This window comes from Marmota flaviventris, chromosome 7 (genome assembly GCF_047511675.1).
Source record: "Marmota flaviventris isolate mMarFla1 chromosome 7, mMarFla1.hap1, whole genome shotgun sequence".
In the NCBI taxonomy this organism is placed as follows: domain Eukaryota; kingdom Metazoa; phylum Chordata; class Mammalia; order Rodentia; family Sciuridae; genus Marmota; species Marmota flaviventris.
Window position 1 is genome coordinate 72,066,736 of NC_092504.1, and position 121,896 is coordinate 72,188,631.

The window sequence follows — 121,896 nt, forward strand, 5'->3', positions numbered from 1 at the left end:
AGAACTGGTGCAGGAATTTCATGAGGAATTCTAGAGAAGATGTACTCCAAGAACCCTACAACCTTCTAAACATTTCCTCTAGGAACAATTCTTTAAATCCTTTGCACTTGCCTTAAACATTAGTCTTCCTTTGCATATGTAAACCTCTGCATGGATAAACCTGTTTATGATTTTAAGTTAAGAAAAGTAGACTATAATGTATATTATATATTCCACTTCCTTGGAAGATCCTTAATTGGCAATACTCTGTCAACAATGTTCTCTGTACTTGTGCACAATAAAAGATTAAGAAATACACTTGTCTCTTGGTGTCCAAGGGAGACCAGCTCCAGGTTCCACACATAGATACCAAATAATGCAGATGATCAAATCCCTTTATTTTAAAATAATATCATATTTTGAAAATTTGTAAATCCAAGTATATCCTTTATGTTCTATGAATGCAGCATGACCAATTGAGTACCATCCCGGAAATACAAAGTTGGTTCATCATTTTAAAATTAATAATATGAAAAGAAGAACTAAATCATCATCTCAATAGATGCAGAAAAAGACATTTGGCAAAATCTAAAATTCAATTATGAGGAAAAAAGAAAATCCTTAGCAAACTTGGAATAGAAGGACATCTCCTCAACATTATAAAATGCATGCATGAAAATCATGCTTTTCTAAAACTTTAAATTTTTTTTTCTAATTAGTTATACAGGACAGCAGAATGCATTTTGTTTTATTGTACACAAATGGAGCACAACATTTCATTTCTTGGGTTGTACACGCTGTAGATACAGACACATTTCTTTCTTTCTTTTTTTTTTTTTTTGTATGTTTTTCATCTATGGTTGGTTGAATCTTCCAATGCAGAACTCACAGACACAAAGAGCTGACTCCTGACTCTGTTAATTATACCACTAACACATTTTCCCCCTTAAAAATCCTAAACAACAACAACAACAATAACAACAACAACAAAAAAAAACTAGGAATAGATACAAGAACATTCCTGAGCATTACATTCTTCCAAAGAGCAACAAAATTCATTGTTTTTAAGGGCTTGCATTTTGTATCCATGACATTAAAAATAATTTGGGGCATATATGACCCAACTATTCCTCTTTTTTGGACTATACCCAAAAGACCTAAAACAGCATACTACAGGGACAAGGCCACATCAATGTTTATAGCAGCACAATTCACAATAGCTAGACTGTGGAACCAACCTAGATATCCTTCAGTGGATGAATGGATTTTAAAAACATGAGGCTTATAAACACAATGGAATTATACTCAGCAATAAAAGAGAATAAAATCATGACATTTGCAGGGAAATGGATGGCATTAGAGATGGCATTAGATTATGCTAAGTGAAGTCAGCCAATCCCCAAAAAACAAATACTGAATGTTTTCTCTGATATAAGGGGGGTGACTCAAAGTGGGGCAGGGAGGGAGAGCATGGGAGAAAGATTACCTCTAGATAGGGAATAGGGGTGGGAGGGAAAGGGAGGGAGAAAGGGAATAGCAAGGATGGTGGAAGGAGATGGTCATCATTATACAAAATACATATATGAAGATGTGAATTTGGTGTCAACATACTTTATATACAAACAGAGATATGATAAATTGTGGTATAAAGGTGTATTAAGAATTGTAATGCAAAAAAAATAAGAGAGCTTATGTATAATGGCATAATTTGGCGTGAACATACTTTATGTTCACGAGTTACGAAAAATTGTACTCTGAATGGACAATTATGAATGTAATGCATTCCACTATTGTCATGTATGTAAGAAATAAATAAATAATTTGGGGTTCAGAATGTGACTTTCCAAAGCCTAGAACTGTACTACATGATGCTATGCCATGCAGTACAGCAGAAAATGTAGTAACTCCCTCCATTTAAAGCTATGAGTAAGTGGTATTGCAATGCTGATGCAGGAAGGAATGTTGGAGATGAATGAGAGGCAGCTAAGGGGCCCTGCACAGCATTTGTCCCAACCTTGAAGGTGAGCTGGAATATGCACAACAGGGATGGTGCTGTGGTTTGCCTGCATGTACCAGAACTGACCTTTCAAGTGCTTGGTATATAACACGCCATCTGAGTGAAATGCAAGCTTTGACTGGCTTTTAAAACTCTACATAGAAACATTTAAATAACAATCAGTGTATCAAATGAATCAAACAAAACATCTTTATTTATTGAAGGAAATTTTCTTTACAGTAAATGAAATATCACTTTCTCAGTGGTATATACGGGTAGATTCCAAATTTAGAAAGAAAAGAACTAAACTTTGGCAAGAGTATGTGTAAGCCATGCTTATATGATCATGTTAAAATGAATCCCAATATTATGGATAACTATAACACACAAATAAAAAAATTTAAAGGGCTATATATGTGCTATATATGTGTCACTGAAAGACATCTCTTCCTATCAGGCTGAGCATGTCTGTTTGACTGATGGGGAAATGTGGGGAAATGTGTTGTAGTGGGGAAATGTGGTAATGGGTTCTGTTCATCTGTTGATTCATCTATGTGAGTACAAATTTCAGGAGCATGAAAAATTAAGACATAGTAACCATTATTTTAAAAAGATGAAATGGAAATATACTAACATAAGAGATTCTTAGGAACCCAGACAACAGGTGAGCTAATATTATGGACTTTAGAATTTTCCAGTAATTTTAAAACATTTTTAAAAGCAAGAGATGTTCAGCTAGAACTGCTGTTATAAAAGGTGTCCAAGCCAGACACCCTGTTACACTTCTCATGGAGCTGACTTTAACCTTGGGGAGCAGTGAATTTAACCAAACCACCTCTTCTGCTTAAACAGCTGTCAGTTCTCTAACACCAGCAGGAGGAGAACCTGTGGGTTTTGTGAGGGAATCAGCCAATTATTCTGTTTTTTTTTTTAATACTAATTTATCAAGATTTTATATGTCACCAAGAAGTCTCTTTTAAAAGCTCATTATTAATGACATGGAGCCTAAGTTAAATAACTATATTAGAAACTAGCAAAAAAAAAAAAAAAAAAGACTGAATAAGAGCAGAGAGGAAAGTGGTTAAGTTGTATATTGTAAAGTATATTTCAGTCTAGGGCCTCCTGAAAGCATCAGAGTCCTAGTCACAAAATCCTCAAAGTTGGTTTTACATGACAGGAAGGTATAAGGACAAACAAGGGAGAAAATTCTGTCACAGAGAAGCACAGAACACACTCAACATCATAAATGTAAAATAAGCGTCCATGGCACCTATTCCTATATATACTTGAGTATAACCTGCTCCTATGGCATGGGAATGGATGAAAAAGCCACCATCATGAGGGTAAAGACCATAATGAAGAAAGCCTCCACTGCTGGTTTTGATCCTTAGAAAGAAAGAAAGAGATCAGTTCAACTATGTAGCTCACTGTGTATTTGGAACTATTTTTTTTGTGTGTGTGTATGTGTGTGTGTGTGTGCCAATAGCACTCAGTAAACTGAGAAGAGAACAAAAATCTCCCCCACTATGCAATTACCCTGGGTCACAAATTTCAGTTTCCCTTCATTGAGTGGAGGTTTTTCCCAAACCAAAGTCCCCCTAGAATAATTGCCACATGGCTCTGTGATTGAGAATGGGGCTGTTAAGTTTCTTAAACTGCTTTATAAATATCATGAGCTAATGCTCTGTGTGATACGGTCTAAAGATTTTCAAACAGCTGCAAGAACACTGATCAGGAATCTATGACTTTAAATTCCAAGTCTAATTCTTACAACATACCTCTGATTTGTAAAATGAAATATTCAAGCTGCATCACTTGTTCTTCTCTTGCAATGTGTTTTCTAAAAAGAAAATTCTGAGGTGTGTGTTGTGCATGTGCATATCAGTGAAACATATAGAAATGGTAATTCAAGGACCCTAGGTAAAGCCAGAGCATAATGCAGAAATGTTCTGTCTACTTCATCAAACAAGTAATTTTATTTAATCAGGGAGAGAATATATGTGTATACTGTTTTTTATGTGTCTCTACATATCTCTACATACATTGGAGATATTACCCTCCTATGTATATTTTATCTCTTTATAGAGATGCATGTAGTAAGAAGAGAAAAAAATAGAGATAGGCAATAAATATCCCAGCTTTTCTGGAGCATTCTCAAATTTTTGTTCTACAAATGCTTTCCATGTTTGAGTTCTACAAATGCTTTCCATGTTTGAGTTCTACAAATGCTTTCCATGTTTGAGTTCTACAAATGCTTTCTATGTTTGTGTATGACACATAGCATCTCTCAGAAAAATGTAGTTTTGTGAATACATTTTAAAGTTTAGTTGGGAAAAAGTCTATCTTCTTCCCTTATAGCTTGTTTTATAGTTTGGGGAACCAAAAAACATGTTTGCAAAGAGAACTTAAATTTTTCACATGTCCAAGACCAGAGACATCTAGTAAGTCTTGTTACTTACCCACCATGAAGTAAAGTGTACAAGTAAATATGAAACTTGGCAAGAACCTCCTGGATAGTAAATCAGATAAAATATTTCCAAAGAAATAAGATGACACTCTGTAGTATCCACTGTTAGACTCTTGTCTACAGAAAAAGAAAGAAAGAAAGAAAAACACATACCACACATCCCAGATTAATCCAAGAAGGCACAGCCAAGATGAGATGCTGCTGTGCAGTCTCCTGCTGCCACCAGGTCTGACACTGCAGATGCCCTTGGGTTTTAGCCTGACTCCCCACACCCTTCTCCACCTCAGGTGCAGCCTCCCTGGGACATCATCCCCACAGGGTTCTTGCTGTGACCTTCTCTCATGACAGCTCCCCTCCTGCTGCTGCCCAGTCTCACCCCACATCACCCATCCAGGGACAGAGTCTCCTCACTCTCCTCAGAGACCCTGCTTCTCCTCTGAGGCTGGCTCTGCCTGAAGAGAACACTTCAGGGGCTAATCTTGGTGGTAACAGGCTTTTTTTTCTCCCCACTTCTGAGTGTGAAAGTAACACTGCTACTTTCCAAGGCCCACAAACAGATTCAGATGGCTAAGTTTGTTTACTTCTCTCGTGTTAAAAAAAGAAAAAGACTTCTTCCTCCAGTGACCCTGCCTCCATGGTTTGGGACTGTCAGCAATCAAACCCTCATCTCCCCTCTTCCTGACACCTTTCTCCCCAAATTCCAGACTCTTCCAACAGTGTCTTTATTCCTTCCCTTTCTGGAGATTCCTGTCCTGGGCATGAAGGCCTAGGTAAGTTTCCTCCATCCTTGAAAAATACAAGGGACAAAACCATCCTGCTTTTTCCTGTAAGGCTGCCCTCTGGCTCTGTGCAGGCCACATACTTTGTCAACTTCATTTACCATTTTCAATTTGCTGCTTAATCCACCACTTAATCTCTACCAAAGTCCTTGAAAATTTCCTTGAGAGGGTCATTATGACCTATTATTTTCTAAAAGGAAAAGATACTTCTCAGCCCCTTTATTTCTCTCTGCAGAATTGGTATTTGCTGACCACACCCTTACCTTAAAATTTCTGTTTTCTTTGTAGCAGCCCCACACACTCTTGATTTTCCACCTCAATCAATACTGCTTTTTCTCAATTAATATTGATTGTCCTTATCCTAGTTCAAAAGTTTGTGTTGTGTCCGGTGTGGTAGCACACACCTGTAATCCCAGCGGCTCCAGAGGCTGAGGCAGGAGAATTGTGAGTTCAAAGCCAGCCTCAGCAACTTAGCAAGGCCCTAAGCAATTTAGAGATCCTGTCTCTAAATAATAAAAAAGAAGAAGAAGAAGAAGAAGAAGAAGAAGAAGAAGAAGAAGAAGAAGAAGAAGAAGAAGAAAAGAAAGAAAGAAAGAAAGAAAGAAAGAAAGAAAGAAAGAAAGAAAGAAAGAAAGAAAGAACAGACGGACTAGGGATGTGGCTCAATGGTTAAATGGCCCTGGGTTTAATCCCTGGTACCACCTCCCGCCAAAAAAAAAAAAAAAAGCTTGTATTATACCTGTTAAATAAGTACAACTTATATATGCCAATTTAAAACATAAAGAACACAAGGGAAAAGAAAAGAAAAATTTCAGTAATCCCCAGAACCACATTTCTGGTCCAATTCTGAATGGAAACACTTTTTCCCCAGTCAGCAATGCCCCACTGAGACCAACTCACATAAAGAGCTGCTTCTGGACTCTAAAGAGCTTCACAGCAAAGACGCTGTTGAGACACTGGTGGACTATCAGGACGAACAGCACTGCTGCTGTGTCAGGACAGAATGGGAACAAAAGCACCTCAGTCAACTCAACACTCTTAGGTTGGTTTCTTCCCACAGAACTCCTTCCAGAAATAATGTAACATCAAATATATTTTAAAAAGAAAAGTAGAGCTCTTTAAATTTAAACAGATAGGGAAGGTATGACCCTCTCTAGTTGCTCCCCCAGCTCAGTGGTGCCCCTGTGACTCCACACTATGGCACATATTGAAATACCAGTTTGGGGTTGCTGTGCACTGACTTGTATCCTCTAAAATTCATATGTTGAAGAGATAGTCCCCAATGTGACAGTCCTGGGAAGTAGGTCCTTAGGGAAGTAATAAGGTTTAGATGAGGTCATGAGAGTGGAGCCCCCATGATGGAATCAGTGAATTGGTGAAGAGGAAGAACACCAGCTGCTCTCTGCCATGAGAGGATGCCCAGTGAAGGCCCCATTTAAGAGCCAGAGAGGCACCTTCAGGGGAGCCTGACCTGCTGGAAGTGAGCACTGACCCCCAGACTTCCAGATTCTAGTACTGAGAGAAAATAAATTTCTATTGTTTAAGCCACACACACACACAAAACAAACAAACAACAACAACAAAAAAACAACAACATGGGATTTTGCTATGACAACCTGAGGTAACAACAACAACAAACTACAACAACAAAAGAACCCCTCTTCATCTTCAATTTAATTCACAAAAACGCTGAGTATCATTCCTAACATATGAAAAGTGAAACATTAACCTAAATAAAACTCCCAAGGATTAAAATATTTAATTATCAATTGAGGTGACTTTAAAGTGAAGTAATAAGAAAATAAGACATGTGGAAGAAAATGAGACGGTGAAAGAAACCTGCTTTCGGCTCTTTACTTCGGTCACCCAGGACAGGACCATCAGTAGCCTTGACAGTTATCCTAGATATGGGACAGCCACTTTCCTACAGGATTTCCAAAGTGCTCAAAACAGAAATCAATCTCATGCTTATTCATAATAAAAAAGTAACTTGATCATATGTATGAAGACTATTAATGCTTATTTCTTCATAAATAATTTAGGCTTAGAAAGAAAAGCGCTCGCCTAATTTACACTTCAACAGAAATAAGGATTTCCTAAGAGCATTTCCTAAGGGAGGGGCTTCCCTTCCTAACCAAACAACTGAACTGACAGTGAAAACCAGCCTAGAGAGAAGTCGTTCTCTAAACATGCATTATGATGGGAGATCTCTGACATTGTTGAGAATCTAACTCAGAATATGATGAAGCTGTTTAAAATGACATCCTGGAATGAAAACTTCTAGGGCACATTATGACTGAAACTAGAAAGGATCATAACATTGACAAGTACTTTCCAAATGAGAGTTAGGAAGAACTCAGTCCCATCCACATGTCCTATACTCCGAAGTCATTCCAATAGAAACCTTAAAGGAAATTGGCTCACAAACTCCAACAGATCAACTGGATTATATCAAAATTAAAAACAGCTGTGCATAAAACACACTATCAACAGAGATAAGAACCCCATGAAATGGGATAAAATATGTGTAAGTCATGTATCTGAAAAGGTATTAATAATTCATAAGTATAAAGGATTCCAACTCTGCAGCAACAACAACAAAACCCCCAAAACTAAATAATTCTATCTTAAAATTGGCAAAGAACTTAAAACAGACATATCTCTAAAGATCCTATAACCTCTGTTATTTCAAAAAAGAAAAAAAAGAATCAGTTTTGATGAGAAGGTGGAGAAATTGAAACTCTGTACGCTTCTGGTTTTACCCAATGTAAAATGAAGTAGAAGTGTATGGCAATAGTTCTGAAAATCAACAGAATTTCCACATGATTCAGAAATTCTACTTCTGGGTATCTGTTTGAACAAAGAATTCAAACATGTATGTATATGCCCATAGCAGGATCACACAAATAGCCAAAACATGTAAACAACAGATTTTCAGCAATGGATAATTGGAAAAATAAAATGTAGAATACACATATGATAGAATATTCCTCAGCCTTAAAACTGAAAAGAAATTATAATACCTGCTACAATTTAGAAACTTGAGGACATTATGCTAAAGAAAATAAGGAAGTCATGAAAAGATGAGTACTATATGATTTCACATTTGTGAGGTTCCTGTAATAGCCAAGTTCAAAAAAAATTTGATAGAAAGTTAAAGATGGTTACAGAGGTGGGAGAGGTGTGTATGGGTGCTTATTCATTAGGTGGGTTGAAGATTCTACCTTGGAAGATGAAGTTGCTCTGGATTGGATGACAGTTTATGTGAATGTACTTGATGCCTCCCAAATATGCACTTAAAAATGGTTAAGTATACAAGATGTGTGTAATTTACCACCACACACATTCATACCTGAGCAAAACCAAAACTTAGCTGTTCCATTGATTTGTAATACACTAACTGATGCTACCCCATAATAAAACAGCAACATTTACCCTGTATTGTCATAAAAATTCTTAATGGGTATCTTTGAGCCTGAACAAAATGTCAGAATTTTCTCAAAATCAAGATCCAAATTTACTTACCTAAGTTGGATTTCAATAGAATGATCCGTCAGCAAAAGGAAAGTGGTACCTATCACGAGTCCCAGAATGAATGTGGCAATTATCTTTTCAAAGAGAAAAAATGAAAATAAGAATTAAAGAGTTTCAATTGCATGTAAAAATTTCATTATTATAAAATATATGGCTACCCAATCAAATCTATCCACTAAGATGCACACTTTAAATTATGTGGCCACAGTGTCACTGCTTTCTAAGTCATATTGAAAATGTGAAGATTCTGTTGTTTGGGCACTGACAGGACGAGAGGACTAGACAAGGTAAGATTGTCCAGGCATAGTGAGCTGCAGCAGAGTGATGCAGGTGTGGGGAAAGTAATTTCAGAAACAAATTCAGAGTTTTGATGGAACAAGCTCTCAACTTTTATGCCAGTGAACTTCAGCTTTATGCTTGAAGAGGTTCAAGTCAAAACAGGAAGCTTCACTCTGATCAGTAGAAATACATAAAATTTCAATAAAAGAATGCTGGCCTAGCATGTGACACACATAGACTTTGATCCCCATCTCTTCAAAATGAACAGATAAATAAAAACTTAATACCCCGCCCCCCCCCCCCCCCACACACACACACCTAACAAAGGAATTTTGAATGATATGGAAGTAGCAACATGCACCTATTCAACCTGTGCAGAGCCTCCACTTGCCCTGGAAAGCACATTGTCACTGTCACCAAAGCTTTCAGCCAGCTGAGTATACTCAAAGGTTCCATTACCATCTCCTCTGACATTGCTGGTCTTTCAACCCCAGCCAGTGAGGTCTACAGTATACTTGGCACACCCAAGCCTCCAATTCTTTGCCATTCTCACCCATCTTCACCTATTTAGTCTGTGTAAATGGGTCCCAGAGAGAATGCACCACCATCACACTTGTTAATGGAATAAAAAGTGACTTAAAAATGCTTTAATTGGCAAAAGGTTAAGGATTACATTGTGATATAGTCAATTGAGGAATTCTACTTATAATTAGTCTTGAATTAAATACAATAACAGAGAAAATTTTGACATAAAGAAAACAAAATATCCTGCTATATATCTTGAAAATGTCAGAGGTAAAGAAAATCTCAGTGTTACCACAATATCCAGCCATGAACTAAATTGTAAAGCACACTATGGCAAGAAGTTAAACAAAATGCAAAAACAGAATCATGATCTGTAAAGGCTAGTTTGTAAAAACTGCACTCTGGAAACAATGTTAATTAAATGTTTCACCCATGACCTGTCCTTAAAATCCCTCTGCTAATAAGAGAAATTTAGGAGGGGACTCATTACCCTACCATTTACAACACCCTCAGAATATGCTTTGCTTCATTTCAACAGATCAGACTTTCAAAATAAATACAGATGGTTCTATGGACATGCAGCATGCTCATGTATACAAGAATCTGTTTTTGTTGTTGTTGTTGTTGTTGTTGCTGTTTTTTACACAGTAGGGCTTCTAAGATATTCACACTTCCCAATAGATGTTCTGCTTTCTTCATTTTTTTGCATTCAAATTTGACATTTAAATTAATACCATTAGATATTAATATCATTAGAATTTTTTCTAGTTATTTTCAAACATATTGTAAAATGATGAATCCTGGGATCATGCTACATTTTCACAGGGTTCACATGTGTTGTTCCTTCTTCCCTGAAGAAAAAGAAAATCATTGAGCAAAATGAACATTTCACCATAGATTAAATGACGCTATCTATGAGCTTTGTGTGTCTGTCCTCTAATCTGTTCAAAACAGATTTAAAAAAGAAATTCTCCAACCACCTTATTCTTCATTTGTTCAAACATACTTAAACAACATTTCTCAAAGTGTGTTCTGAGGGATTGAGGGATGTTTGTAGCTTGCACTAAAAAAAAAAAAAAAAAAAAAAAAAAAAAAAAAAAAAAAAAAATCCAAAGTAAAATGTTTAATATGCAAATACACACAATGACTCTCCCAGTGATTAATGATAATGTTGTCTAAGTTGATTTGATAAGAAAACTTGGCACATTAAATAAAAACTAAACCTTTTTCAAATAATCCATTTATACCTACATCTTCCCCATACACCAGCTGGTTAGATGTCAAGTCTGAATCATGTCAATAAATAACTAGACCAGAACAAATTAGAACAATGAGACAATAAATACAGGATTATCATCAAGAAGCCATAATTCACTTTAGCAACTCTATTTTCAAAAACTTAGAGGAATAAAAATAATAAAAGAATAAAAACCCTATGCCAAGGGTCAGTAAACTGTGGCCCACAGGCCAAACAGGGCTAGGCTTGTATTTTTCTTAAGCCCATGAACAAAGAATGGTTTTCCATTTTTTTTTTTCAATAATTGGGAGGAACTGTAGTGGCATTCTCTCCTCCACAGAAAATCTTTTTTTTTAATTTAAATTTTAATATTTATTTATTTATTTTTAGTTTTCGGCAGACAAAACATCTTTTGTTTATATGTGGTGCTGAGGATCGAACCAGGGCCGCACACATGCCAGGCAAGCGTGCTATTGCTTGAGCCACATCCCCAGCCCCACACAGAAAATCTTAATCAAGCTTCTCCAGAGACCCTCACCATAATTGTTCTTAGAGGAGCAGCAAGAATTTCTGCAAAAGAAAATGTGGTTAGGCTTCTGATTTCCTTTTGCTTTATCTTGCAACAACTAAAGGTGTTCCAGGGCCTGGAGGAGATCAGCACTCCAGATTCCGAGCACCACTTACTAGTTTTTGTCAACATTTATAGGCTATCTAGTGTCATAAATTTTCTAGTCTAAAACAATCTATGATTGTTAGTAAGAGTTTTTAGGAGGGAAGCATGTTTACAAGAGAGTGCCCCAGAGAGACTGGCTCCTCTCAGAAGGCCTCAAGCCTTGAGCCTGGAGCCTGCACAGGGGCATTTACACTTCAAAGGAACGTAATTAGATGCTAGGGAAAGTCCTTTACAATCCAGGGAATGGTGGTAATTAGGTTCCAAAACCAACTGTGGAGCACAGGGAAGAGGAATCCTCCCTTTCTCCAGCACTAATTTCAGAGAGAGTGTCCTTGGTTTATTTTTGTACTCAGGCCACTACAGTAAAAAACCTACTTTTATGTAGACTTCTGCAAATTGTGAGTCTCTGAGCCCATCCCCCTTCCCATACACTGGGTATGAATTTCTAAAAATTTCTGGACTAGGGGTTCAGAGGGACGGATTGATTTAGGTGAAAGCCCCTCTGGACAGGCTGCAGCCAATAAACCTGCTTTCTGCTGATTCCTCATGTCCAGCCTTGTCTGTCCTACATCAGACGAGGTCAAGAATAATATTTTGTGCAATACTGAACATCTATACAATTCCAAATTCAGTGTCCATGAATAAAGCTTTATTTGAACGCTGCCATGTTCATCAGGTATGTATTAGCTGTGGCTGCTTTTATAAAGAAAAGCAGGGTTGACTACCCAAGACAAATGCCATATGTGGCCCTCAAAGTGCAAAATATTTACCTCTGGGCCTTTACCAAAAAGTGTTTGCCTTCTCCTGAGCAAATATTCCAGAATTTACAAAGCTAAACAAGAATTGTCCTGCTAAGCTCAATTCACAATAGCTAAACTGTGGAACCAACCTAGGTTCCCTTCAACAGATGAATGGATTAAAAAGAATGTGTCTCTCTCTCTCTCTCTCTCTCTCTCTCTCTCTCTCTCTCTCTCTCTCGTGTGTGTGTGTGTGTGTGTGTGTGTGTGTGTGTAGAGCTCAGAATGGAATATTACTCATTCTTAAAGAAGAATTGAATTATAGCATTTGCCTGTAAATGGATGGAGTTGGAGAATATCATGCTAAGCAAAATAAGCCAATACTAAAAAGCCAAAGGCCAAATGTTTTCTCTGATATGCAGCTAATTCACAAGGGGGGGGGGACTCTAGGGAAGAATAGAGTTACTGTAGATTAGGTGAAGGGGAACAAAAGGAGAAGAGGGGGTATTATGGGAGTAGAAAGGATAGTAGAATGAATCAGACCTTATTATCCTATGTACATATATAACTATATGACCAGTGGGATTCTACATCATGTATAACCAGAAGAATGAGAAATCATACTTCATTATATATGATGTATCAAAATGTAGTCTACTGTCATATATAACTAATTAAAACAAATTTTCTAAAAAAGAATTTTCCTGCTAAATTCAGGTAGCTTACAAAGTTCTACCCTTAATCTAGAGGCTGCTTCTTCTTTGAACATTGCTGGAATTCCTTTTGTGGAATTGAGTTCATTGATGAGGCAAGTAGGCTGAACATGCAACCTGGAGCCTCTTGGCCTGGTGTCTGCACCTTAAGGAAGGTTAGAAGCAAACCACACACAGTCCCAATGTATTACAAGTAGCTGTGTTGTAATCATGCCCTACCCATAACTGTCTTAGACACTTACATACCCACTGTAGAGGCAAGAAAAAAAACCCTAATACATAAATCACTCTAAAGTATCAATTCACTATATTATTTCTCTTGGTTCATGGATCTAACTCACCTGATGATTTTCCAAATGACATCAGTTCTATTATGAAAGAATACAATGTTACCTTTGGTTGATAGGTTTTACCTTTAGATGTGGTGTCCCCTGAAAGCTCACTTGTGAGGCAACAGAAGAAGGTTTGGAGGAGAAATGATTGGTTTATAGAGTTAGCCTAATCAGTGAATTAATCCCTGATGGGATTTACTGACCTGGTAACTGGAGACAGGTGGGGTGTGGCTGGAGGAGATGGGAATCGGGGTGTTGCTTTGAGGTATATATTTATATTTGGTGAGTGGCTTGTCTCTCTCTCTGCTTCCTGACTACCGTGATGTGAACGGCTTCACTCTGTCACACTCTCCAGCCATGATGTCCTGTCTCACCTTGAGCCAGCCTTCTCTGGACCAAGACCTCTGAAACTGTGAGCCTCAAATAAACTTTTCCTCCCCTAAGGTTGTGCTGGTCGGATCCTTTAGTCACAGCAGCAAAAAAGCTGACCGAACTGTAGGACACAAAAATGCCTGTGCTCTGGGAGAAACGCCAAAGCACAAGGATCAAAAATATTTGCAGAAAAAAAAAAAATGTTTCCAGGATGGACAGCATGACTGAAAAGGGGATGCTGGCTCCCAGGGGCACTCGGAAAGCAACAGTACTGAAGTATAAAAAGTGATGTGCTCACACAGGAAAGTCAACAATATGACACATCTGTATACTCCACAGAATGTCAATGACTGATAATAAAATAATAACCCCCAAATAGCCAGCTAAATTAATTTTCTTATAAACAATGGGCCAATGAACTGGGAGAACTAGTTTTGTGTGACATAAGGGCTAAGAATAACTAAAACAATGGCTGGCTCTCTAGCTCAGGGGCAGAGCCATTGCTCAGCATGTGTGAGGCCCTGGGTTCAGTCCCCAGCACTGGGGAGAAACAAAAAGCCCTGAGGAGTGATAATCAATAACTATCACAGAACCAGTAAAAGAATAAGAAAAAAAAATTATCACATATTATTAAGGGAGTTATGTGGACAGTGAATAGTCTTGTTCAGTGTGGTTACTTCCTGTGCATAAATTGCACATTCTTCGAGACATCTTTTGCTTTACCAACATCAGAATCTCTCCATGAAGAGGGTCAATTACAAGGAACAGCATTCTACCTACAGGCTCTACACTCAGTGCATGGAACAAACTACCTTCAGGTGTAGTCAAGTGAAGGAACACTAGGTTCCTTCAACACCTGATATCAAGGGCAAACCAACCCTCATCAATCTACCTTCAGGCCTCTCCCTCCCCTTTGTCTACCTCTCTCTCCTTAAACCTTCCTCATAATCCCCTCTACCAACTGGCATGCTATGTATTTTCTTTGTTCAACTATCATCTCTATCCTCTTAAGAAAATAAGATCTATTCCAGCAGAGGGTTTTATTTTTACCCATTTCATTCACTATTGTAGTAGAGTATCTAAATGGAGCATGAGCACTTGGGTTGAATTTTTGGAATGAATCAATAAATGACAGCTTCAAGAAAATGTCATATTTACTTGATATTTTCTTTGCTTCATATTTCTAAAAAAAATAAAATTTGATGAAGATTCCCCATTAGAATTTGCCTATATCATCAAAAGTTTTGAGTTATGTAGTCCAGGAAAGCACATAAAAGGCATTGCATGAGTAAAAATTTAATTGCCTTTTACCTGTTGTGTTACTCAGCTTTTTGTCATTGGGACAAAACAGCTCTGAAAATCAACTTAAAGGGGATGTTTTGACTTGGATATGAAGTATCCTCCCAAAACCCTGTGATGATGCAGGAATATTCAGAGGTAAAATGAACTGTGAAGGCTGTAACCTAATCAGTCCATCCTAGTTGGAATGGAATGTCTGAGTAGTAACTGTGGTCATATGGGATGTGGTGGAAACAGACGGGTCACTGGGGAACATGCCCTGATGGGGTTGATCTTCCTGGGGCCCCTGCTTCCTGACCACTCCACGTGCTGCCTCACGTTGGGCCCAGAACAATAAAGTCAGTCCTCTATGAAATGAGACTTCTGAAGCTGTGAGCCCCAAATAAACTATTCCTCCTGGAAGTTATTTTGTCTGAGATTTTTGTCACAGAAACACAGACACTGACTAAAACAGTAGATAAGATTTATTTTGGCTCATAGATTCAGAGGTTTCAGTCCATGGTCTCCTGGCTATGTTGTTTGGGGCCTGAAGTGACGTGGCACATCATGGCAGGAGGGCATGATAGCAGAGCTGCTTATCTTACTTCATGTAGCCAGGAAGCAGAGAGGGCAAGGAAGCAGCCAGAGAGAAGATGAACTGTTGCATGGCACCCCTTACCCCAGTGACTTACTTCTTCCAACTAGGCCTCACCTCCTACAGTTTCTCCATCTCCCATTACCCCCATCAAACTATGAATCTCTCAATCAATAAACCAATAAATGAGGTCAGATGATCCAGCCACTTTCCAAGAGCCCCATCTCTGAACACTGTTGCTTATGGGGCTAGGCCTTCAACACATGAGTCTTTGGGGGACATTTCATATCCAAACCATAACACTGGTTCAGTTGACTCTCTATATCTCAAATAGAATGGGAAATGACAAATAAATGGAAGGATGGGTAAAAGATAAAATAATCCTGTTGGAGTCCATATCAGAACCAGATTGCTCTCGTATAATAATTTTACAGCATAATTAGAAGAATCTGTTAGTTACCCGAGCTATCCAGGTCTGGGGATGATCCACCAAACTTTGGAATGAATGCCAGGTGATGACTGTAAACTGATGACCGAATGGAGTAACATAGGAGATCTCCTTCCTGAATAAGCTCCTCTTGTTCTGATCCTTTGAGAATCTATCCAGTTCAGATTTAGTTTCTTCATATAGAGAGGATTTGGCATAAAAACCAGCTAATGCTTCTATTATTGACTCTTTTCTACTCAAAGGCACTTCAGTCTTGTTGGCTTTGGAATAAAAGTGGATAACAGGTCACAAATTACTGCCTCATTATTAACAGATTACTACTGGTTTCACCAGTTTTTCTTTTTCCTCTTATTTTGTATAACTCCTAACTTGAGTACAAAAAAAATTAGAATGCTCATTCATAAATTAAATAAAAATACCCACAGCACTCACTGACAACAAAATCTACGTGTTCAGCACACTGTTGTGTAAGTTCACAAGGACATGTTTTAATGAGCTACTGCATTGCCAAACCTCAACCAACTCAGTTGGGCAAAAATATGGATATGTAAGAGATGCACATACCTTCCTGGTCTTCTGACTCTCTCTTTATTGTACCAGTAATGACACCCATGAAGAATTCTGCAGGGCTGATATAGCTATCACAGAAGTAACCTAGAAAAGAAGACACCCCATAATTTCCACACTACCAAAAGTGCTATACAGTTTTAATGCAATTCCTATTAAAATTCTAATGACATTCTTCATAGAAATAGGAAAAATGATTATGAAATTCATTTGGAAAAATAAAAGGCCCAGAATAACCAAAGCAAACCTTAATGAGAAAAGTGAAGCAGGAGGCATCACAATACCAAACCTTAAATTATGCTAGAGAGCTATAGTAACAAAAATGTTACTATACCAAAACAGACATGAAGACCAATGGAACAGAATAGGAGACTTAAGAGACAAGCCCACATAAATACAGTTATCTCATACTAGACAAAGGTGCCATAAAAATATATTAGAAAAAGACAGCCTCTTCAACAAAAATTGTTGGGAAAATTGGAAATCTATATTCAGCAGAATGAAACTGAACCTCTATCTAACTCTGCAAAAGAATTAACACAAAGTGGATCAAGGACCTAGGGATTAGACCAGAGACCTTGAACCTACTAGAAGAAAATGGAGGCCTATCTCTCCATCATGTTGGCTTAGAAGCCAACTTCCTCAAAAAGACTCCTAAAGCACAAGAAGTAAAATAAAAAATCAATAAATGGGATGGTATCAATCTGAAAAACTTATTCACATTAAAAGTAACAACATTGTAAAAAGAGAGCCTACAGAATGGGAGAAATCTTTGCCACCTGTACCTCAGATAGAGCACTAATCTTCAGGATATATAAAGAACTCAGAAAACTTAACACCAAAAAACCAAATAACCCAATCAATAAGTGGGCAAAGAACTGCATTGAAACCAGTGCGACAGGTGTGTAATCCCCTAGTCATCTCTCTCCACACAGCAGGGAAAACTTAAGGGCCACTCCCAGCTCTCCTGTGAACGCAATAACCAGACCGAGGGAATCAGGAGTGGCGCGGGACTCGCAACGCGGAACTCCCGGCTACCGCTCCCACCAGTGCTGACAACTGAGGTCTCTTGCACCAGCTACCGGGGGCGTGGCTACAGGAGGGCAAGCAAATTCGCTGGGGGATCTCAGCCCCAAGCTCTACAAACTTAGGGTCTGAGGGAGGCAAACAGGGAGAGTGAGCCCAGGTGTTCATGAAAACAGGGCTCCCAGGAGCAGCAGACCTGGCGTGTAGCCAGTATTGTGGTGAGCGCCACAGGTGAGCACGGCCTGGCTTGAGGAAACACAAGACAAGGCCCTAGACACTCAGGATTGGAGACCCTCCCAGTCTAGGAGACAGAGCGGCTGCACAGTGAATGGTTCCCACCTATTGAGAGGAGAAGCTTGGCCCAGTGGGCACAGCTCCACCTACTGGAAGAGAAGTTAATAGAACTCTAGGACTGCATTTATTATTATTATTATTATTATTATTATTATTATTATTATCATTTTTTTCCTTTTCTTTTTTTTTCTTTTTTTCTCTTCTTTTTCTTTCATTTTCAATTTTTATTTGTTGTTGTTCTTTAACTTTTTTTCAATGTTTCTATTTTTTTTAATTTATTTTATTTGATTTTTATTATTTTTTTTTAATTTTAATTTTCATTTTTTATTATCACTATTATTTTTGTTAAAAATTTTTTTTTCATCTTTCCTTTCTTTCTTTATTATCTAATCTTTGTTATTCTTGTTTCTTTTGTCTTTTCATTTCTTTTCAATTTTCTTATTCCCCCTTCCTTGAATTCTACCTGCCTACTCTCATTCTCTTTAGTGACTTCTTCCCTTCCCTTCTAATATCTTTCCTCTCAAGCATCAAATAAATCTATAAGAGTAAACAGTAACTCAGCAGTCAAACAGAACAAGAAGAAACATGAGCAGCATAAAAAAGCAAGGAAGAAAAGTAGTACAAACAATGAAGGACAGCCTAAATATTCAGGAGGACCTAGAGTCAGCAGAAAAATGGTCATATAAAGAACTCAAGGAATACCTTAGACAGATGGAATGGAACCCTAAAGAAGATACTAGACAGCAAATTCAAACAGTGAAAGAACACTTTGAAAATGAATTACATAGGCAGATAAAAGAAGAAGTTAAGCATCTTTATCAGGAGATTGAGATTATAAAAAAAAACCAAACAATAATTCTAGAAATGAAGGAAACGATAAACCAAATTAAAAACTCAATTGAGAGTATCACTAACAGAGTGGAGCAAGTAGAAGCCAGAACATCAGATAATGAAGACAAAATATATCATCTTGAAAAGAGCCTAGCCAACTCAGAAAGGCTGGTTAAAAACCACGAGAAAAACATCCAAGAGATATGGGATAACATAAAGAAACCAAACCTACGAGTCATCGGGATAGAAGAAGGTACAGAGATTCAAACCAAGGGAATGAGTAACCTGCTGAAAGAAATAATTACAGAAAACTTTCCAGAAATAAAAAAGGAAACGGATATACAAATTGTAGATGCATACAGGACACCGAGCACACAAAATCACAGTAGACCAACGCCAAGACACATTGTTATGAAGATATCCAATATACAGAACAAAGAGAAAATACTAAAAGCTACAAGAGAAAGGAGGCAGATTACATTCAGGGGTAAACCAATAAGGTTAACAACGGATTTTTCATCACAGACGCTGAAAGCGAGAAGATCCTGGAACAACGTATTTCAAACACTGAAAGACAATGGATGCCAACCAAGAATTCTGTATCCAGCAAAATTAAGCTTCAGGTACAATAACGAAATAAAAATCTTTCATGATAAACAAAAGCTAAAAGAATTTGCAGCCAGAAAACCAGCATTGCAAAGCATCTTGAGCAAAACACTACACGAGGAAGAAATGAAAAACAATAACCAAAACCATCAGTGGGAAGTGCCTCTATAAAGACAGAGGGCGGGGGAAAAGCTAACCATGGAGAAACAAACTAAATTAAAAAAAAAAAAAAAGAAGAAGATAAATAATCAAACATGGCTGGAAGTACAAACCATATATCAATAGTAACTCTAAACATTAATGGCTTAAACTCTCCAATAAAGCGACATAGGCTGGTAACATGGATTAAAAAAACAAATCCAACAATATGCTGCCTCCAGGAGACACATCTGATTGGAAAAGACATACACAGGCTGAAGGTGAAAGGTTGGGAAAAAATATACCATGCACACGGTCCTCGTAAGCTTGCAGGGGTGGCCATCCTCATATCGAAGAAAATTGACTTCAAGACTAAATTAATCAAAAGGGATAAGGAAGGACATTATATACTGTTAAAAGGAACCATTCATCAACAAGACATAACAATCATCAATATTTATGCACCAAATAATGGTGCTGCGACGTTCATAAAACAAATTCTCCTCAAGTTCAAGAATCAAATAGACCACAACACAATAATTATGGGTGACTTCAACACACCTCTCTCACAATTGGACAGATCCTCCAAACAAAAGCTGAATAAAGAAACTATTGAACTCAATATCACAATCAACAACCTAGACTTAACTGACATATATAGAATATATCAACCATCATCAAGTGGATATACTTTTTACTCAGCAGCACATGGATCCTCCTCAAAAATAGACCATATATTATGCCATAGGGCAACCCTCAGTAAATATACAGGGGTGGAGATAATACCATGCATTTTATCTGATCATAATGGAATGAAACTGGAAATCAATGATAAAAGAAGGAAGGAAAAATCCTACATCACATGGAAAATGAACAATATGTTACTGAATGATCAATGGGTTACAGAAGACATAAAGGAAGAAATCAGAAAATTCTTAGAGATAAATGAAAATACAGACACAACATATCGGAATCTATGGGACACAATGAAAGCAGTTTTAAGAGGGAAATTCATCGCTTGGAGGTCATTCCTCAAAAAAAGGAAAAACCAACAAATAAATGAGCTCACACTTCACCTCAAAGCCCTAGAAAAGGAAGAGCAAAACAACAGCAAATGTAGCAGAAGGCAAGAAATAATCAAAATCAGAGCGGAAATCAACGAAATTGAAACAAAAGAAACTATTGAAAAAATTAACAAAACTAAAAGTTGGTTCTTTGAAAAAATAAATAAGATCGACAGACCCTTAGCCATGCTAACGAAGAGAAGAAGAGAGAGAACTCAAATCACTAACATACGGGATGGAAAAGGCAATATCACAACAGACACTACAGAAATACAGAAGACAATTAGAAATTATTTTGAAAACCTATATTCCAATAAAATAGAAGATAGTGAAGACATCGATAAATTCCTTAAGTCATATGATTTACCCAGACTGAGTCAGGAGGATACTCACAACTTAAACAGACCAATAACAATAGATGAAATAGAAGAAGCAATCAAAAGACTTCCAACCAAGAAAAGCCCGGGACTGGATGGGTATACAGTGGAGTTTTACAAAACCTTTAAGGAAGAATTAATGCCAATACTTTTCAAGTTATTTCAGGAAATAGAAAAAGAAGGAGCTCTGCCAAACTCATTCTATGAGGCCAACATCACCCTGATTCCGAAACCAGACAAAGACACCTCAAAGAAAGAAAACTACAGACCAATATCTCTGATGAACCTAGATGCAAAAATTCTCAATAAAATTCTGGCGAATCGGATACAAAGGCACATCAAAAAAATTGTGCACCATGATCAAGTAGGATTCATCCCTGGGATGCAAGGATGGTTCAATATACGGAAATCAATAAATGTTATTCACCACATCAATAGACTTAAAAATAAGAACCATATGATCATCTCAATAGACGCAGAAAAAGCATTCGACAAAGTACAGCATCCCTTTATGTTCAAAACATTAGAAAAACTAGGGATAACAGGAACTTACCTTGACATTGTAAAAGCTATCTATGCTAAGCCTCAGGCTAGCATCATTCTCAATGGAGAAAAATTGAAGGCATTCCCCCTAAAATCTGGAACAAGACAGGGATGCCCTCTATCACCACTTCTATTCAATATAGTTCTCGAAACACTGGCCAGAGCAATTAGACAGACGAAAGAAATTAAAGGCATAAAAATAGGAAAGGAAGAACTTAAATTATCACTATTTGCAGATGACATGATTCTATACCTAGAAGACCCAAAAGGGTCTACAAAAAAACTACTAGAACTAATAAATGAATTCAGCAAAGTGGCAGGATATAAAATCAACACGCATAAATCAAAGGCATTTCTGTATATCAGCGACAAAACTTCTGAAACGGAAATGAGGAAAAACACTCCATTCACAATATCCTCAAAAAAAATAAAATACTTGGGAATCAACCTAACAAAAGAGGTGAAAGATTTATATAATGAAAACTACAAAACCCTAAAAAGAGAAGTAGAAGAAGATCTTAGAAGATGGAAAAATATACCCTGTTCATGGATAGGCAGAACTAACATCATCAAAATGGCGATATTACCAAAAGTTCTCTATAGGTTTAATGCAATGCCAATCAAAATCCCAACGGCATTTCTTGTAGAAATGGATAAAGCAATCATGAAATTCATATGGAAGAATAAAAGACCCAGAATAGCAAAAGCAATTCTAAGTAGGAAGTGCGAATCAGGCGGTATAGCGATACCAGACTTAAAACTATATTACAGAGCAATAGTAACAAAAACAGCATGGTACTGGTACCAAAACAGGAGGGTGGACCAATGGTACAGAATAGAGGACACAGAGACTAATCCACAAAGCTACAACTATCTTATATTTGATAAAGGAGCTAAAAGCATGCAATGGAGGGAGGATAGCATCTTCAACAAATGGTGCTGGGAAAACTGGAAATCCATATGCAACAAAATGAAACTGAATCCCCTCCTCTCGCCATGCACAAAAGTTAACTCAAAGTGGATCAAGGAACTAGATATCAAATCAGAGACTCTGCGTCTGATAGAAGAAAAAGTTGGCTCCGATCTACATATTGTAGGGTCGGGCTCCAAATTCCTTAATAGGACACCCATAGCACAAAAGTTGATAACAAAAATCAACAAATGGGACTTACTTAAACTGAAAAGTTTTCTCTCAGCAAGAGAAACAATAAAAGAGGTAAATAGGGAGCCTACATCATGGGAACAAATTTTTACTCCTCACAATTCAGATAGAGCCCTAATATCCAGAGTATACAAAGAACTCAAAAAATTAAACAATAAGAAAACAAATAACCCAATCAACAAATGGGCCAAAGACCTGAACAGACCCTTCTCAGAGGAGGACATACAATCAATCAACAAGTACATGAAAAAATGCTCACCATCTCTAGCAGTCAGAGAAATGCAAATCAAAACCACCCTAAGATACCATCTCACTCCAGTAAGATTGGCAGCCACTATGAAGTCAAACAACAACAAGTGCTGGCGAGGATGTGGGGAAAAGGGTACTCTTGTACATTGCTGGTGGGACTGCAAACTGGTGCGGCCAATCTGGAAAGCAATATGGAGATTCCTGGGAAAGCTGGGAATGGAACCACCATTTGACCCAGCTATTGCCCTTCTTGGACTTTTCCCTGAAGACCTTAAAAGAGCGTACTACAGGGATACTGCTACATCGATGTTCATAGCAGCACAATTCACAATTGCTAGACTGTGGAACCAACCCAGATGCCCTTCAATAGATGAATGGATAAAAAAAAATGTGGCATTTATACACCATGGAGTATTACGCAGCACTAAAAAATGACAAAATCATAGAATTTGCAGGGAAATGGTTGGCACTAGAGCAGATTATGCTTAGTGAAGCTAGCCAATCCCTAAAAAACAAACACCAAATGTCTTCATTGATATAATGAGAGCAACTAAGAACAGAGCAGGGAGGAAGAGCAGGAAGAATAGATTAACATTAAACAGATAGATGAGGTGGGATGGAAAGGGAGAGAAAAGGGAAATTGCATGGTAATGGAGGGAGACCCTCATTGTTATACAAAATTACATATAAGAGGTTGTGAGGGGAATGGGAAAATAAACAAGGAGAGATATGAATTACAGTGGATGGGGTAGAGAGAGAAGATGGGAGGGGAGGGAGGGGGGATGGTAGAGGATAGGAAAGGTAGGAAAAAAAAAAATAAGTGGGCAAAGAATCTAAACAGACACTTCACAGAAGAAGAAATATAAACGATCAACAAATACATGAAAATTGTTTAACATCTTCAGCAATTGGAGAAATGCATATTAAAACTACACTGAGATTTTGTATGCCTGTCAAAAGGGTAATTATCAAGAATATAAGTAACAAGCCAGGAGAGGTGGTGCACGCCTGTAATCCTAGTGGCTGGGGAGGCTGAGGTAGGAGTATTGCAAGTTCAAAGCCAGCCTCAGCAAAAGCAATGCACTAAGCAAATCAGTGAGACCCTGTCTCTAAATAAAATAAAAAAATAGTGCTTGGGATGTGACTCAGTGGTCTAGTGCCTCTGAGTTCAATCCCTGGTACCCACCCCCCCAAAAAGCAGAATATAAGTAATAATATATATTGGCAGGGATGAGGGGCAAGAGGTACACTCATACATTGCTGGTGGGACTGCAAATTAGTGCAACCACTATGGAAAACAGTATGGAGATTCCTCAGAAAACTTGGAATGGAACCACCATTTGACCAACCTATCCCACTCCTTGGTTTATTCCCAAGGACTGAAAGTCAGCATACTATAGTGACATGGTAACATCAATGTTTATAGCAGCTCAATTCACAGAAGCTAAGCTCTGGAACCAACCTGGATATCCTTCAACAGATGAATGGATAAAGAAAATGGGCTATATATACACCATGGAATATTACTCAGCCATAAAAAAGAATAACATTATGCTTTTGCTAATAAATGGGTAGAACTGGAGACTATTATGCTAATTGAAATAAACTAATCCTCAAAACCAAAATGTTTATGTTATGTTATCTCTGTTATGCAGATGCTAAACAATAAGAGGTGGGGGAGGGAAGAATAGAAGTTTATTGGATTAGACAAAGGGGAATAAAGGGAAGGGCAGAAGTTGGAAATAAGAAAGACAGTAGAAAGAGTTGAAAATAACTTTCTTATACTCATGTCTGAATACACCACCAGTGAAATTCCACATTATTACAACTGCAAGAATCCTAATTAGAATAATTTATACTCAAAGTATGTATGATATTGTCAAAATGTACTCTACTGTCATGTCTATCTAAAACAACAATCTTTAAAAAGTTAATACAGAAAGAAAGGAAGATAAGAAGAAACCCCCCAAAACTTACCCTATGTCTTAGAAAATAGAGAGGACTCACTAAGCCTGACGGAGGTGAGATACTGACTCAATAATTTCTTCCTTATCTTCTTTTTCTCTTTTTCCATCACTAATATATCCTGTACTTTTATTTATTCAGTCACACAATATTTCAACAAATCTGTTTCCAGTAAATAAAAAAGCATATTTCAAAACATTCTTGAATTCTTTAGAACATCTTACATTAGTCCTTACTTCTCATAATTCTTTAAATCCCAAGTGGCTATCAGTATGCTCTGGTGCTTCTCAGTACTTCCTCAAAAATCTAAATATAGATCCAAGAAAAAAATACTGAGTCTGTGTGTATTGTGCAGCCTGAATTCATCTAGAGAATGTTGGGATAGCAGTATAATGTTTATCAGCAGAGATTGCTTCACAACCTACTAAAATCAGAGATCGAAATGATCATCTCTCAAGCTGCTATAATTCCAAAGAGGCAACAAATTTACAGAGCAGCATTATCAAGAGAACATGACCAGCACAGCACACCTGAGCTCTCACCTCAACTTCCTGTGGCACAATCATCTAAACTGGCCTGAGCTCTAACTCTTAAGTTCATCTTCCCTGGGTTCCCCAGACTTACCTGTGTTTGGTTATTTTTTAAATGACAGAGATTTAATTAAAATAAATTTTAAAAAAGAATGATTAATTACAACTTTATTTTGAGTCATGCAGAAACATCTATAATCATATCCAAAACCTCTAAAATGAAGCAGATAGATAAGCCATTAAAGAAATCAACAATATTTCAATCTGAAATATAAAGAACTGGAAATGTTGGCCCGTTAATGTCAGATTCAGAAAGAGCCATTCTTTTTAGTAATAGTCAGTCAAAAGTATTACAATCTACATCTTCAATCTAATGTTACTAGAAAATGCAGCAGTATCTCCATGAACCCCCAGGAAGGCAGAACACATCACCTGTCGGGGGAAGCCCTGGGAAACCACAATCTGTTACATGGTCAAAAAAGCAATGATTGGGGCTGGGGATATGGCTCAAGTGGTAGCGTAATCGCCTAGCATGTGTGAGGCACTGGGTTCGATTCCCAGCACCACATAGAAACAAAATAAAGATATTGTGTTCACCTAAAACTAAGAAAAATAAATATTAAATAAAAGCAATGATTTGGGACTTTTAAAATGTTCAACTGACAAAATAACTAGCTGTGAGTCAATTACTAAACTTTCATGGAAAGGTCACCATAACTGGGAAGAGAACAGACAAAATTCCTTGAGAAACACTTACACACACACACACACACACACACACACACACACACACACACACCATGCATACTCAAACAGGAGGAGAGAGATCTAAACAATAAGCAAGTGCTGCAAAATGAAGAAAATTCTGGCACCAAATTGATCAAAAATGTTTCAGATTGGTGAAAATCCAGTTAGGTCTATGCAAGGTCTAAAGCACTCTTGCTGACCCCTCGGGTCTCCCCAGGAGTCTATGAAGGAAGGATCTAGTACATGAAAAGGTCAATGACACCTGCTGATTCGAAGTACTCCAAAGTCTTCTTTGCAGGACCGTGATACATTAATCTTCCTGAGGCCAATAAGGTGAGGCTGTCAAACAGCTGGAAGATGGAATATGAAGGCTGATGAATGGTGAAGATGATTATTCGTCCCTGCTTTGAAATGCTAAGTGAAAAAGGGAAAATAATGTGTCATTAAACATATGAACTTGAAACTTCTTGGGAAATTATTTTATTCTTGCTAGTAGAGCATTGTCCTCTCAGTTCAACTTGATTTTCTCTTACAAACTTCTCATTTCAACTTATATAGTTGGTAAGTGGTAATCTAAATTCAATGCTTTTATTAAAAAGACTAAAGATTCTTAGAATTTGGTGCAGCAAAAATCTAGAATTGGCTAGAATTTTAGTGAAAATGCAGACTCCTAAATAGTCTTCCCAGACAGTGAATTATAATCACAGGAGGTGTGTATAGGGAGTCTATATTATTAATAAGCATCACAGATTATCTCTAAGTACACTCATTTTGAGGACTAGTTATTGACTAAGGATTAAAAGAATATCATATAACTAATTATCATTGATCCTTGAAATATTCTGGCTCATTAGGAATTGATTTTCACTCTTCTGTCCTGATAATATATTATTACTAAGCACTCAAGACCGTCTTTGCTAAATGCTTTAGAGTTAGACTCATTTCCACTTACACATGTTGTTATAAGGCAGTTCTATTATTATTATTATTATTATTATTATTATTATTATTATTATTATTATTATTTCCTCTTTTTACAGGTAAGGCTTAAAGGTCAAGCAACTGACCCAGTGCTCACAGTTGCTTGACCTTTAAGCCTTACCTGTAAAAAGAGGGAAATAATAATAATAATAATCATGGGGCAAGTTTGAGATCTGAGCTCTGATCTAATGCTAAGCTAGGAACACTGCGAAACTATCCTTTATAGAAGTTATTACTTATGGCTAGAAGACACAAAGGCCACAATCACTATTCAAAACATTTACATTAAAATATTTTAAGAGAAGAATCACTTTAATTTAAAAATTTTATAAGCACCTTATGCATCTAGAAATGTATCCAAGGATGTTCTGACTCAAAGAGAAACACGAGATTGGAATCTCTGATTTCAATATGATGTGGATTAGAAATAACTAATGGCTTCTTGTAAACAAAAAAGAGAGTTACAACCCTATCTGAAAAAGATAAAAGTAGAATATTGAAAGTCCCAATAGGAGTGAAATAAGAAGAGATACTCACAGTGAAACAACAAGGTGAACAAAGTGTGAAGTGGACAGGTCTACTCTTGAGACTACAAGAAGCAGTTCAGCGTGACACAACAAGCAGTGTTTATGTGAGTGCTTTTGTTGGTGTTGGTGCTGTACTGGGTGAAGAAGATAACTAAAGTGGGCAACAAAAGCCCATGAAGAACGCTTCACTTAGAAACTGGAACTTTAAAGGACATAATGAGTTGGGAAAGGACTGGAGGATGGAAATGGGATTGCCTCGGATCCATACCACTCAAAGTGTGCTCTAAGGACTGGCTGCATCACTGTCAGTATTTTCTCTTCAAAACTCCTGAATTTTGAACTCTTCCAGAGACTGACAGACACAGGATCAGCATTTCAACCAGACCCTAGGTGATGAACGTGCACAGCAGTGTTTGGGAGATCAGAGATCATGTAGAGATCAGAGCTCTCTGCATGAGGAAGAATGCCTGTGTGCTAAGCAGAGCAAACCACAAAGAAAATGTCTATGAATTAAAATATCATACATGGGTTCTGTAATGGAGCCTGAACTCTGGACCCATAACTGGGCATCTTCACTTTTATGTGCAAATGACATTTTAAACTTCAGATGTTTAAACCCATAGATATCTTTCCTTCTGCTGTTTCCTCTCTTCTAGCATAAAGACTTGGTTATAAGGTTATGGGCGTCAGAGGAAGCAAGATCGTGACAAAGAAGGGAAGCCATGAAGGTGGAGTGTATGGCAGCTGACAAAAAAAATGGGCCAGAGAGATTCCAGGGGTGATGGACAAAAGGGAGTGACCAGAACTACCTGGCGACTGGTTCCAGTAAACAATTAAAGTATTCACTGAGCAAGTAAGTAAACACTTTGAGATAATGGGAGCCAAATCTCTCCCTGTCCGAAATCACTTATAAACATAAAAATGGCAAAGACTAAAACTAAGACAGAGGTGTTAGATTGAAATCAGAAATAGTATTATGAATTCATGGGCTTTTCAATATACACACACTAACAGAAACACTAGCGTTATAGATCTATGTTCATGCATGTATTTTTATAGAAAAAAATAGATAGGGACTGGGGATGTAGTTCATTAATACAGTGGGTAATTAACATACATAGGGCTTTGAGTGGTATCCCCAGCACTGGAAACACAAATAAGTAAAAACAAACAAACAAACAAAAAAAAAAAAAAAAAAAAAAAAAAAAAAAATATATATATATATATATATATATATATATATATATATATATATATATATATATATCACATACAAATGCCCACATGACATGTTGGTAATCAATATATTTCTAAGTAAAATGTGAAAGTATATTTATATGTGTGTGTGTGTACATATACAACAAACACATTATACATGTACTTCCCAGTTTACTAAGGACCTAGAAGCAATGCCACTCTGGGATCAGTGAGCACACTGAGCAACCAGATATTGATCTCTAAATATTAACTACACCAGAATGAACCAGGGCACTGGGAAGAACCTGTTTACTCAGGAAATGTACAAGAGAAGCCTAAAGCAGCATAGTGACCACGAGGTAAGTTATTGTAAAAGAATCATTCTGAACATGTGAAAATACCAAAGCCACATTGAAGAATTTTCCACTTGTCAAATCAAGGCATGAGAGCTAGTTATATTTCCTCAGAAAATGCTGATCATTTCTCAGGGTAAAAATAGTAATTTCAGAGCAGAGATGCCCAGCAGACACCACCACCATCGGATGATGGAGACTGCTTCCACCTTCAGGGGGTGCATGCCCAGGTGTGTTGCACTGAGAACTCAGCATCCTTTTATGCCTGAGTCAGCTCATGCAACACTCACTGGATCCTCCCAGCAGAGAGTCATACCATGAACTGTTTCAGATTGGAAGAAGAAAGGAAAAGTGTGTTTCTGGAGAGGATCTTGAGGCAGAATGTAAATTGAGACAGTAGGGAGAATTGGTGAAATTTGAGGAGCCCTGGATTAGAACCTGGCAAAGCCATGCTTATTGACTGGGGAGTGCAGGCATGATAGTGTGTCCTACCTGATTGGAGTCTGCAGTAAGGAGTATTTGGGGTAAAAGGGCACGAGTAGAAAAAAAGGAAGCAGCAGAGAGGGAAGGAGAGGCTGCAGATACAGTGAACTGTGACAGCGGGGAATCCAGGTGAGAGGAGTAGGATTTCAGTTGTATTGTTCTTGGAGACTTTCTATCAGTTGGAAATATGTTTCTTTATTTTTAAAGATGAGATATCTTAGTTTCAACTATTGAAAAATTTCCTATAAATATTCCTTCACACTTTTTTTTTCTTGAAGGAAATGTCATTTCCTTAATTTCATTCTTCCACACCTTCCTGCTCCAAATCTCAGCAGTTTGTCTCAGTCCTCCCATCTCAACTCAATCCTGAGCTGATCCTGTTGGTTCCCTTGAAAACAGACCCAGAAAGCATCCACTTCTCACCATGACCCTCTTAGTCAAAGCCCAATCATCCTCCAGCAGATCCTTCATGGGGTCCTCCCTCACTCTTGCTCTGCTGCACAGTCTTCTCCACAGCCTTTGCTCTGCTCTGGAACTCTCAAAACTTCCTGTGTGCCCCAGGGACAGGAAAAGCCATACTTCTTACATGGTCTACGAGGTCTATGCAATCTGCCACCTGCCCAACTCCACCTCACATCCTAATCTACCTGTGATGGGCTGAACTGCATATTCCCCAAACTCAGGTGTTGAAACCCTATCCCCCAGTGCTTCTGAATGTGGCCACATTGGACACAGCACCTTCAAAGAAGTTATTAAGGTTAAATGTGGTCTTTGAAAGTTGTCATCTGCCTTTCCAATTAGGAGTAAATTAGGACAAAGACACACAAGGGAGCTGACAGCCATCTACAAGCCAAGGAGAGAGGCCAGGGAAGAAACAATCCTGAGGATGCATCCATCTCAAATTTCTGCCTCTAGAGTCATAAATAAGTTAATTTTTGTTGTTAAGCCCCCAGCCAACCTCTGCCACCCTTAGTTTCTGGGTCTGTCCCTCTGGCCTCTCTCATGTTCCACACACATCAGACGTGCTCTGCCTCAGGGCCACTGCCTGCTTCTTTCAACCAGAAGTCTTTCTGAATTTACAGCACATCTGACTGTCTCCCAGCTCATATGTCACATGCTTGTGGTCTTCCCTGACCCTCCTGCTATTTTAAAAAATTTCCCATTCTCACCATGGCCTTCTTTCCCTATGCTAATGTTTCATATTTCTTGAACCATTTCTTGTTTATTCATTGTATCTCACTAACCAAGAAGGAACTTTTTTTTTTTTTTTTAGCTTCTGAACTCCTGCACCAAGAATACCAGGTACATAGAAGTGATCAGAGAATAAATAAATGGAAAAACAAAAACAAAAACAAAGCAATGTTGCCATAGCATTTACCTTTTCAGGAGTTTAATGACCTTATATGCTGTGTTCCAGTCTAAACCAGTTGTGGGCTCATCCAGGAACAAGATAGAAGGATCAAGGACCAGCTCCATTCCTATACTAGTCACTTTTCTTAATTCTTTAGATTACACCTAAAATACAAATTATTATCATCATCCACACAACTGAACATGGTCATTGTCATTTGGTGAATTAACCTGTACCATTCCTCATAGAAACATGTTATCTTATTATGCTGATTATTCTGTGTATCAAGTAAATGACACCTGGGAGAAGGAGGAGATTTCTCAGTTTACCATATGCATAAGCTGAGGCCCAGTGCAGAGTTGTCAAGTGACTGCACCTGATATGAAGCTCAGGCTTTTAATAGTCTTGTATGTTCCTTACCGAGTCAAGTATTTAGTTTTAAGATAATAAGGTACAACACTAAAGAATATGACTCTGACATAAGGAAATACCTATAAAGATAGGAGAGGAAAAGGAAACTACTCATATTGATCTAACCACCTCCCATTGACACACCACCTCCATAAAATGATCCCAAGTAGATTGATAAGAAGAGAGTCAACTTGGAGCCAGGAGTGTATGCTTTATATTATGCCATTTTAGCATATTTTCAATTTCATAATTTTTTCCCAAAATGATGCTTTCTACACTTTAACTTACCTTAGAATTCCTGATTCACCTTTTCAGAAAAATCCAGAAAAGTGGATATTCCACTGGGCAACTGGCCCAATCTTTATAGCAATAAATGAGGGGGGAGAGGAGAAAGAAAGTTTTGGGGACTTAGGAAGTAGGAAACAGATCTGGGATTTGGAGTCTCCAAACAGATCATAATCAAATGCTACTCATGGCCCTGGATTAGGTACTATTAACAAATGAAGTATAGAAGATAATTGGGTACATATATCAAAGTGTCATATACATTTATGAACATCCACAATGAAATCTATTATAATAGATTATATAATTATTGTATAATTATTATAAACTAATAAAAAAAATTCTTGAATATAAATATGAACTTGATGCTTAAAAATTTTAAAGTGCTACACAAATACATGATATTACCACTACTATCACTCTAGTTAATTTTACATAGCTCCCTAAATAGATTAAAAAAAAAAAAAAACCTTTAAAAAATATACTAAAAATGTAATTGCTGGGCATTTTAGGAAACCTTTGCCTACAGGAGATTTTTCTTGAAGTTTTCTTCTACTTTAAGTAGCAAATTATGACCAATGACATGAAGTCTTATGATATTCAGCTTTTGAGAAGTTAGTCAGTACTGAACAGAGATTAATTTGCAAACGAAAAAGTCAACAAGATATTGAATATCAAATGTCTTTCCTATTTTTTCATCTTCCCTTTATATCCATGTTTATTTACAACCTTTAATACAAAAAACAATTTTTAAGGTTAAGAAAAGCATAAGAATTGTGAAATTAAAAAATCTTTTTAATTAAATCTTCATTAATCATTAATCTAAAGCAATTGTCTATTGTATCTTTAATAATACAAATGATTGTGAAAAAGAGATGGACTTCAAACAGTTGATGATACAGAAACATTTTTCAGTTTGTTCATTGATAATGGTTTTGGTAAGGTAAGGAAATGTGCTTATTTCTTTTTGCAGTTATGTAACAAAAGGTAAACAAATGAAAAATCCAAAGGAATGGTATTATTAATTATATAGTGACAGTAATTATTAGGTAATCAATCATATCATTTGAATAATCAGGCTATAGTTCTACATTTATGTCATGCTTAGATACCATAAAAAGCTAAAAAAATTTTTTTGAATCAATTTATTTATAAGATTCTAAGAAGCCAACAGCTGCCTTTATATGAGTATCAGTCCCCTAAATGAATCACTGGGGACTGATTTAGAACAACCATATTCCATGCTTTTCTAATTATGTCAAAAGTAATCAGAGTGTTATCTATAACTAAAAGAACACATGAAAAAAGAATCCTTAGATTCTTGTCACTTATCAAATCCAGAAGTGTATTTCAAAAAACCATGCAAAAATGTCCCCCAGAAGATGAAAGGGAGAAGAGCAGCTAAAAGAGGAAAGAGAAGAAAAGTCAGTGCAAACATATCAAATGATCTGTTTCTTTTTTTTTAAAGAGAGAGAGAGAGAGAGAGAGAGAGAGAGAGAGAATTTTTTAATATTTATTTATTTTTTGTAGTTATTGGTGGACACAACATCTTTGTTTGTATGTGGTGCTGTTTCTTAACAATGAGGGTGGGAGGACCATGGGAAAGGCCATTTAAGGCTCTCTCCACATAGCCCACTCTCCATCCCCAGGATTACACCATGCTTAAGATTGTTTCTTCACTTAATTTACTGCTTCAAAATAGGAATCTAGTCACTTTTCTCATCACTACAAAAAACAGCCAGTTTTGACCACACACACCTTAGGAAACTACTTGGGGCTGAGGATGTAGCTCAAGTGCTTGCCTTACACATGCCCAAGGCCATGGGTTCAATCCCCAGCACCACACACACACACACACACACACACAAAAAAAAAAAAAAAAAAAAAAAAAAAAAAAAATCTAAACTTTAGGAAACTTCTGATTAAGGTCACATTGCCCACACAGGGAAGTCCTCTTTACTGGTTTTGATTTTCACATTACCTTGGAATATGCCACTTCACTCAGATTTAACTCTGTAATGACCTTGTAGATCCTTATTTTTTTATGCAGGATAGTCATAGTTGTTGGAAGCTGAAGAGAAGCTGAGAACCACAAGTTTTCTACCACTGTCAAGGTGGCCAACATGACGTCATCCTGAAGGCAAATGCCATTTCAATTAAACAACACTGATTTTTTTTTGTCAGACCATTACTCCAGTGAATGTAAGTTAATGCACAAAAATAACTAACCCAAGAAAAATTTCTAGGTAATGGTGAACTTTCAGCTCTAAACATTTCAGTGACTCTACACAGAGCTTCAGAGCCCAGGGAATAATTTTCCTTCTCTATCTGCACACCCAGATGGAATACAGGTGATTGTGGTGACTTCTAAAAACTTCCAGAATACTTTGTATGAGGATTTCATGGGGGCTTCTTTTAGGATAAAAAGAAAGGTGAAGGAAGGGCAAAAAGGACAATAGTAGATCCTTTTGGAAATCTTGCTATCACTGCCTACAGGTTCATATTCCAGGTTTTATCTGCCTCTACTTTTAACTCCTCCCTCGGTCTTAAAGGAGATTATGTAAAGGTGGTGTAAAGAAAGTTGGTTTTGAGCATGTTCAATTGGAAGCATGCTAAACTATAAGCCAAGGCTCTTCCCAAACAGAAACAGGGGAAATCTAAAAGGAAAACCCACTAATACTTACCTGTAACACATATCCTGAGTTACATTGGAATTGGCCTCCTCAGGTACTCCATGTACCCAGACATCTCCAGATAAACCCCTTGGATCTTTCCTTGCAGCTAAGACATCTAGCAACCTATAATAGGACATATTTGTTGTGAGTTTTCCTTCCTACAAAGGCCACATCTCTCACCTATTCTGAATTCAAATTCTGTTCATGTTAGAAAATGAACTAGTCAAAAAGTTCTGTGCTTTAATGTGTGTGTGTACATGCACACACAAAAATTCTTTATTTCCTTTTCATCATGTGCTATAAGAAAGCCCCAAAACAGTAAAGCAAGACATTACTGGCTTATCTAGTATAACCCTTTCAAATGACCCTCACCTCGATGGACCCAATCCAGGCAGTAGGCACATTTATCTCTGATGTATGCCTTCACTGAGACCTTCAGCTCCTTTTCTACCCTTTTAATAGTATTTCCTTATCTTTCTTCTTCATTAGCTCATAACATGGCCAACTGCTATTTGCTAATGATCTTATTATGCTCTGTTTGTAACACCAAATTTAATAAGACTATCTGATCCTAAGATTAAAGCTAGTCCAAATACAAGTTATCCTCAAGACCTAGGACCAGACAGGACATGAACAGAAAATGCATGTGATTTGTAAAAGCACACTGAAACAGGACCAAAAAGACTTATTTACACTTTCTTTTGTACTCACAAAGATTTGCTTCCACTTGAGGGTCCCATGATGGCATTAAGGCCAGGTTTCATGACTCCACTGTAAACACAAAAACATACTGATGTATTATTTCACTTTTTAAAGAGTTCTATTGTTGTGGGGACAAACAAGGCAAGGAAACAGTTTTATTTGGCTGCATCCAGGTTCAGAGGGCATAGCTTTTGCTGTAATCAATTAATCCCCTGAACCCTGAGTTCAGGGAGTTTCAGAGTTTTATACCTAGTGTGGAAAGGGAGGGGCTCAGAAGTTCACATAAAAGCAGCTTTTTCTTTCACTGTTCTGGGCAAATTAACTCTTCAAGGACAACACCTGAGAAGGGGAGAGCTTCTTCTCCCCTTTCTTTCCTCCCCCTGCCAGCTGTTACCCATGGAGCCCATTTGTAACTTATCTTAAAAATGTAGACATCTCCATGAAGCCCAGATCAAGGCCAGAGGCCTTGTTTGAACATTTCTTCAAAATATTATACTGGAAATATTTGTGAAAAACAAGTAAGGGAGTGTCCAGCACCTGGAGTGCTGGTATCTTCTCAGCCAATGGCCAAGTAAACAGGGCAACACAAAAATAGGAAGTATTTTTGGACTCTTTCTCAGAGACTCTTTTGCTGATAGTCCTAAAATCAGCCATGGTTAAGAGTGCTTTTCTGTGGAGAAAGGGGGTGCCACTTCACTATGGTTTAAGGTCTGCATTGAATATATTCATTGAAGGCTGATGAAATTGCAGACAGATAACAAGCATCACAGCTCAAAGAAAAACATCATTAATTAAAAGTCTAGCATACATAGGATATCAATCACTAGTCAGGAACTATAAGAAAAATACCTTAGAGCTCTGAAAATTCTTTTCACTTATTCTTGAAACCACTAATCCCTTTTGGGAAATGACACATTCCATGTCCACAGTCCATGAAATAATTAGCTAATTCTCATGGATAATCTCCATGACTCTTACTCTTCTTAAAATAGTTTCTGAATAATGTTTGATGATTAGCCTCTTCAAATCCTGCTTCCCAGTCAAGTTACACACAATTAATGAACCAATTATTTGTAGACTATCAGCAGTAGTGTCCTCACTTTTAAAATGTATTCAGAACAAAATCAACACATCGTAAGTATCATCTGTGATAATAAAAACAAATGTGACTCCATTTTGTTTTGTGACTCCATTCTGTAAAACAACCATGCTGAGTACAAGGGTCATGACTGGGGCAAGATGTTCTTTTCCTTTTGCTATAGAAACCTTTAAGAACAGGGAACTACCTAATGGGGCATTGTTTCTGTAACTGGGGTGACTGGGATAACTGTGATTGGTTAGGCTTCCCTACGCTTGACTGCACTGTCCTGCTTCTGTAACCTGGCTTGCTTGCATTGGCTAGACCCCCCCGACCCCCCCGAACATCCTTTTGTGGTGTTCAGGCTTATAAGGAGTGCCCTTGCAATTGTTCGGGGCTGATCAGGGGAACAGCTTTATGTTCTGGTCAGCCGCCACCGAAGTGCTTCAATAAAGGCTTGATTCAATTATATGTGAGTGGTCTGGAAGTCAATTTATGAAACCCTGGGATGAAGCTTTAACTATAACAATCAAAGACTGTAACAAAGCACTCCAGAGTATAAGAAGCTATCACCTGTTCTTACATTTGAGAAAAATATCTTACCAATTAACAAAGCAAAGCACACACCATGATAGATGATTTACTGCTTTGTTTAGTTTCTGATAAATGGACTGGAAATTGCTCTGCATCCTTCTAGCATGGATGTCCTTTAGGGATGCACAGGAACAGAACACATACAAGTATGTTTCAATTAAATTAAGTGTGTGCATGAGGGTAGGGAACACTCAGAGTAGAAGGAGGTGTAGCAGTATAGACTGTGTTAAGACCCAAGATAAAGTCAGAGTATCAGTATAGACTGTGTTAGGTCCCAAGATAAAGTCAAATGAGCTGAATTTAGTCCTAAATAAAAGAGGTAAAATTACCAAGAGGAACCAAATGGAGGGAGAGACCTAAAGGCAGGAACACTGCAGGTGCACAGAAATGATGAAACAGCGGTCTGACTTCACCCATTCATAGCTCTGGTGTCTATGCCAGTCTCTCTTCAGAATTGCTGTGTACATCAAGATGTGTTGTTTTACAGTGGAATCAGTCTTTATTCTAAGCACAAGATCAAAGCCAACAGCTGTGCTTCCTCATATACTGATTCCCAGGGATGTGTTCCAGCACATCTGCCCCACAGCACTCATATCCATTAGGATTTTGGTATTCATGGCCTGGGACACCTGATCTGTCTCACAATGATACTAGGGCTGCTGGGGACTGGGGTGAAATGTGATTTTCACTTTGCTCATTGACCGAGGAGGATCTCATTCAATCACTGGACTACCATAATGAGAATGTGGTAAACCAGGAACAGGCTGTGACACAGAAAAATCTTACTCTTGTGGTAACCTTCCTCTGCTAGTGTAAAGACATGGTAATGACTGGGTATGTCTGGGGGTATAGGTCAGTGTTAGAATATAGGTCAGTGTTAGAGTGGGTAATTAGCATGCATGAAGTCTCAGGTTCAATAATTAGCAACCCTCCAAATTCAAAATGCTTGGGTAAACACTCAAAGTGCATTTTTCTACAGTTACATTTTTTATTAATTTTTTAAATTAACCTAGCAACTGCTTCTAAAATGAGCAGAAACAAAACTTATTATTTTCTATTGCCTAGAAAACTCCCCAGGTTTTTAAGAAATGAACTCAAGGAAGGAACAAGACATCCTGAATGACTCAGCCAGAAACTGAATATGAATGCGTTAAGACAAAACATTTCACAGGTACTGTTTTGTTTGGCTCTCTCTAACACTTAAACCCCACTGTTATAGCAAACAGTGGTAGGGGTAGAATCCTAAATGCCACAGTTCCAATGTGGAACAGTGGCTAATTCCACATCCATTCAGGCAACACAATCATGACCTGCCTATTCTGTATGGACAAGATACTCGTCTAGGACATGGGCTAGTGGTGAGAATAAATCAAGCAGATCAAACAAAGTCCCAGACCCCTGAAGTACACATTCTAGTCCAGCGATAAGCACCCTACAGCTTGTCACTTATTTTCTATTTTCACAAACACTGTGTGTCCTGACCGGCAGGACACATCAACGTGGGCCTCGAACCTAGGTGGGGAGGAATGAAGGGACAAGAGACACAGAAGGATGACAGCAAGACAGGAGTTCTGATCAAGCTGCAAACTTTTATTGTTCACACAGGGGTATTTATATGCTGGGGATGGGGAAGCTCTCTTATTGGCAGTTGCTGGATGTCTGCACAAGGTGAGATAACCGCAGGATGTTTCAGGAAGATAGGTGGCTGCAGGATGTCTCAGGGAGATAGATGGCTGCAGGGTGTCTCCCAGGCAGGATGTCTCCCAGGGGGCTGTTTCTTGTAAATGTCAGGCTATACTTTGAAGGAGAACTTCCTTCTAGCCCCTGACAACTGTGATTGGATAGAGCCATGCTCATTGGTTTAAATACAGTCTAGAGCTGCTTTCATGCTACAATGACAGTTAAGTCCATCAACTATGCTCTACCATTCTTGGTCTCCCCATCCTCTCTCCACCTTTCTCTAGCCCCTTACAAGCCATTCCCCCCTTATTTTCTCCTTTACAGCATGTGCCTGGAGAGCTCTTCCCTCATACTGTAAACCCGCGCCAACTAGACTGTGTCTTATTGTTACCACTTTTCTCTCCTGCCCTCCACCATTACACACAGCACACTGAATCCCAAATACTGAGTACATGACATAAAAGGCACCTAAATAACACCTGTTAGATCTATTACGTTTTACTGGATAAAGGTCCACTCTTTGGTATTGTTTTGTTTATGGTCAGAAGAGGTAAATGTCATTCCTGGGGCATAGTCAACCCCCCCCACACACACACACAATTTTTATTTTCTCAGTCTCCATGCACCTGGCTCTCCAAAGAAAGGTGAGGGGCTTCTGCTCTGTGTCTGAATATTTCTATCAATCATAGCAAACAATGCAGGGAAACTGCTCTAGTTTTCTGAATCTCACTAGACTACAAGGTTTCCAAGAACAGAGGGCATATCTCTGTCACTAGCATCTTGTACAGCACCAGGCATCTACTAGGCAAAGTCTAAAATGTATAAAAGAGGCAGAACACCCTCACTTCTTGAGAAACCAGGATACAGGCTATGCTCCCTTCTCCCCGCCAGGAGAGGTCTGAGTTACTATTTTTTAAATAAAACATGCTTTATGTTTGCCTCGGTGTGCTTCTCTAATGTTATACTTCAACATTTGAGGAAGTGGAACTCATCATTGATAACTCATGGTATCACAACCTAAAATGTGTCTGTCTCAGAAAGCACATTGGAGTAGTGAAATAAAAACATGTTCTATTTCATTGTTTGGAAAAATTAGGGTTACAATTATATCCCGACAATCAAAAAGCAATAAACTATACCACCAGGCCTTTTTCCAACAAAATACAAGGCTTATCTATGAAAAACCAAATGGCATATTAATTGTTCAGTTTCTCAAAGAAAGATTGATGCCCAGGGTATAACCACTTTTAGGAATGTTTTTTCATTTCAGTTCCTTTCAAAGCTAAACACATACTTAACAAGTGATCCAATCATTTCAGTCCTAGTTTAGCCCCAAAGAAATGAAAGCATTTATCAATATATGTGTATAATCTAAATCTTAAAAATAAATATTCATAGCAATTTATTGGTAATAGCCAAAACCTGGAAGTTCACTATAGTTCAATAAAGTGGTCCTTTAAAAAGTTCATGCACATACTTGAGATCTGATAGTTTCTGTTTCTCAGTTGTTTTCTGATTAAACAGAAAGCCTCTCTTCTCTTTTACATAATAACAGATGTTGTGAAAATTTAACACAGGCCCTTTCTGGTCACTTGTGGTCGTCCCAGGTTGGTCATCAGAGTTTCTTTGGGACATGTGGGTTAAAACCAGGTCATTGTTGGAAGACATCTGGAGAATTCTGTATTTCTGTAGAAAGAAAAAAAGCAATAGTAAGTTGATAGTCCAGGTAAATGAGATTTTAAACATCAGATAACAACACATGAACACTGTATGTGTTCTTAGTCACTGGTGTGGTCGATGGTCACTCCACTACCTCAGTCACAGGGGGTAGAGACATGGAGTCAACACACTGACAATGGGAGCTGGTGAGAGCTGGCAGGTGACAACCTCAGTCGACCTCCAGGCAAGCTCCTTTATTTTTGGAATGCATACAGCTGTTATAGGGTTCAGGTAGAGCCTGCCTGCCAATCACACTTAAGCAACTTAATATCTACAAACCAGTCATCTTATGCCTAATGTAACCGCACTATGAGAAAGCACTAAATATCGCTGTCGTGATGAAAGGCGGTTTGGAAGAGTCTTTGTCCCTAAGGGAGGGGAACTTTGTGAGTTGGGGGATTTCAAGCCCTGAAGCATCTGACTCTCCGTTTCCTGACCTGGTAGTCTGGTAGCTTGGCATCGCTGACCACAAGTGCTGAGGATGTGGTTTCACAGATGGAACAGAAAGTTATACCAACAGAACACATTTAATCCAAGCTTGTTTTAAACTGGTCTTTACAATGAACAGACTACAGTAATGTGATAAGAACAAACTTAGAATCTGTAAGGGGAGGCAGATAAAAATTGGAATACCTGCATTCCAGTTAAAGGTCAAATTCCCAAATTATGAGATCTTAATGAGTAAAGAATATGTAAATTATTCAAAACCCATGAAAGAGGAAAAAGGCACCTGAGAGTTAGTCTTGTCTGGCTTAAAAATCATACTATGATACAACTTTAGTTTAGGGACAGCCTATATAATCATTATGCAGCTCCTGTATTTTTTTAATGTTGGAGTTTATGATATTGTTACTATCAAAAGGAGCTTAGCCTCTCAGGCAGGGACAGGAGAGATTTCTTTGAATAAATAGTTCAAAATTGTACAACCCTTATTGTTGTGCACTTTCAATCAGCTAAAAAGGTAAACACCAACATTTATCGTTTTGCACTGACATTATTATATTTCTTTAATGGACAAACATGTAAAAATGATGAATTATATTTAACCAATAGTCAAGCAGAATAAGGCTATAAAACAAAATTGAATATTAATGAGTGATGTTATTAAAAACAGGTAGTTAGTGTAGATAGGTAATCGGTCAGATAGACAAAAGGAGTCTGGTTAGTGTTCTGGAAGTTGGAGACCACCCCTGGGAAATTGAAATATTAATGCTTCCAGAGCCTTTAGATTACCTGGCTTACCTGCCTATACTGCCCCTCCCAGAAGATTGTTAAAGAAGCACTTCCTGAGCAGGCAGGAAGCTGCTAATTAATGCTCCTTGGGCTACCACTCCCTACCTGCCCCAGCACTCCACTTTGGCCCTTTCTCAAGCCCATCTGATTCTCACCTTTTGACCTTCCCAGGAGCATCTACTGGGCCTAGTCGCTGGGAGGAGAGAGATAAAGGGGAAGAGGGCAGGAGAACAAAGGAAACCTAAAAAAAGTGGCAAGACACTCTCATCTCTTGGGATACCAAGACACAAGCTATTGCACACACACGCGCGCGCGCACACACACACACACACACACACACCCGCCCCCCAACTCCCATCTCTCTCCCCGGAGTTTGTGTTACAATTTTTTAAATAAAACCTGCTTTCTACACTTGCCTTGGCCACTTCTCTAATGTTCAAACTTTAACATTTGAGGGAGCAGAACTCATCAATAATAACCAGCAGTATCAAAGTTACAAAAGATCCCTTAAAAGGACTTAGAGTCAGACCTGGAGCTGAACTGAGCTTGTTAAGTAGGTTTGAAATTCTAAATGCAATAATTCTAGTTTTCATTTTTTAATGTCAAAGTCATTTATGAAGTACTTTCTCTCTGCCTATGGTGGACTGGCTGCTCCAAACTAATAATCCTCCTGAGAACAGCCAAAGAAGCAGACATAACATGAGGAGTGTGTGAAGAGTTCCCTGATGAGAGCAGCAAAGCCACAGAGACTAGAGGAACCAAAATCCCAGCAAGGAGGGAACAGCACTGGGCAATTCCAGCACCCTTTGCCTTCTCCTCTCTAGGGTTTGAGAGTGCAAACTTCACTCTGGAGCCAGGTACTAAGAAACTGCTAGAAGGATCATCCAGAAGCCCCTAATATATCTGAGAAAATATCTCAGCAGTCTTTCAGCCTTGAAAGATTGTGGCTAGCAAAGGTAAGGATTCTGGAAACCCAAGCTTTTAAGACCCCAGAAACATTGTGGCCTGGGAATATGGGAAAACCCAAAAGAGACAATACTCTGCTTGACCAAGGTAATATGCTCAGACTTTGCTAGAAGAAAGTTAAATCCACTTTCAAAAAAAGATATCAACAGCCATCCATGGTGACACATGCCTGCAATCCCAGTGACTCCGAGGCTGAGGCAGGAGTATTGAAGCAAGAATTAAAGACAGGAAGTTAGTGTAGATGGATGATCAGGTCTGATTGGGAAGATAGAAGCTGGTTTGGGTCAGAGAAGTTGGAGTCTGCCTCTGGGGATTGATACGCTAATGCATCTTGAGCCCTTCCTCCACCTTTACCAAGATAACCTGGCCCAGGAATTATTCCTCCAGGTAGGAGCTGTGAATTAATGCCTCCTGCCTGCTACCTGCCTGGATCACTCCACACTTGGCCATTTGATTCCCAACTTTTGGCTTACCCCAGCCTAGTCACCTACATAGGATGGGGAGAGAAAAGAGGAGAAAGAGGGCAGGAGAACAAAGAAAATATAAAATATATAAAAAGGGTATGACACTCCCACTTCTTGGGATACCAGGACACCAGCTATGACCCCTTCTTCCTGGAGGAGAAGTCTGTGTTACTATTATTTAAATAAAACTTGCATTCTATGCTTGCCTCAGTGTTTCTCTGGGGTTTAATCTTTACATCTGAGAAGTAGAACTCCTGTCACGGATAACCAGCAGTATCAGAATCACAAGTTTAAATCCAGCCTCAGCAACCTAAAAAACCGGGATGTGAATATGGCTTACTTGTTAGGGACCTCAGATTCAATCCCTGTTAACAAAACAAAATAAGATATCATCATCCAAATTTTTTCCACTTATATATTTATTATTATTTTTTTAAATACAGGACAATAGTGGAATGCATTACAATTCTTATTATACATATAGAGCACAATTTTTCAAGTACATGTATGAAGACTTGAATTGGGTGTCAACATACCTTATATACAAACAGAGATAAGAAAAATTGTGGTATAAATGTGTATTAAAAATTGTAATGCAAAAAAAAAGTACATGTATAATGGCATAAATTGGCATGAACATACTTCATCATCCAAATTTTTAATCTAAAATTTAAAATGACAAGGCATGCCAGAATATAGTAGCTAAAGTTCTAAAAATCAGAACATAAAATAAGACTCAGAGGTAATGCAGACTAGAGTTATAAAACATAGACATTAGAACCACTGATTAATGTGTTCAGGAAAACATACATTATCACCAAGTAAGTAGTTCTTTAAAAAAATAGTTAAAAATTCAAATTAGACATAGTGTTGCAAATCACTATACCCAGCTACAGAGGAGACTGAGACTGAGGTGGGATGGGAGGGGTCAGAAAAGGGCTCTCCAATGAGGCTGTTGAGCAGTCACTGAGGGTGACCATCTGGATGAGCAGTGCAAGTCTATGTAAGATAAAGAGAATGACAAACCCCAAAATAGTGTGGCCTGGGAAGAGGGAGTGAGGAAGAAGGCATGTACTGGGAAAGGATCATTGATAACATTAATCCTTTCCCAGTACATTCTTTCCTGGTGAAGGGAAAATCCCTAGCAAGGAAGTAATCATCCAGTGACAAAACAATCCCTGGGAAGGAGATATCCATCAAGACTAGAATGGCAGTCTCTGGGAGAAAGCCAAATCATTGATCCTTCCCCAAATAAATCCTTTCCCAGTACAATGGGACCCTAAAGGGAAGGAGATAAGCACTGAACACTGACCCCAGACTTTCCATCTTCCCCAAGTAAAAATATTGCCCAGTAAAAACAAATTTCAAATTCTCACAAACCTGTTTTCTGTGTGCTCAAACTGACACAATCTGTCAATGATTAAGTCATTCTCATTGTAGCATATATAAGCACAGACTCACCCTTTGGCCAGTGGATCATTTTCCATCAGGAAAGTGGGTCCACCGGGGCATGATTAAAGGTTGTGATTAAAGGTTGTGCTGATCCATGATCCACTATTAGCACAAAATTACTGATCCTTCAGTAAATTTGTGCTAACAGTGTAAGCACTAGTCTAAGGAACCAGCAAAGAGGCCAGAGTGTCTGAAGTCTGAGAGAGGGCAAGAAGACAGGGCATAAGGTCAAAGGAAGGACACCTCAGGCAAATCCTACCATGGACCACAATAAGGAATTTGTTGTGGACTGGGAATGAGACTGAAAGGTACCAGAAAGTTCGGAGTGAAGAAATGACATGATTTAACTGTATTTACAAGAACCACCCTGACTTTTATCAGGGGTGGAGATGGAGCAAGGAGATCACATTAGAGGCTAATGTAACAATCCAAGAGTCAGCATGGGTACACTCTTCTGAACTCTCCTTTGTTGGAAGATCTTGGAAGACTTCTTTATCTCTGTATGTGCTGCCCCTGTGCAACACCACTCAGGTACTCCAAGAACAGAAACAGCACCAGGTTTATCAGACACAACACACCAAGAGCACATCACCTGTAGCACTCTCTCCTGTTCTGCAAGAAAATGGGGGTGCAGGTGGGAAAGGCATAGAACTTTAAGAGGAGGAGAACTTCATTTCCTCAGCAAGGACTTAACCAACAGAGGATTTGTGAGGGTTTTTTATGATCTTAACTTGATCCAAACCATCCCAGTACCCTGCCTCACCCAGCCCATGATCAATTTGGGGAATAAAAAGAGTACAATACATAATAATGTTTAACTTTTGGTCCCATGGAATCTAGAGAAAAACTCATGTATTCACTCCTGTGAATGCAAACAAGAGAAGTAGGTATCAAGACTTGGGGGAGTGTGTGTCCGAGGGGTAGTCAGGAGGACATACTGGGAAGTCCTCACCCTTTGTCTCCTCTCATCACCAAGCTGACCCCACCCTACTGGCGCCCTGTTTAGACCTTCTGTGAGAGGGTAAATAAAGTTGGCACCTCTCAGTCATTTCCTCCTCTTTCTTTGTAAGTCTCTTACCTCCCTTGGCTTCAATGGGAGATCATAAGACATGTTCCTTTCTAGAATCTACTTTTTCATCCTTTGGAAAAATTGAAATGGATTACCAAATGCAAGCTGGGCCTAAGATTTAAATTCCAGCTAGATATGTCTTTAACAGCAGCAAGGTTTTTCAGTCAGAAACCTAACAGATGGAACTATGAGCAACAAAGAGCAGGAACTCTGGTTCAGCAGGGTCTCTGACCAAGCCAAGATTTCATTCCCTTCTTGTGAAAACAAATTTATTTAGAGTCCAGGATGGAAGCATCAGGTAGAATAGCAATTCTTCTCTGTATTTATCACCCATTCCTGGCTTAAACAACTAGTACACTACTAATTTTGAATATTATTCACTGTGTCCCGTCTGGCAGGACACATCAACGTGGGCAGCGAACCTAGATGGGGAGGAATGAAGAGACAAGAGACAAGAAATGTGACAGCAAGACAAGGGTCTGATCAAGCTGCAAAGTTTATTGTTCACACAGGGGTATTTATATGCTGGGGATGGGGAAGCTCTCTAATCAGAAATTGCTGGATATGGGTGGTAAAACTGCCAGCTGCAAGATGTCTGATGATCCTGATAACCGCAGGATGTTCCAGGAAGGTAGGTGGCTGCAGGACGCCTCCCAGGCAGGATGTCTCCCAGGGGGCTGTCAGGCTATTCTTTGAAGGAGAATTTCCTTCTAGTCCCTGACACACTGAATATTTTATTTCTGTATGTCAGATAACTGTGTAGCTCAGAATTAGATATCCACTCTTATCAGTCTCCTATCCCTTGTGGAGAATGTTTACTCATCAGTATGGGTTTATTTGGATCATAATACATGAATGACTCTGACTATATAATAATATTAATGTTAATATATGTTAATAATCACAGAAGTGTACTTTAAGTAGGAGAGATGGGTGGTATATGAATAAAATTAGACATTACTGAAAAGCAAAAAGTTATGAGACCAAAAGCATCTAGATTATCAATCTTCCCACTCTGAGTTGAAGTCAGCATTGATTATTTTCAAGAACAGATGAGGTTTTGTAGGTCTATATAACCCACAGATACAGATAGGGAGGCCATTCAGGCTCTTTAATTTTACTAAACATTTCAATCCTAACTTCTCATTTTATAGTATGTGGTTTATACTAACACAATGTAAAGCTTCCTCATTGATGCTGTCTTTATCTGCTGTCAAATCCATATCAAAAACAGCACAATGTCTGAGTTGACAGATAAAACAATTACCCTCTCCTGACCATTACACAGGGCAGATGTGGAATGAAATGTCACAACATATACTACTATACATATGTTCAATTTCTATAGGTCAATCTTATATTTATACACAAACACACATGTTTTGAAAATTAATGACATTTACAGAGTATTTAAGAAGCAGGAAGTTTTATTAGAGGGAATGAAAAACTTGGGACACATTAGTGAAATTTACAAGGTCAAAGGCCAATGAGAAGGCTGTTAACCATTCATAGAATTATAGAACTGTTGTACTAATGTCTGAATATTTGTGTCCCTTGAAAGTTTATATGTTGAAATCTAATGCCTACTGCAAGCATTAAAACACTGTGATTTTTGGAGGTGGTCAGGCCATCAGGTTGCTGTCCTAGTGAATGACAATAGTGCCATCAAAAAACATTCCAAGGGACTTTCTTATCCCTTCCAGTTTGTGGAAAACACATAAGAGGGGCTCTCTGTAAAGAGACCTCAGTGTACACGGAAACTGCTGGCTCTTTGTCTTAGACTTAAAACTTGCTCTCCTCTCACGCTTTATCCCCACATTACTAAAAGCATTTTGTGCTAGAAAAGAAATTTAAAAACTTTTCTAAATGGTGAAAAACATTTTGAAGTAACAAGGTAGTTATCAGAAACAAAGATGGCAGGGATGTTAGAATTATCATAGGGAGTTTTAAAAGTCTGATTAATATGCTAAGATTTCTAATAGATAAATTAAATACATATACACAGGTACAAAAAGACCAAACTATAAACTGCCCACATGAAATTTACTTTAAATATAAAGATGCACATGGCCATGTGGTGGTGCATGCCTGTATTCACAGAGACTTGGGAGGCTAAGGTAGAAAAAAAATCACAATTTCAAGGGCAGTCTCTGAAACTTAAAATAAAAAGAACTGGAGGTGTAGTTCAATGGCAAAAGTAACCCTGGGTCCATTACTGGCACTAAAAAAAAAAAAAAAAAAAAAAAATTCTGTTTAGAGGTTAAAAGTAAATACATATACATACAGAAAAAAATATGCCTACACTAATAATACCAAAGAAGAAATAGCTATATTTAACATAGACAGAGCATACTTCAATGTAAAGTTATCAGGACAAAAAGAGTATTACATAAAGACAAATGGTCAGTTTTCAAGAAGATGAAACATCCCTTTACATGAATATATCTAACAACAGATTATCAAACTATGTACGGCAAAAATTAAAAAAATGCATGGAGAAAAAGATGAATCCATGGTGGAAGACTTTAATACTCCTTTGTTAGAAATGGATAGATCTACTGGCATAAAATCAGCACAACCTAGTTCAACTCAGCATTACACCTGTGTGAACTGAACATAAAAACCACAGACTTGTGTTGCATAGACAGTTTGCAATCTGTACACGTGGAAAAATGAGAATTCATACCCTATTTGACTCAAATGTATGATATGTCAAGATCATTGTATTGTCTTGAGCAACTAATAAAAACAAACAAACAAACAAACAAACAAAAAGCAAACTAAAACAGCCAAATAGTAAGGAAAGGTTTGTGATTTTATGAGAACAAAAAATTTAAGAGAACTAGAAAAAGCAGTACGTCACATCTTTAAATTTCTTTAAAAAGAAATGGAAAACTACTCTTTGTAATCAATAATAACATTATTACATGTATGTTGTATATCAGAGTTTTAGTGGTGAACGTTTTGATAAAATTGTAGGTGAGAATAATTTTCCATTGGTTTAGGGACTTAAATACTTTTGATGTAATAAAAAATCCTTTGAAATAGATTAAATAATTAATGTTAAATATAAAAAATTGGACTATTGGAGAAAACCCCCATAGTTTTATGTGATCAAAATCAGTGGAATAAATCCATATGAAAAATTTAAAAAAATAATAAAGACAGTTTGGTCAAATGGACTGCATCTATGATTATCCCAAAAGATTATAAGTAGCTGGAAAATCCCTGTTGCCCAATGACATGGAAGCTGTTATCTTGTTCTGTCAAATGCACTACTCATATGTTTGGGGTGATATTAGTATAAACAACCTATATTGCTGCTAGTCAAAAAAGTATAGCATATGAAGTTCTGTATAGTACATAACACTCGATAGCAATGGTAAATGATGATGTTCTTGGTTAGATATTTACTATACTATAGCTTTTATTATTACAGAGTCTACTCCTACTTAAAAAATAAAGCAAACAATAAAATATTTAAAAAAAAATAAAGAGAGACAGAGAGAAAGAAAGAAACAGGAGGCCCACCAATCGCTCTATAAAATCTAGGTTTATCTCCAAATAAGGCCCAGCCATTAAACAGTACCATATGTGACCAGAGTCTTAGTGTCCAAGTGTGTGCTGTTACACTTAGGGTAAGGACAGTTACAACTGCAACAAGCTATCTCACAAAGTGCACTTAGAACATGTACTACTGCATGTGTCATGGATAGCACTGAGGGTGTTCTCCATTGCCATTCCCCAGTCCCCTCTGCACCCCCATGTGACACACACACAAAAAAAACACTTCCCTAAAAAATAATTGCCATAAAAACAGGCAAGTGGAACAATGGTAGAAATAGAAGACACATAGACAAACCCACTCAGATACAGTAACCTGATCCTTTTGGGAAAAAAAAAAAAAAAACATTCCTGGGAGAAAAGACAGCCTTTAAAACAAACAATGCTGGGGGGAAAAGGTTATCTGTATATACAAGAATGAAACTAGACCCCTTTCTCTCACCCCATATGGAAATCAACTCAACATGGATCAAAGATCTAGGAATTAGATCAGAAACCATTCAACTCCTAGAAAAAAATGTAGGTGAACACTCTAGCAATATAAACATAATTACTTTCTCAATAGGACTCTTAAAGCTCAGGAAATAATGCCAAGTGTTAATAAATAGGATGGCATCATTTAAAGATTTTCTGTACAGCAGAGGAAACAAGTATGTGAAGATAGAACCTAGAAAATGGAAGAAATTCTTTGCTAGCTATGCTTATGACAGAGGAATAATATCCATAATATGTAAAGAACTTCATAAGCTTAGCACCAACAAAAAGAACAAAAGCAAATAACCCAATCAATAAATGAGCAAATGAACTAAACAGATGCTTCGAGAAAGAAGTCATAGAAATAGACAACAAATATATGAAAAACTGTTCAACATTATTAGCAATTAGGGAAATGAAAATTCAACCTACTCTGAGATTTCATCTGATCCCAGTCAGAATGGTAGTTATTTAGGATACAAACAATAATAAATGTTGAAAAAGAGGATGTAGAGAAAACGGAGCACTTTTACACTATTGGAAGGATTGTACAAAAGTACCACCACTATGGAGGTTGCTGAAAAAATTAGAAGTGGAACCCTCATATTTCTAAGCTGAACAACTCCTTAGTATTTATCTTACAGAATTAAAGTCAACATAATACAGTGAAACACACAAAACATATTTTTAGCAGCCCAGTTCACAATAGCCAAGCTAGAGAACCAGGCTAGGAATCCATCAACAGATGAATGAATAAAGAAAACATGGTATATATACAAAATAGAGTTTTATTCAACAATAAAATAAAACTCTTTTTTTTCTGCCATGTGCAGAAAAAAGGATGAAATTTGAAGCTATTATATTAAACAAAATAGGACAAACTCAGAAGGTGACATGTTTTATCTCATCTGTGGAAAGTAGAGAGGAAAATGAAAAAGAAAGGTGGTGGGTAGGGTAGTCTTCTGAAAATGGATGGGAGATCAGTAGAGCAGAGGAAAGAGACCAATGGGAGGGAGGAGGGGAGGGAAAAGGGATATACTAGATAATTATTTTGACCAAATTATATTGTTATATTGTATACATGTATGAACATATAACAGTGAATCCCATCATTATGTCTGAATATAATACACCAAAAATATAGAAAAAAAAAATTTAAATTAGAAAAAAAAGTAAATACCAGGTAAAGCCTCTTTAAAGTGTCAGCCTCAGAGGAAATGAATGATCATTCCTTTCTATTATGTCCTCCAAGATGCAACTTTTTTAAGTGCTTGGGGCCTTTCAGTTCACCTGTATCCATTCCAATGTTCAGGGTTAGGACAATGTTCCACTGAGTGGTGTTTTATTTTCCATTTACCTTTCTTACGCTCACTTCAAATGTTTCATAGATGCCTAATGACAATAAATGTAGGAACAGGTTTTGCATATGTGTGTGTGTGTGTGTTTTGATACACCTTATGGGGAAAAAAAAAGTGTTCCCTAAAGGAACCCCCTGAATAATGCCCAGGGCCCTGGAACACATACACTCAATTAACATTTGTTGCTATGAAACTCTGTTTATTGAAAAAGGAGTGAACATTTTTTGAAAAAGGAGTGAACATTCACAATTCTAATATGATATATATATCTCATTGTTATACATACATTTTTTTAAACTGATAGATTTAAAATTTAGATTTTTGGTTTGTATTTTTGCAATATTTGAATGTTTTCAGTATTATTTTTAATAAATGTTTTAAATAGATGGCTAAATTTTAAAATTAGCTACTAAAATTAAAGTAGCCACAGAAAAATTCTGAAAGAGAACTCAATAACTCTGTAGTAAGTTACCTAAACTTGTGAGCAAACTTTATGTCTTAGGGATGAGAAAAAGAGTCGTTTGGACAATTCCTTCAAAACACTAATGCTAACAAGTATTTCTTCCACCAGCAGTAGCTCTCATTTCATCTATCATTATTAACTTTCCTTTTCATCACACATTTGGGGACAGGCAAGAGTTTTATCTTAACAGACCTGTGTAGGACTCCCCACCAGACCCAGGATCACTTGCATTGCCACATTATTTTCTGAAGAAACATTCTGAATGGGCAATTTTAATTTCCTACTTTCAAATCAAACTGCCAAGGGTACATCTCAGTCATGTCATTTGAGCAGTGTGCTCTTTTCTAACACCCATCCACCTTTAATGTCACACAAATTTGCTCACTTAATAGTAGTCCAACTGACCAAGGACACCAGTCTCAGGACGCCTGTGCTCAGAGGCAGAACATTGAAGCACATGGATATAAAGCAGGGATATGGAGGTCCAAAGGCGTCAGCTTGATCTTCTAACATGCCCTGAAGCACGAAGTTGCACTCCTCAAGGGCACCAAGCGTCAGTGCTGCCCTGGGAATCCTCAAGCACTTTCTCCAGGTCCCCAGACTTTCCCCCGCCTGCTCCTTCCGGCTCCTCCCTCTTCACTAGAGGACTAAGGGCCTCCCCTTCCCTTCTGTGCCCCGGGGGACTCAGTCTCCTAGACCCAGGACACTGCCTGCAGCAAATGCAGAGCCTTTCCAGGGACTGGGACACTCCATCTGAGGGGCTGCCCTGGAGCCAGGCACTCATCAGCAGCAGCAGCCTGGGAAGGTGCAAGCGGCCTGGGTCAGGGCTGTGGGCAGTGAGCTAGACAGCAAGCAGGCGCCGCCCTGGGGCCAGAATGCCTGAGGCGACCTCTCTCTAGAGATCAGGCTCCTTGGGTCAGGGAGGCGGCAGAAGGCAAAAGGCGTGGTGCAGCCTGACTGACCTTGATAAGCCAGCTCTGGGAGCACAAGTAGTGGACCTCCACCTTCCTTTGGAATCCATGACGACTGTCCCTAACCACACAGGGACAAACCAAAACCCCAGCCTCTGATACTTTTTCCAAATGAACAGAAGAAATTCTCTCTGGTATCAGTGGATATTTGCTGGACAGATGACACCACATGTGGCTGGATGGGTTTGGCACTGCTGTCCTTGCCCCTGAGCAATGGGGACTCTGACACCTAGGCTTTTCCTCTTGCACTTCACAACAGGCAATTTCTGGTCAATGAGTTAGGGACAAAATAGACAGTTGTGCCCCGGGGTCAAATAAATAAGGAATTGAATCTCTGGGGATGGAGGGTTTGAGTGAAAGTATTCCTGTGGACAGTTTAAATATCTTCACACTGCTGAAATAATTACTTCTCTGAAATATTTTGACCCCATGGAAACCCTAGAAAGTGACAGGAGAAGGGTTGCTTATCAGGCTCTGTGAGTGAGTACTGCCATCCCAGTATTAAACTTCCTACCTCTACCCTCAGAAAGTAGCACCTGCATTAGAAATTCTTCTATCTGCGGTTTACAAACAAAATTCACAATATCACATTGTTGATCCTGAGAATTATTAATTCTTTGTCTCATTCAGCAAAGTTTCAGGCAAGAAGGGAAGATAACAAATGTCAGAGTACATTCTTCAGAATATTGAAAATACTATATTGTAGACTTTTAAATAAACTTAAGTATATATCCATCATGCACCCAAACATTATCATGAAGTTATTCTTTTGGATTCATTCTGTCTGTTTAAAGATTCTTGAAGACCTATATAGAAATCCATTTTATTCATGTTCCATTTTAAACCAAAGTTAGGATAAATTGTTCATAGCTGGTTTTAATGACTATTATGGTGAAGCCAGATTTAAAATTAGGTAGGCAGTGTAGTTAGGTAAGTCGGGTCTAATATTGAGTGAAATCTAAAATGGAGGCCATGAGAATGAGCAACTCTTGAAATGTTAATGAAGTCTCAAGAAAAGCCCTAGGCCCAAAGTCCATCCCAAAGAAATGTTAATGAACAGCCCCAATAGATTTGAAGATAGCCCATCCCAAAGAAGTGTTAATGAAGTCCTTCCTGCCCAGATTACTTCTTTGGCCCACCTGTGTCCCCCCCCTCGGGCCTTCCCACCTACATTCCATCACTGAAAGAAACTATAAAAAGGGGAAACAACCTCACTTCCACGGATTCCACCTCTTGGGTCCCCTTCTTCCTCCAGGAGAAGTCTTTTCTGCTGTTCTTTAATAAACTTCTAATTTCTACTCTGACCTTGCCTCAACGTGCTTCTCTGGTGTTATTCTTCAACATTGGGGAAGCAAGGACTCATCACCGGTCAACAGCGATAACAATGGTATCAGATGTCTCTAAAAACAGTTCAAAGAAAGTATCTATTTATTAAAAGGGGAGAAAGTCAATGTAAAATTGAGATAAAGCATAAAAAACAGAAACAGGATATTAGATTGTATATAGCTTTAAGGATGATATAAATAAAAGAAATCGGAGTGCTGAGAATGAAGCTCAATGATAGAGGGATTGCAGCCTATATTTATCCCCTGTACACAAAGAAGTAAATAATTAAATCCAAAACATATACCATATACTGTGTAGAAAGTGGTTGGATGAAAATAGTGAAATATTTATTATGGGTAATAAAATGAATATCTATTTTTTCTTCTATTTTAGTATAATTATTTATAATTGATTTAATGAAAATATACAACTTTTATAATGAAAAAAATCATTATTTTTAAAGGTAAAATCAATTGATGAAATGAACATATAAGGAGACACAATGCTTAGAATCAGACCCTCACCCAAAATAGGGGCAAAGCAAGAGAATCAAAGAAGTTTTCACCTTGTTTTTCATCTAATTTATAAAATATTTCTCTCTCTCTCTTTCTCTCTCTCTCTCTGTGTGTGTGTGTGTGTGTGTGTGTGTGTGTGTGTTTAATATTTCAGTTCTTAATTAGCTAGATGAAGGGGACTTGGTGAGAGCCAAATGCTCTTACTCTGTGTGTGAAGGTCCTGAATGGAAGGACTTCTGTTTCTTGTGTTTCTTCTGGGTACCACCCTATAACCAGCTCTGTGCTGTTCTTGTTTTATGATTTGGATCTTTAGTATTCCTGGAAAAACTCATGTATTGATGCAGGAATGTTCAGAAGTGAAATTATTAGATTTTGAGAGCTGTAACCTAATTAGTTGACTAATCCATTTGAAGGTTTAATAATTTCAATGGGTTACTGGGTGATAACAGTAGACTGGTGGGACATGGCTGGAAAAAGTAGTTCACTGGTTATGTGCCCTAGGGCATTGTATCTTGCCCTGGCTAGGCCCTTCCCTCCCATCCCCTTCTCTTCTCTCTCTTCTCTTTTTCTTTGATCCTGCCAGGGGAGTGTGTACAGTGATAGGCTGGCTGGGGTTTAACTTCTGGGCTCCTTGTGGCAAAACAAAAAGGGTCCTACCACACTCAGGCATATGGGCATCCTTAGTGATTATATCAGCTGTTTTGAGAAATAGGCAACTGTCTTCTATTCCCTAAATTTCTTGTTTAGAAATGGCTCAGATGTTTCATCAATATTCAACATAACAAAACTTTAAGACTTAAGTTCCAGGAGAACATTTACAAACATTTATCTCATTTTTATTCACCTAATCTGTCTTTGACAGTTACATGTACATAAGATATCAGACAAGCATTGCAATTTATTTCTTTGTCAAAGAAAACCCCTATAAATTAAACTGCTGTACTTGACACACAGGATATAAATGAGAGATACAGAAAAATTAATTTATCAATTTTTTAAAGGACAATTCAACCCAAACTATATTTATGACAGAATGGAAGAAGTTAAGATCACCTGTTTATATGACTAAACTTTAAGATAATCCTTTTCAGTCTTATGAGGGTTGAGGACCACATTTTTTTTTTTTTTTTTTTTTTTTTTTTTTTTAGGGAAAGCAGTTCTCATAGCAGCCTGATTTCTTAAAAAGATTCTTGACATTTTTTCTTCTATTCCTTTTCCTCCTCCTTCTTTTTCCTTCTTTTCAGTCTTCAGTGAATTTAGGAGTTAACTCTTATATGTTTGCATTCCACATATGACTGGGAAATAAACCTATAAGTGACCTTGAATAATACTTATTCTTAATATAATAAGAAGAAAAAAAATAGAAAGCTACACTTTTACATGTTCATCCTATTATTTCAGTTTAAGATTTATTTTAAAGATATCCACCCACATTTTAAAATATTTATGTCATTCTGATAAAACAAAATATTAAAGTAGGCATTTAGAACCCAAAGTGAATTCATCAGAAAAAGCCACAAGATACTACTGTTAATTACATTAAAAAGTGCAGGAGAAGCCCCTACCAAAAGAGAAGAGTGGCCCCAGAAACCCCTGATAAAGCTATTCTTCTGATATGGGGGGACAGGTTAACTTGACAGGTTTAAGTTAAATTCTTCCCAATGCTGACATCAGGGCACATTTTGAGGCCTTACTCTCCTGAGGATCAGGCAGTATTACAAAAGTAAATACATAATTAAATAAATAAGAAAAAAGAAAGAAAGAAAAAAAGCCCTTTCTTTCTCATGGATTTGTAGCTGCAGGTTACCCAATTTTGGAGAATACCAACGAATGGGCTGCATGTGGATATGTAATTAATATTTTCTATTTTTTAAATTGTGACAAAAGAGGTCAACATCATATTTTTCATTACTTATGCTGCAATTGGAACCAGTTCTGAGGACCCTTACAGTGAAGGCCAAACCAAACCAGACCAGGCTTCTACAATCAAATATAAGCCAACCTCAACCAGAACCAAAACAAACCAGAGAGGAAAAAGAGAACTTCTGTGGACAATCTTTAATCCCTCTCTGACTTGAAACCACATTTCCCCCAGTGAAGGTCAAACCAGAGTTTCCTTTCAGATGTCAAATATTATCCATCCCAAATCCAGAACCCTCACAAGAAAAGTAAAACTAGAGGGACAGAAATAAGAATCTGATCACTTGTACCAAAGTGACTCACAGGGTAGGATGTCTTCACACCCACAGAGCCTTTCTACAGTGGAAAAGTGAACCAGGGGCAAGCCCTGTGAATGGTCCCTGCAACAAGTGGCCTAGACAATTGTTTTAACTTGTGCACAGGTCTCCATAGCAGCAAGTGATGGAGAAACCACGGCAAAGGTCCTTTCTTCTTGGCTGTCTCACCAAGTTGTTACCAAACTAGGCCCATTTTGAACAACACACAATATGCCACTCACTGCAATGACAAGTATAAAAAAGAAAGAGAGGATTTGTGAGTTGACAAAGCATGAAGGGACTGGAGACCACACTAAGGTAAAGTTTATGGGTTTTTCTGGGATAAAGGTACAGGGTAATTTAAGGCACAAGGAAAGGTGACTGGAGGTGAAGTAAGCAATGGTTTACACGTGTGCAATACAATGCCATGACTCTTCTCAGGATGCATGTCCAGAAGCTATTGGTGTTAGCAGATATGAGTGAGGAATTTATGGCCCTAAAAAATATCAAAATGTCACCCATTTGACATTTGCTCAGGCCCAAGTGGAGTCATTGGCTTCAACAAAAATGGGCTTCAAATTCCTGGAAAGAAACCTAGGCAAATGATTTCACTATGCCCACACACGGGGACATGGTGAAATCATTTGTCTGGTTTTATCTACAGCAAAGCTACTGGGAGGTTAATAATATATTGCTCAGCTCCATGACTTCCAAATTTAGTCATTTTAAATTCAACTAAAAGTATGAAAAGAACAACAAGTGAAGCTGGAGTTTCAGTTGTGTTTCGATTGAGACTGAATGCCAAAAGTAGAGGAGAGTCTTTGTGCACAGTATTTACTCCCTTGGTTTCTCACTACTACTGTGGACCTCTGAAGAACTTGAAGAAAGTCGTGATGAGTAAGTAAAGGAATGGAAACAGCTGAAACAATTCATCCTCTTGCTTTCACTAGTACTAGATAGAGATAAAGTATGGCTGGAGGCTGTCTTGGGGCTCAGAGAAAATAATAATTTGGAGTGAATGTGTGCATGCCAAGAGGAAAAGCCATAGTGACATCTCCTAGGAAACAAAATCCAAGGGTGAAAGGAAGATCAGTAAAGTAAGGGAAGGAGAAAAGGAGGAAGACCAAGGGGAGGGAAAGTGGGCAGGGAAGGGGGGAACTGGAATTGAAATCAAATTCCAAATATATATAATTTTGTCAAAATGAACCCAACCACTATGTATAACTGTTATGTTCCAATACAAAAAAAGAAAAGGTTTCAAAAAAAGTTGATAGAACCAAAAAGATTATGTTTCTTAGTTCAGATCTATTATACAGACCTGATTGCTTTGTTATTATTGATATTTTTGTATTTTTCTGGTTTAAGGCACATCTTTTCAAAACCCTCTGTTGCTTAATATTGGCTAAAATGAGGTCTTCTGGCAGTAAATCAAAGTGTCACTTCTCCACTGAATTGAGACCAGTAAGATCAAAGAATGGAACAAAGCTTCTGTGGCATGGGACAAATATGCTTGACTAATAATCCAATGTCCTTAGAGGACATCGTTCAGAGACTGGGGAATATTTTATGGAGAAACCTGTCCAACATCACCCACATAACTAGCTGTCAAGGCATGGATGGAGTGATTACACAAACTAACAGTAAAGCCCTTCCCCTAGCTGAAGCTATTAAACAACTCAGAACTTGCTTCCTTTAGGAAAATGCATCTGAGTCTTTAATATTCAAGTTCTGCACACTGATGCTATGATGGACAGCCAGCCAGAGGACATGAAGCCTCAACACTGAAGGCTGACTAAACAGGAGAATTTGAAACTGACTCTCTCTAAAATTAAGGGGATGTATTTAAAATTAAGGGTAATTAAAACTCCAACTGTTATAACTTCTGAACTTCCTCATGTTGAGAACAGAAACTACCCTTGCACTGGCCAGGCATCACTGACATGATGATCTCTAACACAGACTAGCTAAACCTTCAGATGTATTTTTCCTGTCTCTTGCCCATTTCATCACCTTCTTCTCTTATAGAAAGCTTTCTTGGCCCTTGAGTTTTCCGAAGATGGAAATTTGAAACAAAAAGGTTTCTTTTATCTTTCTTCAAAGCTGGCTTTGAATAATACTCTTTTTTCCTGCCCATTTGACTCTGAGTATTTGTAGAGCATCATAAGCACTAAATTCTAGATTCTTACTCCTCTAGAACAATACTTCTTCAGGGTAATAATTTGGTAGTTAAGGTTGAGAAAGTATCCCTTATCCAAAATAACTTGTAACCAGGAGTGTTTGTTGAGATATATCTCAACACCTGGAAAAAATCCATATATATATATATGTATATATATATATATATATATATATATATATATATATATATATATATATATGGATTTTTATATATATAAGAAATTTTTTGGGGATGGACCCAAGATATTTGCACATTGTACACATAATCTGAAGGTTATTTTATACAATATTTTTAGCAATTTTGTGCATGATACAAAGTTTCATGGTGTGGAATTTTCCAGTTGTGGTGTCATAGTGACCAATCAAACATTCTCAGATTTTCAAGCAATTTCAGATTTTGGGGTTAAGGACGGTCAACCTGCATAAAGTTTGATGCACCTATAGTCACAATATTCAATTCCAACCTCTTTTGTCTACTTTCTCCATCAAAGATTGAGAGAGGTAGGGTTAACTTTCCAGTTGCAATGTGATTTTGCTAATTCTCCTCATATTACTAATAGGTATTATTTTCTGTGTTAAAGCTCTACTATTCAATCCATGTGATTCATGGTAATCAAATCCTTGAGTATGGTTTCATTTATCGATATTAAATAATCTTTCAACAGGCCCCAGGTTCACCTTATACTGTCATTTATCAAATGACACTTTTATCAAATAACACATTTTTAAAACAATTTGTCCTTCATACATCTTTGTAGATTTATTTTTTTAACATTATTTTGAACATGTTTTCAAATTTCTACAGATTTCTTTTTCATTTTGTACCATTTATTGGAACTTGTCATTAATAAGAGCTTAATCCTTTTACATTTCTTGCTTTTGTAAAATATCTACCATTGCTGGGAGCCATTAGCCAAGTAGGTATGACAATTTCCTTGCCAACGTACCCCATGTTGCAGTGACATTGAATGTAGGTGACCTTGCTCAAGGACCAGGGCGGATTAGGGTGTTCCAGGTTTAGGATAATCGGGTTTAGGGCGTTCCCAGTTTAGGTTCCAGGTTTAAGGTTTAAGATTATTCCTGCTGGGAATAGGGCGTATCCTGCTGCCTGAGTTCCCCTTGAGTTCTCACGGGATTCAGACAGTATTTTTTGGGAGACAGAAGCCCAGTGGATGTGGATTTTGGGCAGAGAACGTGGATTTCCCCAGAACGTGATTGTAGATGGCTGGTGTGAGTTCGGGAATAAAGAGTTGCTGTTTGAATCTACAAGGTGTGTGGTGGCTCGTGATTTTGTGCCCAGCCAGACTGCGGCATACCATCTTATTTTTTCTCTTTTCAACACTCTCCTATTATTTTCTCTATTTTTCTCTTCTTAGAGTTTTTTTTTATTTGCTCTTATTCTAGTGATAATAATTTATATAATAGATATTATTCTAAATATTTTGTATTTGAATTCAATATTTGTATGCATATCTTCTCAACAATAAGACTAAAAGAATACCATTAACTATTTTTAAATGATAGACCATGTTTTACAGGCAGCATTTGATAGTAGGACATTAGCCAAATGGCAGAATGATTATGTGCTCATAGATATATACATGTTCTTGACCTGATGTATGTTATATTCTCTCCTTTCCAGCACTCATTTCAGGTTGTCTGTTTTGTTTTGTTTTGTTTTTTGATAGCTGTGTTGTTCACAATTTCTTTCATTTAGGGACGGTGGATGCCACCTTCTAAGTGGCGCTTTCACTCCTATTGAGGAGTGAAAGAAGAAGTGATGGAACCTTCACACTTTCATCACATTTTACAGTGTGCAAATGTCTTCGCATTCCTTTAGTTGGGCTTCACAAAAGTCCTAGATATTGTCGGAGGCCACCCTGAACAGGAGCTATGCACACATCTTTTGAGTCTTGAGTAAAGAGGTACTGAGCTGGCATTGCATCCACTGTGATACATGTGGACTTACCTCTGCTCAGCCAGGTGAGGTCCAGCTCTGGGAATGGGCATCACCCTATGAGGCTGATTTACACCCACCTGTTTGTTGTAATACTACCCTTTTCCTTTTTTGGATGGAACATTCCATCAAATGCCCACCCCCCTCAATAAATTGGGCTTCAGAACATGCTCCTGCACACTCTCCCACCTGCCTCCTGTGATTTTCTCTTGCCTGCCTCGTGAGAGCTTACATCTGAAGTGGAGAAGTCTTCTTGAACGGCCCATGAAAAAGGTACGTTTTGTGTGTGTCACCCAACTGACCCCGGTTCAGTAGTCAGCGCTGAACGGGGGCTACCCAGTTGGCACCTGAACAGGGACAACTCGGCGAGAATTTGGAGGGTTTGGCTTTGGTTAGGCATGCTTAGAATTTCAGAGTAGTGGGTTGGAGATTGCAGCCAGAAAGTAAGGGGACAATAATCAGTAACATGGGGAATCCTTCGTCTTCGGAAAAGGCACTCTATTTTGCAATCCTGTAAACCATAATGAAAGGTAGAGGAAAAGAAATTAGAAGAGCCCAGCTCAAAACGTGTTTGGGTTTGCATTTATGTGAAAAAAAAGGGCCAAAACAAGGACTTGTTACAGGTAATTTACTCCGAAGCCCATGTTAGAAACCTGTATTAGAAAATGAGATAGGAAAGGAGAAGAGGCTGCCTAAGTTGCCTTTGCAGGCAACCATCTAGATTCCTCCTCTGACCACATGAAGGAAAGCATTCCATAATTTCCTGTCTGAAAAACATTGTGCTGAGACATTTCTGCTTGGCCTTATTCCTGCTGGTTATGAGTTCTCATGGGACGTTACCCTTGAAATTCCCCAACACATTTGCTTGCAATTTGGGGACCTTACCACATAGAAACAGGACTAAGCAGAAACGTGGAGAGAGGTGTGGTGCAGGGTGGAGAAGGGATGCTGTTGGAATGAGCTCAGCTCACATGGAACTGCCCACTACAGCAGCAACCAAAAGTGGAGGTTCAAAGAGATGTGACAGCACAACAGCACCTACTTCAGCCCACCCCTCATACGATGCAGATCCACTTATGTTCACTTTAAATCCACTCTGGACAGCTTGAGGGAGAGGCCACTTGTAGTTTCTAGAAAACACAACATGGAGAAGTGTAGAGGTTCAGTGGAACTAGCTTGTTCCCATTGTTGATCATGATCACATTTTTCTACATGTGTCTTCCGCCATCCTTTCTAGAACTTCCTCATTCTTGGCCATTGCTTCAGCTGTACTCTAAGCTGCTTTCTGGTAAACTTATCCACACCTTCACTCTGGAAGCCTCAGAGACTTGATTGCAGAGAGAACTGAGTTACTTTTGTGAATTCTCTGCCTATTATATGGCAGTAACCCCAGCCTTCAGGATTACAGGGATGACCAATATTATAACTCCTTTCTCTGCTGCTGTGACACCACTGTGGAAATCCCAAAGTGACTAAGTGGCAGACACTGTTAGATTTCATAGAAAATTTCCTGTACTTCCATGTGCCCCTGTCTACCTACTCTTCAGGATTCAGGACCTCTAATACATCAGGTCCTAAAGGTGCAGAAACCTAAAGCATAAATTCTGCAAATGAGTTCATGAAAATGATGCTGAGAGAGGCTGGTATTGCTTGGTTCATGGACCTAAGTATTCCAACGTTTGGGAACAGTTCCTATAGGTTTAATGGAGGTTTTTGCAAACTTATATAAAGTATCAGTAAATACTTTGGACTTTGCAGGTGACAGTGGTCTTTGTTTCAATGACTTTGCTCTCAAAGGGCAAAAACAGCCACAGCCAATATAAAAACATCACTCCATGAGGACCTATATCCCAGTGCAGTGGTCCCCAAAGGCATTAGAAATAATCATTCAATTATTGCATGTCCTCATTTTGCCACCAAGTTGCTAGCTGACCCAGTCTCCTGGAAGGGCATTACCATACTGAAAGCTCAACATCAGCACCTGCTGCTGCCAGCTCAAGCAATAGGAGTGGCCCTCAGTAGATCTACCTTGGCACCAATCCCAGGCATTGTAGGATCCATTGACAACCTCCAGCCTCCATTCCTGCCCCCTTGACAATTCTCTTCTAAAGCCCACTGAACATACACTGGAGTCAGCAAAAGACATTTAAAAAATCAGCATTACTAGTTTCAAATGTATAAAAATGCAATAGATTCTAATAAATTTGAGATCTAAGGTGCATGAGAATGGCTTCAAAGACAGAGAAAGTGGTACATGTACTTCCTCTTTAACATCTCTCCAAATTACCCACTTTTTCTTCCCTTCCTCCCAACATATTGAGGAACCTTTCATAGCAGCAGTCTTCTTGCAGTCTTAAGCGATATCCCAAGGGAAATAACTGGAGAATAAATATCAACTGACATTTCATTTATTCCCACAAAATAGATTGGTTCCTTCTATTCTATATTAGTTCTGACATCCAAGGAAATAAAAATAAATTACATATGTATACATACATGTTCTTAAGTAAATTTCTATAAACTAATATTTTATCTTTCAGCTTATGAAAAATAATTCACATTTTGTTAAAGTTCCTTCACTTAGAAGGCAACAAAATTATAATTATATTGTGTGTTTGTTGCCACAATAAAAAGTATGTTAAAAGGCAATTATAGTGCAAAGAATAAATAAAATATGATCTACTTTATTATTAATTTTAAAAGAAGATATTGATAATTTGGGTTGTTTTTAATCTGGCAGGTGTATATTGTGTATAAATATGGATATATATTCCTCTCTGTGTATTGAAATGTGGATGTAGAGAACTGTAACATACAGATACAGAAAAATTCCACCAAAAATAAAAAAAAAAATTGACTTTGATATCTACATAATAACCTGGTAAAACAGATGTTAAAAGATGCATTAGTCAAGTGTTATAAAAAGAAATAATATTATTTAAAGTAAAGATAAACATCAACAGCCATGTCCCTATATTGACATTGCAGCAATGTGGCAAGGTACCCAGTGATGGCTAAATGATGTTCCAAAACACCACAGTTGCAGGGGTCTACATCTGGCGATTTCTTAGATCCCTTCATTCCTGTATTTTCTTCTGAAAATGGGAGCTAGACACATTGTGATGTCCTGAATTGGATCCCAGAACAATAAAAGAATATTAATAAAAAATGGTGGAATCTGAAACAATTATGCAGTTTGACCAACAAGGATGTTTCAAGGTTCATTTCTGACCTTTGGTGAAGCTTGGAATATAAAATGTTAACATTATGGGAATCTGGGAAAAGGACACAGGTGGAAATTTCCACACTATCTTTGCAGCTTTTCTGTAAATATAAAATTATTTAAATATTAAAAGCTTATTAAAAGTGGAAGAGAGACTTAAGAATGTACCTGTGCACAAAAAAGAATCAAACAAACTAGTAACTCACAAACCTGAGCAGCAGTGATGTTCTGCTAACAAGAGAGGGGAACATAGGAAGAGGATGCAGGGACTGGGAAGGTGCATGTGGGGTCTTTTGTGCTGGTCACATTCTAATTCTTGGCCTGAACTAGTGGCTGCCACATGTGCTTTATTTTGATGCTAACTCAATGAACTGTACTTTTTGTTACATTGCCCTTCAATAAAAGAGAAGTTTTAAAGACAAACTTACAGTACTGGTAAATAGTTTTCTACTACAGGTAAAGAGTTAAGGGAGAATACAGAAATAAATAAGTGTACAAATATTGGGAGGGTCTTGTGTAGGCACAGATATCCAAGTTATTAAACCATAAGCGTAACATTTTCAGAGCTGAAAGAACATTGGAAAAGGTCACAATCAGCCCTGACAATTCTTCATGGAGGCACCTCTGCAGGTGCTCCTGTAGTGGGAGGGGCAGGACCTGACATCTGTGTCTTAGCAAAGCTCTTAGGAGATTCTGATGCAGCCAGATTATATACCACTGAGACATGCAAGGTGGTAAAGTGAATTTTCAGAGCCAGAATGTCCCAGAAATGGCACAAGAGCCTCATTCCCAGACCCTGGCCCTCAATTAGACCTGCAGCCCAAGGGTTCCAGTTAAGATCCCTAAACCTTTACAATTCCACTAGAGAATATCTGTAAGTTCAACGCCTTCAATTACCTTATCCAAGACGTGATTTTTTATCATCATGGATTTTTTTTCATTCCAGAAAAAGCACTGATTTTCCAGAGTAATTCAGGTTTCATACTTCTCATACAACATTTACACATTTTATTTATTTAGTGGTAGATCACATTTAATGGTAGTTTTTACAGATTATTAAAACTGGAGGGCTACTAACCTGCCTACTCATTTTGTGCATGGGGAACCTGATGCCAGAGATAATGGAAAGTTGTTATGAGTTTTTAGAGACAAGTTCTCTCTTTTCAGGTCAATAAATTAGCCTGAATTCTTCCTAATGCTTACATTCTGGTGAGATAAATTGATACAATATGAAATATCATTAGATTTTGGGTTTTGTTCTTTGATGCATAATTCAGTTTGTTGTGGTTTTTTGATTTTCTGTTGAAAATAATTGTTCCTGATCAACAGTGTGATGGAACTGAACAAAAGACAAAAAAAAAAAAAAAATACTTAAAGTAAATTAGTGTGCTTTTTAAATGTGAAAGTAATTTGCAGTAAATGAAAGTGAAATTTAAGAATTTCTTTTAAGGTATAACATTCTTAGGTAGGCAATTATGAGAAAGATAAATATTAGAATATCCAAAGCCAGATGATTCCTCCACAAGCCCCAAGGTGAGAGATCCATGTCCTGCATTAACAAGAATTCTTCACCAGAACATCTGAAATTAAGCAGAAAATATAACTTTATTCCTAGCATCTGTGAAGTTTTGGTCAATTTATTTGCTTTTCCTTAAAGAAAACTATGGACTAACAATATCTTCAAAATTATCTCTTCACATACAATAGCTATCAGTCATTGAATGCAGACATGTAACTTGATACTATGCTAAGCAACTTGCATATAATATCTTACTTAATCCTTAAAATGTATATCTATCATATTCATTTAAGGGGAGGGGAAGTAGGCTTAATGAGCTCAGCCAAGTTTATAGTCACAGCCCAAGGGACTTGCTGAACCTCACTGCAGAAAAAGGAAAATCCTTATGACATTGGACACAAACTTACATTACATAGCCAGGACAGTGATTGCCGTTTGTTATATTGAGTGTTGGACAGAAGTTTCTTCCCAAAAACTCATTGTGCTGCAAAGCCTATATAACACAAAAAGCAAGGCATGATGGTTTTAAATTTCAAAAACTTTTTGAAGAATTGTCACAATTGAATCCTCAAGTGTAGTCTTTATAGTATTTTGTTATTTGTTCTTTTTAGATATACATGAGAGTAGAGAGTAGAGTGCATTTTGGCATATTATACATACACAGAGTACAGCTTATTCTAATTAGGAGCCTATTCTTATGGTTGTACATGATCAGAGTTACCCTGGTCATATATTCAAATACAAAGCTATGAAAGTTATGTCCAATTAATTCTACTGTCCTTTCTATTACCGTCTTCTGTCTCTTCTCTTCATTTCCATTTGTCTATTCCAATCGACTTCTATTCTTCACCCCTATTGTCCCTAATAGTGGCTTAGTATCTGCATATTGAACAGAACATTTGGCCTTTGCTTTTCTGGGGTTAGTTTATTAAACTTACTATGATATTTAAAGACAAACCAAGTTTCATATTTGCAGTCTGTCACAACAAAGTGACTGAAGTTGTTAATCAAGAGGTCCAGAGTTGGGATGTTGTTTCCAATTAGCCAAGAAGGAAGAACTCTTGCTAGATAACCTCATATCCCCTACCTCCTGCTCTCTCTGTGTCATCCTACAACCTTATAATTCTAATGATACATTGTTGTTCATTAAACACTGAAGACTTATTATAATGAAATTTCCTGTTCTTTTCATGAAAACCACTTATAATGATAGGTAGTAGACTCTTGGTTACACTGTATTAAGGCACTTTTTTTTTTTTAGTTGATTAGCTTGCTAAACAGGGTTGAGTGTTACATAGCCTTTGTTTCTTTTATAATTTCCCTTTCAACATGATCTATGTATTCTAGTCTCCCATCTTCTCATTTCCTTATTGAATAGAAACAATGTTTTGCATCAGTCAATTTTTCTGCTTTACTATGAGATTTATCCTCCCCACCCTTTCTCACCCTCAAACAACAGGATGACAGAAGGAAAACCCCAGATGACTCCCTGACCTTGTGGTAATGAAGGCAATTAGAGATTCCCCATCCATTTCTCTTGAAAAAAAATTCTTGGGTGGGAGATGGTCCTAAGTCAAACCAGGGAAGGTAAAATGGGTAGGTTTTATTTTCTCTGTTCCCATCTTGGAGACACACTCACAAGGGCAGAAAAGGACAGCTTACCATAAAGCCATAATAAGGAATGCTGAAGAAGTGAACCCATGAGAATTGAGTTATCCTGGTTCCAAAATACAATGACAGACCCAAAAGAATCTACACAGAGAAAAAGTATGAATTAGAACAGTCCAAGGATTTCAAGAAGAATTGTAAGAAGATGCTTTCCAAGAACTCTACAATCTTCTAAACATTTCTGCTAGGAACAACTCTTGAAATTTTTGCACTTATTCTACACATTAACCTTCCTTTGCATGTTCAAACCTCTGCATGACTAAGGCTGTTTATAGTTTTAAGTTAAGGAAAATATACTATAAATATACTATAAACTATACTATAAAATAAACTAAAAAATAGGATTCTTAAGTTTTTAAAACTACTTTATAATTATACTATGTCAATTCTTTGTCCTCAACTTCCTCTGCAACTGTATATAATGAAAGATTAAGAAGTATCTAAAGAGCCCAGGTTCAGGACCCATGCATACAGATATCCAAATCTATAAATGCTCAAGTCCCTTTATTTTTAAATAGCATAATGCTTGCACGTAATCCCAAGTAAATTGTTTATACTTTAAATATATGTATCCTTCATATTTTAAATCACCTCCACATTTATCATAATATGTAATAGCATAGAAATGCTATGTGTGTAGATTTTACCATATACATATAGCCATATATACTAAGTAGCTTAGGGAATAATGAGTAAAAAATAGAAAAAAATGTACATATTTAGTACACACACAATTCTTGTTTTGTAAGTTTTCTGTTTGTGGTTGATTGCATCTTAGAATGCAGAATGCATGTACTATGGATCTTATTGTGCTCACTATTCTAATTATATTCCTACATTGTGTTGCCCCTAATAATCCTGAAAATCTAGAAACATATACAAGAACATTCCTGAGCATCACATACCCCTCTCTACTCCCATATGTTAATAAGTGTTGTTATTTACAGTGTTTGCATTTTGTATTCATGATGTTAATATTAAATTGGGCTTCAGAATTGCAGGCTTCAGGTTTCCCAAAGGCTAGAATTGATAAACTAAATAATGCAGTGTAGTGCACCAGAAAAATGTGGTAAATCTCTTCATTTAATGCAAGTAAAAAGCAATATAACAATGCTGACTCAGGAAGGAATATTGGAGATGAATGAGAGGAAAGGCTGAGTTCCACCTCACTCTTGTCCGAACCGGTGTGAGGTGTGTGGGGGTATGCACACCAATGATAGTGCTGGTGTGCCTGCAAACATCAGACTTGACCTAACAAGTGCCTGATGGACAATATGGACTCTCTGAATAAAATGCAATTTTATGACTGGCTTTTAAAATTCTACATGGAGACTTTTAAATAAAAAATCAAAGTATCAATAAATCAAACAAAACATCTTTTTTTTTTTTTTTTTTTTTTTTTTTTTTTTTTTTTTAGATTGAAGTACATTTCCTTTACAGTAGATGAAATATAAACAACACTTATCACTTCTCATTAATTATTCATTGGTGGTTGCCAAATTCGGAAACAGAGAACTAAACTTTGGCAAGAGTATGTGCTAAGCCATGCTTGAATGGTTCTGCCAAAATGAACCCTAATATTATGAATAATTATAACTCAATAATAAGCAGTGTTTAATAAAGAGTATGTGCTTTGTAAGTGTCATTGGAAGACATCTCTTCCTACTGTAGTTTGAGCATGTCTCTATAGCTGATGTTGTAGTGGATGGAATGTGGACATTTATTCTATTTATCTGTTGATTCATTTATGTTTGTGCTAATTTTGAAAGCATAAATTATAAAGACTTAGTAACCTATATTTTTATAAAAAAAGATGAAAGAAAAATATATTAATGTAAGAGATCCTCAGGATCCAGGACAATGGGGACCTAAAACTATAGATTTTAGAATTTCCAATAATTTTAAAATATTTTCAAAATGCAAGAAGCATCGGAACTAGACTGTTGTTACACTTCTCATGGAGCTTCATTTTCACTTTGGGGGGTAGTAAATCCAACCAAACCTCTGCTGCTTACACAGCCAGAAGTTCTCTAACACCAGCATGAAAGGCAGGCAGAGAGCTGTGTGTTTGTGAGGGAATCAGCTAATTTTTCTGTTTTTTGAAGTTCCAATTTATCAATATTTCATAATATGTCACCAAAAAGTCTCTATTAAAAGATCATTAGTAAGAACATGGTGCCTAAATTAAGTAACTAGAAACTACCAAAAGAGATTAGATAACACTCCTTAGGAAAGTGTTATCTTCTCTAATGTAAACTATATTTCAGTCTGTGGCCTCCTGAAAGTATAAGAGTCCCACCTACCAAATCCCCAAATATGGATTTACATGACAGGAAGGTGAAGAAGAAACAAGGGTGAAAATACATCCCAGAGAAGCACAGTACACACTCACCATCAGAAATGTAAAATAGGAGTCCATGATACGGTTTGCAGTATTTCCATCAGTGTGTCCTGCTACTAAGGCCAGGGTCATGGAAATGGATGAAAAAGCTACCGCCAAGAGGGTTAAGAACATGATGAAGAAAGTCTCTACTCCTGGCTTGGATACTTAAAAAAAGAAGGGATTAGTCCAGTGTAGCCCCCTGTGTATTAGGGAATATTTATTGTGCCAATATCAGTATAACATTGAGAAAACAGTACTAACAGGACAAAAATGTCACCCACTATTTCAAACAATTTTATTGTTTCTGTCACATAATTGAGAGGATGTATTTTCAGATTTAAGTCCTTATAGACAAATTGCCACATGGTTCTATGGTTCAGAATAGGACTCTTAAGTTTCTTAAACTACTTTATAATTATCATGAGTTAATGTTCTATGTCACATGATCTGAGGATTTGGGAACGACTACAAGAACACTGATGAGGAATCTAGGGCTCTAGATCTCGTGTCTAATTCTTATGCCATAAGTATTATTTGTAAAACAGAAGGTTGTAAACTCCATTATTGGTTCAAATTCTATAATGTGTTGTCAAAGAAATTTCTGGTGTGTGTGAATGTGTGTGTGTGTGTGTGTGTGGAGGGGGTGGGTATTTATCTGTAAAACATATATAAATGATAATTCAGTAAGTCTGGGGTGAAGCCAGAGCATAATGCACAAATGATATTGTCTACTTCATCAAACAAATAATTTCATTAAATCAATAAACCCCCAAGTTACCATCTTCCTCTCATTTGAAAAGTGAGCAGGGAGAGAATATATGTGTATGAAGATTTCTTTTGTGCCTCTCTATGTGTCTCTACAGATACTATAGATGTTACTGCCTATTTATATTTCATATCTATATTGAGATACATGTCGAGAGAGAAAAACAGTAGAAAAAGACAATAAATATTCCAGCTCCTCTAACACAGTTTCAAATACTTTGAAAAAGTCAGTCTATGTTTGTGTAAGACACACAGCATCTGTATTGTTTTATAGGTGGCAACAGGTAAATTATAGTTTTATAAGTAGTTTTAAAAAGTTCATTTAGAAAGTCTAGAAAAGCATGTACATTCTAACTCGCTATTTTAGAGAAGATACAGTAGATGTGTACTTTCTCCCTTATAGCTTGTTTTTACAGTTTTGGGATCCCAAAACATGTTTGCAAACAGAAGTCAACTTCTCCTCGTATCCAAGAGTAAAGACACATCCTCTTTGTCTTGTTACTTACCAACTATGAAGTATAGTGTACAAATACATACAAAACTTGTCAACAACATCTCCAGTAGTAAATCAGACAAAAGACTTCCAAAGAAATAAGATGACACTCTGTAATACCCACTGGTGGATTCATGTCTATAGAATATAAATATATACCAACACGCCAGGTTAGTTTACAAAGGCAGAGCCCAGAGGAGATGCTGCTGTGCAGACTCTTGCTGCCACCAGGTCTAACCCTGCAGCTGCTCACAGGCCCTGGGCTGATTTCCCAGGCCCTTCCCCCCTCAGGTGCAGCTCCCATGGGGCATCAGCACCTCTCCTGCTGCTGCCCACTCTGGCCCCATATAACCCTTCCAGCAATGCAGTCTGCATCTCCTCACTCTCCTCAGAGACTCTGCTTTCCCTCTGAGACTGGCTCTGCCAGAAGAAAGGATTAATCTCAGTGGTACAAGGGACTATCTTTTCCTCACTTTGCAATGTGAAGGTGATGTTGTTACCCTCCAAGCCTCCAATGTAGCTGAAGATCCCCCAAACTCTTTTCAATTCCATTCTCATGTTAAAATATGAAAATGATTTCCTTCTTTAGTGATCATGCTTTCCAACAATACATGCTTATTAGATACCAAATCTTAACCTTTGCTATTCCAAACACTTCTCTTTCCAAATTCCAAACTGTTTCATCCATGTCTTCATTCCTTTCCTTTCTGGTGATTCCTGTCCTGGGAATGTGGGCATGGGCAAGTCTTTAAACAGTACAAGGAATAAAACCATCCTGCTCTTTCCTGTAAGGCTGCCCTCTGGCTCTCTCCACTCTGTGACCCACTCAGGGCTGCGCTTGGCCATATACTTTGTTAACTTCATATATCCTTTCCAATTTGCTGCTAATGCAACACTTAAATGCCTACCAAATCCCCTGAATTTTTCTCGAGAGGGTCCTTATGACGTATTACTTTTTAAAAACAAAAGACACGTCTTACTCTCTTTACTCCTCACTTTCTCTGAAGAATTGGGATTAGTCGACCACACCTTATCCTTGACATTTCTTTTCCCTGGGTAGCAGCCCTTACATGCTCTTGATTTTCTACTCCATTTAAGACTGCTATTCTCAGTTAATATTGGTAATCCTTATATTTACTTCAAAAGTTTGTGCTGTTCATGATAAATATATTCAATTTAAATTTCAATTTAAATAATAAGGAATGGAATAGTAATGAAACGGAAAGAAATTTTCCAGTAATCCCCATTATCAAATCCCTGGCCCAGTATAGGATGGAAACAGTTTGGCCACCAGCCAACAGTGCTCTTTCTCTGAATAGAGGCCAACTCACACAAAACGCTTCTTCTGGAGCACAAAGTGCTGCACCGTCCATTTGCTGAAGCCACACTGGTAGGCCATTAGGTAGAAGAGCATCAGTGCTCTGTCAGGAGAGAATGGGAATAAAAGCAGCTCAGTCAAGTCACACTGTTAGGTTGGTTTCTTCCCACAGAACTCATTCCAGAGTAGAACGCTTCTGGTTTAAACAGACAGGAAAGCATCACCTCATCGGGTCTCTCCCTGTGTGTTCTCGGTGGGGCCCTAGTTACTCCACATTATAGCACATATTGAAATTTCTGTGTGGTTTGCTGTGCACTGACTTGTATTCACTAATTTTTGTTTTTATTTATGTTAAAGAAATAACCCCAAATGCCATGGTACTAGGAAGTATGTCCTTAGGGGAGTATAAGGTTTAGATGAAGTTATGAGGGTGGAGCCCCTGTGATGTGATTGGTGCCCTTGTAAGAGGAAGAAACCCCAGACACTCTGTGCTATGAGATATGGGGAAGGAAGGAGCCCTCTACAGGCAGGGAGGGACCCACAAAGAATTCTGACCAGCTGGAAGGGGGCTCTGACCCCAGACTTCCAGAATGTACAATTGAAACAAAATGAAGGTTTCTCATGTAAGTCACTGAGTCTATGATGCTTTGCTATTACAGCCTGAGCTAACACTTAGATCAGAAAAATACTTTCATCTTCAGTTTAACTCACAGAAATGCTGAGTATAATTCCTAATATATGAAGAGAAACATTAAGTGAAATAAAGCTCCAAAGGGTTAAGGTATTCAATTCCCCAATTTGGTTTTAAAGTGAAGTAACAAGAGAATAGGGCATGTGGAGGAAAATGCCAGAGAGTGGAGGGCACCCACACAGGACATCAGAAAGCCTGGACACCATCCTTGAGGTGGGTAGCCTATGGAGTTTCCAAAGTGATAAAATGACATCAAACTGATGCTTATTCATAATGAAAATGAATTCAATCACCTGTATGAAGAGTATTAATATGTACATCTCTGTAAAATAATTGAGGGTTAGCAAGCAAAGTGTCCGGTTAATTTAAGCTTCAACAGAAATAAGGATTTCATGGGAGCTTGACAACATCCTTGAAACAGGGATGGGGTTCCCTGCCTAAGCAGACAACTAAACTGACAGGGAAGATAATGGTGTAAACATGTAAAGAGACGATGTGTGCATCATTCAAACGATTTAAAAACAAGGAAACTTTTTTTTTTTTTTTTTTTTGGTTACCAGGGGTTGAACTTCTAACTTTCATCATTTTTATGATGAAAATGTTTGAAATATATGCTCACTAATTTTGAATTGTACATTATTATTTGCTGCATTCACCACCCTGCTGAATATATCTCAAAGGAAAGCAAAACCTATCCTTCTTGCCTTACTGAGAGTTGTACTTTTGACCTTCATCACATCATTTCCTGCATATTTTAGTCTCTGGAACCCCCCATTCTACTGTTTTAAGAGTCCAATAGTGTCAGAATTTACATATAAGTGATAACATGTGTTTTTTTTTTTATCTCTTTGGATTATTTTACTTAAGCATAATGTTCTCTCCAATTTCATCCATGTTGTCAAAAATGGTAAAAATTTTTTCCTGAGGCTGAACAGCATTCCCTTGGGCATACACCCATTTTCCTTATTCATTCCTCATCTGATGGACACTTGAATTGATTTCTGAATTGATTGTTGTGCACAGGGCTGCACTGAACACGGGGGTGCAGATTCCTCTTCAACTAACTGAATTAAAACATTTTGTGTAAATACACTGAAGTGGGATTACTAGATTTAAATATTTTTTAAAAATACATCTTTGTCTTAATTTGTTTAGCTGTCATCACAACCCATTAAGGCTATGAATTCAAAGGAGCTCACAGTCTACACTGGATTCAAACCCAATTCCTTAGTTACACAGTTAGAAGACGTGCTATGACACCACTTGATTCCAAAGAAGAGTACTAAACCACTGGCCTTCACAGCAATTTTAAATGAAGGACTGATAATCATGTTCAAAGGAAGCTCTAACCACTTGGTTCCAGAGAGAAAGCAGAGACATCATTTTCTAATCGAAACAATCAATCACTAATCATCTGATCATTAAAGGAGAGTTAGATGAACCACACACAGAGGCCACTTTCACATAGTCCAAAATCTTCTAAAAATGTAGCAAACGACTTTCAAAAATGCAAATTCAAAAAGGTTAGTGTCCAATTTCTCCAGAAAACATTTGAAAAAACAACTATACTCCTGTATGTCTATGGATTTTTCTACCAAAACATGTGATGGTCAGCTTTTCACTTTTTTAACACTGCAGTTGATGACAGATTTCTCACTATTTTTCCCACTGGCTTCCTGCTGCACAGTATACATGGTTCATGGCTTCAAGACCTTGTGATTATGCTTGGCTTGGTTAAGAAATGCCATCTATGCAGGGCATAAATACTAACAGAGTTGTAAAAAAAAAAATCCAGAGGTTTCTGCCTTTAGAAGGTAAAAAAGTGACTTAACTCTGGAAAACAGAGGTAATAATTGTCTTTTCATAGGTAAACACCATCTACTTCAATAAATGGAAAATTCACTATACCTGAGTACAGAATTGAATTTTATGGTTATTCTTTCATTCAAAAGCAAACAACAATAAGTGTTGGCGTGGATGTGGGGAAAGAGAAACACTCATACATTGATGGTGGGACTGCAAAATGGTGCCACCAATATGGAAAGCAGTATGATGATTCCTTGGAAAACTGGGAATTAAACCACATTTTTACCCAGCTATCCAACTCCTCAGTCTATACCCAGAGGACTTAAAAACAGCATACTACAGGGACATAGCCACATCAATGTTTATAGTAGCACAATTCACAATAGCCAAATTGTGGAACCAACCTAGATGCCCTTCAGTAGATGAATGGATAAAGAAACTGTGGTATATATACACAATGGAATATTACTCAGCAATAAAAGAGAATAAAATCATGGCATTTGCAGGTAAAGAGATGGAGTTGGAGAATACAATGCTATGTGAAGTTAGTTAACCGCCCCCAAACCAATTGTTGAATGTTTTTTCTGATATAAGGAAGCTGATTCATAGTGGGGTAGGGAGGGGGAGCATGGGAGGAATACACAAACTCTAGATAAGGTAAAGGGGCGGGAGGGGAAGGGAGGAGACATGGGGGTAGAAATGATGGTGGAATGAGATGGACATCATTATCCAAAATACATGTATGAAGACACAAATGGAGTGAATATATTTTGTATAGAAGCAGAGATATGAAGAATTTGCCTATATATGTAATATGAATTGTACTGCATTTTGCTGTCATATAACAAATTAGAAAAAAAATTAAAAAAAAATACAATTGGCCTATATCTGGGATTCATTTTAGATTTTCATTATGCATCTTGCTACTTAAAAGCAGAGGGCTTATTTAAAAAATGACATTTTTTTCCTTTCCTTCTTTCCTTCCTTATCTGTGGGGAATCAAGAATAACATTCTTCCTGTCTCAGGCATGGTTAATTAACAAGAAGAATAAGAAAATCAGTGTCATAAAGATGTTCAGACCTGGGAACTGGTACCAACAGTTCTGACAAAAAGCTACCTCAAGCACCATGTGTACATTATGCATATTTTTAAGAGGCACACAATGAGTTTGTCCCAGAATTTTCCCTTAATAGCCCTTTGTTCTCCCTGTACAGAAGACAATAGCTCTGGAAATATTAGTCTACTATTTTCTCATATAATAAAAAAATAATAAATTGATATTTTTTCTTTTTTTCAAATCCTTCTCACCAGGTATAGTGGCCCATGCCAAAATCCCAGTGACTCTAAAGGCTGAGGAAGGAGGATCACAAGTTTGAGACCAGCCTCAGCAACTTAAAAAGGGTCTAAGCAACCTAGTGATCCTCTGTTTAAAAATTTTAAAGAAATAAAAAATGGGAAGTGGCTAGGAATGTGACTCAGGGGTTAGGAGTCCCTGGGTTATATCCCCAGGACCACCTCCCCCTCCCCCCCCCAAAAAAAAATAACCCAACAACAAAACACCATCTCTTCATTATTTGAATTATCATCAGCTCCTCAGGCAAAAACCAAGCTCCACTGTTCTCAACAGTAAAATGGGGATGAGATCATTCACTCCTCTGGCCTTTGGGCCTTGGGAGGTAACATAGCCATAATCATGAAGCATGGAGCCCAGTGCCTAGTGAGGAATGGTTCTCCATAAATGAATTATGATGAGAATCCTGAGGTCTGAGATGTTGAGAATTGTTTAGAACATGAGGCAGCTGTTGAAAATGTCATCAGGGGATGAGTTAAGGGCACATTATGACCTAAACTAGAAAGGATCATAACACTGACTAGAGTGCTTTGCATAGGAGGGTCAGGAACAACTCATTCCCATCCACATATCCTATACTCTCAAGTCACACAAATACAAAAATTGAGGAAACTGTCTCATTACCACCAAAGAAAACATATCAACTGAATTATTTCAAAATTAAAAACATCTTTGCATAAAGGCATTATGAACTCAGTGAAAAGAAACCTACAGAATGGGATAAAATATATCTAAATCATATATCTGAAAAGGGATGAAAAACTCCTAAATATAAAGAACTTCAATCATCATCAATAACAAAACACCCAAAACCAAACGAAACAATTTCAAAATTGGCAAAGAACTTAAACCAAACAGTTCTCCCAAGAGTCTGTGGATCTGTTTTTTAAAAAGAAAAAATAGTAAGTATTGGTGAGAATGTAAAAAAATTGGAACTCTGTGTGCTGTTGGTAAGAATGATACATGCAGTAGAAGAGACTTTGGTAGGTCTTGAAAAAATTAAAAAACTTACAACATGATCCAGAAATTCTACTGCTAGGTATCTGCTCCAAGATATGGTTGAAAGAAGGATTCAAGCAGGTGCGTGTATACCCATAGCAACATCATTCCAATAGCCAAAAGGTGTAAGCAACCCAGATTTTCAGCAGTAGATGAATGGATAAATAAAATATAGTTTATACTTATATACAATTTGGTCTTAAAAGAGAAAGAAATTAAAACATGTTCTACAATTTAGATGAAACTTGAGGACTTTATGCTCAGGAAATAAGGAAGTCATGAAAAGACAAGTATTATATGACTTCACATTGGTGAGATTTCTAGAATGGCCACATTCAGAACAAGAAAGTTACAGATGGTTGCAGAGGTGACAATGATGGGTGTGGGTAGTTACTCTAAGGTGGGTTGAAGATTCCACCTGAGAAGATAAACAAATGGTCAGAGTTGGATGGTGTTGACCAGTGACAACATGCATGTATTTGATGCCACTAACTGTGCACTCTAAAGTGGTTAGAATGTGCATGTAATGTGTGTAATTTACCACCACACACATATATAAATTTTTGAAACTGAAAATTAACTCTTCCATTCAGTTTTCAGTACACTAACTAATCTTACCCCATAATAAAACAGAAATGTTTACCCTGTAATGTCATAAACTTGAAATCTTAATGGATGTTCATGAGCTTAAACAAAATGATGGCATTATCACAAAATGGAGATCCAAATTTACTTACCTATTATAGATTTCAGAACAAATATCCCTCAGCAAAATGAAAATGACACCTGTAACCAGTCCCACAACAAATGTAGAAATTATCTATTCAAAAAGAAAAGTGAAAAATGAAAGGAAAGAATTTCAATTACAGGTAAAGCTTTTTATTACCTAATCAAATCTCTCCACTGAAATATACATGTTAAATGGATTGACCATAGTCACTGAGGAATTATCAAACAGTGATTGTTAATAGAGACTTTCTAAGTTAAAATTGAAAATGTAAGGATTCTGTTTTTTGGGTACTGACAGGACAAGGGAGCAGATGACCAGACAAGCTAAGATTCTTCCCAGTGTCCACCAGGCACTGTCCACAAATGTCACATAGGTTAATAGCATGAGAAAGTCATTTGAAGAAGATGTTTTGGGAACAATATAAGACTTTTGACTTGAACTGAATTCTCATGTTTCATGCCAGTGAATGTGCACAATTTTATATTTCAAGGAGTTCAAATTAAAACTGGATGACTTCACTCCAATTGTTAGAAATAAATGAAATTTTGGGGCTGGGTATGTAGCTAAGCTACAGAATGCTTGCCTAGCTCTCAATCACTTCAAAATGAAGACATAAGTAAAATTTTAATACCACTCAAAAATTTTATCAATGGAATTTTGAATGATAAGTAAGTAGTGATATACACCTATTCAAACTGTTTGGAATTCCCACCTGCACAGGAAAAAGAGCATTGTCACAGTCACCAAAGCACATTGGCCACCTGGGGGCATCCAAGTGCTTCAGTGACATCTCCTCTGACATTGTTGTCTTTCAATACCAACCATTGAGACCTACAGTTAACGTGGCACACCTGACCTGCCAATTCTTTGCCTTTATCACCCATCTTCACCTATTCAGTCTGTGTGAATGTCTACCAGAGAAAATGGACCAATATTACATTTGCTCTTAGAATAAAAATCTCTTAAGGATGCTTCAGTGGGCATAAGGTCAAAGGTTATATTAGAATACATGTGAGGAATTATTCTTATAATTATACATGGGTTAACTATAATAATACAGAAGGTGGGAAAGTAAAGAAAACAAAACACCTTTCCAGTTATCTTGGAAATGTAAAAGTTTTTTTAAAATCTCAATATTACAACAATATCAAGCCATGAACTAATTTGTAATGGACAGTTGGGAAAATGGCAGCCAAGATGCAAAGAAAAGAACCATGATCTGTAAAGAATAATTGTAAGGAAAAGACTCAGGAAAGAAAATTATTGAAATCTTTCACATATGAGATATCCTTAAAATTCTTTTGCTAAATAAGATAAATATTTGGGGTAGTTTTGGGAATTCATTCCACTGTCATATTTCCAAAACCCTCAGATTCTGCTCTTTCTTTCAACTAGTCAAGCTTCCAAGATCAATGCTGATGTCTCTACAAGGTTCACATGTGTTGTTTATTCTTGCATGGGGAAAAAAAAAGACATTGAGCAAAGTGAATATTTCAAAACAGAGTAAATGGATCTATGAGATTTGTGCATCTGTCTTCTGGTCTCTGTTCACAATAGATAAAAGAAAGAAATTATCCAACTACATTATTCTGCCCTGGTTCAGATATACTTAAATAACATTTCTCATAATGTGTTCTGAGGGATGTTTGTTAATAATTTAATGCATAGTCAAATATTTAATATGCAAGTGGAAACAATGAAGCTTAGAGAGATTAGTGGTAATGTTGTCAAGTAGATATAAAGAACAAAAAAACCTCATTTTCAAGTAATCCATTCATTGCAATATCTTCCCAACATATCATCTCATTAAATGTCAAGTTGGAATCATGGCAATAAATAACTAAAATACAATAAGTCAATAAATAAAGGATTATCAGGAAGTCATTAAAACTTTTAATAGCTCCATTTACAAAAACTTAGAGAAATAAAAATCATACAAGATTAAGAACCTTATGTCAGAGTCAGAAACAGTGGCACATGCCTGTAATCCTAGCAACTGGGAGGCTGAGGCAGGAGGATCACAGTTTAAAGCCAGCCTCATCAATTTAGCAAGGTGTTTCCAACTTAGCAAGACCAAGTCTTAATATAAAATATAAAAAGTTCTATGGATGTGTCTCAGTGGTAAAGCCTCCTGGGTTAAATTCTCAGTACCTAAAATAAAATAAAATAAAATAGTTTTGAACAACTAATAAAAAAATAAATTAATTAATTAATTAAAAAACTTTAACCAAGTATCAGTAAACTATGGCTTACAGACCAAAAACAGCCACTTATTTGGATACGCCCACAAGCTAAGAATATTTTGCCAATTTTTTCAATTGCTGGGGTCGGGTAAAATATAAAGAATAACATTTCTTTCAATATGAAATTCAAAATTCAGTGTCCATGAATAAAGTTTTAGTGGAATGTTGACATGTTCATTTGCTCACATATTAGCTGTGGCTGCTTTTATAATGAAGTGCAGAGTTGACCTTGTGAGAAAAACACCATGTGTGGCTCTGAAAGCCTAAAATATTTATCTTCTGAGCCTTTACCTAAAAGGGTTTGCCTGCTCCTGAGCTAACATTTCAACATTTAAAATCCTGAACAAGAGTTGTCCCACTGAGCTCAGGGATCTACAAGGTTCTTCCCTTACTGTAGAGACTACTGCTTCCCTGAACATTGCTAGAATTGCTTTTGGAGAACCAAGTTCAATGATGAGACAAGTAGGCTGAATGTGCTACTTGGAGGCTCTGGGCCTGCTGTTTGACTCTTAAGGAAGCCTAGGGCCCACACATGAACACTTGGTGTAAAAACACCCATGTTCTAATAATGTCTTGCCCAGAATTACCATATGTTTCTTGGATAAGACACTTAAAAATCAATTTTAGAGACAAGTAAGAAAAGCCTAATGAACAAATCACTCAGAAGAATCAAATTATTATAGTGTCTCCCTGTTGAACAGTGGGCTACCAAAGTTAATGCATATAATTGACCTGACGTTGTTCCAAATTACCTCAAGTCTATTATCTAAGAATAAAATATTGCTCTTGTACAACAGGAAACAAAAGTGTTTGAAAGAAATGCTAAAACACAAGGACTAAAGAAGTTCTAAGCAATGAACATCATCCCTGAAATGGGGATGCAGACTCTCATGTACATGTGAAGAGCAACACTTAAATAAGAAAACTGGGCTACTCATGCTGAGAAGTCAGTTCACTAAAGCCTGCAATATGTCATATCTTAATACTCCACAGAAATACAATGATTGATCATAAAAATAATAAACCAAAATAACCAGCTAAATTGAATTCTCTAAAAATATTGGACAAATGAACTAAGAGAACCAGTGTTTAGTGTGGCATAGGGGTTAACACTAACTAAAAAAATGGGCTAAAGATGTAGCCCAATGGCAGAGCATTGACCTAGTGTGTGTGAAGTTCTGGGTTCAATCCCCAGTATTGCAAACAATACAAAACAAAATGCAAACCTTGAGGAATGATGAAAATTACCACAGAGTTGATCAAAAGGAGAATAGAACATCATTGCATCTTATTTAAGGGACTTAAACCCAATGTGAATATAACTTCAAGTATGGTTACTTTCTGTGCATAAAGTGCACATTCTTGGGTTATGTATTGGTTTGCTAAGATTAGAATCAATTAATGAGGAGGGTCAATTATAAGGAAGAGCATTCTGCCCACAGTCTCTCAGACAGTGGACAGAACAAACTACCTTCAGGAAGAAAAAATGACACTAGGTTGCTTCAACACCTGATTTCAATGGCAAATCAATCCTCTTCTCCCCACCTCCAGCTCTCTCTCCTTCATTTCCACCTTTTCACTCCCTAAACCTTATGCATAGTTCATTCTACCATCTCACATGCTCTGTATTTCCTTTATTAGGCTATCATTTGATTCCTTCATAAGGAAATAAGATTCATACAAGCAGAAATTTAAATTTTTAACCCATTGTTCACTACTGTAGTAGAGTATTCAAATTAAACACATGATATTGGAATGTATCTTTGGAATGAATCAATAAATGATAATGTACAGCTCCTAGAAAATGCCACAATTGGTTGAAAATTGTTTGTCAGAATATTTTTTTAGAAATAAAATTTTGACTAATATTATCCATTAGAGTTTGTATATATCACCCACTTAAAAGCTTTATATGAGTAAGAACTTCATTGTTTTTATCACTGTGACAAAATAATTAAGAGAACTAAGAAAGATGATGTTATGATTTGGATATGAGGTAGCCACAAAAGCTCCTATGATAATGCAAAAACATTCAGAGGTGAAATGATTGAATTGTGAGAACTGTAACCTAATTAGTCATTCCTAGCTGGAATGGACTGACTGGGTTTTAGCTGTAGGCAGGTGGGATGTGGCTGGAGGAGATGAGTCACTGGGGGCAAAGCAGGGGATGCCCTGAAAGCACTGTTCTTCCTGTGGTCCCTTCTGCCTCTCTTTCTGCTTCTGAACCCCACCATGAGCTGGGCAGCTTTTTGTGCTGGACCCATCCTCCATGATGCACTGCCTCACTGTGGGCCCAGAACAATGCAGTCACTTCTCTATGAAAGGAAATTTCTGAAGCCATGAATCCCAAATAAATAAACATTTCTTCCTCTAAGTTGTTCTTGTCAGGTAAACTAGTCACAACAACATGAAAACCAACTAAAACAAGAGATAAGTTTTATTTTGGCTCACAGTTTTAGAGATGTCAGTTTGTAGTCTGCTGGCTAAATTAATTTTGGGAATAAGATGAAGCAGAACATCATGACATATGGAAAAGGAAGAGGAAATCTGCTTACTTCATGGTAGCCAGGAAACAGAGAGAGAAAGGAAGGGGTCAGGGACAAGATACATCCTTCCAAGGCATGCAACAGTGACCTACTTCCTCCCACTAGGCCCTGAGTGGTGCAGTTACATCACCTCCCAATAATGTCATCAAATTGTAAATTCACCAATGGATTAATCTTTTGATGATGCCAAATGATACAGCCACTTCCAAAGAGCCCCACCTCTCAACATTGCTCCTTTAGAGACTAGCATTCAACCATGAGCCTTTGGGGGACAATTCATATTCAAGACAATACACTAGATTGATTGGCTGTTTTCAAATTCTGAGTGGGAATGACAAATAAATGAAAGTATGGGTAGAAGACAAAAGAATCCTGCATAGTCTATATTAGAAACAAATTGCTCCAACATGGGTATTTCACAGCATAATTGCGATAATATGTCACTTACCAAAGTTGCCCAGTACTGGGGATTACCCGTAAAATTTTGGAATGAAGGCCTGATGAGACCAATGAGCTGATGGACGAAGGAAGTGACATAGGGAATCTCCTTCCTGACCAAGCATCTTTTATTCTCATCCCTTGAGCGTTCTTCCAGTTCAGTTTTTGTGTCATGGTAGAAAGTGGACTTGGAAAAATGAATAGCTAATTCTTTTATCTCCGAATCATCTGTCCTTGAACACATTTCAGTCTTGTAAACTTTGGAATAAAAGTGGATAACAGGCCACAGATTACTGTACAGATTACTAACTCACTCTTAACAGATTACTACTGATTTCACAAGTTTTTCCTGTGATCTCTTATTTGTATAACTCCCACATTCTAAAGGTTGAGTAGAAAAAGTAATTCACATGCTCATTCATAAGTTAAATAAAAATACACATAGCACTCACTTTCAACAATATCTATTTGTTCATTGCAATGACATGCAAATTCACCAAGCCATGTTTTAATAAGTCACCACATTGCTAAATCTCAGCCAAATTAATTAGGCAGAATTATGTAAATGTGAAAATTTTACATACCTTCATAGTCTTCTGAATCTCTCTTTATTACACCATCAGTGATATCCAGGAACAATTCTGCAGGATTATTGTAGAATTTGCAGGGAAAACCTACAAAATAAGGCACCCAAATAACTCAAGCTGATAGTCTTGGAAAGTATAGAAGACTCACCTCAGAGGATGCAGGATGTGAGGATGCTGGATGTGAGGGTAGGGAAGACAGACTGAACAACTCTTTCCTCATCTTTTTGCTCTTTTCTGCCCTCACTAACTTATCCTTTCCTCTTTTTTATTCAATCACACAACATTTCAACAACTATCTGTCTCCCAGGCAAAACCCCAACTTATTCCAAACCATTTTTGGACTCTTCAGAACATTTTACATTATTCCTTAATTCTCATAAATCTTCAAACCCCAGGAAGCTATCAGTATGCTCTGGTGCTTATCAGTACTTCTTCAAAAATCTAAATATAGCTCCAAAAATGATATTGCTCTCTGAATTCACCTAGAGAATGCTGGAATGTCAGTAGGCAGGTCAGCACATTGCTTTGCAACCTACTAAATTCAGAGATCCCAATGGTCACCTCTCAAGCTGCCATAATTCCAAATAGACAACAAATTTTCAGAGCAGCGTTATGAGGAGAATGTGACCAGCACAGTACATGTGACATCTTACCTCAACTTCCTGTGGCACAATCATCTAAACTTACGCTGACCTCTGACTTAATTTAATTCCTTCTAGTTAGTTTTACATGACAATACAATGCATATTGGCACATCATACATAAATGGAGTATATCTTCTCCTTCTTCTGGTTGTACATGATGTAGAGTTGCACCAGGCATGTAATCAGATATGTAAATAGGGCTAATGTCCAATTCATTCTAATCCTTAATCCAAAGTACCTCTCTTCTTCCCAAATGCCCACTGTAAATAGGGCTAATGTCCAATTCATTCTAATCCTTAATCCAAAGTACCTCTAATCTTCCCAAGTGCCCACTCCCTTATTGTGAATTAGTATCTTCATATCAGAGACAATATTTGGCCTTCGGTTCTTTGAGTTTGGCTTATTTTGTTTAGCATGATATTCTCCAATTCCATCCATTTACTGGCAAATGCCATAATTTCATTTTTCTCTAAGGATAAGTAATACCCCACTGTGTATATAAACCACATTTTCTTTATCCATCAAGCTGTTGAAGGGCATCTAGGTTGGTTCCATAGTTTAGCTATTGTGAATAGAGCTGCTACAGACATTGATGTGGCTGTGTCACTGTAACATGTTGATTTTAAGTCCTTTGGGTATAAAACAAGGAGTAGGATAACTGGGTCAAATGGTGGTTTCATTTCAAGTTTTCTAAGAAATATCCATACTGCTTTCCAGCATAAATCACCAATTTGCAGTCCTACCAACAATATATGAGTGTGCCTTTTACAGTACATCTTCACCAACATTTATTGTTACTGGTGTTCTTGAAATTTCCATTTTGATGGATGTGAGATAAAATTTTAGAGTAGCTTTGATTTGCATTTCTCTAATTGCTAGAGATGTTGAACATTTTTTCATATATTTGTTGATTGATAGTATTTCTTCTTCTGTAAAGTGTCTGTTCAGTTCCTATGCCCATTTATTGATTAGGTTATTTGTGCTTTGGGTGTTTAAGATTTTTGAGTTCTTCATATATCCTGGAGCTTAATGCTGTATCTGAATTGCAGCTGGTGAAGATTTTCTCCCATTCTTTAGGATCTCTCTTCGCATTATTGGTTGTTTCCTTTGTGTGAAGTAGCTTTTTAGTTTAATTTCATTCCATTTATTGGCTCTTGAATTTACTTACTGTGCTTTAGAAGTATTGTTAATGAAGTCATTTCCTATGCTGACATGGTGGAGATTTGGGCCTGCTTTTTCTTTTATTTTGTACAGTGTCTCTGTTTAGTGCCTAAGTCCTTGATCCACTTTGAGTTGAGTTTTGTGCAGGGTGAGAGATAGGGGTTTAATTTCTTTTTGCAACCTATGGGTTTCCAGTTTTTCCAGCACCATTTGTATAGGAGGCTATCTTTTCTCCAGTGTATATTTTTGGTGCCTTTGTCTGGTATGAGATAACTGTATTTACGTGGGTTTGTCTCTGTGTCTTCTAGGCTATACCATTGGTCTACATGTCTGTTTGGTGCCAATATCATGCTATTTTTGTTACTATGTGTCTGAAGTGTAACTTAAAGTCTAGTATTGTGATGCTTCCTCTTCACTTCTCTTGCTAAGAATTGCTTTGGCTATTCTGGTTTTCTTATTTTCCCAAATAAATTTTGTGATTGTTTTTTCTACTTCTATGAAGAATGTTTTGTGTATTTTAATGGAATTTGAGCTGTGACTCTTTTTTTTACTTTTTTACTGAATGGAATGCATTACAATTCTTTTTACACATATACAGCACAAGTTTTCATATCTCTGGTTGTATATAAAGTATGTTGATACCAATTCATGACTTCATACATGTACTTTGGATAATGATATCTTTCAGTTCATTGTCCCTGGACTTCCCAGAATCTCATTTGTTTGATTTTTTTTTTTTTTTTTAGTGACAGAGATTTAATAAAAATAAATTAAGAAAAAATGATTATTTACAACTATATTTGTGGTCATGGAGAAACACCTATAATCATATGCAAAAAGCTCTAAAATTAAGCAGATAGATAAGCTGTTAAAGAAATCATAGTATTCAATCTGAAATAAAAAGAACAAGTCATCTCAGAAATTTTGGCCCATTAAGTCTGATTCATGACCATCCATTCTATTGTGTAATAGTCACTTACACCACTCAAGACATAAATCTTCAATCTAATGTTACTAGAAAATGCAGTAGTATCTCCATGAACCCTCACAAAGGTAGAACAAGACCATGTGTCAGGGGAAGTACTGGAAAACCACAATGTGTTACATGGTCAAAAAGGCAATATTTTGGCAAATAACCCAATCAATACATGGACTAAGGAACAGAACAGATACTTCACAGAAGAAATACAGTCAACAAATATATGAAAAAATGTTCAACATCTCTAGCAATTAGAGAAATGCAAATCAAAGTTACTCTAAGATTTTATCTGATTCCAGTCAGAATGGCAATTATCAAGAATACAAGCAATAAGTGTTGGCAAGGATATGGGGGCAAAGGTACACTCATATATTGCTGTTTGGACTTCAAATTGATGCAACATGCTGGAAAGCAGTATGGAGATTCCTTAGAAAACTTGGAATGGAACCACATTTGACCCAGCTAGCACACTCTTTGGTTTACACTCAAAGGACTTAAAATCAGCCCACTACAGTGACACAGCCACATCAATGTTTGTAGCAGCTCAATTCACAATAGCTAAGCTATGGAACCAATATAGTTGCCCTTCAGCAGATTAATGGATATATAAAATGTGATACATATACACAATGGAGTATTATTCAGCCTTCAAGAATGAAATTATTGTATTTGCCAGTAAATGGATGGAGTTGGAGAATATTATGCTAAGTGAAATAAGTCATTCCCCAAAAAAACAAACTCCAAATATTTTTTTCTGCTATCTAGGTGCGGATCCATAAAGGGGTGGGGGCTAAGGAAGAACGGGAGAACTTTGGATTGGGCAGGGGGAATAAGGGGAGGGGGTGTATGGGAGGGTAGGAAGGATGGTAGAATGAGTCCGCTATTATTACCCTAGGTACATGTATGATTGAATGAAGAGTGAGAATCTGCATCATGTAAAGCCCAAGAAATGAAAAGTTTTGCTCCATTCAAGTACAATGAGTTGAAATGCATTCTGCTGTCAAATACAACTAATTAGAACAAACTGAAGAAAAGCAATGTTTTGGGACTTTTCAAAATCTTTAACTGACAGAATAACTAGCTGTGAGTCCAACATGCTAATTATTGACCTTTCAGGGAAAGGTTATAATAACTGGGAAGGAGAACAGATAAAGGCCCATGAGAAATACACACACACACACACACACACACACACACACACCCAGAAGCACACACACCATGCACAGTCGAATAGGAGAGGAGGACAAGGAGAGAGATGTGAACAATAAGCAAGTGCTGCATAATGAGGAAAAATTCAGGCACTAAACTGACCAAAGATGTTTCAGAGCGAAACCTTGCACCTCAGTTAATTCTATGCAAGGTCAAGGAGCATTCCTGCAGCACTCCTGTGGACTCCTCTGCTCTTCCAGAAGTCTGTGAATGAAGGATCTAGTGCGTAAAAAGGTTAATCATACCTGCTGATTGGAAGTACTCCAAAGCCTTCTGGGCAGGACCGTGATAAATTAGTTCTCCTGAGGCCAATATGGTAAGACTGTCAAAGAGCTTGAAGATGGAATAACAAGGCTGATGGATGGTGAAGATAATTGTTCTCCCCTGCTGAGAAATCCTAAGTGAAAAAGGGAAATAATGAATCATTAAACATCCGGACCTTGCACTTCTTGATAGAATACTTATTCCTGCCAGTAGAGCTTTTTCTCTCAGTTCAACTTGATTTTCTCATACAAACTTGTCATCTCAACTCATTACATACTTGGCAATTGAGGAAAATAAAATTCAATGCTTTTATTAAAAGACTAAATATTCTTAAAGTTTGGTGCATCAGCAGTCTAGAATTGTCTATAGAGATTGAGAGAAAATGCATTTTCATAGAGTCTACCCAGACAGTGAATTCAGGGAAGTTGGTACACAATCTCTGATGGTTGGAATAGGGAATCCATATTATTACCAAGTATCTCAGATAATCTCTTGAGTACACCCACTTTCAAGAACTAGTTAATGACCTGTGAGACTACAAATAGTACAGTATGGAAAAGTCTACAAATAAACAGAAAAAATTGTATATTGTTATATTCCATCTTCATTATGTGTAGATTGTTCAAATTTTAATTCTTACAAGTCATTATCCTGTCTTATGTTGACCAATGTCTTGGTAATTTAACACTTTTAATAAAATTTTTAGTGAATACATGAAAAAAAGAACTAGTTAATGATTAAGTATTAAAAAGATGGTCATATAACCAATTTTCATTGATCATTTAATTATGCTGAATCTTTAGTAACTGGTTTTCATCCTACCTTGGTAATACATTAATATAATTTAGCCCTTAGAATGCCATTTAGCACTTAGTTAAATGTTTTAGAGATAAATCTTTATTTTTATAGTAAGGCTGTTATGATATTAGTATTTCCTTCTTTTTACAGATAAGGTCTAAATGTTAAGTAACTGGCTAAGCCCTCACAGTTACTAAGGGGCCCTGTTGGGGTCTGAGCTCTGGTCAGATTTTATGGTAGAAACAGTTCTAAACTGCCCTTTATAGGAGTTATTACTCAAGGTTAGAAGAAACAAAGGCCAACATCACTTTCTCAATTTTTAAAGTATTTTGAGAAAAGAATCACTTCAATTTAATAATTTAATAAGCACCTCATAAATCTATTGTATCCAAGGGGGTTCTGCCTCATGGAGAAACAGGAAAAGATCTATAATTTCAATCTGATGTGGATTTGAAGTAGTTAATGGCTCCTTGTTAAAAAAAAAAAAAAAAAAAAAAGGAGAGTGATAACCCGTCTGAAGGTGATATATGTAGAATATCCAAATTCCCAATGATGGTGACCTAAGAAAAGAGATGCAGTGAAAGAACAAGGTGAACAAAGTGAACAAGTCTACTCTCAAAACTGTAAGAAGCAGTTCCATGTAACACGACAGGCAGTGTTTATGTGTTTGCTTGTGTAGGTGTTGTTTTGGGTGAAGAAGATAACTAAGAGAGATGGTAAAACAGGCCTATGGTGAGCACTCCAGAAAAAAGTTGGAAATTCAGTCAATAGGCAATAGGAGCTGGGAAAGGACTGGAAGATGGACACGTGGTTCCTGAGAGCTCTGACACTCAAAGTGTGCTCTGAGGACTAACAGCGTTAGTATCAGTAATTCTTCAAATCTCCTGTGAAGAATTTTGAACCCTTCCTGAGACCTATAGAAACAGGATCTGCATTTCAACCAGACCCCAGGTGATGAACTTGCAAATCAGTGTTTGGGAAGGACTGATCAGAGCTCTCTGCATGAGGAAAGATGCCTGTGTGCTAAGCAGAGCAAACCACAAAGAAAATATCTATGAATCTAAATATCATACATGGGTTCTGTAATGGGGCCTGAACTCCAGACCCATGACTGGGCATCATCACTTATATGTGCAAATAGTACTTTAAACTTATGATGTCTAACTCATAAATATCTTCCTTTCTTGCTGTTTCCTCTCTTCTATCATAGAGACTTGCTCATAGGGTTATGAACATCAGAGGAAGCAAGGTTGTGACAGAGAGGGGAAGCCTTGAAGATAGTGTGATTGACACCTTAAAACAATGAGGCAGAGGAGTTTCTAGAGGTGTTAGATAAAGGGAGAGACTAGAACTACTTGGATACTGGTTCCAATAAACAAATAAATTACATCAGTAAGCAAGTAAGTAAATATTTTGAGATAATGGGAGCCCAAACTCTCCCTGTCTGAAGTCACAAACATGAAAATAGCAAAGACTAAAAGTAAGACAGAGGTGTTAGTTTGGAGTCAGAAATATTATTATGAATTCATGGGATTTTCAATGTATATACAATAACAAGACAGCAATAGTTATAGATCTCTGTTCATGCATATATTTTTTAGTAAATATCTATGAATACATATATGTGTACCACAATTAGATGATAAAGGCTGACATTACCTGTGCAGGTTGCATTCTCAGGTGTGTTGCACTGAGTACTCAGCATCCTTTCATTCTTGAGCATCATGCAACACTCACTGGGATGGACCCTGCAGGGGGTCACACCATGAATTGCTCCAGATTGTAAGAAGACAGGAAAAGTGTATTTCTGGAGAGATACTGACAGACAGGAAACAGACACAGTAGCTCTGATTGTATCCTAGCAAAGGATTTGAGTAGCCATGATTGGATCCTGACAAAGAAAGGCTTATTGACCAGGAATTTAAGATGATGGTGTGTTCTCCTGGATTGGAGTTTTGGATAGGAAGTATTTGGGGTGAAAGGGCATGATGGCAGAAGAAACTACATGGGAAGTAGCAGAGAGGAAAGGAGGGGCTACAGATACAGTGAAATGTAACAGAGGGAAATCCAGGTGAGAAAAGTAGAATTTCAGTTGTATTATTCTTGGATATTTCCTTTCAGTTTGAAATATGTTACTATATTTTTAAAGATGATGTCTAAATCTCAACTATTGAAAAATTTCCTATAAACATCCATTCGCATTTTTCTTTCTTTATAAAAAGAAATGCATTTGTCTAATTTCATTCTTCCACTTTTTGAAGCCTCAAATGTCACCAGTCATTGTCTCAATCCTCCCATGACAGGTGGAAATCCTGAGCTGATCCTGTTGGTTCCCTTGAAAACAGATCTAGAATCCACCCTCTGCTCACCAGGACCATCCTTGGTGATGCTTCATCATCCTACATCAGCTCCTACACTGGATCTTCCCTCATCCTTGCCTAACTGCCGTCTTCCCCACAGCCATTGCTGTGCTCCAAAACTCTCAAAAACCTCCCCATTTCCTCTAGTGACAGGAAAAGCCATACTTCTTACATGACCTCTGCCACCAGCCCAACTCCACTTAACATCCTAATCCACCTGTGAAGGGCTAAACTGGGTCCTCCCCAAACTCAGATATTGAAGCCCTATCTCCCAGGGCCTCTGAATGTGGCCACATTGAACATAGTGTTTTCAAAGAGGTCTTTAAATTTAAATGAGGTCACTGAGGGTTCTCATCTGACTATGTCCAGTTAGGAGTTGATTAAGACACAGACATACAAAGGGAGAAGGTGACCATCTGCAGCCAATGAGAGGCCAATGAAGAAACAACCCACAACATACAATTTTTCAAATTTCTGCCTTCAGAGTCATGAGAAAATTAATTTTTGTGTTTAAGCCTCCAGTCTGTGGTATTGTGACAGTTCACCGAACATCACTCCTCATAGTCTCTGGGTCTGTCCCTCTGGCCTTGCTGGTCTTCCCCACATATCAGACATGCTGTGCTTCAGAGACACTTGGCTGCCTTTTCTAACCAGAACTCTCTTCTGATTTATAGCACATCTCACTCATTCTCTCCCAGCATATGTGTCACATGATTGTGGCCTTTTCTGGTCCTTCTAATTAAAAAGCTCCCTGCCTTCACCATAGCCTTCCTTTCCTATATTCTTGCTTCATCTTTCTTGAACCACTTCTTGTTTATTGACTGTATCCTGCTAACGAAGAAGAAACATTTTTTTTTAAAAACTTCTGAATCTCCTGCACCAGAAATACCAGTAAAATAGAAGTGATCAAAGAGTAAATGAATGAAATAAAATGTTGCCATAGTTTTTACCTTTTTAGAAGTGTAAAGACATCATTAGCTGTTCTCCCATCTAAGCCAGTTGTGGGTTCATCCAGGAACAAGATGAGAGGATCAAGGATCAGCTCCATTCCTATACTAGTCTTTTTTCTTTCTCCTTTAGATTCCACCTAAAACACAAATTATTATCATGTTCAAGAACTTCCATGGTCACTGCTATTTGGTGAATTAACCAGTACCATTCCTGTTAGAGACACTTTACTTCATTTTCCTCATTATTCTGGACAGGAAATAAATGACATCTGGGGGGAAAAAGTTTTTCTCTAACCCCATGTGTAAGCTAAGCCTCAGTGCAGAGTAGCCACCTGATTTGAATCTCATTCTTTTAATAGTCCTGAGCATTCCTTGACAGTCAAATATATATTTTTTTTTTAATATGCAAACTTTTATTCATATTCCAGTAACAGAATATAAACAGAGACAATTCTTCAGAACATCTCCAACAATACAAAGGAGTAGAGATAATACCATGCATCCTATCTGATCATAATGGAATGGAACTAAGTGACTCTTTGAGTGACAGTCAAATATTTTAAGAGAGTAAGTTAAAACACTAAAAAAACAAACCAAACCAAAAAGAAAACTATGATGTAGGGAAATATATTTAATAAAGGAGAGCCTGGCACAGTGTAGTTTGTCTGTAATCCCAGTGGCTAGGGAGGCTCAGAATGATGTTCTCAAGTACAAAGCCAGCCTTAGCAACTTAATGAGGCCCTCAGCTACTTAGCGAGAACCAATCTCTAAATAAAATATAAAAAAAGGGCTGAAATGTGGCTCAGTGTTTAAGCATCCTTGGTACCAAAAAAAAAAAAAAAAAAAAAAAAAAAAAACCCAATAAAACAACAACAACAACAAAAAAAAAAAAAAAAAAAAAAAAAAAAAAGGAAAAGAAAAAGAAACTACTTACAATGATCTTTTAGTGTGTTCTGAACATCCCATACAGACACACCACATCTACAAAATATCCCAACTGGACTGAAAAGAAGATAGTGACCTTGGAGCCAGGAGCATATAATTTCCAACATACCAGATTAGCATCTTTTAAATTTCATATTTTTCCCCAAAATGATTTTTTCTATATATAACTTACCTCAGAATGACTCACTCATCTTTTCAGAAAAATCCAGAACAGGGGATATTTCACAAGGCGAGTGGCACAATATTTGCATGCAGTAAATGTTTGGGGAGGGGATAAAGAAGATTTAGGGGAGGTAGGAAGTAGAAAACACACAACCCTTGAATGGTTTCTATTAAGAACTGATCTTTAAGACATCTGGGTACCTGATCAAAGTATTATATAAATGTATAAGTATGGCACAATGAAATATATTATTTTGTATAATTATTATAAGCAGAGAAAAAGGCTTTTGGGAACAATTAGGGACATATTAATAAATATAAACATGTAACAGCTCATAATATAGAGACCTTGTTCCATTTGTTCAATAATGGTATCAGTAAGGTAAGATATGTGCTCATTTCCTTAGGTTATTGTGGGAGAAAAGGGATACAAATGACCATTGAAGGGAATAGTACTACTCTATAGAGGCAGTAATTCATTGTTAGGTTATCCATCATATCATTTGAGTAATCAGACTATTTGTCTACATTTTTGTTATGTTAAAATATCATAAAGAGCTAAAAAATAAATTACTTAAATCAATAAGATTATATGATTCTAAGAAGCCAACAATTACCTTTGTACATTTCCCCTGGAAATCCAAGAAAGCAACACATTAAAGTGCCTGCTTGGAACTAAGTAAGAGTAAAAGAAAGTGTCTTCCTAGAAAGATAAAATCAGTTTAAAAAGCAGCCTCAATCACTCAACAACAACAACAACCAAAGGGGGTAAAAAGTGGCTCCTGTGCCATCGTAACTCAGGAGAGATCCACAGGAAAAAAAAAAAAATGATGTTTATCTGCTACCTGTCCAAGCCCCATTGATATCTGAACCAAAATTTAACAAGATTTTCCTTCACCTTGGCATGGTTTAACTCTAACATCAACTATGATCATTTACATAATTCTTTAGCATGAATGAGTGTTTTAACCCCAATAGCCAACATTGTACCTTCAATCCATTTGAATGTATTTCATCTAATGGTTTAAAGTATTATAAGAATAAATCTTATCTTTGTTTTCATATCTCTAGTTTATACTTGTTCCTCTTACCCCTGATTCATTCTCTTGCATTATCTGCTACTACCTCACATACCCACTATCCATCAATTTTACCTTTGTACCTTAGTGCAAATTATCTTTTCTCTCTCTCTCTCTTAAGTTTTCTCTTTTCCAATCCTTTAGGGCCTATATTCCCCAATTCCCCACCAATCCCTCATTTATGGTTACAGTAATTGTACTAAATTTAATAACTATTATTGGAGCTATTCCAGAACACTTTTAAAGGTTTACATATGTATTTGGGAAACTGTGGAGAAAAATAGCAACAAGCTTTTCTTTCTTATAAGGTTGAATAATACAAGCCTTGGCTCTGGAGTGGTTATAGTAAATAGGGTTCAGTGGCATCCTTGAAACTGGTGCTGATATTAGGATCAGCAGAGGTCACACATTGACAAAAAATTAGCATCTGAATAGGAAATCATCCCAGGGCTCTTAAGAAAAAAAAACAAAACACTCATAAGTAGTCATTCTCTTAAAAAAGAAGTGAGAACTATACAAAGAGATGTGCAGGCATAGAAATGCTATGAAAAAAAAAAATCAAGAAAAAAAACCATCCCAAAATCCTTAATATTTCAACAACTGACTCCATAGACACTACCATAGAAAATATGTCAGAAAAAAAATTGGAAAGTTAAAAGATAAAATATTCTATAACCTAAAAAGGTATAAAAGTGAAATCAGAGAAAAATACAGAAAGTAAAAGATTACTTCAATAAAAATAAAGAAATTCTAAAAGGGAACCAAATAGGAATCCTAGAAGTGAAAGACTCAGAAACCAAACTAAAAGCTCAATGGAAAGCAACACGAATGGATTATATCACTTTGAAGATAAATCTTTAGGTCTTGAAAACAAAACATATAATCTAGAATAAAGATTGCATAAAGAAAAGATGTTAAGAATGAATAGAAAATTCAATGTTAAGATGTTAAGAATGAATAGAAAATTCAAAAAAAAAATATGAGATATCACTAAAACACCAAATTTAGTATTTATTGGGATAGATGAAGGCTCTGAAATATAAGCTAAAGGCATGCACAATTTTTTCAATGAAATGATATTAGAAAATTTTCCAACCCTTAGGAATGAGAAATTCAAATCAAAGAAACATATAGGAATCCATGTATACAAAATCACAATATATTCACACCAAGAAACATTATAATGAAAATGCCTAGCATATAGAGTAAGGATAGAATTGTAAAAGCTACAATAAAAAAGGGCTGGTCACATTTAGAACTAAACCAAAACAGATTTCAACTGATTTCTCAAGTCAGAATCTAAAATCCAGGAGATTTTGGAGTACTATAAACAAGGTTCTGAAAGAAAATGGTGTCAACCAAGAATTTCTATACTCAGCATAATTAAGCTTCAGAATTAAAGATGAAATAAAAATATTTCATGAAAAACAGAAACAAAAGAATTCATAACTAGTAAGCCTGCATTATAAGACATATTCAATGAAATTTTCCATAAAGAAGAAATGAAGAGAGAAAATGAAAAGAAACATAGGAATGAAGTTCCTGAAATAAAAGTCAATTAAAGGAAAACAAGTCTGCTTTAAACATTAGAAATAGATCAAATGTTTGGAATTATAAACCATCTCTCAATAACAACATTGAATGTAAATAGTCTAAAATCTTCAATAAAATGACAGATTGGCAGACTAGATTAAAGAACAAGACCAAACAATAGTTGTCTTCAAGAGACTCACCTCAGAGGCAAATATATCCATAGACATAAGGTAAAAGAATGGGAAAAGCTATATCATTAAAGTATAACCATGAACAATCAACCATAACTATTCCAATATCAGATAAAGTAGATATTAAGACAAAATTAATCAGAAAAGACAAAGAAAGTTACTTCATACTACTAAAGGGAATCATATAACAACAAGATAATGATTGAAAAGATCAATGCCTCAAACAACAGAGCATCTACATACATGAAACAAACCCTTAGCAATATTAAGAATCAAATTGACCACAATACAATGACACTGAGTGACTTTAAATTTCCTCTTTCAACACTGGATAGATCAACTAAACATAATCTAAGTAAAGATTCTAGTTCTGTAGAGAACTAAAAAATACCATTAATACATGAACCTACAAGACATTAACAGAATATTTTATCCATCAATGACTGAATTCACTTTCCTCACTAGAGCACATGAGAAATTTTCTGAAACAGACCACCTTTTCAGTCACAAACCAAATCTTTGCAAATACAATAAAATAGAGATAATATTTTGAATTCTACTATAACACAACAGAATGAATTGGAAATCAACAATAAGGTAAAAAGCAGAAACCACTCTAACACCAGCAGATAAAATAATACACTTTTGAAGATGAATGGATAGAAGAATAACTCAGGGGAAAAATTAAAAATTTGAGAAGTAAATGAGAATAGTGATAAAATATATCAAATTCTCTGTGACGCTATGAAGTCAGCTCTAAAAGGAATGTTCATAGCATTGAGCTAATACATTAACAGAATAGAAAGGTAACAAATAAATAATCTAAAATTACATCTCAAGCCCCTAGGAAAACAAGAACCAACAAACCAATGCCCAAATCATTAGACGATAGGACATAATTAAAGTGAGAGCAGAAACTAATAAACTAGAGAATTCAAAAATTTTCAAAAGATCAATGAAACAGAGTTGGTTTTGGAAAGGATAAATGTTTAGCCAAACTAACTAAATTAAAAGAGGAAAAATGCAAATAAGATTTGAGATGAAAAAGGAAATATCAACCTATATGCTACTGAATCCATAGAATCATCAGACACTATTTTGAAAATTTGTACTCCAATGAACTATAAAATCTTAAAGATATTGACACATAGCTTTTATAATGTTGAGATAAATTTTTCTATCTGTAGTTATATGTGAACAACCTAAGGCCAACATTATATTAAATGAAGAGAATCTGAAAGCATTTCCTCTATAAATAGGAACAAAACATGCCCTCTTTTCCCACTCCTATTCAACAAAGACCTTGAAATTCAAACCAGAGCAATTAGGCAAGAGAAGGAAATTGAAGACATGCAAATATGAAAGAAGAGCTCAAATTATCTCTGTTTAATGATGTCATAATCCTATATTTAGAAGACCCAAATAACTCTAGCAGAAGACTTCAAGAGTTCATATATGAATTCAGCAAAATAGCAGGATACAAATCAGCATCCATGAATTAACCATATTCCTATAATCCAATGATAAATTGGCTAAAAAAGCAATTAGGAAAACAACCCATTCACAATAGCTTCAAAAATCAATCTGAAAAAAGAGACAAAAGAACCTCCACAATGAAAACAACCGAACATTAAAGAAAGAAATTGAAGATCTCAGAAAAATGAGAAATTATACCCCATTTGATTCAAAGGTATGATTTGTCAAAAAAAAAAAAAAAAAAGAAAAGAAAAGAAAAGAAAATGGAAAGACCTTCCATGTTCTTGGATAAGCAAAACTAATATTGTCAAAATGGCCATTCTACCAAAAGCACTGTTCAGATTCACTGCAATTCTCATCAAAATTTCACTGACACTCTTTAAAGAATTATAAAAGGCAGTTACAAAATTCATTTGGAAAAATAAGAGACCCAGAATAGCCCAAGAAATCCTGAGAGAGAAAAGCAAAGCAGGGGGTATCACAATATTGGACCTTAAATAATACTTCAGAGCTATAGTAACAAAAACAGCATGTTACGAGAGGGAACTGGGACCAAACACAGAGCAGGCCCAGCGGCCTGCTGAGGGGCAGAGCCGCCCCCCACCCCCCTCGCCTGCCAGGTAGGGGAAGGGTGACCACCGACAGAAAAGGCCCAGTGGCCCGCGGCGGGACAGAGATTCCAATCACTCCTGCAAGGTAGGCGGGCCTGCGACCCACCGGCAGAAGAGGAGCAGCCGCCTGCTGAGAGGCTGAGCCGCCCCCTCCCCCTGCGCCGGCATAGTAGAGGGAACTGGGACCAAACACAGAGCAGGCCCAGCGGCCTGCTGAGGGGCAGAGCCGCCCCCCACCCCCCTCGCCTGCCAGGTAGGGGAAGGGTGACCACTGACAGAAAAGGCCCAGTGGCCCGCGGCGGGACAGAGCTTCCAATCACTCCTGCAAGGTAGGCGGGCCTGCGACCCACCGGCAGAAGAGGAGCAGCCGCCTGCTGAGAGGCAGAGCCGCCCCCTCCCCCTGCGCCGGCATAGTAGAGGGAACTGGGACCAAACACAGAGCAGGCCCAGCGGCCTGCTGAGGGGCAGAGCCGCCCCCCACCCCCCTCGCTTGCCAGGTAGGGGAAGGGTGACCACCGACAGAAAAGGCCCAGTGGCCCGCGGCGGGACAGAGCTTCCAATCACTCCTGCAAGGTAGGCGGGCCTGCGACCCACCGGCAGAAGAGGAGCAGCGGCCTGCTGAAAGGCAGAGCCGCCCCCTCCCCCCCGCGCCTGCAAGGTAGTCGGAACTGAGACCACCATCAGAACAGGTCAGACCTGCAACCGAGAGACAGAACAGGCCCAGTGGCCTGAGGAAGGGTAGAGCCGCCCCCCCCCCACGCCTGCAAAGTAGGCGGACCTACGACCCACTGGCAGTACAGCCCCAGAGGCCTGCAGAGGGGCAGTGCCACTGCCTGCGCCTGCAAAGTAGGCAGAACTGCGACCACCGACAGAACAAGCCTAGTGGCCGGCAGAGGGACAGAGCCGCCGCCCGCGCCTGCAAGGACGGCGGACCTGCTACCGACTGGCAGAGCAGGCCCAGCGGCCTGCCGGCGTGGTAGGCACATTGCCCCAATTGGCGGAGGGGCAGAGCCGCCGCCCGCGCCTGCGAGGGAGACTTTGCAACTATACAAGACCAATATAAATATATAGGGGGAAAATTCAATAGCACAACAGTTTCACCAAGAAGAAAGGAACGCGAACAGTATGAAGAGACAAGGAAAGAAAGGACCACAAGCATTGCAGGTCAACTCAACTTTAGAAGAGGTAATAGCTGCAGCTGATGGAATGTCAGATAAAGAATTCAGGATATACATGCTTCAGATGATCTGGAGTCTCAAGGAAGACATCAGACAGCAAAATCAGACAATGAAAGATCACTTCAACAATGAATTACATAAACAAATCCAAGAAGCAAAAGATCAACTATACAGGGAAATAGAGGTTATAAAAAACAAACAAACAGAAATCCTAGAAATGCAGGAAGCAATAAGCCAACTTAAAAACTCAATTGAGAATACTACCAGCAGAGTAGAACACTTAGAAGACAGAACATCAGACAATGAAGATAAAGTATTTCAACTTGAAAAGAATATAGACAGCTCAGCAAGACTGTTAAGAAACCATGAGCAGAACATCCAAGAAATATGGGATAACATCAAGAGACCAAATTTAAGAGTCATTGGGATACAGGAAGGAACAGAGTTTCAAACCAAAGGAATGAGCAATCTATTCAATGAAATAATTCGAGAAAACTTCCCAGACTTGAAGAATGAGACAGAACCCCAAATCCTAGAAGCCTACAGGACGCCGAATGTGCAAAATCATAAGAGACCCACACCTAGACACATTATAATGAAGATGCCCAACATACAGAATAAGGAGAGAATTTTAAAAGCTACAAGAGAAAGGAAGCAGATCACATTTAGGGGTAAGCCAATCAGGATAACAGCTGATCTTTCAACACAGACTCTGAAAGCTAGAAGATCCTGGAATAACATATTTCAAACACTGAAAGAAAATGGGTTCCAACCAAGAATTGTGTTTCCAGCGAAATTAAGCTTCAGGATGGAAGATGAAATTAAAACCTTCCACGATAAACAAAAGTTAAAAGAATTTGCAGCTAGAAAACCATCTCTTCAAAACATCCTTGGCAAAACATTACAGGAAGAGGAAATGGAAAATAACAATGAAAACCAACAGTGGGAGGTAGGACACTAAAGGGGGGAAAATAATCAAAGTGGAAAACAAACCATGTTTAGTAACATAAATAAACAAATATGGCTGGAAGAACAACCCATATCTCAATAATAACCCTAAATGTTAATGGCTTAAACTCACCAATCAAGAGACACAGGCTAGTAGAATGGATCACAAAACAAGACCCAACAATATGCTGCCTACAGGAGACGCATTTGATAGGAAAAGACATACATAGGCTGAAGGTGAAAGGTTGGGAAAAATCATATCACTCATATGGACTTCGGAAACAAGCAGGAGTATCCATACTCATATCAAATAAAATAGATTTTAAGCCAAAGTTAATCAAAAGGGATAAAGAGGGACACTACATACTGCTCAAGGGAACCATACACCAACAAGACATAACAATCATAAATATATATGCCCCAAACAATGGTGCAGCTATGTTCATCAAACAAACTCTTCTCAAGTTCAAGAGTCTAATAGACCACCATACAATAATCATGGGAGACTTCAACACACCTCTATCACCACTGGACAGATCTTCCAAACAAAAGTTGAATAAGGAAACTATAGAACTCAATAACACAATTAATAACCTAGACTTAATTGACATATATAGAATATACCACCCAACATCAAGCAGTTACACTTTTTTCTCAGCAGCACATGGATCCTTCTCAAAAATAGATCATATATTATGTCACAGGGAAACTCTTAGACAATACAAAGGAGTAGAGATAATACCATGCATCCTATCTGATCATAATGGAATGGAACTGAAAATCAACGATAAAAGAAGGAAGGAAAAAGAATATATCACTTGGAGAATGAACAATAGGTTACTGAATGATCAATGGGTTATAGAAGACATCAAGGAGGAAATTAAAAAATTCTTAGAGATTAATGAAAACACAGACACAACATATCGGAATCTATGGGACACATTGAAAGCAGTTCTAAGAGGAAAATTCATTGCTTGGAGTTCATTCCTTAAAAAAAGAAAAAACCAACAAATAAATGATCTCTTACTTCATCTCAAAATCCTAGAAAAAGAAGAGCAAAACAACAGAAAAGAAGTAGAAGGCAAGAAATAATTAAAATCAGAGCTGAAATCAATGAAATCGAAACAAAAGAAACAATTGAAAAAATTGACAAAACTAAAAGTTGGTTCTTTGAAAAAATAAACAAAATCGACAGACCCTTAGCCATGCTAGCGAAGAGAAGAAGAGAGAGAACTCAAATCACTAACATACGGGATGAAAGAGGCAATATCACAACAGACACTTCAGAAATACAGAAGATAATCAAAATTATTTTGAATCCTTATACTCCAATAAATTAGAAGATAGTGAAGGCATAGATAAATTTCTTAAGTCATATGATCTGCCCAGATTGAGTCAGGAGGATATAGACAACCTAAACAGACCAATATCAATTGAGGAAATAGAAGAAACCATCAAAAGACTACCAACTAAGAAAAGCCCAGGACCGGATGGGTATACAGCAGAGTTTTACAAAACCTTTAAAGAGGAACTAATACCAATACTTTTCAAGCTACTTTGGGAAATAGAAAAAGAGGGAGAACTTCCAAATTCATTCTACGAGGCCAACATCACCCTGATACCTAAACCAGACAAAGACACTTCAAAGAAAGAAAACTACAGACCAATATCTCTAATGAACCTAGATGCAAAAATCCTCAATAAAATTCTGGCCACTCGGATACAAAAACATATCAAAAAAATTGTGCACCATGATCAAGTAGGATTCATCCCTGGGATGCAAGGCTGGTTCAATATAAGGAAATCAATAAATGTTATTCACCACATCAATAGACTTAAAAATAAGAACCATATGATCATCTCGATAGATGCGGAAAAAGCATTCGACAAAGTACAGCATCCCTTTATGTTCAAAACTCTAGAAAAACTAGGGATAACAGGAACATACCTCAATATTGTAAAAGCAATCTATGCTAAGCCTCAGGCTAGCATCATTCTGAATGGAGAAAAATTGAAGGCATTCCCTCTAAAATCTGGAACAAGACAGGGATGCCCTCTCTCACCACTTCTGTTCAACATAGTTCTCGAAACACTGGCCAGAGCAATTAGACAGATGAAAGAAATTAAAGGCATCAAAATAGGAAAAGAAGAACTTAAATTATCACTATTTGCAGATGACATGATTCTATACCTAGCAGACCCAAAAGGGTCTACAAAGAAACTATTAGAGCTAATAAATGAATTCAGCAAAGTGGCAGGATATAAAATCAACACGCATAAATCAAAGGCATTCCTGTATATCAGCGACAAATCCTCTGAAATGGAAATGAGGACAACCACTCCATTCACAATATCTTCAAAAAAAATAAAATACTTGGGAATCAACCTAACAAAAGAGGTGAAGGACTTATACAATGAAAACTACAGAACCCTAAAGAGAGAAATAGAAGAAGATCTTAGAAGATGGAAAAATATACCCTGTTCATGGATAGGCAGAACTAACATCATCAAAATGGCGATATTACCAAAAGTTCTCTATAGGTTTAATGCAATGCCAATCAAAATCCCAACGGCATTTCTTGTAGAAATAGAGAAAGCAATCATGAAATTCATATGGAAAAATAAAAGACCCAGAATAGCAAAAACAATGCTAAGCAGGAAGTGTGAATCAGGCGGTATAGCGATACCAGACTTCAAACTATATTACAGAGCAATAGTAACAAAACCAGCATGGTACTGGTACCAAAACAGGCGGGTGGACCAATGGTACAGAATAGAGGACACAGAAACCAATCCACAAAACTACAACTATCTTATATTTGATAAAGGGTCTAAAAGCATGCAATGGAGGAAGGATAGCATCTTCAACAAATGGTGCTGGGAAAACTGGAAATCCATATGCAACAAAATGAAACTGAATCCCCTTCTCTCGCCATGCACAAAAGTTAATTCAAAATGGATCAAGGAGCTTGATATCAAATCAGAGACGCGCCGTCTGATAGAAGAAAAAGTTGGCTACGATCTACAGTCGGTGGGGTCGGGCTCCAAATTCCTCAATAGGACACCCATAGCACAAAAGTTAATAACTAGAATCAACAAATGGGACTTACTCAAACTAAAAAGTTTTTTCTCAGCAAAAGATACAATAAGAGAGGTAAATAGAGAGCCTACATCCTGGGAACAAATCTTTACTCCTCACACTTCAGATAGAGCCCTAATATCCAGAGTATACAAAGAGCTCAAAAAATTAGACAATAAGAGAACAAACAACCCAATCAACAAATGGGCCAAGGACCTGAACAGACACTTCTCAGAGGAGGACATACAGTCAATCAACAAGTACATGAAAAAATGCTCACCATCTCTAGCAGTCAGAGAAATGCAAATCAAAACCACCCTAAGATACCATCTCACTCCAGTTAGATTGGCAGCCATTATGAAGTCAAACAACAACAAGTGCTGGCGAGGATGTGGGGAAAAGGGTACACTTGTACATTGCTGGTGGGACTGCAAATTGGTGCAGCCAATTTGGAAAGCAGTATGGAGATTTCTTGGAAAGCTGGGAATGGAGCCACCATTTGACCCAGCTATTCCCCTTCTCGGTCTATTCCCTAAAGACCTAAAAAGAGCATGCTACAGGGACACTGCTACATCGATGTTCATAGCAGCACAATTCACAATAGCTAGACTGTGGAACCAACCTAGATGCCCTTCAATGGATGAATGGATAAAAAAAATGTGGCATTTATACACAATGGAGTATTACTCTGCATTAAAAAATGACAAAATCATAGAATTTACAGGGAAATGGATGGCATTAGAGCAGATTATGCTAAGTGAAGCTAGCCAATCCCTAAAAAACAAATGTCAAATGTCTTCTTTGATATAAGGAGAGTAACTAAGAACAGAGTAGGGTTGAAGAGCATGAGAAGAAGATTAACATTAAACAGGGATGAGAGGTGGGAGGGAAAGGGAGAGAGAAGGGAAAATGCATGGAAATGGAAGGAGACCCTCAGAGTTATACAAAAGTACATACAAGAGGAAGTGAGGGAAAGGGGAAAAATAATACAAGGGGGACAAACGAATGTCAGTAGAGGGGGCAGAGAGAGAAGAGGGGAGGGGAGGGGGGATAGTAGAGGATAGGAAAGACAGCAGAATACAACAGACACTAGTATGGCAATATGTAAATCAATGGATGTGTAACTGATGTGATTCTGCAATCTGTATATGGGGTAAAAATGGGAGCTCATAACCCACTTGAATCAAATTGTGAAATATGATATATCAAGAACTATGTAATGTTTTGAACAGCCAACAATAAAAAATTAAAAAAAAAAAAACATAAAACAAGAAATAAAATTGTAGATTTTTATCATGAAAAAAAAAAAAAAAAAAACAGCATGTTACGTGCACCAAAACATCTCACTCACAACCTGCATGGGGAGGGAGTGGGTAACTATGAGAGGTGTGGACCAGCTGGAAATAAAAGCTAGGAAAGTAATATTAAAGAAATAAAAACAAGAGGTAAGAATTATATATATTTTCAAAGTGTGGCTGTGATGGGTGGAACACACCTGATAGGGTCTTACTCTAATAAAGAGAAAAACCTGTGCTTACTTTATGTACAGTGGTAAAGACCAAAGGGCATAGTAAATAATTTCATCAGGAAAAACAGGATAAGTGTGGGGGGAAAACAGGTTGTTTGGTACTTAGGTGGTTATGCCCACCTCCTGAGGGCTGTGTTTGATCCTATGGCTGTGAGCTAAGGCAGGGTACCAGCATGATCTGGGCTTTCTCCAACCAAGGAATTTCACCCAGGAGTTCCCAGAAAAGCAGCTTGCCTGCCTTATGCTGGCTCAAACAAACACAAAATTTATCATAATTTATACATGGCTTCCAACAAAAACAGATATGAAAACCAACGGAATAGGAGAGACACAGGCAAAGCCACAGACATACAGTTATCCCATACTAGAAAAAGATGCCATAAACATATATTGGAAAAAAGACAACGTCTTCAACAAATGGCACCAAGAAGACTGGAAATCCATAAGGAGTAGAATTAAATTTAGATCCTACCTCTTGCCCGGCACAGATCTCAATTCAAAGTGGATCAAAGACCTAGGTGTTAGATTAGAAACCCTTCACTTGCTAGAACAAAATGATGGCCCAACACTCCAACATATTGGCACAGAAAACCTCTTTCTTATTAAGACTCCTAGAGCACAAGAAATAAACTCAACATCAATAAGTGGGATGGCATCAGATTTAAAAGTTTCTGCATAGCCAAGAACTAAGAATTTGAAGAGAGAGCCTCAGAAAGGGAGAAAACATTTCTTACCTACTTCTCAGGGCATTAATTTCCAGAAAATACAAATAACCCCCCAAAAAACACCAAATAAACAAATGAACCAACCATTAAATGGGCAAAAGAATTAAATAGACACTTCTCAAAAGAAATAATACAAGAAACCTAAAAAGAGCATGCTACAGGGACACTGCTACATCGTGATGTTCATAGCAGCACAATTCACAATAGCAAGACTGTGGAACCAACCTAGATGCCCTTCAATAGACGAATGGATAAAAAAAAATGTGGCATTTATACACAATGGAGTATTACTCTGCATTAAAAAATGACAAAATCATAGAATTTGCAGGGAAATGGATGGCATTAGAGCAGATTATGCTAAGTGAAGCTAGCCAATCCCTAAAAAAAAATGCCAAATGTCTTCTTTGATATAAGGAGAGTAACTAAGAACAGAGTAGGGATGAAGAGCATGAGAAGAAGATTAACATTAAACAGGGATGAGAGGTGGGAGGGAAAGGGAGAGAGAAGGGAAATTGCATGGAAATGGAAGGAGACCCTCAGGGTATACAAAATTACATACAAGAGGAAGTGAGGGGAAAGGGAAAAAAAAATACAAGGGGGAGAAATGAATGACAGTAGAGGGGGTAGAGAGAGAAGAGGGGAGGGGAGGGGAGGGGAGGGGAGGGGAGATAGTAGAGGATAGGAAAGGCAGCAGAATACAACAGACACTAGTATGACAATGTGTAAATCAATGGATGTGTAACTGATGTGATTCTGCAATCTGTATACGGGGTAAAAATGGGAGTTCATAACCCACTTGAATCAAAATGTGAAATATGATATATCAAGAACTATGTAATGTTTTGAACAACCAACAATAAAAATAAAAAAAAATAAAATAAAAAAACAAACAAACAAAAAGAAATAATACAAGAAAAAAATGTTCAATATTTGTAGCAATTAGGGAAATGCATATTAAAACTACACGGAGATTTCACCTCATTCTAGTCAGAAAGGTGATTAACAAGAATAAACATGACAATAAATGTTGGCAATGATATGGGGGAAAAGGTGCGCTCATACATTGTTGGTGGAACTCCAAATTAGTTCAACCACTCTGGATTATGGAGATTTCTCAAACAAACTAAGAATAGAACCACCATATATCAGCTATCTCATTCTTTGTTATATATATAAAAAAATTAAAATCCGCATATTACTGTGATGCACAGCAATGTTTATAGCAGTATGATTCACAATAGCCAAGTTATGGAATGAAACTATAAGCCCAGGCTCTTGCCCAGACAGAAACAGGGGAAACCTAAAAGGCAAAATTGCTAATACCTGGAAATCACTAATACCCTTTAACAATTAATGGGTAAAGAAAAAATAGTATATATATAATAGAGTATTTCTCAGTTATAAAGAGAACAACTTTGTGTCATTTGCCAGTAAATGGATGGAGCTGGAGAATATCGTGCTAGGTGAAACAAGCCAACCCCCCAAAAAGACAAGGGTTGATAATTTTCTCTGACATGTGGAAGCTAATTCAGAATAAAGGATGAGGGGATAAAAATATAGAAAAATTCAGTGGAGTCGACAAAGTGGAATGAAGTAAAGGAAGGGAAAATTAGATAAGGAAAGGCAATGGAATGAATCTGACCAAACATTTTATTTATGTACATATATGAATATATATATACACACACACCCACAAGAAATAATGTTAAAAATACTGTAAGTAAATAGACAGATCAGTAGAGTAGAGGAATAGGAACAGAGGAGGGAGTGAGGGGAAGAAAAGGGAAGTACCTGGGAATGAACCAGAACAAATTATATTCTCTGCTTTTATAATTATGTCAAAATGAATCCAGTGTTACATATAACTAAAAATAAAATTTAAAAAAGAATACTTGGATTCTTTTCATTTATGAAATCCAGAAGTATACCTCAAAAAACATGTAACAATATTTCCTGGAGGAAGAGTTGGAGAAGAGCAGCTAAAAGAGGAAGAAGAAGAACAAGAAAAGTCAGTGCAAAGACATCAAACAACCTGTGTCTTGAACAATGGGTGTGGGAGGACCATGGAAAAAGCTGTGTGAGGGGTTCTCTCCACATAGACCTACTCCTTCTTCAGGACTAGACCATAGTTAAGATTGTTCCCCACATATTTCCCTCTTCATACTATGTAACTAGTTACCTTTCTCATCACTACAGAAAGCAGCCAGTTTTGACACCATACACATTAGGAAACTTCTGAGCTCCTCTTTCCTGGTTATGACTCTATCAGATTTTACACATTACCTTGGAATCTGCCACTTCCTCCAGATTTAACTCTTTAATGATGTTGTTGATCCTCTCCTTCTTTTCCTGTTTTGTCATAGTTGTTGGAAGCCGAAGAGCTGCTGAGAACCATAAGTTCTCTCTTAAAGATAGTGTGTCCATCACAACATCATCCTGAAGGCAAATGTGATTTCATTGAGAAACACTGAGTTTTTCTAAGACCATCACTTCTGTGTATGTAACTTAAAATATGAAAATAATAAAACCAGGGCTCTGGTTGTGGATCAGTGTAGAGTGCTCGCCTAGCATGTGTGAGACATGGGGTTCGACTCTCAGTACCACGTATAAATAAATAAAATAAAGATTCATCAACAACTAAACAAAATAAATAAATAAAATAAACCCAAAGGAAAGTTCTAGTTATTGTAAAGTTTCAACTCTAAGGATTTCAGAAATTCTATACAGACAACTTTAGAGCCCAAGGGAAGCTATTTGCATACTCAGGTGGAGCACACATAATTATGATGACTTCTAGACATTTACAAAATGCTTTCTATGAGGAGTTGCTAAAGTCATCCTTTAGGAAAAGAAGAGAGGTGAATGAAGAGCCAAAAAGACAATAGTAGATGGTTTTGGAAATGATATAAAAACTAGAATTGATACCACTGCCTAAAAGTCTATATTCCAGGTTCTTTCTGCCTCTCCTTTTGACTCCTACCTCAGTCTTAAAGGAGATTATGTAAAGGTGGTATAAAGAAAGTTGGTACTGAGCATCTTCAATTGGAAGCATGCAAAACTATAAGCCCAGTCTCTTGCACATACAGAAACAGGGGAAACCTAAAAGGCAAAATCACTAATACTTACCTGTACCACATACCCTGTATTATGTGGGAAATTGGAATCCTCAGGTACTTCATGTACCCAAACATCTCCAGATATACCACTTGGATCCTTCCTTGCAGCCAATATATCTAACAACCTACAAAAGGACACACATGTTCAGAGATTTTTTCCTTCCTACAAAGGCCACATCTCTCACCTATTCAGAATCCAGATTCTGTTCAAGTTAAAAATTGAACAAGTCAAAAAATTCTATGGTTTAACATGTGTGTGTGTTTGTGTATGTGCATGCACACACAGAAATTCTTATTAGCATCCTTTTCTTCATGTGCTATAAGACATTCCAAAATCATTAAAGCAAAATATTATTGGCTTATCCAGGATAGACTCCCAGTGACCCTCACCTTCATGGTCCCAACCCAGGCAACAGTCTCCTTTATCTCTGATGCATGATCTCCCTGAGAACTTCAGCTTCTTCTGTTCACTTTTAACATTATTCCCTTATCTTCTTTCCACATTAGTTCATAATATGATGGACTGCTATATTGTGATCACTTCATAATGCCATGTTGTTAAAGCTGAATTTAATAAGACTTCCTGGTCCTTGGATTAAAACCATATGCTAGTCTAAATTGATTTTATCCATAGTACTTAGCATCAGACAGGAAATGCACAACAAATTCATGTGATTTTTTTTTGTGGGGTGGGGGCCAGGTACCAGGGATTGAATTCAGTAATACTTGACCACTGGGTCACATTTGCAGTCATCTTTTGTATTTAATTTAGAGACAGCAACTCACTGAGTTGGTTAGCACCTCGCTTTTGCTGAGGATGGTTTGAACACATGATCCTCCTGCCTCATCCATCCAAGCTGCTGGGATTACAGGAGTGCACCACCATGCACAACCAACGCATGTGATTTTTAAAAAGCATACTAAAATGCAGCCAAAAAGGCTTACTTACACCTTCTTTTGTACTCACAAAGTATTGCCTGAAACTGAGGGTCCCACGATGGCATTAAGGCCAGGGTTCATGATCCCACTGTAAACACAAAAATATACTGATTTAGTATTTTACTTTATAAAGAGTTCCACAGGTTTAGGGTCTACACTGAATGCATTTAGGAAAGGTTGATGAAATTGCAGATAGATAACAAGCACCAAATATTAATGTAAAATATCATTGATTAATAGAAGTCTAGTCAGGACCTATAAAAAATGTCTGAGATCCCTCAAATATCTTGAAACCCCTAATCTCTTTGGGGGAAATGACATATTTCATGTTCAGACCACAAAATAAGTAGCAATTTTTTAATGAATGATCTGCATTACTCTTACTCCTTTTAAAACAGTTTCTAAATCATGTTTAATGATCAGCCTCTTCAAATCCCCTCACCTGCTTCCCAGTCAAGTTAGACACCATTAATGAACACTGATTTGGAGATTGATCAGCAGTAGTGTTCTCACTTTTAAAATCTAGTCATAACGAAAATTAATATATCTTCAGTAGAAATCAGAGTGGAGCAAAGTACTCCAGACTATAAAAAAAAAAAAAAATCGCGTGTTCTTCACATTCAAGAAAAATATCTTACCAATTAAAAAAACCAGGGTAGATGATTCACTGCTTTGTTGAGTATCTGATTAATTGACTGGAAAATGTTCTGTGTGTATTGGGTGACATCCCTGTAGTATGGACATCCTTGTGAGATGCACAGTCAGAAAATGGATATAAGTATGCTTTAATCAAATTAAGAGAATTCCTGAGGGTAGTAAACAATCAGAGTAGAAGAGGGTGATTATGGCAGTGTTGACTGTGCTAAGACCTAAGAAGTCAATTTTAGGCTGATTATTATCCTAAATATAAGAGGTGAATCTACTAGAAAGAATTAGGTGGAGGAAGAGAACTAAGGGCAGGGCTACTGCAGGGGCACCGGAGTGCACACAGCAGTCTGGCTTCAGGCATTCAGAACTCTGGTGTGTATGCCAGTCCCTCTTTTGACTTGCTAGGCACATCAAGTTGTGTTCTACAGTGGAATCAGTATCTATTCCAAGCACAGGATCAAAGCCAACAGCTATGTGCCCTCACATACTGATACCCAGGGAGGTTGATCCTATGATTGCATAGGTGTCATGAAACATGAAAGTCCCAGTGCAACTGACCCCACAGCACTCACATCTAGAATGATCTCATCTTTCTTGGCCTGTAGCACCTGATCTTTAACAAATGAAACCAGCGCTGCCAGAGGCTGAGGTGATATGTACCGTTCACTTTGTTTATTAACTGTGGAAACTCTGAATCACTGGACTATTGAGAGTGTGGTAAACTGGGATTCAGAAAATTCTTAATTCATTTGTTATCCTTCCTCCCCCAGTGTAAAGACAAACAAATGACTGGGTATGTCTGGGGGTGTAGGTCAGTGCAAGTGGGGGTAGTTAGCATGCATGAAGTCTTGGGTTCAATCATTAGCAGTAACCCAAATTCACAATGCTTGGGCAAACTCTCAAAGTGCATTTGTCTACAGTTCTTAATGCATCTCCCTTATCCATTCTACCTAGAAACTGCTTCAGAAATGATCAGGAAAAGCCTTTTTATTTCCTAAGTTTTCATTGCCTAGAAAATTTCCCATGTTTTTAAGATATGTAGTCAAAAAAAAGAGCAAGCCATCCTGAACGATTCAACCAGAAAAACAAATGTGAATATAGTAAGGCAAAGCATTTCAAAAGTCCCTTTGTTTGTCTTTCTTTGACAGTAAATCCCAGTGTTACAGAAAACATCAGAAGCATAGAAACCCAAATGCCACAGTTACTATGTAGGGCACTGACTAGTTCCACATCCATTCAGGCAACACAATTATGTCGTGTCTACTATGTTTGTACAAGATACTATTTTAGGACATGGGATAGAGCTGAGAACAAATCCAGTAGATAAACAAATGGAAAAACAAAGTCCCAGCCCCCTGGAGTTCACACTCTAGTCAAGGGAATGAGCACCTACAGGTGGTCAATTTTTTTCTATTTCCCAAACACCATGAGTAGACAGAACTATGCTAATTTGTTTCAATAGAGTCTGGAGCTACACTCATGTCAAAAATTCAGTTATGTCCTTCACCTTTCCTGTTCTCCCCATCTTCACCTCCACCTTTCTCTCAGCCCTCACAAGCCATTCCCCTCTTATTTTCTGCTTTACAGCATATGCCTCTCTCCTAAAACTGTAAAACCTTGCCAAGAAGATTGTGTCTTTGTAACCACTTCTCCCTCCTGCCCTTCTGCTGCACCCTGCACTACTATTAATTCAAGTTTCCATACTGTGTGGTGAGGGTATGGATAAAAGACAAACAGACACACAAATAGAGAAAAAACTGGGGCCTGGTAGATCACTGTACATTGATAGATAAATAGTGACCGTGAGCAGGCTCAGCAAATTCATTATATAGGTTTAAACAGCAAAAGGAACAATTGTGAGAAGGTTTCTTCAAGAAAAGCAAAACTGAAATTTTGAATATAAACAGCCCAATTAGAACTATCAGGATGGAGGATGAGGAGGTTCTGTATTGTCTTTGAATACTTCAATCAATCACAGCAAAAAAAAAAAAAAAAAAAAAAAAAAATGCAGGGGAAACTGCTATGGTTTTATAATTCTTCCATCAGACTAAAAGATTTCTATGAATAGAGGGCATTTCTGTAACTAGCATCTTCAACAACACCAGACACCTACTATTATCCCTATTTGGTTGAATAAGAGAATATCCACCTTAGTTTATTGAGTACATAATTAACTAGCTGGAAGGGATAAGTGAGGTAAATGAACACTCATACAGTGTGTCCTTTATAGTTATTTAACTTGCACATATTCAAAGCAAGGTACCTTCTACCTCGTTCATCAAAAAAATTGTAGGGAAAATTATTTCATAATTACTGTGTTTCACAAAATGCTTGTCAGCTTTTCAGTAATCAATCTATCTAGTCATATAGCAAAAGATCAAAGCCTTACATCCACTATTCCTCTCCTTATTCTAGTCAGGATTACTTAACCAACACAAGAGAAAGACAAAAAGTAGGCAAGAGAGCAGGTATTTCTGCATGGAAAGAGTTCCAGTGCTGCACAGCAGCCCTTGCCTCAGCCCAGTCAGCCCTTAAAATCTTGCTATTTCTTTACCTACAATGACTCAAAAATTTCTATGATATTTTGTCAATTCTTTGATTTCTAAAGGGAGTTGGCTGGCATTAACTGAAAAGTGTAAAATCATATAAAATATCAAGAAAATAGAACAAACATCAACTTACATATAGATCTGCAGCCACACTGAGTCAAAAAATTATTTTATAGCCACTCTTCAGCCTTGAAAAGCCAGTTGAAGGTGCTTACTTTGACTAGGGATGATTATTTCCCTTATTACAGAAACAGAATTCATAGGCAATGGTATCTGAGCAAAGCCAAATTACATCATGACTCCATAGAAGGGAAGCAGAGGCTCACAAATATCAGAAAAATGCTGACACTCCTAAGGCCAGCATCTGTGAACTCATAGAGGTACCTCATAGTAATAGGTTCTATAATAACACTCATCTCCTTTCTGCTCTAGATCTCACTTCAACACTACACATTGAATTCTGATTATGTTTCTGGATAAAAAGAATAAAAATAAAATTACAATTATTAGGTACTCTATAAAACTACATAACATCAGTGAGATTGTAGGGATCTTAGGTTGTAGGGATGAGATTGTATATGTTCCATCTGTCTTCATTATAGTAATAAGTAAATTGTTCTAGAATGTGAAAAATCATAGACCATTCATTTAAAACAGGTCTATTTAAAAAGAAAAGTACTTTCACAATATGCTCTCATTTCAACCTCCTTGTTGTAGACTATAAAGGACATAAAGTGCACAAGTACCTAAAACCAATCTGTTTCAGAAAGCTCATTTGAGTAGTGAAACAGAAACACATTCTCTTTCACTGTTTGGAAAGATCAGAGTTACATTATGTACCCACAATCAAAAAACAATAAACTATCCTGGTGTGATGGCACAAGCTTGTAATCCCATCAGCTCAGGAAGATGAGGAACAAGGATCCTAAGTTCTAGATTAGACTCAGCAAATTAGCAAGGCCCTAACAACACAAGGAGATCCTATCTTAAATAATATGTGAAAAAGAGCTGGTCTGGACATGTGGCTCCGTGGGTAAGTGCCATGGGTTCAATTCCCAGTACAAAAAAAAAAAAAAGCAATAAATTATACCACCAGGCCTATTTCAACCAAAACATGTGGTTGACACATGAAAAACTAAATGGCACATTAATTTGTCAGTTTCTCAAAGATTGATACACATGGTACAATCACTTTTACAAAGGGATTGTTAGTTCAGTTCCTTTCAAAGTTAAACATACACTTAAGAGATCATCTCACTCCTATTTTAGACAAAAGAAATGAAAGCATTTGTTAATATGTCTAAAGATGTGAACACAAATATTCATAGAGTTTATTGCTAATACAGAAAACCTGGAAGTTCATTGTAGGTCAATAAAGTGGTCCTTTAAAAGGTCATGCACAAGAAGAGTGAGGCTGGAGGCATTTCTGTTCCAGACCTTAAACTATACTACAGAGCAATAGAAACAAAAACAGCATGGTACTGGCACCAAAATAGACCTGTAGGCCAATGTTACAGAATAGAGGACATAGAATCTAACCCACATAAATACAGTTATCTTATATTAGAGAAAGGTGCCAAAAACATACACTGGAGAAAAGATTGCCTCAAAAAGATTGGGAAAACTGGAAATGCACATGTAACAAAATGAAATTAAACTTCTATCTCTTACCATGCACAAAACTCAACTAACTCAAAGTGGATCAAGGACCTAGTAATTAAACCAGAGATCCTGCACCTAATGGAAGAAAAAGTAGGCCCAAATCTCCGTCATGTCAGATTAGGCCCCAATGTCCTTAGTAAGACTCATATAGTACAAGAAACAAAATAAAAAATCAATAAATGGGATGTATTCAAACTAACAAGGTTCTTCTCTGCAAAAGAAACAATCAGTGAGGTGCATAGAGAGCCTACATGTTGGGAGCAAATCTTTACCACAAGCACATTGGATAGAGCACTGATCTCTAGGATATATAAAGCACTCAAAATCTTAACAGTAAAAAAAAACAAATAACCCAATCAATAAATGGGCCAAGGACCTGAACACACACTTCTCAGAAAGGATATACAATCAAGCAACACACATATGAAAAAATATTCAACATCTCTAGCAATTAGAGAAATGCAAATCAAAACTAGTCTTAAGATTTCATCTCGCTCTAGTCAGAATGGCAGCTATCAAGAATACAAACAATAAGTGTTGACTAGGATGTGTGGAAAAAGGCGCACTTACACATTGCTGGTGGGACTGCAAATTGGTGCAACCACTCTGGAAAGCAGTATGGAGATTCCTTGGAAAACTTGGAATGGAACCAATATTTGACCTAGCTATCCCACTCCTCAGTTTATACCCAAAGGACTTAAAAACAGCATCTTACAGGGACACAGCCATACCAATGTTTATAGCAGCACAATTCACAATAGCTACATTGTGGAATCAACCCAGATGCCCTTCAGTAGATGAGTGGATAGGGAAACTTTGGTATATATATACAATGTAATATTACTCAGCATTAAAAGAGAATAAAATCATGGCATTTGCAGGTAAGTGGATGGAGTTCGAGAACATATTGCTAAATGAGGCAAGACAATTCCTAAAAACCAAAGGCCAAATGTTTTCTTTGATATGAGGATGCTGACTCATAATGGCAATGGTGGAGAGCATGGGAGGAATGGAGGAACTTTAAATAGGATAAAGGGGAGGAAGGGTAAGGGAGGGGGGAAGGGGATAGGAAAGATGGTGAAATGAGTTAGACATCATTACCCTAAGTACATATATGAAGACACGAATGGTGTGAAAATAGATTGTGTACAATCAGTGACTTGAAAAATTGTGCTCTATATGTACAATATGAAATGAATTACATTCTGCCATCATGTATAACAAATTAGAATAAATAAATAATTTAATTTTAAAAAAGGTCATGCACATACTTGATATCTGATAGTATCTTTTTCTTAGTTATTTTCTGTTTAAACAGGAAGCCTCTCTTCTCTTTTACATGATAAAAGATGTTGTAGAAACATAACACAGGCCCTTTCTGGTCACTGGAGGTGGTCCCAAGGAAGCCATCAGAGTTTATTGGGAGTAAGTTGATTGAAAATGAGTCCTTATTGGCAGACATTTGCAGAGTTATGTTTTTCTGTAGAGGGAAAACCAATAGTAAGTTGATAGTTCAGGTAATCAAGATTTTAAACACCAGATAAGAACACATTTAAACCAACTATCTTCTAAACTGTGCTGCAGTGAGTAGGTTCTTTCCCAAAGAACAGCCCACATGATTGTGATAAGAACAACATTAGAACCTATAATCAGAGGCAGATACAAATTAGAATACTGGCATTCCAGTTAAATATCACATTCCCAAATTCAGAGGTCCTAAAAAGTAAAAATTATGAAAATTATGCAAAACCCAGAAAGGAAGCAAAAGGCAGATGATAGTTATATCTTGTCTGACTTGAAATTCACACTATGATACAACTTCAGTTCAGGGATAGCCTACATGATCATCATGCAGCTCCTGTATTTTTTTAATATTGGAGTTTATAATATTTTGACTACAAAAGGAGCTTAGTATAGCAGTCAGGATCTGGAAAGATTTTTCTAAATTTATAGTTTCAACTTGTACATCTCTGGTTGTTGCGCACCTTCAATTATCTAAAACGGTAAACTCCAACATTGTTTTGTACTGACATTATTATTTATTTAATGGGGATACATATGAAAATGATTAAGTAAATCAAACAAATAGTTAAACAGCTCAAGGCCTTAAAGAAAAATTGAATATTAAGTTAATGTGAAAAATGTTTCATTGGAGAGTTACAAAAGGCTCCTTAAATCAATTCAGAATAAGACATGGTGCTGAACTGAGGTTGTTAAATAGGTTTGAAGTACTAACTGCAATAATTAAAGTTTTCATTTGTGAAATCCAAAATCATCCATGAAGACCTTTCTCTTTGCCTATGGAGGACAGCTGCTCCATCCTCCTGAGAACAACCATCGAAGCAGACAGAACATGAGAAGGAGCATGTGAAAAGTCTCTGATGAGAGCAGCAAAGCCACAGGAGTGGAGAAACCAAAATCCCAGTAAGTAGGAAGAGAACTGAGCAATCCCAGCACCTCATGCCTTTTCCTCTCCAGGTATTTGGAAATGCAAACTTTATACACAAAGGGCAACATTGGGATCAGGCAGGAAAAGGCTGCTAGAGGCATCTTCCAGAGCCCTTAATACATCTGAGCAAATATCTCAGCAGTCTTTAAGCCAGGGAGACAAAAATTGGACAGCTGGGCCCGCAGAGGTGATGAGGTGCCCTAAGAACCCAAGCTTTAGCGATCCCAGAAGCATTATTGCCTGGGAATAAGGGAAAACCCAAAATAGACCATTCTCTGCTTAATCGGGGTCATCTGCTCAGACATTGCTAGAAGAAAGTTAAATCCACTTTCAAAGAAGATATCAGCCAAGTGTGCTGGCACACACTTGTAATTATGGGATTCAGGAGGCTGAGGCAGAAGATCACAAGTTTAAGACAGCCTCAGCAAATTAGTGAGGCCCTAGGCAATATAGTGAGATGCTGTCTCAAAATAAATAAATAAATAGGGCGTGGATGTGGCTCAATAGATAAGAATCCTGGATTTAATCCCTGGTAACAAACACCAAAAAAGATCATTGCACAAAATTTTAATCTAAAATTCCCAGGCATGCCAGAATATAGGAGCTAAAGTTCTAAATCAGAATATAAAGGAAGACCCACAGGTGAAACACACTGGAGTTATCAAACACTGACATTAAAACCATTTATTAATATGTTCAGGAAAACATAGTTTATCACCAAATAAACAGACCTTAAAAAAGTAAATTAAAAACTCCAGTTAGATGTGATGATGCAAATCACTATAACCAGCTACAAAGGGGACTCAGGTAGAACAGGTGGTCAGGAAAGTGCATTCCAATGAGACTGTTGAGCTGTCACTGAGGGAGGCCATCTGGAGGAGCAATGCTGAGCTGAGCACTACTGTACAAAACCAGCAAAGAGGCCAGAGGGCCTGGTGTGTGATGGAGGGCAAGAAGAGAGGAGCTGAGGTCAGAGGATGGACAGCTGAAGCAGAGCCCATAAGTAATTTGACTTGGACTAGAAATGAGAATGAGAGGTACCAGGAAGTTCTGGGTAAAGGAATGGCATGATTTAACTATTTTTACCACTCTGACTTTTATAAAAGGTAGGGATGGAGCAAGGAGATCATATGAGAGGCTACTGTAACAATCGAAGAGCCAGGGGACACTGTTATGAACCCTCCTCTGTCATAAGATCTTAGAAGTCTTCTTTCTCTCTGTGTGTGCTGCCACAGTACAATACCACCCAAGAACTCCAAGAACAGAAAGAGCACCAGGTTTATCAGACACAACATACCAAGAACACACCACCTGAAGAACTCTCTCCTGGCCCAGTAGAAAATGCAGGTGCGGATGGGAAAAGCACAGAACTTCAAGAGGAGGAGAACCTCATTTACCAGCAAGGACCCAACCAAACAGAGGATTTGTAAGGGTTCTTTATGAACTTAACTTGTTCCAAACTATCCCAGCCCATGATCAATTTGGGGACTTAAAAAAAGGGGAAGGAATGTGGCTCAGTGGTAGAGTGCTTGCCTCTCATGCATGAGGCCCTGAGTTCAATTCCCATCACCAACACAAAAAAGAAATTTTTAAAAAGAATACAATACATAATAAAGACTGATGTTATGGCCCTTGGAAATTAGAGAAAATCTCATGTAAATTTTAAAGGAAACTCCTTTGTATTCAAATAAGAGGAGTAGGTAACAAGACTTAGGGGAGGGGTATCTGAGGCAGTTAGGAAGACATCACTGGCAGATGCCCTGGGAAGTCCTCACCTTTTGTCTTCTTTCTGCATCAAGCTGATCCCATCCTACTGGCATAATCTTTAGACCTTCTTTGGCTCCTCTCATTCAGTGCTTCCTCTTTCTTTGAAAAATTTCCATCCAGTGTGTTTAGTGGGAGATTACAAGACTTTTTACCTTCTAGAAACATCTATTTTACCTTCTACATGGATTGAATTGTATTACCTAATGCTAACTGAGCCTAAGAACTAAATTCCAGCCAGACCCTGCTCTAAATAGCAGCAAGGTCTTCTCCAGTCACAAATCCAAGAAATTGAGGTAGTGATCCATAAAGTTTAGGAAAACTGGTTCAACAGGTTCCCTGATGAAGTAGAAATTTCATTCCCTTCTTGTTACAACAAACTTAACCATAGATGGGAGCAGAAGGTAACATAGCGATTTTTCTCTGTATTTATCATACCCATTCTTGGCTTAAATGACTGCTACACTACTAACTTTAAATATTATCCCCTGAATATTTTCTCTCTATAAATAAATTTACTAGGTAACTCAAACTCAGGGATCTACTCTTCTCAGCCTCCTAGTGAGTGGAGAGAAGGAGTACTCATCTGTATGGGTTTTGTAGGATTATGATGCATGACTGACTTTGAATATATATTAATATTAATAGCAATATATATTAGTAACCACAGAAGTGTACATTGAGTAGGAGAGATATACAGTATAAGAATAAAATTATATAAGACATTATTGAAAAAGAAAAAAATTATGGGAACATAATCATCTAGCCATCAATTTTTGGTTCACATTCTGAAGTGAACTCAGCATTGATTATTTAAAGAACAGATGAGGATCTCATAGGTCTAGAGAGCCTATAGACACAGGTAGGGAGACCATTTGGGCTCTTTCATTTTCATTGAAACCTTTCAAACCTAGCTTCCTACCCTAGAGTATATGGTTCATTTTTAACATAATATAAATCTTCCTCCCTCCTTGATCCTGTCTTCAACTGCTACCAAACTCATATCAAAAACTGTCAGCATACTGTTTGAAGACAGAGATAAACCAATTACCCTTATCTTATAGTTGCACATTGTAGATGTGTAAGAAAATGTCACACCAAACACTTACCTATGTTTAATTAGTGTGGGTCAATTGAAAAATATATACATATATTTTTTAAACTAATGACAAACCCATTTATAAACTATTTAAAGAACATGATGTCCACCTATCCCTCTATAAAATCCAGGTTTATTCCCAAATACGATCCAGCCATCAACAGTAGCATGTGGGACCACAGGGTCTTATCATTCAAGTGAGTCCTGTAACACTTAGAGTAAGGACAGTTACAACTACAAAAATCCTCCTTAGGAAGTGCCCTTAGAAATACACTACTGCATACATATGGATCGCACTGAGGATGCTCTCCATTGCCATTCCTCTGTCTCTTCTGCATGCCTAGGTGACTGACACACACACACAACATATTGCTCAAAAATAACTGCCATGAAAACAGACCACAGATCAATGGTACAGAATAGAAGACTCATAAACAAAACCATTCAGAAATACTCAAATAATCCTTTTAGACAAAGATGCAAAAAACATGCATGGAAGCATGAACAGTCTTTTTAAAAAATGGTGCTTGGATAGCAGGTTATCCAAATATAGAAGAATGAATATACAGTAGAATGGATATAGAAGCATGAAAATGAAACAACATCCTGTCATTATGTACACATAAAATGCAACAAAAATGGAGAAAAAAAGTTTTAAAATAATAAAAAGTAAACACCAGGAAAAGCTTCTCTCTTGAACCAGCTTCAGAGGGAATGACTGATCATTCTCTCTCTCTAATGGCCTTCAGGATACACATTTTTATGTACAGAGGGCCTTTCAGTTCACCTGTATCTATTGCAATGTGCTCCCTCAGGCAATGTTCTACTCTAGGTGGTAGTTTACTTTATCTTTCACATGCTCACTTCAAATGCTTCATGGGTGCCTAATGACATTAAGTTCAGAAATAGGTTTGCGCACATGTGTTTGTATTTTAATACATGTTATGTAAAGTAATGTGTTCCCCAAGTGAACTCCTGAATAATGTCCAGGGCCCTGGAACAAATAAGCCCAGTAAACACACTTGTTGCTATGAATCTGTATATTTTTCTGAAAAAGGAATGAGTAAACAATTTACACATATATATATATATATATATATATATATATATATATATATATATATATATACATACACATATTGCTTTGTATACACAAACATTTTAAAACTTATCTACAATTTAGTTTTTGGGCTGAATTTTTTGCATCATTTGAATGTTTTCAGTATTGTTTTTAGTAAGTGTTGTAAATAGTTGGTTCATTTGTACATTTAATCATCAAAACTGAAATATTTCCTTAAAAATTCTGAAAGAGACCTCAAGAACTCTGTAGCAAACTACCCAAATTGATGAGAAAACTAACCTGGGAATAAGAAAAATAATTGCTTCGCCAATCCCTTTAAAGCATTAATGCTAATAAATATTTCCTCCACCAGAAGTAATTCCCATGCTCAGGAAAGTTTTCCTTCTTCAATATTAACTCTCCTTATCTTCACACATTTGAGAACAGGCAAGAGTTTTATCTTAACTGACTTGTGCAGGCTGGACTCCCTACCAGACCCAGAATCAGTTGCACTGCCACATCGTTTTGTGAAAAATATTCTGTATGGACTGTTTTTATTTCCTACTCTCAAATCAAACTGCCAAGGGTACAAACTCAGTCATGTCATTTAAGCAATGTGCTCTTTTTTTTTTTTTTAGAGAGAGAGAGTTGTAGATGGACACAACACAATGCCTTTATTTATTTTTAAAGAGAGAGAGAATTTTTTTTTAATATTTATTTTTTAGTTTTTAGTGGACACAACATCTTTATTTTATTTTTATGTGGAGATGAGGTTCGAACCCAGTGCCCTGGGCATGCCAGGCGAGCGCGCTACTGCTTCAGACACATCCCCAGCCCCAGTGTGCTCTTTTCCAAAAAACAAAAAACAAAAAACAAAAAAAAACCTAAAAAACCTACCTACCTTTCCTGGCACACAAACTTGTTCACTTAATAGTAGTTCAAATGACCAAGGGCACAAATTTCTGCTCAGAGGCATAGCATAAAACTCATGGATATAAAGCACAGATATGGAGGTTAAAGGGAGTCAGCTTGAACTTCCATACAGGCCATGAAACATCAGCTTCTAGTCCACAAGGCTACCAAGCATCTGTACTGCTGTAGAAATCCTCAAGCATTTTCCCCCCAGTCCCCTGGCTCCGTTCCTCTGCCTTCCTTTCCCTCCATCCCCAGTGGAGGAATGAGTGCTTCCCTTCCCTCCTGCACTCTGATGAAGCTGTTTGTGGGGTTGAGGACAGTGCCCACAGCCTCCACTAATCCCTTCCCAGATGGAGATGACCCCACCACTCCCTCTACCCAGAGGAGAAACACTCACCTAGTGGGAAGGTGCTAGTAGCCCTTCTCAGGGCTGTGGGCAGCAAACTGGACCTCTAGGAGAGAGCTTGGACTGGACTTTGGTACAGGAGACTCAGGCTGTGGGGCTAGCATGCCCATGGCCACCTCTCCCTGAAGTTGCATTCCCTGGGCCAGGGCGGGGGCAGAAGGCAAAAGGTGTGGCACCAACTGATAGACTGTGGTAAGCCTCTGTTTTCAAGGCACCAAACCTCAGGGACCACTGCCCCGCTGCGGAGTCCAGTTCATGGAGAAGATTGTCCCTGGCCACACAGGGACAAACCAAAATCCCTACCTCTGGTGCTTTTTCAAAGGAACAGAAGCAATTCGCTCTGGTGGGTACTTCCGAGGCTGATGGACACCTCGTGTGACTGGATGGGTTTGGCACTGTTGCTCTCACTGTCCCTGAGCACTA

The 121,896-nt window shown here is 37.5% G+C and overlaps 1 protein-coding gene across 4 annotated transcripts; it reads right to left on the reverse strand.

Moving 5' to 3' along the window:
- Positions 1–64,493: 64,493 nt before the first annotated feature.
- Positions 64,494–121,610, reverse strand: LOC139706418 (broad substrate specificity ATP-binding cassette transporter ABCG2-like). Of its 4 annotated transcripts, none has more exons than XM_071614430.1 (16): positions 121,465–121,610; positions 115,052–115,260; positions 108,950–109,009; positions 107,993–108,107; positions 107,150–107,302; positions 91,412–91,548; positions 87,285–87,436; positions 83,044–83,133; positions 82,470–82,717; positions 77,240–77,322; positions 71,668–71,757; positions 70,350–70,474; positions 69,088–69,242; positions 66,690–66,779; positions 65,435–65,520; positions 64,494–65,088 (listed from the first exon to the last, which is right to left on the reverse strand). In XM_071614430.1, exons 2-16 carry the CDS (start codon positions 115,240–115,242, stop codon positions 64,941–64,943), a joined length of 1,923 nt encoding a protein of 640 aa, XP_071470531.1. In that variant the 5' UTR covers positions 115,243–115,260; positions 121,465–121,610; the 3' UTR covers positions 64,494–64,940. The 4 variants fall into 4 exon arrangements, with proteins under 4 accessions (XP_071470531.1, XP_071470530.1, XP_071470532.1 ...); XM_071614429.1 differs by lacking the exon at positions 121,465–121,610 and adding an exon at positions 118,005–118,089; XM_071614431.1 differs by lacking the exon at positions 115,052–115,260.
- Between the last annotated feature and the right edge of the window lie 286 nt (positions 121,611–121,896).

Bases quoted from the DNA above. Each gene is read 5' to 3' on its own strand.
- LOC139706418 (XM_071614429.1), bottom strand. From the start codon at position 118,079: ATGAGAGGAGCCAAAGAAGGTCTAAAGATTATGCCAGTAGGATGGGAT. The intron at 71,758-77,239 runs GTAAGTAAATTT...CTCTCCTGACAG, and splicing joins TGTTCTGAAATCTATAATAG to AGCACTGATGCTCTTCTACC. The intron at 70,475-71,667 runs GTGAGTTGGCCT...TATATTCTATAG, and splicing joins CTCCAGAAGAAGCGTTTTGT to ACATGAATCCACCAGTGGGT.